This window comes from Parasteatoda tepidariorum, chromosome 4, assembly GCF_982258835.1.
Source record: "Parasteatoda tepidariorum strain Cologne lab strain chromosome 4, Ptep-v5.0, whole genome shotgun sequence".
Lineage (NCBI taxonomy): Eukaryota > Metazoa > Arthropoda > Arachnida > Araneae > Theridiidae > Parasteatoda > Parasteatoda tepidariorum.
The window spans coordinates 99,207,835-99,340,287 of NC_141758.1; the positions used below are offsets into that span (position 1 = coordinate 99,207,835).

General features: G+C 29.2%; 8 protein-coding genes across 13 annotated transcripts; 3 read left to right on the forward strand and 5 right to left on the reverse strand.

Moving 5' to 3' along the window:
* Positions 1-8,004: 8,004 nt before the first annotated feature.
* On the reverse strand, positions 8,005-17,854 carry mEFTs (elongation factor Ts, mitochondrial). 3 transcript variants are annotated; one of them, XM_087161812.1, is made up of 6 exons: positions 17,694-17,854; positions 16,688-16,913; positions 16,208-16,336; positions 11,647-11,772; positions 11,001-11,202; positions 8,005-8,349 (listed from the first exon to the last, which is right to left on the reverse strand). In XM_087161812.1, the coding sequence occupies exons 2-6, from the start codon at positions 16,850-16,852 to the stop codon at positions 8,024-8,026; spliced, it is 948 nt and encodes a 315-aa protein (XP_087017938.1). In that variant the 5' UTR covers positions 16,853-16,913; positions 17,694-17,854; the 3' UTR covers positions 8,005-8,023. The 3 variants fall into 3 exon arrangements, with proteins under 3 accessions (XP_087017938.1, XP_015921191.2, XP_087017939.1); XM_016065705.4 differs by having other exon boundaries at positions 16,688-16,841; positions 17,694-17,825; XM_087161813.1 differs by lacking the exon at positions 17,694-17,854 and adding an exon at positions 17,098-17,613.
* Lst8 (MTOR associated protein, LST8) lies at positions 17,807-33,111 on the forward strand. 2 transcript variants are annotated; one of them, XM_087161810.1, is made up of 9 exons: positions 17,807-17,937; positions 19,352-19,495; positions 20,941-20,992; positions 22,071-22,233; positions 23,902-24,070; positions 26,206-26,283; positions 27,954-28,078; positions 30,975-31,186; positions 32,897-33,111. In XM_087161810.1, exons 2-9 carry the CDS (start codon positions 19,361-19,363, stop codon positions 33,022-33,024), a joined length of 1,062 nt encoding a protein of 353 aa, XP_087017936.1. In that variant the 5' UTR covers positions 17,807-17,937; positions 19,352-19,360; the 3' UTR covers positions 33,025-33,111. The 2 variants fall into 2 exon arrangements, with proteins under 2 accessions (XP_087017936.1, XP_087017937.1); XM_087161811.1 differs by having other exon boundaries at positions 17,931-18,105.
* A 3,572-nt stretch (positions 33,112-36,683) lies between these two features.
* On the reverse strand, positions 36,684-41,751 carry zuc (Mitochondrial cardiolipin hydrolase zuc). Its single transcript, XM_016065708.4, has 2 exons — positions 41,031-41,751; positions 36,684-36,953 (listed from the first exon to the last, which is right to left on the reverse strand). The coding sequence occupies exons 1-2, from the start codon at positions 41,518-41,520 to the stop codon at positions 36,712-36,714; spliced, it is 732 nt and encodes a 243-aa protein (XP_015921194.1). The 5' UTR covers positions 41,521-41,751; the 3' UTR covers positions 36,684-36,711.
* A 3,005-nt stretch (positions 41,752-44,756) lies between these two features.
* LOC147812072 (uncharacterized) lies at positions 44,757-45,837 on the reverse strand. The gene has a single exon (XM_087161815.1). The coding sequence runs from the start codon at positions 45,617-45,619 to the stop codon at positions 45,074-45,076; it is 546 nt and encodes a 181-aa protein (XP_087017941.1). The 5' UTR covers positions 45,620-45,837; the 3' UTR covers positions 44,757-45,073.
* A 3,005-nt stretch (positions 45,838-48,842) lies between these two features.
* LOC147812073 (uncharacterized) lies at positions 48,843-49,843 on the reverse strand. Its single transcript, XM_087161816.1, has one exon. The coding sequence runs from the start codon at positions 49,702-49,704 to the stop codon at positions 49,159-49,161; it is 546 nt and encodes a 181-aa protein (XP_087017942.1). The 5' UTR covers positions 49,705-49,843; the 3' UTR covers positions 48,843-49,158.
* A 135-nt stretch (positions 49,844-49,978) lies between these two features.
* Positions 49,979-81,882, forward strand: Daao1 (D-amino acid oxidase 1). 2 transcript variants are annotated; one of them, XM_016065707.5, is made up of 11 exons: positions 49,979-50,114; positions 64,696-64,881; positions 66,311-66,431; positions 69,288-69,373; positions 72,109-72,174; positions 73,027-73,081; positions 73,897-73,998; positions 76,262-76,320; positions 78,993-79,110; positions 79,689-79,787; positions 81,518-81,882. In XM_016065707.5, the coding sequence occupies exons 2-11, from the start codon at positions 64,697-64,699 to the stop codon at positions 81,638-81,640; spliced, it is 1,014 nt and encodes a 337-aa protein (XP_015921193.2). In that variant the 5' UTR covers positions 49,979-50,114; position 64,696; the 3' UTR covers positions 81,641-81,882. The 2 variants fall into 2 exon arrangements, with proteins under 2 accessions (XP_015921193.2, XP_071038896.2); XM_071182795.2 differs by lacking the exon at positions 49,979-50,114 and adding an exon at positions 63,431-63,518.
* Positions 81,883-105,764: 23,882 nt separating this feature from the next.
* LOC147812074 (uncharacterized) lies at positions 105,765-128,493 on the forward strand. Of its 2 annotated transcripts, none has more exons than XM_087161798.1 (2): positions 105,765-105,883; positions 128,132-128,493. In XM_087161798.1, the coding sequence occupies exons 1-2, from the start codon at positions 105,857-105,859 to the stop codon at positions 128,414-128,416; spliced, it is 312 nt and encodes a 103-aa protein (XP_087017924.1). In that variant the 5' UTR covers positions 105,765-105,856; the 3' UTR covers positions 128,417-128,493. The 2 variants fall into 2 exon arrangements, with proteins under 2 accessions (XP_087017924.1, XP_087017925.1); XM_087161799.1 differs by lacking the exon at positions 105,765-105,883 and adding an exon at positions 124,666-124,798.
* LOC107450000 (uncharacterized) lies at positions 111,031-124,639 on the reverse strand. The gene is made up of 2 exons (XM_016065702.4): positions 124,499-124,639; positions 111,031-112,422 (listed from the first exon to the last, which is right to left on the reverse strand). Exons 1-2 carry the CDS (start codon positions 124,500-124,502, stop codon positions 111,293-111,295), a joined length of 1,134 nt encoding a protein of 377 aa, XP_015921188.2. The 5' UTR covers positions 124,503-124,639; the 3' UTR covers positions 111,031-111,292.
* Positions 128,494-132,453: the final 3,960 nt, after the last annotated feature.

The window sequence follows — 132,453 nt, forward strand, 5'->3', positions numbered from 1 at the left end:
GGATGAGAGCCCAAGCAATTGTACACTCAATGGTACAAGACCTTGAGTCTTGTACGACAGACAGCACCACAAGATGAGTCGATAGGTATTATGGCTCATGAACTGGCGAACACTAAAGCATTGAGACCAAAGCCTCAAGACCTTTTTTTTCCTGTAGAAGGAAAGAATTCTACAGTTTAAGATTATATTGAAATAAAAGTTGTAACAAAATTTATTTTTCAATTCATTTTGTGAAATCTGAAGAAAAATATTCTTAAGGGTTATTTTGTGTTTATCGGCATTTTTATGTAAAATTTTCCTCCTTCTAGTCAGTTTCGCTAATCTTGCATTTTCCCTAACATGTGCCACTTTTCTTCTGAAAACTTTCTATCAGTAGAACCTTAAATAATCATAAAATAATCACGTCGATAATAATATAATCACTTAGAGTAAACAGGTTGAAATATTTTATATATTCTATCATTTTTAGTTTTTTTTTTTTTTAATATTTAGAACTCTCTATTTTTAAATTAATTAAAGAATGTGTTGTAACTATCTAAAATAAATTCAATTTTTATTACTATTCAATACAAGAAAATAAAAAAATTAACATAATAAAAACATTTCATATTCAAGTCCATTTTATGTCAATCCTAAATGAAAGTATTGCATTAAATGTGAAGTTATTTAATGTAGTTTTTGTATTTTATTGACTATAAATATCCCTAAAATTCCTTGTGTCTATTTCTGTATTATGCTATAGCTAGCATGGAATTTATTTTATTTTGTAAAATCAATTGGATTTGTTACTTTTACTGTTGGCAGTTATGTTTTTGTACATTTCCCAAAAATGTTTAAAGAATTTCCCAAAATATCATCGGAAAAAAAAAGCATTTATTTGTGTTACTGAAGATTTAAATGTTTTAAATAATGAGGGAAGAATTCAGAATGCAAATAAAATAAACATTTCTTGCCTGTAAGAAACAAAAAATAATGTAGTTAGTTTGAGTTTGTAATATAGTTTTTTTTTAAAATTTTTATTCTATCCCTTTCTTTATTGATTTATGAGTCCCTAAAATTCTCAATACATGTAATCTATAAAATACATAGTAATTTTATTTTATTTATTAAAATTCACTGCCCTTTTTTTTTTAGTTTTGTGTTGGTAGCTACATTATTAACTTTTAAATGCTATAGAATTAATAATAAATTTGGCCAAAAAAATGGAATTTAAAAAAATATTTTTCTTTTAAATGTGTTGATTTCTATTTGTTCAAACTAATCATTACACTATTATTTTTTTTCTCCTAAAGTTTGTAGTTCTGCAATTTTTTCTATTAATCATTTCTATGAAAGTCTTAATTCAAAATTACATACGGAACGTACAAAATGATCAACTTGTTAAAAAAAAAACTTTTTAGACAGTTTTCTTCTTTTCAAAAATGTTTAATGTATACATGTTCCAAAAATTTGTTTCCTATTACATCAAATAAGTCTGTCACATTTTTTTAAAATTTGGTTAATAATGTATTAACAACCTCTTGTTATTTTTGAGTCATCATGTTTATGTACCAAATCAGGAGTATAAAATAAATTTAAAATACATATAAATATGTAATATAAAACTGAAAGAACAACAGAATGTGGTGGCAAAATACAGCAGGTTTTATTTTAATAATTTCCTGATTTTTCTTATTCTGATAAGTAATTTTACTGACTAGCGAAATGTCATATTTATAAAATAAAAGTTGGGTAATTTTACTATATAAAATTTATTTATTTTTTTAAAATTATGAATCTTAAATTTCTGTTTGATATTTTAAGTCTGTGCTATTATTCTCCTTTGTGCTATTTAGGTTTCTTATTCCTTCCAATATAGCCAAATATTTCTTCTGCTATATATCAATATATTAATTTTATATGAACATAAATTTACTCATTGATGTTTTTATTCTGGCTTAATGTGTCAAAATGTATATCGCAAATTTGTTGCACATTTAACATTATTTTCAGATATGAAAACACTCATTTACTTTTTATATATCTACATAGCTGCCAACTATACTGGATTTTCCAGTAGACTACGTGATTCTGACAGTTTCTCCTGGTCTACTGGTTTATTTAAAATTCTCCTGGTTAAAAAATTCCCTAAAATTGAGTAAGTTACCTAAAAAAATCTCTACTGAAATAGAATTTTTGCACAGACTATTAATTGCTTGAATATATAAATAAGTTATACTAATATACATAATGAAGTGAACCTCATTTATCAAAATCAGTTCAAAACTTTTTTTGTTCTAAAATGTTCAATTTATTTTTATTCACAGCTCTCTTTTTAAATTAATTAAAAAATTCTTTTAGCTATGTTTGATGAATTAAATGCCTATTAATAGTCAAAATTATGAGTAAACATAACGCATAACATTTCAAGTCAATTATAGATTCAAGATTTTAATGTCAATTATAACTGGAAAATTCTGCTGTTTTTTATTTTATTTTGCTGACTATAAAAATACCTAATTGTAAAAATTTAGTCCATTCTGCAACAATTATGATATTTATATTTCATAAAATCTACTGGATTTTTTCCCATCCATGTTGGCAGCTATGTATCTATATTTTGCACTTATTGACCTTAATAAGGGCAGATTGAAATGAAAGTGGAAAATACTCAAAACAATTTATTGTATTATCCAATTTATTCTTAGAATTATTAAGCCTCAGTAAGCAGTGCAGCCTTGTATTATATTTCCATGTAATGTTAATAAAAATTGATTATTGTTGTCGTATTTAAGTAAGAAAGTAAGCTACTTTTGTATGGCAACACAGATACTATTTGCTGCATACTCTGCTTGATTTTTTTTTTTAGGCTGTTTAATTGTAAATTTGAAAATTCAAGATATTCAGGGAAAAAAGCCAGAAATTTTTTTAAAAAACAGTACGCGCCATGTCTTTATCTATTGATCAATACACACAAAATTCTTCTCCTTTGGTAAGAAAAATACTAGATTTCAAATAAAAATAATTTAGGACAATTGAGACAGCTCAAACGCTTGCACCAAATAAAGCAATGGTGTTATTTGATCTACATACATCTGCTGGCGTACTATTATTTTTTCTCCCCTGTTAGAGAATTCAGTGCCTAAGGCCCCCTAAATAATTTCTTTTTCATTTTTTTCCTTAAGAATTGTCTATTAGAATTATGAGTTAACAACGATTTAGTGAAACGTAGACTCAAATTTACCGATATATTGTATAAGTTATTAATAAGTTTATAACACTTTATGATTAAACAGTAAGTAAATTTTGTTTCAAGTAATGACCAGGAGGCCCTCATTTCTAGATCTAGCCTAGAGAAGATTACATGCTCCAAAGGACACGTCATAATTAATTAATATATTTTCAGTTTGCGTGTTCCCTATGATTTATAACGCTTCAGCAGAATCACTGGACAAGAGAATTTCGTTAACTTCTTGACACACTTAACCAAACACTTTAATCGAAATTTAGGTGAAAAACAAAAATTGCCTTGCTCTTTTGAAGCAACATAACTGATTTTTGCGCATAAATTTATCTCCAAATCATAACTTATTAATATTAAAGGGAGCCTTGGGTAATCAGTTTAATCTCCCATATTAAGCAAATTACAAAATCTTAACTATCAATAAATTACTTGTCTATTGTAATTCATAACAATGAGTTAACATAATAAAAAAAAAACCCCATTTAATATCAATCATAGGGAAAATATTGCAGACCATTTATAGTTATCAGTGTAATAAAGTTTTAATACTATGATGACAATGAAAATTCCTGAAATTCTTTTTTTTTTGTTAAATATTTAGTATATTATGCAACAGTTATGGAATTTATATTTTATTTCGTAAAATCTCCACGACTTTTTCCTATCCATGTTGGCAGCTATGCATAAGAGCAACTCACTCCAATTTTGATGTAACCCAGGTTAAGTCATATTTTTTTTACACATTTTATTTTTAAATTGGCAACTTTAAAATTGAAGCTATATTGTTGAATAAAAAACTGAAATGTATTAAATGTTAAAGAACTGAACTTTTCTAAACAAGAAAAGCAATTTAGTTCATTTTTTAAAACCTTATTTACACTGGGAAACTGTTTAGTATCTCAACGGCTTATTTTTAAATTATACAAATTTATTTTCTATTTCACTAGTTTTAGCGCATTTAGTACTGTGTTTTTCATCGACATCTTTAATTCATAGAAACTTTCTATTTTTGTGCAAAAATATTTTAGTGTTGCTTGTTCAATAAATTTCATATAAAAGAATTGTGTTTTTAATAGAGTATTGGAAGCTTTATCATGTGATCCTGAATAAAAATATAAAATAAGCTGTGTACTTTTTTTATTTTTAAGTTTCTTTGACATAATATTTTTTTTTCGTGTTTGTTGGATACCTTTTTCATACCTGCCAAGTCTCCTGTTTTTTAACAAATAGTCCTGTATATTCTCAAATTGTTGAAGAAATTTAAAAAAAAATTTGGGGATAAAATATCCACTGATGACAAAAAATACTTCTTTTATTCCATAACAGATGGTGCTATTGCCTATCTCAGCGATGGCAAGTCGATGCGAATTACACATCTGGCTTGAACTAACCACAGTGCTGATGTAGAATATCCTCTGTGGTAGACGGATCATGGGGTTAGAATCCTCTTGCCGTCAGACTACCTGTGGGAGGTTCTCGTGGTTTTCCTCTCCACTCAACTGTAACTCAAATGTGGGTTAGTTCCATCAAAAAGTCCAAGAAGGCAAATTTCTCCCAATATTTGATCCAGGAGTTCCCTTGTTCTTCTGGATTGGGTTCAAAATTACAAGGCCACGGAGTTGAACATTAGTAGTCGTAAACCCAAAATTCGACTGTTCAATGCCAGTTATATATATATAAAATAAAAAAAAATCAGTTTAAGTAATTATAAATAATGGTTTAAAAAATCTTTAGATTAAAATTTATACACATATTTTTTACTTTGCTAAATTTATGTGCTTATATTATTTCCAATTTTGAATTCCTCTGTTTGACTTGCATGATTATGCAGGATATATCAAAACTTCACTTGTAGACTAAAAAGTGTCGCTAGTAAAATCTCTTATTTTATTTCTCTAATGTTGGATAAGATATGCTTTTTATAAAATGCTTATTTAAGTCTGTGATAGTGGAGGAGTGTGACTTATAATTCATATAAAAATAATCCGGATTTTTAACACAAAAGCCCAAGGTCTAAGGGTATTTGAATAAAACATTGTTTTAAATCAATTAAGCATTGAAGTAAACATTGTTTTAAATCAATTACAGCTCTAAAAATGTACAAATTTTTTTACATGTAAATTAAAATATTGAACAAAGAAAATACATGTAAATTTATAATACAATTTTTGCATTTAATTAGTATCTTTAACTGACTAGGTCTGACTAGGTTTTTCCGGGAGGTACCTATTTTGTGAAAATTTAGACATAAGTTGTGAAAATTATATTAAACCAACACGAAAATATGGCTTTATCATTTCCTATGGGTTGCAAAAATAAAATTTTAAGAAATTTTTTTTGTGAAATTTCCTCAAGTTGAATTTGTGAAGGTACCGCTAAACGGTAGTTAATTTGGCCTGGACAGACCCCTGTTTATGTTTGAAAATTCATTTCAAAACATTTTGATTTTAAATTAATACCTTTCTAGTTGCAATATAACATATAACACAGGGTTCCCACGGTACTTGAATTTTGTTGAAAAAAATTAGGGCCCTGAAAAGTCCTTGGATTCTGCCATAGGGTACTTGATTTTTAAGGAATTAAAATAATACTGATCTTTCTTACAAAAAAGCAGTAAAAAAATAATAAATAAATTAAGAAAGAAAATTATAGAATTTCTGGTAGATGCAATTTTTAATGCTTGAAGTGACCAGTTTTCACACCAGATAATTAAATTTATCTCTCTGATGTTTTGAAAGCCGAAATTTTTAGCAAAGTGTAGGTTTTGTAGTCATAGTTTTCGGATGATATGTAAGTGTTAATTGATTTAGAATTATGTTCAATGTGTTAACTTCGTTATTACGATAGGTTAATATTGTTATCCTATTTTTTCTTTTAATTTACGTATGAAAGATAATAAAATTTTTATTGCTAATAAATAAAATTTAGTTTTACATATTTCATTGATTATGAATAAACATAGTGATTCACATTAAACTGATTCTTGATTTACGGATCGGAATTCATACAAAATGTTCTACAAATTGGCATTTAAATGAAAGTGATTAATGAATCACATATCAAATGTTACTTTAAAATGACTTGCAAATTACTCATCAGGATTCACGCATCATGATTTTTTTTATATTTTTAATAACGGCAGGCACTGAACTTTCGTTCTTCGCCATACAAGATGCCGGAAGTGTTGCTCATTTATCGTTACCCAGTGGGCACCTGTGAACCAAAGTCACGGAAGGCGAGCAACGTTACCCAACATCATGATTTCAATTAAAGTTATTTCTGAATCTTATAACGCAAAACGTATTTAAGTAATTTCCGAATCATGCCTAACAATTTTCATTTTAGTGGTTTGCAAGTCACGCATTGCAATTCACAAAAGAGAGATTTAAGAATTACCACTTGCAATTCTCATCAAAATTATTTAAGAATCATACATAGCTGTTCTATATAAAGCACTTTCCGAATCACAAATTGCATCATAATGATCACAATTCATATGAAAACTATTAGCTAATCACGCAACAAAATTCATGTTGAAGTGATTTATGTATCACACATTGTGATTTACGTCTTGTTAGCTAGTGTGTTTTGTATCATATGCTACTCATATTGTTCCGATTTAAGAAACGTAAACCGCAATTCAATTTACAAATTACACATTGTGATACGTGATTTACGTAATCCTTGAGACTTACACTTCACCTTTCTTATAATTTTGATGTACATATCTAGATTCGTATAAATACGAGTTAATTTCTTGTTAAAATTGAAACATATATGTTAAATGGATATATTTTGATATTTTATCTATTTATACACATTTCTGTAACCTAAAATTTGATCCAACATATTAAAAAAAATTTTTTTTTATTTTAATAACTGTGCAATTACACAAACTTTATCAATTATTTACTATGCTTGTCTTATGTAATATGTATTATTCATTCCCTCAATTTCACTAATTCTAATTAACTTCATTAAATGTTTCAAGAAAAGTTTCACTGCTAGCTTTTAAATGTAGGCTAGTATCCTATGTCAATTTGGAGTTTTTTTTTTTTTTTTTAGCCAATTGGAATTTTTTAAAGTGATTTGAAACAGTAATGTAACTATAAACCTTTTGTATTATAGATGACAAATTTAATAAAAAAATTTTTGTTGTTGTCAAACAAGCATTGTGCTTTAAAAATATAATTTCTGCTTCTACGTAATTGTAAAATCTAGTTGACATGTAATTTTAATACTGAATAGGTCTTTGAAAAATTTGATTTTAGGTCCTTGAATTTTAAAAAAAAAATTTAGTGGGAACCCTGTAACAGATCTTCCTACTCTGGAAAGAAAAAAAAAGATTGTGGGAGTACTCAAACTCATTCATACATAAAAAAGGCAGCGTTATTTTTTTAATAGCATTTTTTAAAAAGGTTCAAGTTACAAAACTATTTTTATATTGCTGTAACATATAAAAACAAACTTTTTATTTGTTCATTCATTTTTTTTTTTTGTGCTGTAAAAATTATTCTTATCTGTTTTAGAGTTAGTGAAATTGCTGTTCTAGGGCCCATTCTAATATTAACGCAAGCATATTTTTCACTCCCTTGTTGGCAAAAGCAACCAAATCACAAATTTTCTTCCATCATCCAGTTTTTACTTTGACTTTTACAGCAGTAATAAAATGACTGAAAAACAAAATTTGCATTATAATTCATTTTATATAATTCTGAGAAGAATATTCTTAGGGAATATTTTGTATTCGAAACTCTGTATTGTCTCTAAAACTCGTCAAAGAAATTCTATTACACTTTATTATTGTCCACCACATTCAAATCTTACAAAATCCAAAATATCAGCTTGTTCCTTAGTATAATTATACACGTTTAAGTTTGGATCTAATAGATATGGCTGAAAGAGAAGTCTAGTTTCATCAGAGTCTTTCAGCTCAATCTCCTCTTCCTCCTCAGCATCTTTTACCTCAACATCATCTACATTTTTCACCCTTTCTAATTCGGCTAAATCTTCAACTCCAATAGATATAGGATTCATTCCAATAATATGTTGGCACATATTTGTGCCTAACGTGGTATCTTCTTGTTGATCTTTTGATCGATGGATGACTAAAGCACCAAACTTTCCTGAAACAAAAAGAAAGTTATGATTATTTGATAGTTTCAACAAATATCAGAGTGGCTATTCAAGTCTGAAAATAAAATTCCCTGTACATGTTATACACAATATATTAATAGGATAAACACAATCAATGTGCTCTTGTATGAGCTATACTAGTTTTAATTTCAGGAAAAACTTAAACAAATGAAGGACAGCTTAACCTACTTATAACAAATAATGCCATAGTAAATGAAATAGTTTAGTATAACAGAAAGATCATCCTTAAATATCTTGTAGAATACGCTTAAAGTGGCCATTACTTTTTAAAAGACTAAAATAAGAAAAAAATTCTCCATACTTCTATTTTCCCAGTGAGGAAAAACTTCCCATATGTTCCAGGTTTCCCTATTCTTCCTGAGGAGTGGCAACCCTGAATATGCTACAGATATAGCTGTATATCTTACTACCAGGCTCTTAAACTTTGTTCATGAGCCTCTAAAACATATTTCTAGTAAGGAACCTATGGCCTGCATACCAAAAGTGGTCCACAAACTGCCTTAACCCCTTAACAATTGGTTAATCTTCAAGAAAACGGTCATAAAAGTGCCATTTTTTTAAATACACATATTTGATTAGTGCTGACATCTAGCTTAATATAAACTATCTACAATTACCTTAAAATTATCCCGATACTGCCATCTGGTGTGTAAAATGAGAAATAAAATGTTTTCAAGGCAAAAGAAATGAATTAGTTTTATTCTATTTGGTGTGTTACTACTGAACACTCCAGCTCGGGAATATGAGAAATAGATGGCGAAACCTCACCCCGTCGTTTTCAAGGGAGCGAGAAATAGGTGGCGAAACCTCACTCTGTTATTTTCACGCGAGCAAGAAGGAAGGGGTTAAACAATCGTACTCTGTTACAAGTTGGAGCAGAAATTATTGATTCATTAAAGTTATTGATATAATTCAGCCTTCTTTGGAGTATCAGATAATAACCATTTTGTTTTGCTTATGGCAGTTGGTTCAGTGTTCATAGCAAAATGTAGATTTCTCACAAATTTGTATAAATTGGACAAAAAATTTCCAAAATTGGAAAAATTTGTAAATATATAACTCCAATCACAACTATCACATAAAGTTGACACAGTAATAGTAGTAAATTTTTTTATTTATTTCTTTATTATTTTTTTTTTGAATATTAGTTAAGGTTTAATTTTAGGGAAAATTAAAAGTTATTAACTTTTTTTTTTAACATGTAAATTTGACACAATGATTTGTTTTACAATTTTGTGACTCACCCAAAGTAAGATCTGCAATGTAATAAACCTTTCACCAGTTTTTTTTATTCTTATTGTTTCCAATTATTTGTAAGAGTTGACCTTCCTATATATGTTATTAACCGTAAGTTCTACTATTCCAAGAAATATCATTACCCATACCAAAGGAAAGGAAATTAAGTAGAAAAGATAAATAACAAAGTAAACAAATTGCAAAGTGGTATCCATAATGGGTCCCACCTTAAAACAAGTTTTAAACTTAGAAATATTTTTTTGGAATGTAATGATATTTCACAGAACTGTAATAATAAATACAATTATTAATATGCACATTAAGAAGATCAACTATAAATAAAATATTTTAAGGAAATATGAGTAGAAAATTGAAGTGGGATTCTTAATAGACCCTACTTTGCTGTGCAAAGGTTGAATGATTTTTTTCCCAATTTTATTTTGCTCTTAGACAAAACAATACAATACGTGACCCAAAACAATAAGACATGTATAATTTGTCTATGGTAAGAACTCCCCCCACCACAAAGTCTGAGGCTGTCTGTTGCTATGGAAACAAGAAAGCTCATTCATGAAAGGTAGCTTCTCTTCACTCCAGGTCTAATACAATAGACCGAAGAAAAAGATTCCCCTTTTTCACGCTGACCCGAGTGTACACCTGTCTTAAATAATGACCCCACACCCCTATTTGAAATAGTTAAACCTCGTTGCCATAGTCACTGCCACGGGTCCAGGTGAATGGCTAGAGGTCTTCTTACTTTAGACAAACTATAAATCAGATTCAAACTGATTAACAGGTCTTATACCCCAATCATTGGGGCATTTTTTCTGAAGAATCTAAATCTGCAATAAGAAAAGAAGTTCCCAATAATAAAGAATTTAAACTTGTCCTCAGATTTTGGGGGTTAAGTTAAATATGCATCTTTTTTTATTATTTAATAAATGGAGTTCACACAACCAATCCAGAAGACAAACAAACTAGTGTATTAAGCATTGGGACTGACTAGCCTATATGGAGTACTTTTTGATGGAACCAACATGTGTTTACATTACATGGAGAGGAATACTACTCATGGTTTTCTTAGCTGAAATAAGATTACCCTACCATCTACCACTGAGGATATTTTATGTCAGCATTCCAGCCTGCATAACCTCAGTACAATTTGAGCGCTCTGCTCTATTCCCTGAGCCATTGCGGATCAGTATGAATACATTTAACTTATTTTTATATTTTTTGTAATATTTCAGTAGCTCCATGCTTTATAATACCCCTTATAACATTTCTGAAACCGAATAAAAAAGGATATATTTAAAATATATATATATATTTAAGGATATATTTAAGAAAAAAGGATATATTTAAAGAAAATAATTCAGTTACTTACCAATTTGACATTGTTGAAAATTAGGACAATGTTGACTTGGGTGGCTAAGTCCAGTAACAGACAATTTTCCATTTGTTTTTAAAATAACAGCTCTTTTAAAAACAGTCTTTTCATTAAATTTACTAATGGCAGCACTTAAAAGTTCTTGCATGTTCAAAGACTTACAGTTAAGATTCATCAAATCAACTTCGCCCAATAAATTCTGAAACAATAAAAAAAGCAGTTTTTAAAAACAGAGAGAAAAAAAATACTCCTAAACATATTGTTTATTTAACATTATTTCTTAAAAATAAATATTGAGTGTAACTTTACATCAAGTGGAACAGAAAGAACTAGAAAGCTTAAGTAATAAATGAAATAAAAATTTTAAATAATTTTCAGGCTAAAATTGCCGAAATTTAATTTTTCGCTCCATCTTATTGAGCAGCCCACTAAGTGGTGATCTACCTTATTTTCTCCCACTTTTTTAACATCTTAAACAACAGTAACCTTCTCAGCAAACATCTCGTGAGGTTTACTTAACGTACTTTCATCTGATATGATATTTAAAATTTTTTATGAAATTAAATGCATTCAAAATCTTAACTTAATTATTAATGTTTATTTTTGTGACAATCTGCTTAAACTATACACAATCTTCACTTACTTTTTGAAATTCTTTGTTTTCAGGCATTTCATATTCTTTACTTTTATCCAGGCAACCAAGCAAAACATTCCCAACTAAGTTCTGAAATTCTATATTTCTTGCAACAAAATCAGTTTCACAGTTTACCTGAAATTAGACAAAAATGTAAAATAGTTTCTAAATAAAATGTTATAGCTTGTGTTATTTATTAGAATGAAAAGTCTCAATAATTAAAATAATACATGCAACAAATAGTGATTCAGCCTAATATTCGACTGAAAATATCGGCCGAATTCCAAATATTTAGCAGCCAAATAGCAAATAAATCATTAATAAATATTATTGATTACATACATATAATATTTAAATAAGTATAAATAGTTTTATATATATATATATATACCCCTATCCACGGACTGTGTGTTGTCAATTAGTTTCATAAATAAATAAGTTGAATCCTCATTGAAAAATAATTAAAACTTAGCTATGATATTGGCACAAGGTCAAAAAACTATAATAGAAATATTTCAGATAATAAAGATAATTAGGTATTAGGATAGTTAAAAATATTTGAGGTAAATAAAAAATTGAGAAATAGCTATAAAGAAAACTAAAATAGTAAAGTAGGGAAAAAAGGAATATCCTCTAAAATCTTAAAATAAAACTTCAATGCTAAAAATAATTTTTTCTGGAAACAAATTATCCATAAAAAGTTAAGAAAGATATGGTATATCAGAAACGCTTTTAAAAATGCAGTGTTGTCATAAAAACGTCCATAAAAAATTAGATACAAAAGCAAAATAGAAAAAATTATAAATCGATCTCAATTTTTGAAAGCAACTTTTAAAGTTAAACATCTCAGTTTTCCATTTAATGTATTTTCTATTAAAAGAAGGGGTTAAAATAAAATTGAAAAGAAACCTTCTTAATTGCCACATCATAATAAAAACGTTTAAAAAAAAACAAATGTATTTTTTTTAATAAAAAATAAGCTAGATAGAAACCAAAACAAAAATGGCTCTTATTTTTAAACAAAAAACTTAAACGTTACAAATCTTAATTTAACTTTTTCACAATGTCACATTTTTAGAAAAAAATTATCATAAAAGAACAACGATCATTAAAACAAACTTTTAAAAAATGCTGTGTCATAATAAATATATTAAAAAACTATTTTTAATAATGTAAAGTAAAAAATATGTTTTTAGATTATTCTTTTTTTAAATTTATTCAAATTCCCCCTAAAACAAACTTTGTCTAAAAATACTTTTCCAAAAAGTTCGTTTCCGAATATTTTGCCAAATATTTCACCAACCGAATATTCGGCAAAAAGGCCGAATGTCGAATAGTGGCCAAATATTCGGTACATCTCTAATAGTGAGAGAGAAACAAATATAAAAGTAATTTAGACATAAGTAAATATAGCTCTGAAATAATTTTTAGAAAAAGCTCAATAACAAAACTTCAATAATTTGTTATTTTTTACCATTTTAATAACGATTTAGAATGATTAATACCATTTTAATAACGATTAGAAGTTTTAAAAACTTAGCTTTTTAAATATGACTAAACAATGTGAATAAAGCACAAATAATGTCATAAAACAGACATGCTATAAGGCAATTCCTCAATCTAGGAATGTCCTATTTGCAGACATCCAAAGCCAATAACTCAGTTAAAAAAGAAATCAATCAGTTCTGATAATTCTTATTAAAATAAGTCTTGGTATCATTCACACTTACTTCAACTTTTAGAAGTTTAAAAAAAAAATTAAAAACTGGGTTTCACGGACGTAACACAATATATTGTATTCATAACAAGTTTTTTTAAAAAAAAAAAAAAATAAACATTTAAATCTCCAAAAGTTTCTAAAAATTAGAGTAAGTATAAATGAGACTCAGACTTATACGAAAATTAGTAAAACTAAGCAAATTATTTAAACTGTGTTACGTGTTTTTAAATGGTGAGATAACCCTATAGTTTCAGTTCTACAATCAAGAACCCTTTTCAGATTTGAAACATAAAATGACAGTAGGAGACTAATAACAAACAAGTTATAAGAAGAAAAGAGTAATTTGACCAATAGAGAATAAGGAACAAGTTAAGGTAAACAAACAGATTAAACAAGTTAAAGAATAGGTGTGATGGGGTTGGATGAGAACACCAAGCAGTCATTATTAAAATAAAACAGATTTTCTAGTACATATTAGGAAAGACTGGGATACTAGAAAGAATATTATTGAAATATTAGAAGTTTTCTGAACAATTTCATAAATTATAAAAAAAAACGCTTATGATATTTAATATCTAAATTTAAAACATTTATTCATTCATAAATTTAAATAAACAAAAACAAAATTTAAAATAAGCTTATATGGTATAATTAAAGCATTTTTTGCCAAGAAAGGTCATGTTTTTACGAAAAGTTTACTCATGTAATTCTCTACTCATAATTTTGTGAAAAATCACAAAACCGTGGTCTGTTTAGACTTTTGGGAAAACTCCTGTTTTTCTTTCCTAATTCTTTTTGAATGTGTGGAAAATATACTCTCAATTTCCTGAATATAAAACCTAAATAGAATCAAGCTTTTTTTTTTGCCAAGGTCCTATTTCATGAAAAACACAAAAACCATCCCTTTAGAGAACTATAAATAGTAACTATAAATAGTTATAAAAGGATAAATTGAAGACTCTCATCATTTTTTTTAAAAGTAGAATTTTAAGAAGAATCTATTTTTAAAATGAAAAATATTGTGAAATTTCTGCTTTTAAGACAAAATACAGTAAAACCTGTCTATAATGATACTGTAGGGACCTAAATAAAATATTTTTATAGGCAGGTTATCGTTATAGACAGGTTTGAAATTTAAAAGTATTCGTTTAAAACTAATGATAAATTAAACTTCTTTTATAGGCTCCAAATAAAAATTTTACTTAGAATTATGAAACAGCACACAAGAAAAATTTACTTACAATTTTATGAATCAAAACAGAAATTATTTAGAAAAATAATCGGTTAGTTTTGTTTGCTTATTTTTGGAAGCAATTGCCATTTCCATACACATAGATTTCAGTCCATCTAATGAATTCAAATGAACATCAGTTACATTTGGTAATGTTGCAACAAAATCTTGCAAAGTGTTAATTAGCAATATGGCATTCTTGGGTGAAATTAGAGTCCTGTTTTGAGAACAGTCAGCTGCTTCTTCCTCATCACTTTGATCACCCAGGATAACTTCTGCTAAAATCTCTTCATCACTTGCACCACTGAAAACCAACACCTCATTATCTAAATTTAAAAATTCATCTGCGTTAAATATAAATGATGTATTAGATGATCTTTAGAAATCACTGACAATCAAATTTAAGCCTGCCACACATTTTTCTTCTTCATCAGTGATTTCAGTAAGCTCAGTTTCTGCGTTTCCGTTGCTTTTATCCTTATAGAAAGAAGCTTTCTTCCAACAATTTTGGATGGTGGATTGTGTCAATGAATTCCACCCTCCGGAAATCCAATGACATGAATTTTTTACATTAACTGCATAAGGATTTGGGAGTTTATTATCCAGATTATAAACAACGTTCTGAACTAATCTTTTTCGATAGTATCCTTTGAAACATTTTATTATTCCCAAATCAAATGGCTGTAGAATCAATGTGCAATTTGGGGGAAAATAAAACAATTTTATATTTGGAGGATTGTTGTGAGGAGTGCAGTTGTCAACTAAGGGAGCTATTTTTTTTCTTCTTTCTTTTCATCTCCTTATCCACATCAAGCAGCCAGTTGTTAAATATTTCTTCTGTCATCCAGGCTCTTTTGTTTGCCTTGTAGTCAACTGGTAAACTTTTCAAATTCTTAAAACATCTAGGTTTAGCGTATTTGCCTATAACGAACGGTTTCAGTTTATCGGTTCCAGTACTGTTTGCACAAAGTAGAACAGTTAACCTCTGTTTTGATTTTTTACCGCCTTTACAATTTTCTCCCTTAAATGCCATTGTTTTATCTGGCATGAGCTGATAAAATAAGCCAGTTTCATTAGCATTTCTGACGAAGCTCTCTCCCTCCTACAATACCCCTTCACCCATTTCTACTGCTCTAATTTCCCCTATAAGTGGCATTTTTTCTCAGAAACAACGAAAGAATATTAAATACAAAGGAGATGAAAAAAAAAAAAACATTTTGTTATCTCACATTTAAGCTCGATGCGATGTCATTTTCCAACGGTAGAAAAATCAGAATAGAACTATCAATTATCAAAAGAGGAAAAATTATTGTTGCAGACATGTTTAACTGAAAAGTGGTTATCGCTACAAACAGGTTAAAAAATACATTGAGTAAATAGGAATTTCACCGGGACCTCAAGGAAATATCGCTATAGACAGGTTTATCGTTATAGACAGTATCGTTATACACAGGTTTCACTGTATATAGAGATGGGTATGTATTTAACATTAAATGATTTAATCTAAAGTGAATTGATTAGTGAAAGATTCGTAAAAGAACCCAAATTTCTTTTAAAATTGAACCTTATCATAGTACCATAGATTAGTGACAGAGTAGAAGGGATTGTTAGATGCTTACTTCGACCATGGCACCAATATTGTGTTCAGCATATACACCAATGAGTCCCTGGACAGCCACTCGATTTTGAATCTTGTTCCACTTTGACCAACCCATCTTCTTTGCTTCCTTCTGTAGCCATTCTTCTGCCTGAAAATTAAATTTTTTTAAATTTAGAGAAAGTTTTTTTTATTGTTCATTTTATGTAAATAATTGCAGAGCTACATTCTACAGCTCAAATAAAAACATATTTTAAATCATTGAGAATGTTCAACTTATACTCATCTTACCTTTCAATAAATTTTTTTTTAGATATTTTTCTAGCGGTATGTATTTAATTAAATTAAACATTCAGTTAATTAAACGTTATTTGGCCTATAAAAAACATTATTGTATTTTATATTGATATTAATTATTACCTTTTTTTTGTTTTAAAATTAAACATTTCCATTAAAAAGTCAACACTTATCTAAAACACAAAAATGAAACAAGAAAACTTACTTTATTCAAGTCTTCAGGAAATTGTTCCAATGCCTTCTTACAATTTGATATTGAAAATCCAGTAGATTTTCTCAACTTTCCTAGCAAAGAACTTTTGGCAGCAGTAGCAGATAAGATGGTCTTAGTGGTATGGTAAGAACGACAACTGAAGAAACTGTAATACATATTTATTAATTTTTAAGCATCTGAACTGTGAATTGCTTAGAAGTAAAATCTGCCAACAAGCCTATTGAAATAAAAAAAAAAATTTAAAATATCACTGCGTCAAACTTCAATATGAATCTTCTTATTTTAATTTTCATAAACATAATACTTTAAGTTGTCAAAGAAATTCCTACAGACTTTGCATCTGAATTATGCATACATATTTTTATTTAAATCAATCTTAGTAGTTTAAAGTAGTTTTGTACCTTTTTGGGTTTCTTTTTTAATTACTCACTGCCCAGAAGTTGCAGAGACTTGGCGATTACACTGCCACAGATCACGATTCGGAAATATCCCCTTCTTTGTTGAAAAATTTCAATCTTTTATAAATTTTTTAAGGCTAAAATTTATTTCAGGGTTTAAAATTTATTTCAGGTCTGGTCCTTTACTAAGATGTAATATATAAATTCATAATTTTATTAAACATTTAAAACTAAAATAATGTAAAATTTTTTTAACTACTCTGTTTAACAACTTTGGACTCTACTAAAGTCTGTTTACCAACATATATTATAATCAGACCGGTGTAATTCTCCAGAAAAATATCGCATTAATTATATAAAAAAGTTTAAACCATACATTATTTTTTATGATTTAGTTATAGAGTTTTAGATAAACAGATAAAATAACCATTGCATTTAAAAACTATAAATATAAAACAATGTTTTATTTTCTTGCATCATCCAACACCAAGGTTTCAGAGGAATCAAATCAACCGAAATAGAATCACAGTTAAACCCTATGCACTTTAAATTAATAACTTTTAAATATGAAAAATTGAATAGCAAAATGTCAAACGCACCCAATCATGTTGATTTAATTACAAAGAAATTGTAAATTACTCTAAATTAATTACTCTTCCACATTTGTTTACATTTGTAGGATTTAACCTGCCTATTTCTAAGCACAAGATCGTTGCTTAGCAGCCGAGAATAAATTTTGTAAGGATAATCTATGAAAGCTAACAGCAAGTATTTTAGCAACGATGTTTTTTCTCTGAAGATCTGTTTATTTATTTTCAGCTTCAGTTCCACAGAGATCGGAGGGTAAATGAGTTAAATTGATTTTTCGAAATTCATTATTAAAAAAATAAGGAATATCTAAATTTTTTAACTCAACTGTTTCCTTAGGATACTCTCTTAAAATTCAATTAAAAAATTATCGATTACTAAATTTGTAACCTATTAATTAAACTGAGTAATATATAGTATTCTGTAAACTTTATTTTGTATTGATTCCTTCTATTTAATAACTCTTAGGCAATTTTGAATTATTAAAGAATCGCATTTTCTAACGAGATACTTTTTTTTAATTTTTTATTTCTACTTTTTTTTTTCTCAATGTTATACAGTTTTCACTATGCAGCAAATTTCGACTGGCCATTCGGTATTTGGCCTTTTTTCTTTTTTAGAAAACACAAATGAAACAATATTACAATTTTATTAAAACTTTTAACAGCGATGAAAAAAAATGCACAAGTATCATTTCAAATATACATTTCACAATTCTTATGTCTTCCTTATCAAATCCTTGCCGTTGAAAGGCCCATTTTTCAAACATTCATCATGGCGCTTCTATTTCCCAATTCGAACGAGCCAGTTTCTCAGAAATTGAGAGCTATTTCGCCTGTTAGCTCATCATCTTGGTTAAAGAATACCTGAGAAGGCCTTTTCATTTCATTTCTAACCTTCAGTTAGAGTTCGGCCCGAACATGGATGAAATATAGGGCACCTCCAAAACCAGTTCCAGTGTCTCCCCTACATTTTTGGTGGGGGTTCGTGTTCTTCCTTGGGTGTTAAGTAACCCGAAACTAATCGACTAACCACTGTCACTAAAAAGGGGGATTGCAACCTGCGGGGTCAACTAGCTTTCAAAAGATATCAGAAGAAACTCACTCTACTTGTGGGTGGAAGTTGCCTTCCTCCCTTACTCAAAGGTAGAAAGTGACTTGAGTTTTAAAGGCAATATTACAAAAAATAATAAAGATTAAAAAAAATTTACCTACATTTTCGTGAATAGGAAAGATTGAAAATTTTATTAGTATTTTTTTTTAATTGATCAATCCGATTCTTAAACAAGAAAAATCGATTCAAAGTATGACAAGTCCGCCATAGACTTTGCATGTCTAAAGCAGAATTGAGGAGTCTGCTTGGTTCAACACTTTTCTCCCGGCAACCACGATTGGGGAAGCGACTTTCTGATCATTTGAGCTCGCCCCGTGCTCTTTGTTCGCCAAGCTCATCATCAACTATCTCATTTATAATATAACTTCTTAAGAGTTGCTCTTGATGCTTCTTTATTATATATCAGAATAATTGAGGGCACTCAATTATGATTCAGAATTTTATTCAGCATCATGGAGTTTTTTCCCCTCTCAAAAAATATAAGTTTTCTGCTCCCCTGATATTATGTTTAATGGTATAGAGTGACTAGGTATTTTATGTATTTTTTTTATTTTAGTTTCTAGTTATGTCAAACAATATGCCATCTGCAGAAGAAGTACATAACAATGTTATTCTGGCTACAGGGGGATATGACCATACTATTCATTTTTGGCAAGCTCATACTGGTGTGAGACAATCATCAGTACAGCATCCAAGTTCTGTATCCTTTCTGATTATTATTATGTCTATGTACCCGTGTATATGAATATGAAAAATCTTTATTTTCTAGTGTTTCTGTATCATAACATTGAGTGACATTGCTACAGGATTTTTCGTTATTTATTGCTCTTATTACTGTCTTTTATATTAACAGTAATTTATGACTCTTTTATTTATTAATTATTTTTACTTTCTTTGATAAATTTCATTGTTATCATATTTTTTCACAATATATAACAATTCACAATATACAGTGCAGAACCTCTTATCCGGAAATCAGAAAACCAGATAACCGGAATGAAATTCAGAACCGGAAATTAATTTTCTTCCATTAAAAAAATTTTTTTTCCCTGCAAGATTTTAAGCCCATTTTGTTATTTAGAACGTACGGCGTATCGAGTTGATGAAAGAACTGATTTAGAGGACGGATCAAAAGCCGTTTGTAGACGAATCTCACGTAAGCACAAATAGCTTATATATGTTAATAATAACATATATAAGCCTGTACATAATTTCTCTCCTTATTTAAACTTAAGTGTATTATTATTTATCATTTTTTATTATTTCTAAAACTATTTCAAAAAAATTTTTTAGTTTTGTTTTATAAACAATAAAAAAAAACGGCATTTTGTATCGATTCAAAAAACCGGAAAAATCAGTTATCCTTTTCTTTTTTTTCTTTTAAGTTTCTTCAACATTAAATGGTTATCACCAAAATATGATAACAAATTTAGTCCACAGACTTAGAAATCTTCCCAAACATCATTTAATACAAACAACGAATTTATTTGCTACTTTTTTCATTTCATTAACTTGATAACTAAATTGAAAAAGTTATTATGTTTCAAATGTGACCGTATTTGGTTCAAAATTTGACTTGATTTTTCAAGGCAAACCTATAACGTAAAAGTATCCCTTTTCTGTTATTTATGCCAAACATTTACAAAGTATGTAATGGATATCATTAAGTAAAAACTTTTATTTTGAAATATTTCTTACTATCTGAAAAAAAAGTTTACATTTTTTTAACTATTAAATTAATTATATCAAAATCCAGAATGTTAATGATTTGCCAATCCACAATGTTAATGATTTTTATGAAATAATTGAAACCAGTTCAAATCACTCTCTTTATAACTTTATCTTTTTTTAAAAAATTAGTTATTATTATTATCCTATCCTTTGTTTAAATTATCTTTAAAGTAAAAAACAAAATTGCTTGCTCTGGAAACAAGTAGTATATCAACAAAATTATGCTGTTTTAAATGTTTCATTGCAGCATTCTAAAAGTGAGTGTAGATACTGCAACATTTAGTAATAACAAAATATATTATTTATTCACTCCATGAAGCCATGCTCTCTCTATGTTGTTACTAATTATATTGCTTATTCATCAACATTTAAATTTCCATTGTATTATACATGGACCTTAACGGATTATTTTAGCAAGTAAACAGTATGGAAATTGCTCCCAAGATGAATCTTTTAGCTGTGGCAGGTATTTAATTTTTTTAATTTAAGTTACATAGTACATTATCTGTATTGTGCATTTTAAACTGTTTTCATTAGTCTGATAATACTATTTATTGTTTATTAAAATGTACACGCTGTATAAATGCACTTCTCATCAAGCCAATTTTATAACTATTGTAATAATATTTTTACAAAACTGAAGGTAAATTCTCCTTTCAAAAAGAAAAAAAAAGTGTATTTTAATTCTGTTTTAGACTGTTAAAAAATATTTTTTTCAAGCCTTTGTAAATTGGTATTACGCCTTCTTGCGTACTATTTTATGTTAATTTTTTTTAACATTATGTGTCGAATATAAACATATTCTAAGCACAAATCAGGCATTATTTTATTAGCAAAGACAGCAGTTAAAATTAAGCTTCCCCCCCTTCCATAGCATGTGGCCTGAAGTCAGTTTATCAAGGAAAAATAATTCCGAAACTTATTGGGTTCAAAACCTGTTTAAGAATAATTATGAAGCAACTATTAGGGTTTAGTGCAGAGAGCTGAACCCTTTGATTGCTTTATTTTTAATTATTATTTATAAGAAATATCAGATATTCTGAAAAAAAAATTTTTTAGAAAGCTAGGCATCAAATAATTGATATTTCACAATAGTATAGTAAGAGTATTGTGTTAATATGAATAAATGCTTATATGTTTCAGTTGTGTTTAGTTTTGCTGAATTTTTTTTTTTTTTTTTTGTTTCTCTAGAAATTTCTATCTTTTAATATTGACAGTTCGATTTGGGTATGGTCTGAATTTCTCTGTGTTATAATATCAAAATGAATTGAGTGTTTACAAATTATTTATTTTTAACAAAATTTAATTTTTTTTATCCTGAATTATGTTCAAGGTTGTAAAATAGTTAAATTACTGTGTAAACATACCTGCCATTTTCAATTCGATATTATAACTTTGACTAAAAATGGTTATTATACGCGATACCATTGTGTTTAAATTAATTGATACATCAGTGATTTACTTAATGCAATTGTGCACAACTTGGTTCTTCAATGTAGTTATAATTTGTTTTCCAAAATTTATCATGAAACATTTATATTCAGGTTTTCAGCATATTCGCATGTATGATATTTTTTCAAGTAACCCAAACCCTGTAGTAAACTATGAAGGTGCGGCTAAAAACTTCATTTCAGTCGGTTTTCCTGAAGACAGCCGTTGGATGTACACAGGATCGGAAGATTGTTCTGCAAAAATGTGGGATCTCAAGTAAATATTTTTGGCATTTTTTTTTTCCTTTGATATAAACACAAAAATTCCCTTAAAACAAAGTTTAAATTTTTTGAAAAAAAATATTCAATGTTTTATTTTACAAGTGTAAGTATGATTAATATATTATTTTTAAATGTATTTGCAGTCTCTGGCCAAACTATTAGACACACCAAAATATTCTATGTGAAATCTCAATTATCAGGTTATACTGTACAGCTTTATTGTTTTATTAGACTGAAACTGGTTTGCACTTGTTTACGCTCATGTATCAATTGGTTAAATAAGAAGATATTTAATATTAATTTGATGATTGGATAAATTAGACGATACATTATATAAATAAAGAATCTTTATTATATCAGGTATTATATTAGTATATTATAATAATTAGACCAAATTATTAGACACACTGTAGTGTTTTAATAAATGCATGTTTTGCACAAATTTATATGCAATACTTTTATATTTAAACAAACATGTTATGGTTTTTAATTCAAGAGATTTTTCATATTTGTATTTATTTTTAACGTATTGCATTACAATGCTAACCAATTGATACACTAACATGAGCAAGTGTAAGCTGGGTTCAGCCTCGTAAAAACAATAAAACTGTATAGTATCACCTGATAATTAATATTTAAATAAAAATATTATAGTACGTCGAATAATTTGCCCAGGACTGTATAATAAGATGAAAGAACTATAATTTAAGTGGAATATAAAAGTAAATTGAAATAAATAAAGGAGATCAGAATTTAATTATAGTACTCCTTTAGGGGACACCCCTGGATGCATTTATGTGGGACCTTTTCCTTGAATTAAGTGTTTAACAAAACAAAACTGTTAAACACGTCCAAAAGTTTCATAGCTGCCAACTTTGCTGGATTTTCCAGTAGATTACTAGATTTTGCCAGTTTCTCCTGGTCTACTGGTTTAATAAAAATTCTCCTAGTTTTTGTATATTTTAGAAAAGTTCCTAAAATTAAGCAAGTTCCTTTAAAAAATCCATAATGAAATAGAATTTTTAATGCAGGTTATTGCTTGCTTGAATATATAAATATCACTAATGCATAATAAAGCGAACATCATTTATAGAATTCAGTTAACTATCTTTGATGAATTAAATGCCTATTACTATTCAAAATTATGAATAAACACATTACATAACATTTCAAGATCATTTAATGTGAAATCATAACTAGAAAATATCGCAGTTTTTTTTATTTTGATGACTATAAAAATCACTGAAATTCTCTTTGTGTAAAATATTTAGTATATTTTGCAACAATTATCATGAAATTTAGATTATTTTGTAAAATCAACTGGATTTTTTTCCTATCCGTGTTGGCAGCTTTGTTTATTTGAAAGAAAAAGTAATTCATTAAATATCGAAGAAAAAAAAATCACATTCAATTAATAATTTTGAAAATCTTGATTATTACTTCTCAAGGTGCATCCATTTCAAATTTCTTTTATAGTATCTAACTAAAGTGTGATTTTTCTTTCTTTGCAAAAAGTTTCAAATAATGTAGATTGCTAAGTAATGAAGTTTTCCAAATTTTTTTATCAAAGGGGTGCCTAAGTTGACCCCCTTGATTTTCACTAAAATTAGGAGGTGCGAAAAAATGACTTACACACTGTTATAAATGGTAATGGTATTTTCAGGTCAAGAATGCTGCAGTGTCAACGTTTCTTTAATGCCTCAGCTCCTGTAAATTGTACGTGTCTTCATCCCAATCAAGTTGAACTCTTCATTGGCGATCAAAGTGGTGCCATTTATTTATGGGATCTCAGGGTGTCTGATCAAACTACAGTCAAAAAACCTTTCTTCAAAGTAAGATTCTTTTTTCTCTATGTACTTATTGTTCTGCAATCAAATCTATTCTTTACAATTGAAAATTTTTCTTTAACTCTATTTTAAAAGTTTAGGAAAGTAAAAAGAAGAGTTTGAGGCTTAAATAAAAACTCAAAAATAAAAATGTCATAAATTAAAGCTTTAATTTATGTTATATATTCTATCTCCCCCCCCAAAAAATTTCTCAGTTTTTAAAATAAATAATTGTTTTAAATATTTAAAAAATTCTCCAATCTGGAATAATCAAAATGAAAATTATTATTGTTTTGTTATTAAAGTTTAGTTTTCAATAAAATATTGATTTTAGTATTTTTCATTCAGATGAAATGTTTAAATTAGATGAAAAATTTTGTACCAATTTTATTAGGGTGCTTTCAAAGGATGCAATCAATTTTCTAAATATTTCTTTATTGAAAGTTTTTAATATTATACTTGAGTTGTGAACTAGCATTACTATCTAAGTAAAATAATTAAGTGACATTCTCGTTTTTTTTTTTTTAAAGTTTATTTTGCAAAATTCAAGAACCATAAATTAAGGAGTATAAAATATTTCATTGTGTTCTTTTTGTGATTAGTTTTTAGCATTAAAAAAATTTTAAAAAAACGCTTGCACCAAACCATTTCCTATAAGGAGCGCTTTATTTTATTTCTTAAAAATAAGTATTTCTAAGAAGTAAAGTTAATTAGTATAAAATAAATTTCTTATGCTTGCATTACTTTTTAATTCTTGTTTACATTTAAAGACATATTATCTGGAAATATCTATTTCTTATACATGTCGAGTTTCAACAGTTTTAAATATGAAAGTGACAAATCTTCGGTAAAAAATAATTAAAAAAAAATTATACATGTTTTACTATTATAATCTAACATCAATTAAGTAGCTTGGCCTACATTATATCACTACTTCATAAAAAAAATTGTTTTTTTAAATCTATTTCATTTTTGGTCTCTATTAAAAAAGGTTAAATGCTTTTTGCCAGATTTTCTTCGGTAATAGTGCAAAAAGTTAATTCCTACTACCGCTTTATAGTTTTAAACAGTAATTTTTCACTTGTTATTTTTATTGCATATGTTGACTGAAGTGTTATATAAAATTTATTGTGAAAGTAAATATAATTATCTGTTCTCAGAATTTACAGTGATCTCTTGATTCAGGATCACTAAAATTTGATTCAAACCATCATAAAAAAAAGTTTCTATTCCTTCGGGCTAGGTATAGATTTAAAATCGTATACTGTTTTGGTTTTATGGTTTGGTCAGTGTTTTTATTATTAAATAGCATATTTAATCATTCTCTAAATATAACCAGTCTTCCAGTTGCCATTTTTTTGTGTTGAAAATGCACCCCATGTGGATTTTATTTCTGTTATTTTTTAATAAGTATGGAATTATTATAGGGTTGCCACTCCACATGAAGAAAAGGGGAAAATTGAAAAATATAGGGACTTGAAAAATCACCTAAAATAATAGATAAAATACAGGAAATTTTGAGTTTTTCTTTAAAAACTGGGAAAATACAGGGTAGTATTTTCTTATTTTCCTGTTTTAAAAAAGGGTAACCACTCAAAGTGCAATTTATGGGGTATTTAAGGTTGATATTTCAGCTATATAGCTATATTAAACTATTTCCTTTACTATACAATATTTGTTTTAAGTATCTTCAGCTGTTCTTTTTTTCTCTTACATTTTTTTCAGCAATTATAACTAGTATAGTTAGCCCAATACAGCTCATAAAAGAGCACAGTAATTGTGTTTTTCCTCTTAATATATCGTGTATAATATGTACAGGGAAAACATGGGGAATTTTTTTCCAGATTTGTGTGGCAACCCTGTATTATGAATATTATATATTTTGAAAATTACTTAATTTCTTATTTGCTTCCAGAAATTTCTCTTTATGCTCTAATGTTTATCATATTTTGAGAAATGTTTCAAAATTAATGCTTTACAACAGTTTTTAAATTGCTGAAAAATTTCAATTCCGTAAAAAGTTGCCATTGTTAAAAAATTGCTGTCTAGACCTAACTTTGCCTGATAACACTAGTTAAGGGGAAGATTTGTAAGATAAACGATCAGTAAAGCCTCTGATATAATTTTTGTTTTATCTTTAGGTCAGTGAACCTCATGTTTCTATACAAAGTATAGATATTGATGCTGAAGGAACTTATATGGCTGCTGTTGATAATAAAGTAAGTTACACATTATTTACTATGACTGTGTACAATTATTTAAAGAGAATTTTTGAAAAAAGTTTTTTGACACATCTACTTATTAAATTTTTTACTCCATTTACTTGTCATTAAAAGTGAATGACCAAACTTACTTTTACTACAAGAAGTTACACATCAAATGTTGATTGTTTCAAGATTAGGTTGTTGTAATAAATAATATTGTATAAAAATATCGGATTTAAAAATTATGGAGAAATCAATAGCAATAACTGTTAAAAATTAAATAGAGTTATTGCCTTGAAAAGTAAATACTCAAATGCACATTTTGAATTTTCCATATTGTTTGAAATATATATTGATATTTAAAATCCACGTGAAAATCAATATCAATAACTGCCGAACATACAACCTAAGCATTACATTGATTTACGATACTTTCTGCATAAATTAAGCGTGTCAAAAAGTGATTATCTAAATGCATGATTCAAATATTACCTGCGAATTTTTGTAGAAAATAATGTTTTTTTATTTTACTTTTCAAAAGAAAAATCTTTCTGCAAGAACTCTGTAATGTTCTGCGATAATGTCGCTGCGATTCTGCCACAGGATATATTTTATAAGAGTCAGAGTTTTCCTAAAATTCCTATTGACTCTCTCTAACTCATTGAAAGCCCGATTTTTGACAAATATAAACTGGAGGGCCGGGATAGCCTGGTCGGTAGGGCGCTGGGCCCATATCCAAGTGGTCGTGGGTTCGATCCTCGCCGGCCGAAGACTCCCCGTGTAGTAAATGGTGACTGATGCACGTTAAATCTGTCGAGTCTCAAAGTCCTCCATGTTCCCACAACAAATCAATACCTCTGGGGGTACTGACCCAGGAGTTTCCTTGTCTTCTGGATTGGTTCAAAATTACAAGGCTACGGAGTTGAACGTAAGTAGTCGTAAACCCATGAAATTGGGTCGGCTGTTCAACGACGGTTACAAAATAAAATAAAATATAAACTGGAGGTTAGTCTCGGCTTTCTCAAAACTTTAAAAACACAATCTTTCTTGCATTAAAAAAGAAAAAAAGTTTTTTCTTCGCTGTGTAACAGGAAACTAGTGCACAGTCTAAAAGTTTTACTGCAATTTTACTCAGTGGCTCAACACTGGAGGGTTAAAAATGTTTTTAAATGTTAATAGTAGTTTTGTCTATGCATGTACAGTTATGTTTGAGCAAATAAAAAGTCTATTCTTTAAATTCTTAAGAAATTCTCCATTCGTTTAACTGTATGGGTCTCAATAAAGAATTTTTAGACCATATTACTTTTACTACCAATGAGGTACAAAATCACCTGGTTTAGTTTTTTGTAGTTTAGTAGCTAGGAATCATGCTACTGTCAAAAAAAAAATGACAAAAGTTAATTGACCAGAATTGGCAATATAAAGTTCAAAAAAAATATTTATTCACTGCATGAAAATTGTCTTTTATTTTAAACAAAATTACTTTCCAATTAACCCAAAATTTGTAATTATAATTTGTTATTTGATAAGAAAACACATAATAATAGAAGGTCAGATACATGATGCTAATTTTTTATATTCTCTTTATTTTTTGTACTGCCTGTATTTTTACCCATTATTGTTCTGACTTACAATATTACTGTTATTTTTAAATCAAATGATATTTGAAGAAAATTGTTTTGCAGGGAAATTGTTACATATTTCTTCTTAGTTATCAGACGGAAAGTTCTCATTCTCAACCAGTGAGATTTTTAAAATTTTCCGCTCACAACACGTATGGACTTAAATGTAAATTTAGCCCTGACTCAACGTAAGTATGAAACAAAAATACATTTATTAATTTTAAACAAACCTTTTTTAGCGTGCTAAAGATGTAGGCACTTTTTTTAGGCATTTTATCAATCTTTGGATGACATACTTTTTTCAAGATTTTTAAAAATGGTTTAGAATTTTGAACTAAAATAGAAAATTCTATTTTCAAAAATATAATTATACCTAATCTTTTTATTAAATATTTTTTTAATAAGTTGAGTAACCTTTATTTTTTCTTTCTTTTTTGCGATGATCCATACTTAAACTCTATATTTTTTTTACCAAAGTTATATTTTATTGTACATAAAAATATTGGTGGGATAGTTTATCATCATATTTAAAAAAATTATTTAAAAGGGCGAGATATTAGAAATCGTTCCAAAGAATAAAATTAGAAAATTCTTTCATAAATTTTAAATTTTTTATTTTTCTAAAACTAGTTGGAATTATATAGTTAGTTGGCGTTTCTATGTCTTGCAATCATCTGTTATCTATTCTTAATCATGTTATCACTTAAAATCAAACACCCATTGTATCCTAATTTGCATATATATGTATGTGTGCAGGGGTCTGTCCAGGCCGAATTTACTACCGTTTAGCGGTACCTTCACAAATTCAATTTTAGGAAGAACGGTAGTTTCACAAATTCAACTTTAGGAAAAACGGTAGTTTCACAAAATACTTTTTCTTAAAATTTTATTTTTGCATCCCTTAAGAAACGATAAATCCATATTTTGACCATATTTTTGTGTTGATTTTTTAATATAATTTTTAATTTTTCACAAATTATGTCGAAATTTTCACGAAATAGGTACCTCTCAGAAATACCTAGACAGACCCCTGGTGTGTAAAAAGGTGCAGTTGGACCGAGCAGGAAAACACACAGGATTTTAATGAAAGCACAAGAATTTATTTAGATTATTTTCAAATGGATGACGTGCAAAAAGTGCAGTTTATTCCATCGACGATCAGTCTTTCTGGTAGGGAGAATCTTGCGAAAAATCCAAAAATGTCTCTATTTAGGGAAATCTTAGAAATTACTATTGTTTTATGAAAAAGGTCGTACGATTCTCACAAAGGGAAAAATGTCTTTACAATTAATTGTGCATACTTGAGCCAAAAATAGATTTAAGAACAGGATGTGGCTTTTTTTAAAAATGAGAAAGTGTTTCGATTTAAATAATAAATTAGGAGTTGTTTTATGACAAGGAAACTAACATAAAAAGATTAATAGAAGCTTTTTATGTTACATATATATATATATATATATATATATATATATATATATATATATATATATATATATATATATATATATATATATATATATATATATATATATATATAGGGTGGGGAGGCATATTTGTTTATCCTTCCTGTATACTTTAAAATATTCCTCTGTTAACTTATCTTCAATAACAGGGTTGCTACTCGACAAGGAGCATAGGGAAAACCTGGAAACTACGGGGTATTTTGTTTCTTGTTTTTGTCTTTTAAAACATAGTAACCACTTGAAGTGCAGTCTATGGGATATTCAAGGATGATATTTCAGCTATATTAAATTAGTTCATTTGCTATAGCATTATTATTTTTTAAGTATATTCAGCTGTTTCTTTTTTCCTAAGTTTTTTTTTTTCCAATTATAACTAGTACAGTTATTCAATACAGCTCATTAAAGAGCTCAGTGATTGTGTTTTTCCTCTTTGTGTATAATATGTATCAAGAAAACACAGGGAATTTTTTTTCCAGTTTTGAGTGGCAACTCTCAATAAGCACTCCACTTTGACTTCAGATTCAGAGCTATGTAAGGTGAAACCTTTAGGGGGCGACCACTCTCTGTTCTACAACAAAATGGTCAGTAAGGGAGGTTGGCTGTCTTGAGGATTACCTTCATCGTCTTCAAATGGTTATCGAAGTGAGATGTTTTTTTGCAAGCAATTTTAATTTTACTCAGTGTCATTTTCTTGGAGCGGAAATGCCGCTTGTGTTGACATCATGAAAACTGATTATGAATGATAGAACTATTTTAAATAAATAAACAATTATGTTTTTTATTTTAAGTTTACATTTAACTTTTATATCATAAAAAATTTTTAGCTTTAAAAATGAGAAGAGATTTGCTTAGTTTTTTTTTTTAAAAAAAGCTATTTTTTTTCTAATTTAACTTCCAATTCTGAAAATAAATCATTCATAGCATCCTTTTTAGTGCACTGTGACTGCTACATAAGATTGTTGATATCTTTCAGAGATCACCCTAAAAAAACTCTCTAACTAAGAGCCTTACACAAATATTTTGAATCTACTTATTGGTTTTATTAATATTTCTTGTTTGACCTTTTTCGCATTTGTTGCAGAGGTTTGCACAATTGCTGAGGGGAGTTTTTTTTATGGTCTCTCCTAAAGGTTTTCTTCAACACAAAGTCTGTAAAAAAAATTCTGTACCTCCCTAAAGTGATCACAAATAGAGGAGGTCGTTACACAGAGGTGGTCTTCCCTGGAGGTTTTACTGTATTTATGTTATATTATGGCTTGCAGAACTATCTTGTCTCTGAATTATTTTTATTTTTTCAAAATGGGAATCATCTTTGTAAAAAGATGATTCTTTTTGTAAATGGACTAATGACTTCTGGACTTTCATTACTTTTTAATAACTCACAGTAAAATGTAGTTTCTGTTCGAACTCCTAATTTGAAATTTATTAAGCAATTCAATTATTTTACTGTTTTCTTTTGCGGATTTACTGCAATTTATTTTTATCTGTTCAATATTTTTTAAAGAATAAACTTTTAAACTAATTAAAACTGAAGCCAGACCAACAACTGTCTTACTTACTTAAGAAATTACATAATAGTGGCTTTTACAAATAAATATTATGTTTTTTTTTTCTGGATAAGGTTGCTAGCTACAACATCGGCAGATTGCTCAGCAAAACTGTGGAGAACGGCAGATTTAAACATCCTTCCTAGTAGCGTGCCGAAAGACTCTCAAGATACAAGTAACAATTTTGAATGGAAGAAAACAGCACCCATGACTGAATTGAGACATGCCAATCAGCGATGGGTGTGGGACATAGCTTTCAGTTTAGATTCTCAGTATCTTTTTACTGGTAAGAGTTTGAAATATCACCTTGTAAATGAATTTTGAAATATCGAGCTTTTTGAAAACGTCTAGGAAAACAAATACATGTATTTAATCACTGTCGTCAAAAGGATTTTAATGTAATTATTAAAGTTGCTCCACCTCTATTATGTGATATAATTATGCAAAAAATATAAATTTTGAAAATATGGAGTTACATTATTTTCATAGGGTGCATACCATTTTTAAAAAGCGCTTATTTTTGTAGAGTTTTTGAAAATGTTTTTGATTTTTATGTTTATAAATTAAGAACTTTAAAGGATATAAAAAAATAATTTTTACTCCTGCACAGATCCTAATTCTGATTTTTTTTTGTGGAAAGTTATTAGAAATATATATTGTGAGTGCTTAAAAAGTACTTATTTTTTGTTGAAAAATCTGGGTACGCACCCTGTTTCAGAATGAACAATGCATATTTGAATTCTTGTTTTTTACAGAAGTTAAAGCAATATTTTAAATTGATTTTAAACAAAAATTTTGAATTGGCTGGCAACAAAGTTTGAAAATTTTGTTGCCAGCCAGTATAATCGTTTAAATAGTGGGCACTTTTTTACAAATTGGAAATCCTAAACTATTAAAAAATATTATTAATTATTTCTTTTGAAACTTTCCTCAAATAATGCTAAATACTACAAGGATCATTTCCAAAATGTAGACTTTCAAAGTAGGTTTATATAAATTTTTTAAATTTTATATTTAACATTTTAAACTAATAAAAATTGGAGTTTTTTAATCCAATAATGCAACATAAAATTTATCTTTACTGACAAACATAAAATTTTTTTGTCACAAAATAAATGTAATAAAGTTGTTGTCATAATGATGAATTTATACTATTTTTTATAAATTTAAAAACATATATATACATAATTAACTTTAATTTGAAGTTATTTTTTAATATATGTTCCCTTCAACCATTCTTACAGACTTTGAGATTTTTTTAACAAAAATTGAGAAAAAAAAATACTAGTGTTATTTTTTTGTACAAAATACTTTTTTTTTATTTTAGTGCATATTTTTGGATATTTCATAAGAAATCTTTTACTTTTCAGTTAAAAACAAATTAAAGGACAATAGTTTGACTTTATCTGTTAATTTTATATTTTTGTGTGCATTAAGATATTTTCATTGTAGCTAAATGTTCCACATTTTTTTAATTAATTTTAAAAAAAATTTAATTTATTATTTTTTATTTCATTTAAACTGCTATTCAAGGTTGATAGTTTAAAAAAATATATTTAGTTTTTTTACTATGAGGCTATTCAGACATTTAAGAATGGTATATTTACAGACTTTAAAAGCATATAACTCGGTGGGAAAAAAATCCGAGCAGTTCTAATAATTTTTATGAAAGTATGTTTTTTACACTTATTCCAAATTTAAAAACTTTTAGAAAATTAAAGTTTTTTTAAAAATTAAAAACTGGCTGTGGTGGTTTTAACGTTATGTCTGTGAAACTGTTTTTATTTTTAAAAAAAATTCAAACTTATGAAAGTTTCTGAAAATTGAAATAAGTGTAACTGACTCATGACTTATTTTCACAAAAATTATTATTTGAATTTTTTAATATAAGTTATATGAATTTAAAGCTTGCAGACAGGACGTTCCTAAATAGTAGAATTATTTTAAAGTTTAGTTTGAATTCCCATACTAAAAATGCATCTTATCATGTACACAGCCTCATCAGATAATTTTGCAAGATTGTGGTGCATATCAAAAGGAGAAGTGAAAAGAGACTACACTGGACATTCAAAGGCCCTCACTGCCCTGGCGTTTAGAGATGGAGGAGCAACAGCGTCTTCATAATTTATCTTTATCTAATTTTGTTGATTTATTATTTTTGTATTGAATTTTAATTGATTAATTATTATTAAATAAACAATAAAAGAAATATGTGCTTGTTTTTGCTTGTAGAAAATGTACTTTAAAGTTTAACTAAATTTGATAATATGAAAACTTCATTTGTTTTTAAGAAAAAAGTGAATGTTTAAAAAGTCAACATGTTTTGAGCACTTAAAAATAGGAGCTCATTCTCGAGACATGAAAACAAAAAATATATAAAAAAGAAAACATTAAGTTCTCAATGAAAAAAAAACTCCTTTGTTCATTTCATTCATGTCTGGCGAGTCTTGAGAATGAATGCACATTTTTGAGCACTTAAAACATGTTGACTTTTCCCACCTTCAATTTTTTTTTATTATCAAATATACATTTCTTGTGATTATTCTTTCATTTTTCAACAACTATTGTCAACTGGGATTAATTTTACCAGTTTTAAACTACTAGTAAAAATTTGGTTTTCTATCAGTTAGAGTGGAAATCATTTCTAGTCTTGATTCTGGGCATAAAAAATTTATATATGATGCTTTAATATATTTTAACTTCTTTATCTTGTAGTAAAAATTTAAAAATCTGGTGTTCAAAATTGTGCATACAATCAGATTCTTTAACCCATCAAATGTTGTCAATATTTTCTAACCTGATTTTTTTTAAATGTTACCTTAGCTAAGAGAGGGAAGAAGGTATCGGGCAAAATTTTACTTAAAATTTAGTGAAAAAATGTATTTATTATTTTTATAAATTATGTCTACATCAAATTGTTATTTTGGTTATATTTTATCAACATCAATAATAAAGAATGAAAACATGTATTCGTACATGATTTACACTGCAGAATAACGATTTAATATAGACATAATTTATAATAATTATATTTATTTTTATAAATTTGGTCCACATTAATTTGTTATTATGGTAATAGAAATAATATAGAAAATCATGTTTTGGTACATATAATAATTTACACTGCTTGAAAAAAAAAACCTGAAAAAATTTCATCAAAGAGAAATTTGTTATAACTATGTTTCATTTATTTACTTATTTTTGATTTTACAGAAATGCAAAACTCAGAAATTGATAAAGAAAACAAGTGTAGCAAGCAAGATATATATAAATATGAAATTCACTTATTCTTTAAATTAAATTTATATTTTTATAACAAAATTAATTTTACATTTATTTTTTTTAAACAAAATAGTAGCTTTTAAAAAGTAAATTAACCTATAAAAAATAGGTTAAAATTAGATTGAATGACTAACTTAATATTTTTTAAAAATGTCGTATAAAAGTTTTTTTGAAGCTCTTTCAGGTTTGCTTTCCCAGTTGAAAAATTCCCATTAATTTGTTTTGAGTACGAAGAACAGTCTGCATTTAACAAGATTCTAGTTTTAATGAGCAAAATATGTTTAGTTTTTGGTACAATGCTATAAATTTATTTTAATGCACTCTTTTAACGAGCAATATTTTCCTGGTGTTTAATGAAGGAAACATTTTTCGAATCATGGGTTAGTCAGAAATTATGAAATTGTCAGAGATTATGAAAACTATATAAAGAAAAGGCACATTAATTGTTTAACAGGACATCATTATTGCGAATTAAATCATTTTGTAAAGTTATTGACAACAGATGAAGAGAAATACCAACCAAACTGAGCACCAGGTCAACCCATTTTATTATTTTTATATTTATTTTGTAGAAGGTTTAAATATAGTGAGAGAAGTCCATGAGTAGTTGTTGAAGCATATCCGATTTCAGAATCCCAGGGTTGGGGTTTTGAACGTCCTAAACTGGTTTTGGAAAGGGCACATGGACTTAAACTGTCTTAAGAAGACAAGTGTCCAAAACCTGGAACATTGGTAAAAGGTAAGAATTCTATATGTGCAACCATTGTACATATAATAATCACAAATACTTTTTATTGCTTTAACTTAAAGGATAATAAAATAATATAATAAGAAAAGATTTGTTAATTTTAAAGCTCCATAATTCATTGATCAACAAAAGTGAATACCTTATCCCTTAAATATGAATAAATATGCTTTTAATATTGATAAATTATGTTTATGTTAATGCATAAGGATAAATAAATGCAATATTAAAAATATTATAATTTTTTTAATGAAACAAAAACTTGTCTGTTTCTTGTTCAAAAATTAACCGTTTATTTTTCACAATATTATTTTTTTCTTAATTGTGACAAAATTTGAATAAGAGGGTTTTGGACAGGAAGGTTTAAACCGTGGAATATTCTAATCTGTCCTAAACCTTGCCAACTCTGAGAATCACATATGAAAAGCTCCTGCTTGGAAGTTGTTTTCTTGATAGCATGCTTTTTATTCATCTGTTCAAAACATAAATAAGAAAAGTTTTGTCCATTCTTCAAGAAATTTTACAACTACATTTTCTTATAAGATGCAACGTATTTATAATAAATTGAGTTAAAATTATTTATTCTAAAAAGATCATAAGAATAATTAACACAAGAACTTTCCATATATTTTATACCCTAATGGTGCAAAGTTTTTTTTTTTTCTCCCATTGACTGATTTAAAACAAGGAAACCACAAATTCAATCTATTTATTTAAAAGGTTTAATCTTGGAAAACTCTGATATTAATAGAGTGGTTTTATACTTAAGCTGTTTTTATATTATGCAGTCGTCTTATCCATTGTTTGCCCATCATAATGATGATTGGCGCCCAGAGCCAATTTTAAGGATGGGATCAGCAGACCCCGAGTTGTTATAGAGCTCCTAAGAAACACTATTTCGATAATTTATTTTATTTTTACACCTTGACCAATCTGTGAAATAAAGCGTGTATTAGAGAAGATGAAAAATAAAATATTAAAAAAAAATTGGTTCAACAATATGTATGCTCCAGAGGCATCATCGATCATGGTAATAAATTGAAAGTCACAGCTTTTTACTGACTGAGTTTGAAAAAGGAAAGTTTTGTACCCATCTTCATATAGTTAGCCACATATTGCTTTAAAATTAACTCATAAACTGTAAAAATTTTCAACTGCAAACTGCCTCCCATATGAAACTGAATAATATTTTTAAGTTCAAAGAAGAAGAAAAATTTAAAAAACAAATTTCTGTTCTCTCTTCCTCTTTTTTTTTTCTTTAGAAATGCAACATATGAGTTAAGGTTCCCTCTGCACACATACACTATCTAACCAAAAGTATCCGGACACTCAGTGTAATATGGATTTAGAGTGTCCTGAAGCACAAAATAACATGACAGCCTGCACACATCTGGGAAGACTTTTCATCTGTTTTTAATAGGTGGCCATAGGACTTACATCACAGTTGAAGTGAGTGCTTGCAGTGAGGAGGGTCGCTTTGGCTGGTAATGCAACAAGTGCTCTAATTCGTGGCAAAGGTGCTCTATGGGATCTAGATCGGGGCTCCGAGAAGGCCACGTCTGTGCCGGCCTCGATGTGTGAATGGAGCAGTTATCCTGCTGGAAGAAAAATTGACCAAAATATTGCCATAGAGTTCCACCACAATAACAACCGGGTGACCGACACACCATTATGCATCCACCACAATAACAACCGGGTGTCCGTATACTTATGGCTAGATAGTGTGGTTCACTGAGAGTTGAAAAAAAGAATTAAATAGAAACAGATCTTAAATTTTTATTGATTTAATGAACAGACACATTATTTGCCTCAACAGTGGAGGAAGAAAGCTTTTCCCACAATCTCTCAAATTCTGTAACAAATGGTTGAACAAGATCTCTTTCACTGGTTACGATGAGGTTCTCAAAGTTTCCCAAGACAGCTTGATTTGTCCAGTTGAAAGAACCGTTCACTAAAACTTCATCATCAGCCACTAAAAACTTATGATGCATCCAATAAGACGAAGAGCTGCATTGAACTGCAATTCCTATAATAAAATAACATAAACAAATTCATTCCATGTAAAAAATTATTTTTATTTTATAAGGGTATAAAAAATAAGTTGAGTATCCTAATTTTTACATCATTTTGAAGATAAAAGCAAAATTAGTGGAGAAGTTTTTGAAATTGAATAACTCAGAAACTATTTGACTGATTTTGTATTCTTAAATTTTTAAATATATTCTCTTTAAAATGATGTTAAAATTTCATAGCTGCCCACATGGATAGGAAAAAAAACTAGTAGATTTTAGGAAATAATATAAATTTCACAATAATTATTGCATAACGTACTAAATATTTTACACATAGGGAATTTTAGTAATTTTTATAGTCATCAAAATAGAAAAACTGTTATAGATATTTTATGAGTGTTAAATCTTAAACTGTTTTTAAGCTGCAAAAAATTAGAAGCAAAGTTGAAAAACAGTTCGAAACCCCATGTTCAAATTTCTCTTGTTGTAATAATATTTCATTAAAAATATCTAAAATTAAAAATAAAAACAAAAAAAAATTGTAAATGAGTAGCAATAACTGAAGGGGGGGAAAAAAGTAAGTTTAAAGTGATGATTAAAATGCGAGATTCGAAACTCGCAAATATTAATAATATGGTAATAAAAATACCGGGACCGTATAAAAATTAAAAAATATTGGAATTTTGGAAACATAGCAAAAAACTGCAAAAGAAAAAAAAAAGTAAAAAGTGATTATTAAAATTTGTGATTCGAAAATCGCAAATCTTAACAATACTGGATTAAAAATCTCGCCATTTTAAATACGCCATTGAAAAGTGGAGCAACGACTACTGAAAGAACGATAAAAAATATATTGCTTGGCTTAACGGGTGAGATACACATAAACAAGGCATTTCCATAATAACTCCTATTAGAATGCAAGATACGAAACTCTCTAGTCGTTACAATATCGTATTAAAAATATCTGGATTTTAAAAAACACATGGAAATCCACTAATAGCTGCTGAAAAATTCCATTGGATTAACGATAAAATGGGTGCTAATAAATGCTTCAAAAGTGATTACTGAAACTTAGAATTATGTCATATTCAAAGAATTGAAATTTTAAAAACTTGGGAAATTCGTTGAGGTTACCACCCAAAAACTAAATTAATTTGGATTGAGCACGTTGAAAATTCACACACGCAATTCAAAATTTCCGTTTTTTTTTTAATTTGTCAAAAGCACATATATATGTACATAAAGTTTTTTTAATTTACCATGTTCAGGTAATGACGCAGGCCAGACATCTAAAGCGTGTAGGTCGCAGTTATTGCATGCCTATAGTAGATAAATAATTAAAAAATATTTTTTTGTATAGAATTATCTTTGGGTTAATAATTGTGTGCATAAAACTTTTAATTCCTTTAAAAAGTTCTCGAGATATGGCGAAATACCCAAAAAGTAAAATAACTTATAATAGAGTCCTAACTTTAAACGAGTCTCTGGAACTAACTTTAAGGGACATATTTTTTAAACTACGGCTATCCTACCTATTTCTAGAGTTAAGAATCCAAATAAATTGAAAAACAAGTATGTTTATTCAGACGGTTATGTGTTTGATTTTATAACTTAAAATATCATATGCACTAATTAATTAACATACTTTAGATTAGGTTCTCAAACCACTGAGTCCTAGTATATTAAAATCTGATGATGGAAAGTTATTGAGGTAGTAGTTTTGCTGCCGCCACATTTTTAACTTCTTAAGGACCTTACAGAACTCTTTATAAAATGAGGGTATAGTATCAGATATCGGTAGTGATGGTGAGAATCGTAAAATAAGTTTGTAAATAAGGGAATAAAACAAAGAAAATTTAGCATCTACATTTGGTGATAAATAAGTAAATGATCCCAATTGAAGAGCTTAGTAAAAGAACAGGGAGAGCAGGTTTGAACCAAAGAACATGTTTGAAAAAGTCAGTTTTAAAATGTATAGAAACATAGGGATGCTTTTTGTAAATCATGCTTATTCAAGAAAAACATGTAACCTTAATATTTGTCAGAGTGAAATGACCTTAAATAATAAAAATACAATATATATATATATATATATATATATATATATATATATATATATATATATATATATATATATATATATATATATATATATATATATATATATATATATATATATATATATACTACATATATATAAATATATCAAAATGCTTTTAAAATGCCACTTAACACATACAAAGTTTTTCAATTTTATTGAAAAGAAATACCATGAATTTTATAAAACCTTGTGATTGTTCGTCAGAATCGCTATCTTTTTCAGGCCCTCCAAATTTTTTGCAAAATGATTACCTAAGAAACTCGAACTGTGGTGTAAAAGCATTAGCCCTACAAACAACTCTTCATAAATTTATAATAGCTTATGAAAATTTGGTTTGAGAACAGAATTTTCATGCAAATGACGTTAAAACAGCTTTTAAAAAACTTTCATTTCAATTTTACTTTCAAAAGAAATTAAAAAGAAAAAATCTGTTTTAGTTGCACAGAAAACAGCCCCAAAAATTATCCTCTTGGTTGCTTAGTAACAGAGAAACAAGATGTTTTACTGTATTGTATTTCATTCAGTTTCTTTATGGTTGTTTTCAATTGTTTCACCTTCTATGACAAGATAATTTGGCATTTTTTTAAACTTTCGCCATATATATAAATCTTTATTACGACCAAATTTTTGCGAAATTTTGTCTATATCAAGGGTCAGGATACCAAACATGTAAAAAAAAAAAAAAAAAAATTTATTCATTGAAAGTACGTTTTTAAGTCTGATTTCGTAGCTTAATTAATAGTTAACACTAACTAATTAGCATATCTGAAGTCAACCCAAAGAACTATTAACATTGACACTTAGTTCGTGAAAATCCGATCATAAGAACTAAAGTTATTCCGGGTGATATTTTTTTTTTGCTGACTGTACCTTTTAATTATTAGGCACTAGCAAACAAAAGTTGTATTTTCAAGAATAAACACTGTTATTTTGGTACATGTTAGACAAAAGCTAAGATTTTGTATACATTATTAAAAGACAGGGAATCAGAACCAGTTTCTTGATAACTGATATGTTTCAATTGTAAAGGTCCAGAGTAGTCTGGAAAATTGAGCCAATGAAAAGGAAGAAGCGTCAAGGTCATGATCTCTGGTGCAGAATTTTTTGGGGGCTTTCTATGACATACCTCTCTAATACTAGCATCGTTCTGAATGATGCTTTAAAAAATAACAAATATACATGTTACTAATTTAAAATAACAGACGTGTTAACATTAAAGGAAAAAAAAAAACTATTTGGATCAAATATAAAAATTTTCTTCAATTAAATATGTAATACTTTTTTATTCTAAAGGAAAGCTGCAAGGGCGATATTCTCATCATCTTGCAGGGGGAAACAGAGTAATTATTTCCTTTTTCGCATTTCATAAATTATCATCAGATTAAAAAAAATAATGAAAAAACCCTGAAATCTGCATAATTTACTATGGAAAAGAAAAAAAAAGATTGATGGCGAGAAGATTAAAATTGGACTACTCTCTAATGTGTGTTTTCATCTTGACATTCAGTTGTTGTAACAGACAATATTTTATTAAAAATATCAGATTCAAAAGCTATGCGGAAATCAATAGTAATAACCGCATAAAAAATCGAACAAATTTCTGCAGAAAAGAAAACCAAATTTTTCACTTTATTTTTCATTATTCTCAAAAGAGAACGGAAAAATCATATGCATTTTTTTTCCATCAGATGCGCGAGAAAGACATCTTTTAAATATATTTTTGAAGAAATGATAAAATCATTCTAAAATTTTTACAGAACAGAAAGCCCAAAATTTTTTATTTCCAAAAGGAAAAATCTTTCTGCAAGAAGTCAGCAACAAGGTCCCCACAATTCTGCCCCAGGTCATGATAAGAGACAAACTGGTTCCCTCCGCCAGAAACGCTATCTTCCTTGCCTGTCAATAACCAGTTATAATAATCCCTTTTTTCAAGACTACCTGAAATGGAAAAACATCCTAATTTTACAGTAAATAAGTTTAGAACAATTACCGGCTGATCTCAGTTTTCCAATTTGTGCACCTATCATTTCGCCACCCTCTTCACCGCTGTTCTTTTCTTCTGTGATGACTCTCACGGCTACCCCTCTCTCCTCTGAGCACTGCACCAGAGAATCAGCAAGAATACTACAAGTCATCATATAAACACACACATCCACTTTGACTTTGCACAACTGAAGAACTTTCAGCAAACAGCACAGAGATGTGTCGTCGTGCGCCGCAAAACAATTCTTATTGCGACACTCGCGTCCTGAAAGAGTCCGGCGGCACACATAACCGGGATCGGGGAAAAATAAAACTTTATTTAATTGTTCAGTTTCATTCGCTAATTTGTAGCATTGAATGAGAGCATTAGTTAGGCTACCTTTTGTGTGCCTCCTTTTGAATCTTTTGTAGACTTGATAGGCGACTTCAGACAATACAGCAACGCATGTCAAGCTCACTAAAGTATTTGTGATATTCATCAGTTTTGACAACAACATATGATCAATTACAGAAATATTATGAATGTTTATTAAACTGCTCTGAAAATTACGATCTAAAAGGTCATAATGCAATTCGCAATGTAAAGAAGGATACTCTTCATTTAATGTTCGATCAAAAATTGCGGCAAATACACACAATACGACAGGATAATGGACACAAAATCAAATAGTTATTGTGTATATACGAGTACTGCTTTCAGCTTTCAAACATCACTACCATTATCCTCAGAGAGCAAAGCGCCGAAAGCTCTAAGATTCATTAATGGAAAAGTAGAGCTACAAGCTGAAGCAGAAAGCTCGTCCCACTTTTCTACAATCTGCACCCTCTTCAATTTGTAAATAAAGATCTCGAAACATATATAGCTATTAATTATATTCATAGTTATTTTTTTTTCACTCTGGAAAAGGTAAGTTTCTTCCAACCCAGAAGGAAAAACTTTTGAAAATGCAATATTAAATATTTGAAAATGGTAGAATATAATATAGTTTGGATAGAAAAAATTTAAGACATTAAATTTCATTCAATGCCTTTTAACATGTATTATACTATAAATCCCATATTATGTTCGCAATTACTAATAGCATACGAATCTTCATGACAGAACATTAAGCTTGAACACTCACATCCTAGAAACGGTCCTTATATTTAAGAGACAACAGATAATTCTAGATTTTAATTTTAAAACCCTCAATGTTTTTAACTTTCGTCATGCTCTAAAAAAATTTAACAAATGAAAGCTGTTTAAGATTATTCAAATTTTTATTCTTTGAATTTTTCAAAATCGCTTCTGTAGATCACACATTTACCTGATTAAGAAAGTGCAGCAAACATTCTTCTTAGATTGTTATCAGTGGTGTAGCAAGAGGAGACAACTGTCTCCTGACGCAGCCTTAGAGATCACCAAATTTATGTTACATAATACCCAAATCGACATCAGTATTAACAAATGAATTCACGATCAAATTGGATTTTTCATGCAGGAAAGCTCGCTGAAAGCTTTCTAATTAATTTTCTGTAGCCATTTCCAAAACATTTAAAATTTCCTGTTGGTATTTGGTTGGCTGAAATTTAACAAGTTTAATAAAAACAGAAAATTCTATTTTTTTTCTTTTTTTAATTTATGCATTGGATTGTTCTTACTAATTTCAATCATGACGTTTTTGTTGGCATAGACACTTATTTGTATTGTAATGTAATTATTTTAGAAAAACTTAAAAATTTCAATAAGTTTTTTTTTTTTAAATCTTTGTAAAGCAATCAGAACTTGAATACAATTTTATAAAAAATTGAAATATTTCGGAAAGTATTTAAATTTTGTTTAGATAAGGCTCCAAGTTGACTCCAGTCCCACTATAACTCCAAGTCCCACTATATCTTAATCCAACCCTGTCTTTTTCTTATTCTAAATTCATTTGGTGATAAATAAGTAAATGATCCCAATTGAAGAGCTTAGTAAAAGAACAGGGAGAGCAGGTTTGAACCAAAGAACATGTTTGAAAAAGTCAGTTTTAAAATGTATAGAAACATAGGGATGCTTTTTGTAAATCATGCTTATTCAAGAAAAACATGTAACCTTAATATTTGTCAGAGTGAAATGACCTTAAATAATAAAAATACAATATATATATATATATATATATATATATATATATATATATATATATATATATATATATATATATATATATATATATATATACTACATATATATAAATATATCAAAATGCTTTTAAAATGCCACTTAACACATACAAAGTTTTTCAATTTTATTGAAAAGAAATACCATGAATTTTATAAAACCTTGTGATTGTTCGTCAGAATCGCTATCTTTTTCAGGCCCTCCAAATTTTTTGCAAAATGATTACCTAAGAAACTCGAACTGTGGTGTAAAAGCATTAGCCCTACAAACAACTCTTCATAAATTTATAATAGCTTATGAAAATTTGGTTTGAGAACAGAATTTTCATGCAAATGACGTTAAAACAGCTTTTAAAAAACTTTCATTTCAATTTTACTTTCAAAAGAAATTAAAAAGAAAAAATCTGTTTTAGTTGCACAGAAAACAGCCCCAAAAATTATCCTCTTGGTTGCTTAGTAACAGAGAAACAAGATGTTTTACTGTATTGTATTTCATTCAGTTTCTTTATGGTTGTTTTCAATTGTTTCACCTTCTATGACAAGATAATTTGGCATTTTTTTAAACTTTCGCCATATATATAAATCTTTATTACGACCAAATTTTTGCGAAATTTTGTCTATATCAAGGGTCAGGATACCAAACATGTAAAAAAAAAAAAAAAAAAATTTATTCATTGAAAGTACGTTTTTAAGTCTGATTTCGTAGCTTAATTAATAGTTAACACTAACTAATTAGCATATCTGAAGTCAACCCAAAGAACTATTAACATTGACACTTAGTTCGTGAAAATCCGATCATAAGAACTAAAGTTATTCCGGGTGATATTTTTTTTTTTGCTGACTGTACCTTTTAATTATTAGGCACTAGCAAACAAAAGTTGTATTTTTAAGAATAAACACTGTTATTTTGGTACATGTTAGACAAAAGCTAAGATTTTGTATACATTATTAAAAGACAGGGAATCAGAACCAGTTTCTTGATAACTGATATGTTTCAATTGTAAAGGTCCAGAGTAGTCTGGAAAATTGAGCCAATGAAAAGGAAGAAGCGTCAAGGTCATTATCTCTGGTGCAGAATTTTTTGGGGGCTTTCTATGACATACCTCTCTAATACTAGCATCGTTCTGAATGATGCTTTAAAAAATAACAAATATACATGTTACTAATTTAAAATAACAGACGTGTTAACATTAAAGGAAAAAAAAAAACTATTTGGATCAAATATAAAAATTTTCTTCAATTAAATATGTAATACTTTTTTATTCTAAAGGAAAGCTGCAAGGGCGATATTCTCATCATCTTGCAGGGGGAAACAGAGTAATTATTTCCTTTTTCGCATTTCATAAATTATCATCAGATTAAAAAAAATAATGAAAAAACCCTGAAATCTGCATAATTTACTATGGAAAAGAAAAAAAAAGATTGATGGCGAGAAGATTAAAATTGGACTACTCTCTAATGTGTGTTTTCATCTTGACATTCAGTTGTTGTAACAGACAATATTTTATTAAAAATATCAGATTCAAAAGCTATGCGGAAATCAATAGTAATAACCGCATAAAAAATCGAACAAATTTCTGCAGAAAAGAAAACCAAATTTTTCACTTTATTTTTCATTATTCTCAAAAGAGAACGGAAAAATCATATGCATTTTTTTTCCATCAGATGCGCGAGAAAGACATCTTTTAAATATATTTTTGAAGAAATGATAAAATCATTCTAAAATTTTTACAGAACAGAAAGCCCAAAATTTTTTATTTCCAAAAGGAAAAATCTTTCTGCAAGAAGTCAGCAACAAGGTCCCCACAATTCTGCCCCAGGTCATGATAAGAGACAAACTGGTTCCCTCCGCCAGAAACGCTATCTTCCTTGCCTGTCAATAACCAGTTATAATAATCCCTTTTTTCAAGACTACCTGAAATGGAAAAACATCCTAATTTTACAGTAAATAAGTTTAGAACAATTACCGGCTGATCTCAGTTTTCCAATTTGTGCACCTATCATTTCGCCACCCTCTTCACCGCTGTTCTTTTCTTCTGTGATGACTCTCACGGCTACCCCTCTCTCCTCTGAGCACTGCACCAGAGAATCAGCAAGAATACTACAAGTCATCATATAAACACACACATCCACTTTGACTTTGCACAACTGAAGAACTTTCAGCAAACAGCACAGAGATGTGTCGTCGTGCGCCGCAAAACAATTCTTATTGCGACACTCGCGTCCTGAAAGAGTCCGGCGGCACACATAACCGGGATCGGGGAAAAATAAAACTTTATTTAATTGTTCAGTTTCATTCGCTAATTTGTAGCATTGAATGAGAGCATTAGTTAGGCTACCTTTTGTGTGCCTCCTTTTGAATCTTTTGTAGACTTGATAGGCGACTTCAGACAATACAGCAACGCATGTCAAGCTCACTAAAGTATTTGTGATATTCATCAGTTTTGACAACAACATATGATCAATTACAGAAATATTATGAATGTTTATTAAACTGCTCTGAAAATTACGATCTAAAAGGTCATAATGCAATTCGCAATGTAAAGAAGGATACTCTTCATTTAATGTTCGATCAAAAATTGCGGCAAATACACACAATACGACAGGATAATGGACACAAAATCAAATAGTTATTGTGTATATACGAGTACTGCTTTCAGCTTTCAAACATCACTACCATTATCCTCAGAGAGCAAAGCGCCGAAAGCTCTAAGATTCATTAATGGAAAAGTAGAGCTACAAGCTGAAGCAGAAAGCTCGTCCCACTTTTCTACAATCTGCACCCTCTTCAATTTGTAAATAAAGATCTCGAAACATATATAGCTATTAATTATATTCATAGTTATTTTTTTTTCACTCTGGAAAAGGTAAGTTTCTTCCAACCCAGAAGGAAAAACTTTTGAAAATGCAATATTAAATATTTGAAAATGGTAGAATATAATATAGTTTGGATAGAAAAAATTTAAGACATTAAATTTCATTCAATGCCTTTTAACATGTATTATACTATAAATCCCATATTATGTTCGCAATTACTAATAGCATACGAATCTTCATGACAGAACATTAAGCTTGAACACTCACATCCTAGAAACGGTCCTTATATTTAAGAGACAACAGATAATTCTAGATTTTAATTTTAAAACCCTCAATGTTTTTAACTTTCGTCATGCTCTAAAAAAATTTAACAAATGAAAGCTGTTTAAGATTATTCAAATTTTTATTCTTTGAATTTTTCAAAATCGCTTCTGTAGATCACACATTTACCTGATTAAGAAAGTGCAGCAAACATTCTTCTTAGATTGTTATCAGTGGTGTAGCAAGAGGAGACAACTGTCTCCTGACGCAGCCTTAGAGATCACCAAATTTATGTTACATAATACCCAAATCGACATCAGTATTAACAAATGAATTCACGATCAAATTGGATTTTTCATGCAGGAAAGCTCGCTGAAAGCTTTCTAATTAATTTTCTGTAGCCATTTCCAAAACATTTAAAATTTCCTGTTGGTATTTGGTTGGCTGAAATTTAACAAGTTTAATAAAAACAGAAAATTCTATTTTTTTTCTTTTTTTAATTTATGCATTGGATTGTTCTTACTAATTTCAATCATGACGTTTTTGTTGGCATAGACACTTATTTGTATTGTAATGTAATTATTTTAGAAAAACTTAAAAATTTCAATAAGTTTTTTTTTTTTAAATCTTTGTAAAGCAATCAGAACTTGAATACAATTTTATAAAAAATTGAAATATTTCGGAAAGTATTTAAATTTTGTTTAGATAAGGCTCCAAGTTGACTCCAGTCCCACTATAACTCCAAGTCCCACTATATCTTAATCCAACCCTGTCTTTTTCTTATTCTAAATTCATTTGGTGATAAATAAGTAAATGATCCCAATTGAAGAGCTTAGTAAAAGAACAGGGAGAGCAGGTTTGAACCAAAGAACATGTTTGAAAAAGTCAGTTTTAAAATGTATAGAAACATAGGGATGCTTTTTGTAAATCATGCTTATTCAAGAAAAACATGTAACCTTAATATTTGTCAGAGTGAAATGACCTTAAATAATAAAAATACAATATATATATATATATATATATATATATATATATATATATATATATATATATATATATATATATATACTACATATATATAAATATATCAAAATGCTTTTAAAATGCCACTTAACACATACAAAGTTTTTCAATTTTATTGAAAAGAAATACCATGAATTTTATAAAACCTTGTGATTGTTCGTCAGAATCGCTATCTTTTTCAGGCCCTCCAAATTTTTTGCAAAATGATTACCTAAGAAACTCGAACTGTGGTGTAAAAGCATTAGCCCTACAAACAACTCTTCATAAATTTATAATAGCTTATGAAAATTTGGTTTGAGAACAGAATTTTCATGCAAATGACGTTAAAACAGCTTTTAAAAAACTTTCATTTCAATTTTACTTTCAAAAGAAATTAAAAAGAAAAAATCTGTTTTAGTTGCACAGAAAACAGCCCCAAAAATTATCCTCTTGGTTGCTTAGTAACAGAGAAACAAGATGTTTTACTGTATTGTATTTCATTCAGTTTCTTTATGGTTGTTTTCAATTGTTTCACCTTCTATGACAAGATAATTTGGCATTTTTTTAAACTTTCGCCATATATATAAATCTTTATTACGACCAAATTTTTGCGAAATTTTGTCTATATCAAGGGTCAGGATACCAAACATGTAAAAAAAAAAAAAAAAAAATTTATTCATTGAAAGTACGTTTTTAAGTCTGATTTCGTAGCTTAATTAATAGTTAACACTAACTAATTAGCATATCTGAAGTCAACCCAAAGAACTATTAACATTGACACTTAGTTCGTGAAAATCCGATCATAAGAACTAAAGTTATTCCGGGTGATATTTTTTTTTTTGCTGACTGTACCTTTTAATTATTAGGCACTAGCAAACAAAAGTTGTATTTTTAAGAATAAACACTGTTATTTTGGTACATGTTAGACAAAAGCTAAGATTTTGTATACATTATTAAAAGACAGGGAATCAGAACCAGTTTCTTGATAACTGATATGTTTCAATTGTAAAGGTCCAGAGTAGTCTGGAAAATTGAGCCAATGAAAAGGAAGAAGCGTCAAGGTCATTATCTCTGGTGCAGAATTTTTTGGGGGCTTTCTATGACATACCTCTCTAATACTAGCATCGTTCTGAATGATGCTTTAAAAAATAACAAATATACATGTTACTAATTTAAAATAACAGACGTGTTAACATTAAAGGAAAAAAAAAAACTATTTGGATCAAATATAAAAATTTTCTTCAATTAAATATGTAATACTTTTTTATTCTAAAGGAAAGCTGCAAGGGCGATATTCTCATCATCTTGCAGGGGGAAACAGAGTAATTATTTCCTTTTTCGCATTTCATAAATTATCATCAGATTAAAAAAAATAATGAAAAAACCCTGAAATCTGCATAATTTACTATGGAAAAGAAAAAAAAAGATTGATGGCGAGAAGATTAAAATTGGACTACTCTCTAATGTGTGTTTTCATCTTGACATTCAGTTGTTGTAACAGACAATATTTTATTAAAAATATCAGATTCAAAAGCTATGCGGAAATCAATAGTAATAACCGCATAAAAAATCGAACAAATTTCTGCAGAAAAGAAAACCAAATTTTTCACTTTATTTTTCATTATTCTCAAAAGAGAACGGAAAAATCATATGCATTTTTTTTCCATCAGATGCGCGAGAAAGACATCTTTTAAATATATTTTTGAAGAAATGATAAAATCATTCTAAAATTTTTACAGAACAGAAAGCCCAAAATTTTTTATTTCCAAAAGGAAAAATCTTTCTGCAAGAAGTCAGCAACAAGGTCCCCACAATTCTGCCCCAGGTCATGATAAGAGACAAACTGGTTCCCTCCGCCAGAAACGCTATCTTCCTTGCCTGTCAATAACCAGTTATAATAATCCCTTTTTTCAAGACTACCTGAAATGGAAAAACATCCTAATTTTACAGTAAATAAGTTTAGAACAATTACCGGCTGATCTCAGTTTTCCAATTTGTGCACCTATCATTTCGCCACCCTCTTCACCGCTGTTCTTTTCTTCTGTGATGACTCTCACGGCTACCCCTCTCTCCTCTGAGCACTGCACCAGAGAATCAGCAAGAATACTACAAGTCATCATATAAACACACACATCCACTTTGACTTTGCACAACTGAAGAACTTTCAGCAAACAGCACAGAGATGTGTCGTCGTGCGCCGCAAAACAATTCTTATTGCGACACTCGCGTCCTGAAAGAGTCCGGCGGCACACATAACCGGGATCGGGGAAAAATAAAACTTTATTTAATTGTTCAGTTTCATTCGCTAATTTGTAGCATTGAATGAGAGCATTAGTTAGGCTACCTTTTGTGTGCCTCCTTTTGAATCTTTTGTAGACTTGATAGGCGACTTCAGACAATACAGCAACGCATGTCAAGCTCACTAAAGTATTTGTGATATTCATCAGTTTTGACAACAACATATGATCAATTACAGAAATATTATGAATGTTTATTAAACTGCTCTGAAAATTACGATCTAAAAGGTCATAATGCAATTCGCAATGTAAAGAAGGATACTCTTCATTTAATGTTCGATCAAAAATTGCGGCAAATACACACAATACGACAGGATAATGGACACAAAATCAAATAGTTATTGTGTATATACGAGTACTGCTTTCAGCTTTCAAACATCACTACCATTATCCTCAGAGAGCAAAGCGCCGAAAGCTCTAAGATTCATTAATGGAAAAGTAGAGCTACAAGCTGAAGCAGAAAGCTCGTCCCACTTTTCTACAATCTGCACCCTCTTCAATTTGTAAATAAAGATCTCGAAACATATATAGCTATTAATTATATTCATAGTTATTTTTTTTTCACTCTGGAAAAGGTAAGTTTCTTCCAACCCAGAAGGAAAAACTTTTGAAGGGGATATTATCATAACTACGGCAAGTTGGCGAAGAGTCGCCGAGGAAGGAAGATAACGTTTCTGGCGGAGGGAACCAGTTTTCCTCGAATCATGACGTTTACGCCTCTTCCTTCTCATTGGCTCAAATTCCCTGACTACTCCTTAGAACTTATCGGTTAAGATATATCAGTTATTAAGTAACCGGTTCCGATTTCTTGTTCTTAAAGAACGTATACAAAATATTAGTTCTTGAATAACGTACGGTGTCAGTTCCTAAAGATTAAACACACGTTTTGCAAACGTCTTATCTAAAGTTATTAATCCTTTTATTCTTTTTTTTAAAAAAAATCTGTTTGACTCAAAATTAATGAGATAACATTTGAATAATAATTTTAAAAAGTCTTATAATGCACCACAGTTTCTTTTCTTTGTTTCTGAAATATAATTCATATTTGATTTAAAAATTTTATTCATTTTTCAATAGGATGAAGATTTAAATGAACTATGCATTTTTCAATACAAAATGCGTTTAAGATGGATCTGAGGAAAACGTTTCTAAGAAAGCTTAGACATTTAAATGTTTTACTTTAACCTTATTTTTATTATTTTTTAATTAGGATGAAGATCTTATGGCAATTACCTTAAAAGTTTGCAATTTCAAATGTAACGAAATTTTATAATGTATTTTTATTGCAATACATTACTTATTGCTTTTATCGCTAAATTCAGCATTTCAGATGCGTAATTAGGACGAAAAGAATAGATTAAATTTTCTTATTCCAAATGCATAATAAAAATTCTTCACAATGAAATACATATTATTACGCTAATAATGAACTATGATAGATTTGAGAAATGAGTTAAGGAAACACTTTATACATTCAAAATAAACAGTACAGTCAAATTAAACATTTAATCAGAAAAAGGTGATAATTTTCAATTGGAAATATATATAAGAAATTATTCACAAAGGAATCGATACTTTTACGCAAATAATAAATTAAAATAGATCTCAAGGAATAGACCTGAGAAAGCAATTAATACATTTAAAGTGCTTTACTTTAACCTTATTATTTTATTCATTTGTTTACAGTTTCAAAAGTTATAAAAGTTTAAAAAAAATATTTATATATATTTCATTATCATACGCAGCACTTTACTTTAACATTGTTTTCTTTAAATGCAATTTCAAAAGTGATAAAGTACAAGAACCAAGTCTTATTTCATAATTATACGACTAAAAAAGAGAGCAATTTCTTATAACATTACTAAATAAGATATTATGTAATAGTATAAGAAAAAAAAGGAATGGTAGATTCAAAATAAATAATAAGAAAATCTTCACAGAAAAATCAATATTTTTACATAAAAAATAATTAATTGGAGAATATCTTAGTAAATGGATCTACAAAAGCAAATTATACATTTAAAATAATTTATCCTTAGAAGGCAACAGTGAACTATTTTGTTAATAAGAAATATATTTCAGATATTTTAGTATATAGTTTTAAAAACTTAAATAAACATGTATTATAAAATTAGTTACAGTGTCTTGACATAAGTCAATACAGTGTTTCTTTGTTTCTTCAGTTTGATTATACCAACCTGCACTTTAGTATATATAAAAGTAAAATGTAATTTACATTTTAGGGCTCTAAGAGAACTTTTGCTGCTTTTATTTGTTCTTTAGCATTTATGTTATTTTTAACCTAATTGATTTGTTTTATCCATCATGAATGCTTGCATCTTAAGAAATATCTGTAGTTGATTTATAGAGAAAATTACATTGTCAACAATCTCAACTTTCATCATAATAAACAACACTTAAACTTGAAAAAAAGTTGTTCGCAAAAGTATAATACTAGTACTAGTAATACTAGTTTCCATTGCACGTATTTCAATTATAAATTTGGAGTTTAATTTTAAAAAAAACTATAACTTTAAACGCGATAAAAAGATTTTGTTAAAATTTAAATCAAATCAGTAAAAAAAATATTTCATTTATCTATTTAATTATTTTTTTTTAATTTTTTTTTACTAAGAAATTGAAAATAAAAAACATTTCTGAGAGAACCCCAAACAAGTCAATACAATCAATGCATCAGAATACGACATCAGGTCAATGCTCTTCCCAGTCATAAAATTTTAAAATTAAATTCCAGCTTAGAGTTTAAGATTAGAACTAAAATCGAAAGATTTAATTAAAATTATTACTAAATATTGCAAAGAGAATTTTGTGTTTTAATATTTGTGTTACATGATCTTATAAAAGCACAAAACACATGATCTTATGAAAGTTCTAACACATGATCTTATAAAAATTTGCAAAAAAATCCCCGAATCATTTAATGAATATTTTCAATTCTGAAACTGTCGTAATATTTAAAATGAATAAATAAATAAAAATAAAAAAACGCATTGAGTTCCATGTTTCGTTTTAAATGTAACCAAGTCGCTAATATGGTAATTATCATTGTTCCTGACATATATAACAGAAATTATTACTATCTCTAATTTTTTTTTTCATTTTCATATATCATGTGTTAGAGGCGACAAGTATCATGCGTTACACCACGTCCCGTAAAAACGAATGAGCTTTCTTTTCAATAATGTTAAAAGTCATATTTTAAACATCTCGTAACATTAAAGATTTTTTAACAAAATAAAATAAATTAGCATCCCACTTTTGTGAGACATATTCCAATAATCAAAAACTTCAAACAATAATATTTAATGACATATTAATCTTTTCTTTAAGAGACGAGTTTCATAAGAAACATTTCATTCACTTGTGTAACTTTTTTTAAATTCCTCTTGACCTTACATTTCTTTAAAGGAAATTTTAAGATGTTTTTTTCGTTAAAATAAATAAATAAATAAAATCTTCAAAGTCAGCCGCTATTTTATAATAGAGAGGGGGAGAAACAGTTTTTTCTCATTTTTAGACAATGACAAAGGAGAGAGAAAGGTAAGTTTATTTATTTTTATAAAACATTTTTTATTTACCCATTTCTTAGACAGATATTTGTTTATTATGATATTAAATATGTATTTAAGATTTCTATTCCCTGATGTATTTTTAACGTAACTTTTCCTTTTCTGCATTTTTAGAAATCTTATATTGGGTAAAATAATGTGTTAAAATGATTTTTCCAAATTCGAAGCTATGAAGTTCAATGAGTTCAAATTTATTATTATTTTATTACATAGAAGCGAACTGAAAATTGCTTGAACAGTATCTGATGTATCAAAGGCTCTAGGATGAAAATTACGTCTGACGATTCGTATGCATTGCGTATCCACTGTAGTTATAATTTATTATATTACACGTAATAAGCTTTCCAAAAAGAGTGGACAAAAAAATCTGAGAAAATTGTGCAGTACTTTCCCAAAAACCAGGCAAATTTTAATTCAAAAAGAGAAGTCCGAATATATTCATTAACAAAGATATCAATACAAGAATGAGTCTTTTTATTTAGTATTTATGGCTCAACATCTTTATCAATAACACTGTTAGAAATGTTTTGTTATTCGTCTCAAGCTATAAAGTCAAAAATCTGAAGGAATGTTTAGTAAGAAAAAAGAGTATGATTTTGCGTTTTAAATCGTGTATTAAATTATTTGCACCTGCAGTGATTAAATTGCATATCTTACATGTGCCTCTCAAAACACGGAAACTGCATCTTAGTACGTGTAATATTTTGTCCTACTAGTTTTTATTAATGAAATATATCTTTGCTGTTATAAACTGTCAATTAAAATGAACAATGATGTGTTAATAAACATTAAAAATATATGGATAAGCTATCTTATTAAATCTACAATACAGTAAGTAAAAATCCAATTTAATATATATAAAAAACTTATTTAATATCTATGTATCGGGAAATTAAGCTTGTTTTTCTCTTGTTTTAATCTAGCCATACAGCGTTATTGTAAGTTCCAAAAATCACAATCATATGTGATGCCTTCAACTAGCAAGCAACATTATTTATAACAGAAGATTTTCGATTGCAACAGCTAAGAATACAAAAGAGGATCAATTTCTTGATTTCAGAGTTGTAAGAAAATGTAGCTGCACCACAACTAATAGCTAATATTCTACAGAATTTCTTAACTTCTTATTTGAAATATTCTCGAGCAGCATGACAAATAAAATTTTTTGTTTTATTCCACTTACGAGTAGTGTCTTATTTTCCACCCCTATTCTTATTATCAGGGGTAATTGTGAGCCCAATTAAAAAATCCTGAAAATTTCCTGAGTAAAATCATTAATGACGCATTTCAAAAAATTAATATCTTTATAAATTTAAATCATTGATATTTTCACAACGTGAAAGTCAACATAAATTATATGCAGCATAATTTAAATTAATAATTATGTATTTAGTTTACTTTTATCTCTAATCACATTTATTATTCTACCAGAAAAAATATTTACAAATGAAAGAGATGCCAAGAATAAATTCTAGTTCTAATATTTTTAAATAAAATATACAAGAATTTTTATACATAAATGTGATCGATGATTTCTGTAAACTTCTGGACTGTGGATTTCCTGATCGCAAATAGCGAAACATCTGGAAACCCGGATTTTTTCCGGAGCACATTCATCTCTGTATTATTTTCAATTTAAAAATAGAAAGAGAGAGAGGGAGGGGGGTTTACTTTAAATAGTTTGTAAAGAGAGGCTTGAACTAAGCAAAGTATAATAAACAATAAGAGAAATTATGCTATGTTTACAAATATTTCGAATAGTCGAAAATAGTATTTTTTATTATTAAATAAAATGCAACTTGCAATTTATTTAAATCAGTAATTTTGACATGAAACTCAGGTTATATATCTTAATGATTATAATTTAGCTCATCTCATTTGTAATCTTATATAACAATTATAAGTTCAATTTTTAACAATCTACATTGAACTTTTAGTTATCTATTATCAACCAACAACCATAAATTCCAAGGTCAGGGCTTTATTGCTAACATCCGCTGTAGCACTTTCGTCATGGTGCAGGGATTAGGTTCGCAAGTACCATATGATTAATGGATGGGAGGTATTCTTTGTGTGTTCATTGATAAGATTTGGTTTTGAAATAGTCAAATACTATATAAATATAATACACCATTTCTCACAATATATTTAATAATTCCTTTAAAATGTCCATTATAAATGGCAAAATTTCCTATAATTTAGATAGCTTTAGCAAATTTCTTTTTCTCCATAAATGCTTATAAAAAGTAATGCTTGCATTAAGCTTTCATTTTTATTTAAAAATTCTATCATAAATTTTTTATTTGAAACTTTCTTCATAACCACTTATCATCCCACTAAAAATTAAGCATGCCTAATAATATTGCGATCCAGTTGCAGACAATAGATTCAGACTAAAGGCATTTGATTTATATGTAAGCATAAGTAACTTGAAATGTTAATATTAGACAGTTATATGGGTGATTCTTTGGAAACATGACAATTAGAAGAAGAAAAATTTCAAATTTAAAATCTTCAAAATAATCATTTTTTTTTTGTTCATTTATTTAGTTCCATTTATTAATATCTTACAGACCGCAGTGTAGTTTATTGAAATTTGTTTAAGGAAAAATATTTAATTGGTGTAAACAATTAAATCTTCAAATAGAGCAAAATTAGTTGCAAAAATGTAAAAAAAAAGCTTTTCTTAAAGTTTATAAATACAAAAATCAAATAAGAGCTAGGTCGTAGAGAGAATTTGTAATCTGACTTTCCTAACTTTTCAATAAATTCTGCATTCAAAATAATCATGTCTATAAATCGGAATTGTAAAAAAATTAGCTCAACTCCGATTATGAAAATGATTTAGAGGAATGTTTATAATCATGAGGATAGAAATATTACTTTTATTAATCTTACTACAATCGTTTAAATTATTACTTATTACAAAATTAATTTATAATCTTTAAACGTTTTTGAGCCTATTTTTTTTTTACTAAAATATTAAAAAAGCACACATAAAGCTATTGAGACTGAGGGACAATCTAGCTATTGATTTCCTGGAAACAGCAAAACGTTATGATTAAATGAAAATAAATAATATTAATTGCGAAAATATAAATCACCTTTGAGATAAAAAAAAAAGGGGGGTGAGGGAACTTAAATGTTTCTGTTACTTTTATTATTCTTTGTAATTCATTCTATTTTCACTTTCAAGGCGATCTTTCAAAACTATTTCGTATTTTTACAAACTTTAATTCCTGATTTTGATTATTTTAAAATTAATATTGTCTATGGAGCTGTAATTATTTCTAAAAGCATAAATACATTACAAATAACAAAGTTAAACGAATATCTTTTAGATTGATAGGTTCATATCATTGACGCATAATTAAAAATATTTTTTTTTTTGTAAAATTACTTACTTTTTAAATAATTACATCCTAATACACTTTTATAATTAAAAATGTATTTATAATTATGATTTCATGTCAATCCATGTTAACATTTCACCAATTTTTATAGCAAATAATACATATTTATAAAGTATTTAATTAAATATTTAACAAATAAGGTATCCTTCAGCTCATAAAATTCCTAAGTCAAATTTATTAAGCTAAGTTCTAAAGGTAAAAATTAAATTTAATGTATCATGGTTAGTTTCCTTCAATATTTATTACAGAATCAGCTTGGGTTAAGACATTTATTTGTTATGCGTGACTGTGCATTAATATTTTTTACAAATGCATGTCTTGAATCTAAGATTAAATGAAAATTTCAATATATTATAGGTCGGTGATTGGCTTTCTGAAAAATTTGGAGTCGAAAATTTCAACTACCAACTCTACAACTATGGTTCGAAAAATATGAAAAACTGTTTTAAAGATAAACTAAATATATAAAACGATTAATTGTAAAAAAATGTATTAAAAATTCCTACATGGGTTTTTTAAATTTATTTTTGGAGAAAGCATAAATTATTAATAGAATAAACTTTATATTGAGAAGAAAGAAGAGTTAAAATATCTAAAAAATATAATTGATAAAAAAATTGACTTTTTTATACTAAGAAATTTATTTGTAGTATACTCTATTAAGACGGTTAACTGTAATTAGCATTTTTTCCCAATTTTTTTTATTATTAAAATCTTTCGCACACTTATCTCTCACTTCCTTTATGTTAGTCAATAACTATTTTAAAGTTGCTTAAAGTTAAAAAATTAAAAAGTTGAAAAAAACGCATGAAATTTTATCTTACTTGCTGCAGGGTTCCCACGATCTGGAAAATGTTTCAAAGTGGTCGCAAATGTGAGATAAAACTAGATATTTTAAGCAGTTAAAAATATTTAATTTAAAGGAAATATATATTGGTGGAAAAAATAACTCAAGAATCGAATTTACGAGTGAAAGATAAATTTAAGCATTTTTCAGTAGTCTTGAAAAATTTTAGCTATCACTCATTCATTATTTCCAGTTTTTTTTATTTTTTTTTAAGAGTTTCATTTAATATAAAATTTAATTATAATCATTTAATAGAAAATTCTTAATTGTATGGTGGAAATAATAATAATAAAAATAAGGTTGAAAAAATATAAATAATAGAAGAAATAATAATAAAAGAAATAAGGCTTTTCATACCTTCAAAATTTGACGTAAATCAGGCACTTATGCACCAGTAATAAAGTCGGACATTCGTTGATCATGAAATATCGATGCATTTCACTCAATGAGATAGATATGAATAACTCTGTATCAATTTGCCCTTTACAACACTATTCTTAATATGCTTGCAATAAATTTTACTTATAAAGTTTTTTTTTTCTTCAATAACCGTACTTTAAATTACTTTCAGATAGAAAAATTTAAATAAGAGAAGTTATTTAAAAAAATATAACACAATGAAAAACTTTTAAAAAAATACCATAAAGCTTCAAATTTAAACTACTGAGTTCCACACAAAATTTTCTCCACCCTCATCCAAAGAATTCGAAATTCCACATTTTTTATTAGATTTTACAGTAATTACAATTCATTTTATGTAACATAAATGCGAGTGAGTACAATGTGGAATATTTTTAACTAAAGAAAATTTTGCAGATACTAGACTTAATAGTTTTTTTTTCTAGACTTAATAGTCTTTATAGACTTAAAAAAAAATTTTTTTCATATTTTTTCGTTTTAAAAATTTTCTTATTTGGTTTTTTCAGCAGTCAACTTATACACCTGACATACCAAAAATTACAAGTGCGCAATCAAAAATATAGCGGGTCGACTTACATAACTGGTATATACAATATACAGAATATTATATTTTTACAATTGGGTAAATTATGTTATAAATCTTCATTGTAGTCATTAAACTTATGGTTATAAAAATAACACTTGCTAAGATTAATTTAAATCATAAATGTATAGTTTAATATCATAAGCACAGAAGTTTCGAAATAGGCTATCTTACAGAGCGTGTAGATACGTTGATCAAAAAATGACGTTAATAAAGTGTGACAAAATAAAGATTACAAGTGAAGCAGGATGTAATGAATGCTATTCGGGGGTAATTGTGAGCCCAAGTCAAAATTCAAAAAAATGTCGTGAGTTTAAAAAAGAAAACAAAAAAAGAAAAAGCGTAAATTAAAACAAATGTAAACAAGGTTTTTTTTCCTTTTTCTCAACATTTCTGAGTTTACTTTTATATTTAAAATTTTTATTTATATTTAAGAGTTATATTTAAAATTTTACACATACCTATACCATTTACACATACCTATGATGACCATGAGAAGTAATTAAAATTTACAAATATGTTTTTCTGGAGTTTATGATTGTAACAACTAATTACTGATAAAAAATGAATATTTATCATGAATATAAGCTTATAAAGTATCTCTCTGGCTCTCCCTTACAAACAAATGAAAAAAACTGTGTTTTTAAGTTCCACCTTTGAAAATTTGATTTCCGGAAACTTCTGTGATCAATGATTTTTTGAAACGTCTAGACCAGTGATTCTCAACCTTTCTTTTGTGGCGGCACAATTTTAACGATTTCGAAATTTGCCGGCACACAATAAAAAAAAATTAGTTTAAAAGTTGTTTACTTACCTATAATACACTGTGTTAAATAGTTAGTGATAATAATTTTGAATGTGAAATAAAATAATATGTACAACAAAAGCACGTTTATTAAGAGATAATTATTTCTTTCGACTAATTTTGTATTAGTTGGTAACAGTTATTTATTTTTTTGCTAGTTATTAATTGTTAACTTGTTTTCTACAGTTATTAACTGTTAGTTTTTCTACATTGCTATTTTTGTGTGATTTCTTGTTAACTAGTTTTTTTGCTAATTAATTGTTAGCATGTTTTTTTGTTAGTTATCCTTTGCTAATTCACTTTTATAACTATTAATTGCATAGCTTGCTTTAATGATTAGCTTTTATTTCCGTTTGAAAATCATATTTAGTTTTCTTTCTTTTGTTAATTAATAATTTTAATGGTCATTAAATTTTCTACTTATTTCAACATTTTTTGAAATTGCCATAGACAATTTAAATTTAAATGCTTCCTTCTTATTTTAACTTATTTTGAGATTGTCAGAGACAAGACAATCGATGACAAAGATTTTCACGCTGTTAAAGTCCGGAAAAATTGTAAAAGTATATATATATAATATTATGTATATATATATATATATATATATATATATATATATATATATATATATATATATATATATATATATATATATATGATATTATACATAATGTTCACTTTTCTTTAATTTAAACTTTACTCGTAATAAAAAAAAGCCTTTTAATTTTTATTGTATCATTTCTAATATTTGGCGACACATTTTAAAAATTTGGCGGCACACAAAAGTGCCGCGGCACAGTGGTTGAGAATCACTGGTCTAGACCTTCGATCTCCGGAAACTTCCGGAGATCAAAGATCACTCTGTTAGCGAAAAATCCGGATTTTTTTCCGCAGCACAATCAGCCCTGACTATTAAAATATTTTTATCTAAGAAAATCAACTTCTGGAGTCGACTTGCTAAAAAAAGAATTATTTACTGATTTGATAATAATAAAAAACACGGTATTTTAATCTGTTCCGAAAATAACCAAACAATTTGTCGATTCGGGAAAATCTATTCAGCTTCAGTATTTTTCATTTTGGAAAAGCTATGAGTTTTGGAATTATTGGCTACACCTGAAGTTTAAGCACATCATAAATAAATGCTAATAATTAGGCTAATAATATGATAATAATTAAATGCTAATAATACGTAGCGGGTCCTAAAACTTGGCTGGGTCCAGTTATTCAAAACTAAACAGAAAAAAAAAAAAATCTAGGTGTATATATGTATAAACTACAGACGTAACTTATGATGGACGATGGGAGCTACCTAAAGCATTTGCAGCTGTTAATGTTAAACCTTGTCATTTTCAACTACACCTAGAAGATAAGAGGATTCCTAAGTCAAGCCCAGCAACCTTATCAAGTCGACCAAATTCGATTTCGTGAAGAATTTTGTAGTTAAAACTAACGCGTATTCGTGGGAGAAGAGAAAAACCGTCCATTGTTAGCCTGACGGTAAGGGAACTCAACCGGAGAGAAATTGAACACATTGCATCGCTACCAATAGATAATTTTATTCCGTTATGCTTCAGTGTTATGTAAGCACGAATAATAAAATTTCCCGAAAAAAGTTTATTATGTCAGAAATTAATTTTTTTTAATAATATTTTTAATAATATCTGTGTGTCCTTCTTCTCAATCTTAATGTAACTTTCTGTATTATTGATTTTATTATTTGAATTCTTCAAAATAGAAAATTCGAAAGACTTCAATCTTCAAAGAAAGACAACCAGAAAATAAATAACTTATCAAATGCGAAAAACAAGAAGATTTTCACCGACATCAGAATTTTTCAATTGAAATTGTGGGATTGATGAGAAAAATTTAGAGGAATCGTATTTCACCACTCTTAATGACTTTTTATCATATTTCTTTTATATTACATGTATATAAGTAACAATTTAAAATTTCTTAAACTAAGGAACCTTATTCGAAAGTGAATAATAAAAAAGAAATTTTTTTAATTTTATTTTTCAGTTTCAGTTAATATGTAATTAAGATGTGTTAACGTTCACTGCAGATTGGTAAGCAAATATATAAATCTTCAACGACGATTAAGTGCACTATTTCCATCCTTTTTGTTAAAAACCTTTAAGGTCGTAATCAGCTATATGGAATTAATAAATGAGAAGTCATAGAAGGGGAGAGGCGAATTCGTGAAAGCAGGACTTTAAAACTAGTTTATTATATGAACCTTATTGACCCTACCCAATATTTATTTCTGAGATCAATTTTTGAACTCAGAAATAAATATTAGGTTGGGTCAATTTTATTGAAGGCAAATGCATATAATTGATTTATTACATGGCAGTTCCTTCCTGGCACCCCCCCCCCGAGGCTGGCTGAAGTATTAATAAAATATCAGAATCTAGATTTCTGAAAAACCATGAAAAAAAGATTAAATGATTGAACCCATTAACCCTTTTCTGTTGACACTAGATAAAACTTCTTTTGAAGACTATAAGTGTTATTTATAGAATTCGAAACAGAAGTTAATACCGAGAAATTATTTGAGCAAAAAATATGTTGAAATGTTAATAATTAGGAGTTCAATAATTTTTAAACTATTTAGTGCCTCTGAAAATTAGTTCGTGGATATCAATGCATTAAATGTTTACATAAGGCGTTTTAAATTGTTACATGCGTAAAATTATTACATTTACAAAATCGGAGTTCCGTCGAAAAAAGTTGGATCATACAGGGTTTCATAATCGAAAAAAATTTGGGAATCGCTGTCGTAATACATACTTTTTTACTTGATTGAATGCTCTTATTCTAAAAAAATGTAATTTATTTTGAATTTTATTCACCCTAATTATTAATGGAAGTTACTATTACGAAATAATTTAAGTCATAAAAAATTTAGTTGATAAGGAATATTTTTTCAGTCATAAAAGCATAACTTCAGTATTGCAATGGTAATAAATTTCCTTTCCTCAAAGTCCCATTGAAGGCGGCGTGATAATTTCACGGTCCTTTCTGGAAGATGAACTTTGACCTTGATGAATTTTTTCCCCAGAGCAGCTGTGGGTGGAATGCCTTCTAAGAAAAAGATCATGTGATGCTTTGGCAAGTTTCCCGCCTAACACGCCAAAACTAACGTTTTGATTGGTTCGATAGAAAAGCGCGCACTTCTGTCTTTCAATATGGCTGAGTGGAAAGTTTTGCAAACTGTTTTTTTTGTAAGAGTTTTTATTTGAATTAATAATTTATTAAAATTGTCTAATTTGTAATAAATATAATTTTATTTCTTAATTTCAAACTCCTTTTTTTTTGTTAATTTAAGATTTGTTAATTAAGATTTGTTAATTTAAGATTATTAAAAAGTTACTGTTTATTTTCCCCCTTCTCTTTCGACTCGATGTTTATTCGTAAATGAAGTAAGTTTTTTTCCCTGTATTTTAAAAATTTTATAGTGTATAATTTAGACGTAATGCATCTTTATTTTTGACTAATTATTGTTTTTTTTTTAAAAAGTAAATATAAATTTAAAGTTAGTATGATTTTGCTTAAAATTTATGTTTAAAAAAAAACACCATTTACTTTGCTTAATTTGTTTAAATAAGATCTAAATTGTATAGAGTATTATAATGTTTAAATACTGGAAGAAAAAGTATTATGTATTCAGTTTTAATATAATAATTATTTTGTTTAGAAATCGATAACCATAAATTGAAGTTTAATTAGAAATTTCTCCGATAAAGTTTAATTCAATTAGTTATTTAAAGAAAAAAATAGTTTTGTTTCATTGAAAACGTTACCTTAAAAGCATAGTATTTAATATGCAATAAATATAAAAATTATTACGTTTGCCAAACTTTCCATTTCGAATTAACAGTTAAAACTTAACAATTTTAAAATGGATTAGCCTACTTGAATAGAGTTTCCATAAGTAAGTGTTTATTTATGTTTATCTTTGATTTTCTACTTCGTTATCCTTGTTTCTTTAAAACCCAGATTTTTCACTCTTGAACTATGTTTACATTTTGCATGCGATTTTTTTTCTATCTTCTGTACCTGTTATTTCAATTTCCTCCCCGTTCCTGATATCACGACGGTAACACCGTTCTTTTTTGGTCCTCTCCTCTTAGAGAGCGCCTTTTCTTTCCCCCATCTTCCCCCTTTCCGTCGTGATGTCATGATCGGGTTTCTCTTTTTCCTCCTACCCCTTGGCGACCTATCCAAATAGGTCGCCAAAAAATTGGCGGCACTTGGCCTTGCCGTAGTTATGATAATCATCCCCTTTTGAAAATGCAATATTAAATATTTGAAAATGGTAGAATATAATATAGTTTGGATAGAAAAAATTTAAGACATTAAATTTCATTCAATGCCTTTTAACATGTATTATACTATAAATCCCATATTATGTTCGCAATTACTAATAGCATACGAATCTTCATGACAGAACATTAAGCTTGAACACTCACATCCTAGAAACGGTCCTTATATTTAAGAGACAACAGATAATTCTAGATTTTAATTTTAAAACCCTCAATGTTTTTAACTTTCGTCATGCTCTAAAAAAATTTAACAAATGAAAGCTGTTTAAGATTATTCAAATTTTTATTCTTTGAATTTTTCAAAATCGCTTCTGTAGATCACACATTTACCTGATTAAGAAAGTGCAGCAAACATTCTTCTTAGATTGTTATCAGTGGTGTAGCAAGAGGAGACAACTGTCTCCTGACGCAGCCTTAGAGATCACCAAATTTATGTTACATAATACCCAAATCGACATCAGTATTAACAAATGAATTCACGATCAAATTGGATTTTTCATGCAGGAAAGCTTGCAGAAAGCTTTCTAATTAATTTTCTGTAGCCATTTCCAAAACATTTAAAATTTCCTGTTGGTATTTGGTTGGCTGAAATTTAACAAGTTTAATAAAAACAGAAAATTCTATTTTTTTTCTTTTTTTAATTTATGCATTGGATTGTTCTTACTAATTTCAATCATGACGTTTTTGTTGGCATAGACACTTATTTGTATTGTAATGTAATTATTTTAGAAAAACTTAAAAATTTCAATAAGTTTTTTTTTTTTAAATCTTTGTAAAGCAATCAGAACTTGAATACAATTTTATAAAAAATTTAAATATTTCGGAAAGTATTTAAATTTTGTTTAGATAAGGCTCCAAGTTGACTCCAGTCCCACTATAACTCCAAGTCCCACTATATCTTAATCCAACCCTGTCTTTTTCTTATTCTAAATTCAACGAATGTTTATTTTATTCTATTATCTTAGAATCAATACCTTCAAGATTTGTTAACTTAGTATCATGTGTTGGATGAGGAAGCAATGAGTAAAACCCGATGGTATTACTCATATAGTTCAAGATAGAAACCCTATGTTTAATTTTATTTTATATTCGAAACAAAACATTTGTATTTCCCCTCTTATATACTTTTGAAATTTGGTATAATAACATTTTTCTTTTGTAATTCAATAGAATGAATGTTGCTGTCATTGGTGCAGGTGTGGTAGGACTCTCAACAGCCTTAAGTATTCAAGAAGTTTTTCCGTCATTTAAAATCTCTATATTTGCTGACAAATTTAATGAAGAGACTCTCAGCTCAGGAGCGGGGGGAATATTTCGACCAGAGATCAACGTTCACCCTGACTCAGACCGTGTTAGGTAATACTTTTTCAAATTTTATTACCATTATTTTTCTAGGGGATAATTCCATATCGTGATCTGTCAAGCCAACTACAATCGCCAAGGTGCCAAATAGATTTTAAACTTGCAAGTTTTTTATAAAAAAAACATGTAGATGTTAGCCCAGGGGTGGCTACGAGTTATACCTTTCGAGTTGGTCGCTTTCTGTGATGTTTTTTTTTTTCTCCAGTTTCTCATGGGCGACTGCCGGGAGGTTTCCTAGACTTGACGATTGTTCTGCCACAGATTACGATAAGGAAATCTCCCCATTTTCAAAAATTTTTATATTTTTTTTTAATTAATTATAAAATAAAAGTTATTATTTAACTAAAATGTTTAATGTGCACCCCTGTATTATATTTTTTCAAAGAAATTCTATTTTTATTTTACATACATGCTATTAATTTCTTAGCATGTTAGGATTTCAGTAAAGAATTTATATTTTCAGAGTGCAACATTCTTGTGGAATTTAGTAATCCATCATAATTTCAATTAAAAAAATTATCTATTGTTGAAGTTTTAAAATTGTTAAGTTTCAACCTATTATTTTATTACTTTTTAAATCGTACATTATGTATCAATTTCAAAATGTATCGATATCAAAAGAAAAAACATACAGGGAATTTTGTTTCTCATTTTTGTTTTTTAAAAAATGGTGACCACTCAAAGCGTAAGCTATGGGATATTTAACCATGATATTTCAGCTATACTAAACTATTTCATTTACTGTAGCATTATTTAAGTATGTTCAGCTGTTTCTCCAGCAATTTAAACTCATAAATATAGTTAGCCCAATATAGCTCTCACAAGAGCACAGTAATTGTTGTTTCCTCTTAATATATTGTGTATAATATGTACAGGGAAAACACAGGGAATTTTTTTCCAGATTTAAATTGCAACCCTGAACACAAATAAACATAATTGTCATTTACACCTTGATACCCTAACAGAGTTGCCACTCCACAGGGAAAACCTGGAAAAAACTAGGAATTTCAAATCACCTAAAATAACAGACAAAATGCAGGGGATTTTGAGTTTTCCATTACAAACTGGGAAAATACAGTGAATTTTGTTTCTTATTTTCAGATTTTAAAAAATGGTGACCACTCAAAATGCAATCGATGGGATGTTTAAGAATGATATTTCAGCTGCACTAAACTATTAAATTTACTACAGCATTATTTAAGTATGTTTAGCTGTACCTTTATTTTTCTAAGTTTTTCTAGCAATTAAAATTAGTATAGTTAGACCAATAAAGCTCCTACAAGAATACAGTGATTCCTTTTTAATATATTGTGTATAATAAGTACAGGGAATTTTTTTTTTACCAGATTAGAGTGACAACCCTGACTAATATATATATTTTTTTTAATTTCTGAAAGCTCTGTTTTAATTCTAAATTTTATAGGAAATGGTGTTTAGACTCTTTGTCTCATTTCACAAGTATTCTGAATTCTCGTGAAGCATCTGATGCTGGAATGGAACTTGTTTCTGGTTATCAACTCAGCTCTACTTCTTCACACCCGCAGGTATTGTTGGAATCATACAACATGTATGTGTGCATTGGTAATCCAATGCATACATGCATTGCATGACTTTAAAAATGAACACCTTAATAACTTCTGTTTTAATAATCAGATTTTCAGACACTCATGGGTCGTTCAAATATTAAAAAAGCATATTTTTTGCAATTTTGCACGTCGATCTTGTCAACAAAAATAAATCTTGTCAACAAACCTTCTAACATGTTAGCATAAGAAAGTTGCAACATCCCCTTTGGTTTTTTCATTAACTTAGACTTTTACTGTCGTAATTTTTGTTTTAATAATCAGGTACTCAGAGGCCATTCAAATATTAAAAAGCATATTTTTTTGGCAATTTTGCACTTCACTCTTATCAACAAAAATAAGCATATCACAAACCCTCTAACATGTTTATATAAGAAAGTTGCAACACCCCCTTTGGTTTTTGCATTAACTTAGACTTTTACTGTAATCTAATTTTAGAATTAAATTAAATAAAATTTAATTTTGCATACAAAACAAAATTTTAATTCCTTTTATAAAATTTGAAATGGAAAATTTTTTTGAGGAATCTTTTGTGTTTAAAACTCTTCAAAGAAATTTTTTTCCTATTTAATCTTTCTCCAAAATTAAACTGTTATTCCGTATGCAATTTTTTTTGTTGCTACATCTTTTTTTTTTTATTGAGCTTCTTAATTTAAAAAGCTTGGCAGGCTTCGAGCCAATGCCGCGGATCATACCCTAGTCTTGATAGCTTTTGGAGACTTCCTTCAAACAACGCGTATACAAATCATCTGTATAAAATTCACACAAATCTATTAAGGTTTTTCAATATGTTTATAATTTTAATTTAAAATGTGTATAAATGATCTAGAGAAAACAACCTTAAGTGACTAACTATTTTCAATATCTTAGCAGGTTTTACCTCTTTAATTGGGAAAACTCCTCTTCAAAATTTGTTTACATTTTGTCTCTTTTTAAGCCAGATTAATAGAGGAACTACTCGAACTGTTGCCCCCAAATAGTTTTTTGGTCCCATAAGGGCAGGGCCGGATTATCTATTAGGCCAGACTAGGCCATGGCTGGAGCCCCCAATGATTAGGGGACCCCTTAAAAAACCTTTTTTGAAAATAAATTTTGCAAAAATTTAGAAAAACAATTATTTTTTTAAAAAAAAGTCTATTTCAAATATATATTAATAAAATACGATAATTTTTTTAGTTCTTATTTAACAAAATAAAGTAAAATTTAATTTATTATTATTTATTTTTATTTTAAATTTGCTTTCTTATATGAAAAGATGTATAAATACTTTTACATTTGAATAAGTAAAAAATATACGAGAAGAAAAATTTAATCTAAGGGCCCCAGAAATTTGAATGACCTAGGGCCCCGCATGCTTTTAATCCGGCCCTGCATAAGGGACATCTAAATTAAAATTGATTTGTCTGATTTTCTATAATTTATTAGTTATTTTCAAGTGTAACACTTTATAATCGTCATTTAGAATTATTAAAAATAGATTATCTGTTTCAAATGTAAAATTTTGAATTGGAGATAAAAGTGATACTTGATCATGTTATTTCCTTCATTACCCTTCTCCTAAGTCTGTAATTTGATTTCTCAGCTCCTTTTTCAAGCTAAAAGTTTTGGTTTTTCTAATTAATTTTCTGTTACCATTTCCGAAACATTTAAAATTTCCTGTTGGTATTTGGTTAGCTAAAATTTAACAAGTTTAATAAAAGTAGAAAATAAAATTATTTTTTTTTAAATTTATACATTGGATCAGGGCTTGAGAAAACTCAAAAATTTTACCCATTCCCGAGGGCCGCTTGTCCAACAATGTTCCGGTCCTCCTTTGAAACTATCCCTTAGCTTCTAAATAAATAAAAATATATTATTTTCTCTGAAAGTAGCTTCTAAATAAATAAAAATATTACAAACATTTATATAAATTACACAGTGAATTAGTAGTTGTTAGGATTACATTATGCAGTAATAAAAGAAATACTAGGTCACTAATAGTAACCTAGCATTTCTTTTATGAAATAATTTATTTCTTTTATGAAATAATTTAAAGGACAAAGGTCAAGTTATCTGGAATGTCAATTTATCCGAGGGTATTGCGTTTTTTGAAAGAATCAAATATGGCGTTTACCAGTTCCGCAATCAAGCCAATGATTTACAGAGGTTTCTACACAGAAATCTGAAAGGGATTTTCCATTTAGGTAGATGTTCATAATTGCGTTTAACGCTTCTTGTTTAAGACCAGTACGTAATGTGTTTTTTTGTAAGTTCATTGCTGAAAAGCCCCTTTCAACCGCTGCAGTACTCCCACACAGAGAAAACATCAATTCCACCATGCGCAGTATGTTTCTGTATTTCTAGATTAGAGGGTCATTTTAGTAGTGAGGCTCTAGACTCTTGTAAGATAACAAAAATGTATCACGGACATTAACGTGAATATGGCCGTCCACGCTGACGTCGGATTCGAGAAATTCGTTGTCTGCAGGGAATTTTTCACCACTGACGGCGGGTGGTTTTTCAAGCCATGCATTGGATTGTTCTTACTAATTTCAATCATGACGTTTTTGCTGAAATAGACATTTAGTTGTATTTTAATCTAATTAATTTAAAAAAAATTAAACATTTCAATAAGTTTTTTTTTTTTTTTGAATCTTTGTAAAACAATCTGAACTTGAATACAATTTCATAAAAAATTTCAATGTTTCTGAAAGTAGGTCAATATGGTTTAAATAACGCTCCAAGTTACTCAACTCCAAATCCCACTATATCTTAATCCAACCCTGTCTTTTTCTTATTCTAAATTCTAAGAACGTTTATTTTATTCTATTTTCTTAGAATCAATTTCTTCAAGATTTGTTAACTCAGTATCAAGTGTTGGATGAGGAAGAAATAGCTTCAAAATCATTTCCTGAAAAATTCAGGTATCACCAATGTTTAAAATTGTTCAATTGTGATTTACATTATTTATGTAGCTAAGTTTGATCATGATTTATTAGAATTATTTAAAATTTAAATATTAAGTGTAAAAAGAAACTGAGTTAATCCTCTTTTTGGCATTTTTCCATTTGGTCCATTTTTTGTATTTTTTGGAAGCTAAAGCATGATGGTAATTTTTGGTAATGCGTCTACTCAAAAAACTCTAGATTAATTATGAATTCTATTAAATTATGTACAGTGTCCTTGAAAAAAGACCTCACTGAGCAACTCTTGTTCTACTGACTAGATTTTCACATACCAGGGGGTCGAAATTAAAGAATTTCATTCATAGGTCCTAGGGACCAGTACCGCGAATTTACATTTACCGGCACTTATGTTTACTAGTTTGTTCACATATCTCTTGGATTTTTTTCAGGTAATGATTGAGAAATCATGAAACAAAATAAATTTTTTAGGACAATTTTTATATTATTACTTTTAAGAATTGTAATTGATTGATATATTTTCAGATTGAGATATTTTCATTATTATTTTTTACTTATTTTTTTAATGGAGAGTTTTTTTATTAAATTTTAATTTATATATTTATCTGGAGCTTGTAAAAATCTTAAATTGAATTTCTGGTAAAAATATAATCTTTTTAAAAATAAAAATTGATAACAAAAACCATCTATGACCAAACTCCTATAGAGAATCAGCAAGGAACAGCAGGAACAACAATTTACAATGCAGTCATTGGAAATCAAGCACGTCAAAATGGTATAACTCACATGCAAAATACTTGATACAAGTGCTTTACATGCTTGATGAAATGCTTGTAGGTCCACATGTGCTTAAACTCAGCTGGATTTGATGTAAAGAATTTTTGCTCTGTTATATGCAACTCTGCTGTGTTTTGCAAGATATTCTTTATTTCAGGTTTCAATTTCTGCCTTTTGAAATCAAACTGAAAATTCTCTCAGACTTTTGTCAATCATAGGAACCAACTATGCATTGCCAAATTTTCTTACCTAATAACAAAAGAAAGTTTTATTTCTCTTGTTAATGAAATCAAATTTTCATCCCCATTTTGTGTGTTACATTTAATAAAGAAAGGAATTAATTGAGATTTTTTAATTGTAATATTTTTCCCTGAGGGACTGTCCATTAATTGCATAAAAAAATTAAAACATTTAACTGTACTTTAATATTTTAGCAATCAGTGCTAAGTTATTTTGTGAAGTGCTAAGTTATTTTGTGAAAAAACTCAATGATATTTTGAGGAAAGGTTTTAAAAAAGTATGATGTGTGCGGCTTTTCACTATTTTAACATTTAGCAAATGCAGTAAAAAATCAGATTTAATTCAGATTTGTTAAAAGAGTCAATAATCTGAAAGTTGTTAAATATTAGGAATGTAGGCACCATATAATAATTTAATTCTGACAAAAATGTTTAGTTTCTATTCTCATCGTATTTATTTACATTTTAAAATTATAGAATTTTTTTTTAATTGTTTCATTAGAGAAATACTGAACCAGTTAGTAAATTTTTATAAACATTTAATGAAGGCCATTCTCTAATTTACATTAGTAATAGGTATTAAGTTTTCTTTGCTTTAATTCTTTACTTTACATATCTTTATAAATTCAATATGATCAATAATATTAATCTTGTTAATGTTTTCTTGAATATGCTTAAATAAATAGCTTTTATTTAAACCTAAAAAAATATATCTGATAACTTTTTTCAATTATAGTTAAAAGTAATTATAATTTTGAGTTAAAACTATTTCATTTTACATAATCTAATAAAGTAGTTATTAATTTAAAAAAAATAGAATGACTCAATATCGAATATATTTAAAATTCAGAAAAAATTGTTAATAATTGTTTTTGTTACATAATCAGGAAAAGAGTTCTTTATCAAAAACTCATTCTTTTTTATCATGATCATTAGACCAGTATAATGTACGTGGACATCCTTCACGGAAAATTTGTCATCATCGCGGACATCATTTTATTACTTTTAAAATTTATGCATCAGTTAATGAAAATGTTGAAACTTGTAGTGTGAGGTGGGTTTAAAGAAAAAAAAAGGTTGCAGGAACTACAGTATTGCAAAGTGATACCAATGACCACGGTGAAATGAAACCATAACTGGCACTAACGTGTAAGGAAGACCTCAAAAGCTTTGAAACAACAAAAAATTTTCTGTATTGACACAAGCTCACAAATGCTGTACTGCAATCTGTTGTAAATGTCATAAATTAATTGTTGCGTAGGATAAAGTTTGTTCAAACCGAAAATTCCATGTATATAAATAAATGTGTTTTTTCGTCTGTCTTTTACATTTTAAATATTCTTTCAGAAAGTAAAAATTTTTATAAATTATTTAAAGCTTTTTATCCTTATTTAAAATTTATAAATTTACATGTGAATTATTTCTTTATTACTTTTTATACATTTTCTTTCAAATAACTTTTTCGACATTTTGATATTTTATTGCTGATCTGCATCCATATTTCTGTATCTATCATTCACAATGAATGGTCAATTGAGGTTCTACTACATAATGTTTTCATATACTTATTAAAAAAAAAAATATTATTCTTATTATTTTTTTATTTTTTTTTTAACTATTATTATTATTTTTTTAATAAAAGCAATGCAAAAAAGTGTTCAAGTGATTTGAGCAATTTAGAAATCATTCTTATTTAATTTAGCTGAAATTTCTTTTCAGAAAAGGTGTCTTCTTTACTACTATTGTTACTGATTGTCGCTACTATTTACCTTGGATGAAATCTAAGTAAATATTTATTTAATTATTTAAAAACAAAAACTTTGTAGATCAATTAAAAATGATGCAAACAAATTGGTGTGTAATTAACACAGAAAACATTTTAAAAATATTATATAAAGCATTCAGAACCCGGAAAGTGCATTCAAGCATTGTAATATTTTAAAATTTTATTTTATTATTATTAATTTTGTTTTATTTCATATTTATTAATTTATAGCATCATCTATTAAACTGTGTTAGTTTTTATTGTATATACAGAGTAGTATTGAATTAGTTTAAGTTTATATGTTTTTCTTTAACAACATTCTTTAGCAATATAATTAAAATAGAGATAAAGGATTAGGGAAATATAAAAGATAGGCACATAGAGATTTTCTTAAAGCATTTTATTTATTAATTGTTTTTTCTCTTTAAAAATTTATTTTATTTATCTATATGTATATATATATATGTATAAAAATCTAAGGTGTTAAGAATTATTCTTGTGTGTCTTGAATAGGCTGTCTGTTTCAAATGCAATCAACAGATGAAAAAAAATATGGTATAAATTTAAAGTGGCTAAAATTAAATAAATATTTAATTTTTAAAAAAATTGGCAGTTGATTATATAAGTTAACTTAATTCCACTTTAATAAATAATTTGACAGTTACAGTTATAAACACAGCTTTTTAGTTCCTTGGGGAAAAAAACTGACAAATATTAAAACATAAATATTTATCATATATTTTTATGCTACAAAATACTTTTTATATATATTTATAAATTTCCAGGACCCCACTTCAATTTTAGCCCTAGATTTTGAAGGAGTTTTAGATACTCAACTGCAACTGAGCTCAAAATCTTATTAATTTTTCTAGGTTTGAGAAAGCTGGTGGGGAAATTAAACGGAAAACTCTTACGTCTTTAGATGATGTAAGTTAATTTTTATTGTTTTTTCTAAGTATTCATATTTTAAGTTGTATAGTTAAAAATTATGGAAATACACAGTTTGTTAATTTTTCAATACTTTTGCACTGAGAAATTAAGCGCAATTCTCTGTATTCTCGATTTTCTTTTTCTAAAATGGTAATTATTCTGAAATATATTGTAAACATATTCAAACTGAAAAAAGTAATAGTTCTTTGAAAAACTTTTTAGTAACTTTTTCAGGCATACCTGTAATTGTAATCTATAGTGCGCTTGTCATTTCATCAGAATGAAAAAAAAAAAAATCTAACATGGTTCGTAGCATTTTTAAAAAGTGCTTAAAGGTGCTTATCTTTGATTTAAGTTTTTTAAAAGCCCTTAAAGGTACTTTTTTTATTCAGAATTTGTAAAAAGTGCTTAATTTTCTATCTTTTGAAAAAAGATTTTTCTTTGGAGCATCGATTGTCATTCTAAATTACAAAAAATGCATGTTTTTTACAATTTTCTCTGCAATATCTATCAGAAACTAGTTATTTTATCATGATTATCTAATGTTTTTGGAAATGTTTTTGAATTTTGTTGATTTTATGTTTATAAATTAAGAACCTTAAACGATAGAAAAAATTAATTTTATTCCTGCAAAGATCCTAATTATGATTATTTTTTGGAAAGTGAGTAAAAATATTTTTGAGTGCTTTAAAAGTATTTGAAGGGTGATTTTTTTTGAAAAATTTGGCTACGCACCCTGTTTAAGTTTTAAATTTATTATTGCTAGCAATAAATCTAATTAAATTCTAAAAGGAATTGGTTTTCACTTTCAGATTCCCAGACATTTTGACATTGTGGTCAATTGTAGTGGATTAGGTGCACAACATCTAATAAGTGATGATCAACTTGTAGCGGTTAGAGGTCAAACTATCAGGGTACCTTTCATGCTTACTTTAAATTTTTAAGATAATTGTTTTTAAAATTAGTTATTACTTAAATGAGTGAATGATTGAGCTTGTTCGATGCATTTTCTAGAGTATTAACTTCATGAGTGATATAAATGAGTAAGTTAATTATTTTGGTTACAGTTATTTTTAAAAAAATAAGTAGATGGACAGTTAATGATACATTTAAATATTGTTATTACAAATAGTTATGTAAACTGTATATCTTTTTATTGAATAGTAATTATGCAGTCTGATAAGAATAATCTATTTAAAAGAATTTCCTTTCAAGTATTTTTTTTATATGAATTAAAAATTATTAGATTAAATATAAATTTAAGAGTTAAAAGATATTAAAAGTCTCCCATTGCTTTTTAGAGGCATGACCATAGATATAGTGCTCATAACATTGATACCAAATTAAATAGATCTAAAAATTGATTCAGAAAATCTCAATACAGCTGTACAATGTACATAAACATTTAAATAAATGAAAGGTAGCACAGGAGCTTTCTTTTGTCTTCACCAATTCTTCGAAAGGTCCAGTGGCTGACTGGTAGCCCTTTGCGCTCATGTCCTGGGTTTGATCCTCGGTCCGGGCAAGGTTGACTCAGCCTTTCATGCCTCAGTCTCAGATGGGTCAGCAGATGTGTTCTGCTGACCATCTAACCGGAACATCTGCACCCCAGAGCCCAAGGTCAAGAAAACTGAGATGGGCCCAGTAGGCCTTGGCCCTCCATGGGGAGGCATTTAGTAAATATTCAGATTGCCTTTTAAAAGTATGAGTTTTTTGTTAAATTAAAGTAATTAATATTAGTTGATGAGTACTTAGCAAGATAGAGATTAGATAAGAAGTGAATTGAACTTGAAATTTAATGAAAAATATACATTAAATAATTAATTAATCCAGTGACAAAAATAATATTGAATTGGAAGATTACTCCTTAAGATTTATGACATAAATATTAAAAAAAAAAGAAATTTGAGAATATTTCTAATCTGTGTTCTTGTAAAAACTTATAGGGAACCCCAGCATCTACGTAACAATATTTTTTATAATATTTTTACCGATAATCATAACTGCAAGAAAAAGATTACTATTATTTTAATTGATTATTATGAAACAAAAATATTATCTAATATCATAGAATTTCAATTAAAAGCATTTTTTGTCAATTGAGAATCTCAGTGAATGAGTTCTGAGAGACAACTTAATTTTAAGTAAATGAGTTCTAAATTAATATGTTGGCTGTAGGAAATGAATATAATGTCGATATTTTGCTTACAAGTTTTCGATTCGCGAAATGTATAAATTTCGAACACTCTTTTAAACTGTTTGTATTTCAATTTTAACTTACTTAGCGTTTTAATTTCTTTAAAAAAAAAAAAAACAGATTTTTAAGATTGTTTGTTATCAAATAAATTTAGAACTCCACTCCAAAAAGTTCTCAAAAATTGTCATTTCATCTTTTTTGAGATTTGTTCAATTTAAATAATTTGAATAATAAATTACACTTTTAAAAATAAAATTGGATCTTAAAAAATTGTCCATTTTTCAGAAATTTTGACCTTTGCAATTATTGCATGCCAGGAAATAAAAAAAATAATTTAAAGTAAGCACAAAACAAGCACGAGGATCCAGCTAATAGTGTTGGTTAAAATCAAGGAATTTTATGAAACTCTTTTCAATGGAGACACCACAGAATATCCCCTTGTTAGTTATTTTAAATGTTTGTAAAATGTGTTTTTGAGTCATCCTCTATGTTTCTACATTGCAGGTCCCTGAATTAACACTTTTTTTTATTTTTCAGAAATTTCGCCCTTTTCAATTATTACATGTCATGTAATAAAAAATTAATTAAAAGTAAGCACGAGGAACTACAGAGTAGTTTTCGTTAAAATCAAAGAATTTTATGAAATTCTTTTCAATGCTGAGAATGTTCCCTTGTTAGTTATTTTAAGTGTTTGTAAAATATGTTTTTGAGTTATCCTCTATGTTTCTACATTGCAGGTCAAAGCTCCCTGAATTAGCACTTTTTTTTTTCTTTTTTCAGAAATTTCGTCCTTTTCGATTATTACATGCCATGTAATACAAAATTAATTAAAAGTAAGCACTAGGAACCACACAGTAGTGGTCGTTAAAATCGAAGAATTTTATGAAATTCTTTTCAATGCAGAGAATGTTCCCCTGTTAGTTATTTTAAGTGTTTGTAAAATGTGTTTTTGAGTTATCCTCTATGTTTCTGCATTGCAGGTCAAAGCTCCCTGGATTAAGCACTTTTATTACGGAGATGCAGTTTACATCCTCCCAGGGTAAATATTCTGACCTTTATCACAATGTGCAATTCACAATGTTCTGACCTTTATCACAATGTTCTGACCTTTATCCAGAGTTATGAAATACAGCCCCTTCAGCACAATAGCAGGAACTGCAAATAATCAAAACATCTGCTAATTAATTTAGCCCTTAAGAAGATTTTATTTTATTATTATAATCTGAAAGTTCATTCTTTTTATAAATATATTTTTTTCTTCTGATTTCTCAATTGTGCTTTAAAAAATTTTTTTTTACTTTATGTTTGCCTTTAGAGATTTATTCAGTTTTTTTTTAAAGTTAAGTACCATCATTTTATAAAATTCAAAATTAAATTTGAACAACAAAGTTTATCTGTTAAATTAAGCTGAGTTTTTGTAATAATAATCTCTGTTTGTCTTCTTAGGGCTTCAAACCAATTTGGATTTAATGCTGCTGATTCAAATGTTAAATTCTGTTACCCCCCCCCCCCCAGGGTCAGACCTAGATGTCAAGACCAGAAGTTTTATTTTTAAATTGGGGTGTATTTGCAATATTGGAGTGAGTTACTACACAAAAATTCCTTTAAAAGATCTAACGATTTAAAAATTTCCAAATGTACTTGTTATGTATTCCTTATATCTCAGGAAATCCTGCTTTCTGAAAATATTTTATAATCGTAATTTTTAGAAACTTATTAGTTTTTTCCACAAACAATGTAGCATTTAGAAAACAATGTTTGTTTTGTCTGTATTTTCATTCAATAATTTAAAAAATTTTCTTCATAACAAAGTTCTGTAATTAATATTTATGAAATGAATGTATCCAAAGTCTGGTAACTGAAATACACTAGACTCTGGAATTTTTTATTTTGCAGTTTTCAGGGACAAACTAGTCTTTAATATTTTGTAAATTGGAAGATGTATACTATCTGTACTATATGCATACTATCATTGATGAATATGATGCTATTTAATATTGGTAATATGTATTATTGAAGGAAAAAATAATTTTTTTCAAATGATTTTTTTTCCCTTCAGTGATTCCCATGCATTTCACGAAAAATGGGGAGTTTGCTACGTAATCATTCATGCGGACTTCGTGTCCTACCCACGTTATGACTTGCGCATGCGCACACACTTTAAACCGAAACCCGAGTGCTCCAATTCGGATAGAGAATATCAGATCCTTATGAAATGTTTTTCTTTTTAATTTATTTGAATTTTGTTCTTGTTTATTTTATTTTACTTCTAACACTTTTTTTGACATAGGGGGTAAGGGTACTTTTGTTCTGAGTTCAGGGTCAAGTTGAATTCACTCGGTGATGTGGGAAAGTACTGATTGTTTCGATTTACGCCCGTTTCTTTTTGGGTTTTTTTTAACGCTAAAACTGTTTATAAAAAGTTTTTGTTTTTCAATAATATCATTGATTGAATATAAATTTTTTGAGTGCTTGAAAATTTTTGTAAAGTGCTTGAAAAGTTTTTAAAAAGTGCTTATTTTTGATTCAAAGATTTGGCTACGCACCCTGGAAAATGTTAATGGGAAATTGGTTTAGGAAAACAATTGAAAATTGCCATTCCCAGCTGATGCTTAATTAATATGTACTACTGAAGCAAGCAGAACCACCAGGGCATAGAAATGTTTTGGACCCTTATAACATATCATACTGTTTAAAATCAAACTAAAAAAACTACACATACGTAAAAGAAATCATTTTTAAGATATGCAATAATTTTAACAAACTTAAACACATTTTTATTAGCCCAAAAACTCAATGCACATAAAATAAAGCATTTTTAAACTATGCATAATTTAAAAAAAAAAGGGAAAATGAGATCTAACCAGTTGTAGGCCTCAAATAATAAAATAATTTTTAAAACCAAGAAGCTAATTAAAATAATTAAATTAAAAACATAAGGGTATAACGAATAAAAAAAATTTAAAAAGTATGAATAATATCGTCAAACTATTAAAATTTGTTATTAAAACATCTTTCAATGCGCATCAGACATAATGAGTTTAAAAGTTACTGTCAAATAGTGCCCTGTAATTCTAAATTCTTTCAATTATACTTTATTTAAATAATTATAAATATGAAACAGAGTTGGTGATGGTCAAGCATATTTAGAGAAATTAGTTGAGTACTTAAGAACTTAATTTTAATGTACTAAAATAGATTTTGGTTGACTTTTTAAATTTTTCTGGTGATGAACTATTCAAATTATCAGTGTTCACATGATAATCCATCACTATTTATAGAAAAAAATGCAGATTTTTTATACAAGAATACATTTATTTAAAAATATATAAAATGCAATGTATTTGCTCTTAGTTTTTTTAATACAATTTATAATAGGTAAGATTCTCAAGAACCCCCTGAGTTCTTGGAGCCCCCAAGCACTGTCCGGGTCTGCCCATGTGTAAAGACGATACTGGTTCAGCCCCAGACCGTCATGTAAAAACCGGTTTCACTATGTTATTCAATGGAAAAACAGTGCGTGCCAGGGAAATATTTTTTTAAATATAATTTCACCCAGTACTCTCAACTTAGACGATTCAATTAATTATCATACAATTGCTGCTCTTATTTTACATTGTTTTTCTTATTTTTCATCTCTTAAAAAAATTAATTTATACATTATATTTTGTCATTTTCCAAAACAATTTGTTTATATATTTTTTTTTGCAGGGTTGACTATGTTACTCTTGGTGGTATAAAGGATTATGGAAGTTATGACCTTGAGGTTAATAATTATCAGAGACAATGGATTTTGGATAAATGTGTGGAATTAGTTCCGAGTTTAAAGGTAACTCTTATGCAATGCTTTTTTACTTGAATTTCTTAAATTCAAATATATAAAAAAGAAAATCTTCTTTCAAAGAACACACTAATTCATTTGACATAGTACCTAATAAAATAGTAAATTTTTCTCACTGAACTTGAAATGTCATTATTGCAAATGAGCCCCAACTGTATTATGATTATGTACTTCTTTTAAATACTGTAAAATCAAATAGAAAATAATTAAAATAATTAAATCATTCCATTAATTTTTTTTTAAATGTTAAGACTGAATTTTCAAAAAGCTAACAAACTATTTATATGGTTTGTTTGATATAAATATCTCCTTTGTATAATGAGCTATATGAAAGTTTCTTTTGTATAACTCAATAAGGCCTCTCAAATAAAACCTTCATATTTTGTTCTATTATTTAAGCAATTAAAAATTAGGAATTAGAAAAGTTTATTGGGCTGCCCACATATATTATCACTTTTGTGGGTAATTACAAACGTATTAAAATACTTTTCAAAGAGCCATTTTCCACCTAAATTATTATAACGATTCTATTTTGTTTTAAATTAATAATTTTACTTTTATTTTAGAATGCAGAAATAGTGAGAGACTGGGTAGGCCTTCGCCCTCACAGGCCCTCAGTTCGGGTGGATGCATGCTTTGTACCGTCTGATAAAAATTATCGCATGGTAAGTCTAACTTTGATTTATAATAATAATTTTCCTTATGTATGATTGCTGTACTTTCAGATAGAACATTGAATCGGTTTCATTTTATTCAAATTTTTAAAGCAACAATGCACAAACACTTGTTCCCATTGTTACTTCTGAACTATTCTTTATAATTTCATGGCATGACAGGAATCTTAAAATTGTTATGAATTCATGGAAAATAATAATCATATTTTTTTTATGTGTCATTGCTGTACTTTCAGATAGAGCATTGAATCAGTTTCATTTTATTCGAATTTTTAAACCAATGATGCACAAAAACTTGTTCCCATTGTTACTTCTGAATTATTCTTTATAATTTCATGGCATGACAGGAATCTTTAAATTGTTGTGAATTCATAGAAAAAAATAATAATAATTTTTTTATGTATCATTGCTGTACTTTCCGATAAAACATTGAATCAGTTTCATTTTATTCAAATTTTTAAAGCAACAATGTGCAAAGCATTTTTAGAGACATGAGCTAACCAAAGACTTTTTGACATTAATTTGTTCTACAGAGATATTTTTCAGAAAAGCAATATGTAAACATTTAAAAATGACATATTTATGTTTATTTAAAGTAAGGCAGATTCACTTTAGCAATTAAACTTAAAAGTAATACGAAAACTTTGTGCAAAAATTTCATTTTGTCGAATTGAAAGTATTTATGTAAATAAAAACATTTTATTAATTAAAAGGTTTTTCTTTTTAAAAAACGTTTGGTTTATATATACGGCTTAAACCACATTGGTTTAAATCAGCCAACTCTGCATTAAACTAATGTTATCATGAGGCATGAAATATTTTCTTTTGCTATAATTTTCTTTTGCTTTTTGTTACTGTACTTACATAATATAATTATTGTATTATGTAAATGATTACACATTCATTAGAATAAATTTATCTAATCGAATGTATTTTATTCATTTGATTTATTCAATAGAATATATTTCGTTTAAAATTTATAAAACAATGCATTTCTTTTAAAAATACTATTTTTCGAAAGTAAGATTCTGAAGGGTCCCCTAAGCATTTGGGGCCCCTCGGGTACTGCCCGGTTATCCCCATGCATAAAGGGGGTACTGCCTTGGATTCTTTACCGGATCAAGGTTTCAATTAGGAAGCTAACTAATGCTGTAAGATTTGTTACTGTCACCAGCAAATACTATTTTTCGCCAAAGCGCAAATGTCCATCATGATAACTGTGACAAGCATGACATTGAGCCTTAATAGTCCCGTAAGTTTTAAAAATTTCTTTTTCATTTTTTTATATGTTATCTCTAGCTGCAAGCTGCAAAAAATAAATATAGTTTAAATAATTGAATTAAATTTTGAAAAATGAAAGAAGTTCATTTTTTTTTCTTTAATGCATTTTTACCAATTCTATGATTTGTTGTTTCATATGAAAAAGAGTGGAAAGATTTATTACAAAGTTTTGAATATACGACTTGTAGTTTTTTTCTTTAAAGACGTCTTAGCAGGATCAATCATTAAAAAAATAATAAAATAATTGTGTTTTATCTTTTTATGAAATTCAAGTGTGTTTTTTTTTTAACTTATGATCAAAAAGAAAATTTTTTATTTGCTAAAATTTTAAAGGTGGTCTTTGAGTTTGTACATGGAATAGACTGTATTGTAAAAGTAATTTTTCGATTCATTTCAATAAATTATTTTCACTTTCTGTTTCAATATTTTTTCTTTCTTAGGTTGTGAATAATTATGGCCATGGTGGTCATGGTGTAGCTCTTTCTTGGGGTACTGCACAAGATGGAACACGAATCATCAAAAAGTTGCTATCTACAAAAGATTTTGTTGCATCAAAGTTGTGAATGTCTTTACTCCACCAATGGGAATAGCTGCAATATAAGGATATATTTATCTCATGTCTTCCATATAACAGTGCTATATATTCTATCTGTGTTGTTCATTAATTTGTTGTTGTTGATTCTGTTGTTGATGTTGTTGTTAATTTACTGTTAATTTTAAATATAGTATGATTCTATTTTTTTAATTGTGAAATTTGCTGATTTCCATGAACATCTAAAAAATAAAGGTTACTATTATTTTTTCATCTTTCCAAATTATTAAAAATATATATATTTATTTCAAGACATAATTTTTAGAGATTTTGTATTGCAATAAACCTGAATTTTTCCAAATTATTGGTCACAACCTGAACTTGGGTTACGGGATCGTCACAGGTTCGTTGAGAAAACAAACAAACAAAAAATTTTTTTAAAACGTGAATATTTTTTATGTTTAACACTTCGTAAAAAAGGTAAATATCACTTATTAATTGTTTTAAATTTTATTCAATAATACGACATTTTTTTTCTTATAATCAGGAGTGTAACAAAATTCTGAAGCCTAAATGAACATATTGCTAATTGCCTCCTTTTTTTTATTAAGTAAAAACTTTTAGTTTAATCTGCTCGTAATGCTAACAAATTGCAGGTTAGTTTTGCTAATATGTTAAGTTAATAAGGAATAGAGATAATAAAATAGCTATTGAGAAAGAAATTTAGACAATAGCATAAATAGCTATCTATATAACCACACTTATTTCTTTTTAAACTGTGATTATATATTTTTTTTAAATGTCATTATTTTAAAATATCATATTTCTAAAAGATCATTTATTGACTTTCTAGATAGTTGATACTTGGATAGTAAATTCGTAATTGATAAAGAAGAAAGCCTAGCTTAGAAAGTTTTTTATATTGTTTATTGAACGAAGAAAGTGTAAAATTAAATGTTAATATTTTTTTCCCCGGGAAATACAAATAAAAACTATAGAAGCTACAATAAAAATAAGTAAACTTAAGTAAAAGGAAAAAAAACTTACTAAATTTTAGATAATTGTTGATCAAAAAATATCCCTGATAATTTTACATTCCAACCATTTAGTGTGAGCTGGTAAAAAAGAAAAAAGAATAGCTCTAAAACACTAATTTAAGGTCCTGTATTTCATAAAACAAGTACCAAACTAAATGAGAATAGGATATAACTAGAACAAAAAGTGTGAATAAAAAAGGCACGTGAATGTATTCAATCATTTGTACAAGTCTTGAATATATTCAATTATTAAAGTCTTATTGTACTGATTTCTAGAAAACATACACATTTGTTACTCAATATCGAAACTATTTCAAATTATAACTTGATTTAATCAAAATCATGAACTTGTTAAGATGTGTTTTTTCCCTCCTTTTACATGATTTTTCCAACAATGCCATTTTCAGCATGACGTTATTACGATGCACGAATTTTGAATTTGAGTTATTCCTTGTGATAACTCTGAGGCACTAAGCACTCGAATCACGATGATTCCTTTGATAAATCTGTTTATTGGTAGTTATTTATCGCTTTCTGAGCCATTTCTATGTGGTTTTTTAAATCATACAGAGATCATTTTTATTCATCGAGGAGATTTGCATACATTCTCCGATTTCTGAAGAAATATTGTATAGAGAAGCACACTCAAGCGCATAAATGATAAAACTTTTTTCACAAGAAGATTCATGCTGAAGAATCAAGTCGCTGTTCATTAAGTTTTTATTTTATAACCGCGTTGAAGAGCTGACCAAATTTTTGGTTTTATGACCACTGAAATTCAACTCTGTAGCCTTGTAATTTTGAGCCCAGCCCAGAAGACAAGGGAATTCCTGGATCAAGTATTGTGAGAAACTTGCCTTTGTGAAGGACTTCTTGATGAAACTTACCCGTATTTGCGTTACATGTCGAGGAAAACCTCCCACAGTCAGTTTGACTGCAAGGAGACTCCAACCTATAATCTGCCTACCACTGATGATATTTTACGTCATCTTGGTGCTGGGTGCAAGCGGGATGTGGAATTCGTATCAACCAGCCATCTCTGGGATTTGAATTCATTGGAAGGCGAATACTCTATCCCCTGAGCCATCATGGCTCATTAAGTTATTTTTTATATTAATCGATTTTCAAAGGCCGGGATAGCCTGTTTTGTAAGGCTTTGGGCCCAGGTCCAAAACTGGAGGGACAAACTTGTAACCATTTTTTTAAACCCCTCAAATAAAATCCGTTTTTCTGCGCTGATGACTCCCACCCATTACAATTCCAGAATCATTGTTATATTTGCAGATCAGAAGAGCCTCATCACTTTGTGAATTTCATCTCCCTTTTTAATTAAATAAAGGTGGTGGTGTTGTTTTCGTTAGCCATTAGGGCAGTGGGGACGGAAGCGTTCTTGATTTCCAGTGGCGCCATCTATGGCCAAGAATTTGACTTCTGCCACACCCGTTTTTTAGGACAGACCCATTCATACCCATTCACAGACCGTAATTTTGTTCTGAACCAGAGAGCGATCAGTCTCTAATTCAGTACCCACAGAGGTATGATTTGATATAGGAACATGGAGGAATTCATGACTCGATAAATTTAACAAGCACCAGTCACCATTTACTACACGGGGAGAGGTCGGCGGGCTGTATTCGAACTCCCGTTTTCACGAACATGAGTCCAGCGCCCTGCTTCCTTGTCTATAACTTCTAGAGACATTGTCTATAACTTCTTTCCCCACATTGGTTACCCGGACGTGATTTGGATGTGGGGAAAGAAGTTATAGACAATATCAACCTTCATCTATGAAAAGGTACCCCATCATAGAATCGAATTAACATGTTTTACATGATAAAGAATTGGAATTGTATTTTTGTAGTGGCAGACACACTACAGTACTCCCCCACCAAAACTATAACTGTGATAGAATTCGATAAACTGATACCACTAATTGATTCTTTGCTGTTTTGTGAGAAGTAGAGAGAGAGCTGTATTAAGACCACCTTACTTTTGAGTGCTGATCGTGAGAGCTGTATTAAATTCACGGTCATTGTTGCTTCTGTGTAGCCATTAGCAGTAGAGTGTATACAGGCTGACGTTGTGTGTGATCGAGACTGAGTAGCAACAGCGCGAGTAGGTAGATAATATCACTACTAGTAAGTCAACTGTTCAATGTGAACAATCCATCGAAGTAGGAGTGTTCAAATCGAAGCGAGAGTTTTTGTCGAGGTAGGCATGTTCATATCATGTCCGGGTCTCCAATTTCGGGAAAGAAGTTATAGACAATGTCAACCTTTACCTATGAAAAGGTACCCCATCATCGGATCGAGTTAACACGTGTTATATACTAGTGAATTGGAATTATATTTTTGTAGTGGTAGACACACTACAATTATGTACTTATGATTTCTGTTTTCGATGAAAAGGACGTAATCACGCCTTTGCTATATACTTTCAAAATCCCTGCTAAAGAATTTATACATTATAGGGGTACCGGATTAATGTTTTAGATTCAAATCAGTAGTGATGAAAGCAGAATGAAAACCACCAAGGCGAAGTTTGATTGCCTAATTAAAACTTTAGTGTTTTTTAATAATCGCCAGTTTTCAAGCAATAAAACTGATGATTCATTTTCATAGCCTTTTTGCTTTCTCCTCACTTATTTGCGATGTGTTTTCTTTTTTTGACTTGAACTCGGTATTTCTTTTCAAGGGTCCAAAAGCTTGTTTATTTTAAATACTAGTTAAACGATATTTTTCAGCTAATAAATGCATTTTAAAACCATTAATTGATTTGTAAAAGATCGTTGGCGGACCCTTCGGAATAATGAGTTGAAGTAACTGGACGCGTTTGAGGGGGAAATGGAAAAAACCTTCAATACAATTCGTTTTTCTTTACTTGGTGATTATGATCTTCGATTTCATCAAAGAAAAAAGTGCCCTACCCTTTCTTTGGTTATTCAAATTAAAGATGAAATATTTGTTTATGGTTATATATTTTTGCAACAATTATTTTTTAGTGAAATTTTGCATATTTATACAAAATTATTTGATTTAAACTATTATTTATTTTCATCAAATTAAATTTTTGAGCACTAATGGCGTAACATAGTAATAACCTGAAGATAATAAAGCAAATCGTAGTTATTTAATTAAAGGTAGTTTCTTATGTTGCTTCAAAAAGCTTTGTAATTTTAGACATTTGCAAATTATTATTATTTTTAGTGGGCCTGGTTTAAACTACAAATTTCTCGTTGTTAATTTGCCGACGCAAAGAGGGACAGAGGCTCAGGGAGTCAAATCAAAATCACGAGTACATCAGGGAGTCAAATTTTCACGGGTTCCGCTCTAAAAAAGAGAAATTACGTATTTCTCATGAGTCGACAGTAACAAAGGCTAACAGGCAACCTGCAGTTCACAATAAAGAATATCCTTCTTATTGCACTATTCCTTACTCCTAAAGGAAATAAGGAACATGATCATAAACACATATGGAACGTTTGAGCCCGCGATTGCTCAGGGGATAGAGCGTTCGCTTTCCAGTGAAGTGAACCGGGTTCAAATCCGATATTGGTGCTATAGAGAATTATGCGATTCACTCGACAATTTACAACCAATATAGACCCTATAAAGAATTGTGAAATTCACCCGAAATTTTATATTTATTTTCTGCCTATATAAGCCCCATAAAGGCAGATATTGGCCTTATATAGGATCAATATTAAAAAATATAGGCATCCCAATCTTGGTGCCTCGTTGCATGTTCATGCAGGGCCCAGATTAAGCCAAACTTGAGTAAAGATGAAATTGTTGTTTGGGGAATTTTGCATCCGACTTGCACTGATCACAGAGCTGACGTAAAATTTCTTCAGTGGTAGACGGATCATGGGTTAGAATCCTCTTGCCGTTAAGCTAATCCTTGGATGTTTTCCTCACCAATTTTTTTTCTGGAATGGGTTCAAAATTACAATGCTGCAGAGTTAAACATTAGCAGTCGAATACAAAAAAAGTTGGATCGGCTGTTTATCAACGGTTTATAGTAAAATTTAAAATAAATAACAAAAAAAAAAGTTTTTTGATAAAGTGTCCGTCCCTGGGATTCGAAAACAGGACCCCTCCCTCCAGCAGAGATCTTGCTTGTCTGGAGGCCTACCATCCAGTCCACGGTGTTACATGAAGCCTACCACAGTTTCTCTTCAAAAGCTCTCTCCTCTCATCTTCGCTATATACCTTTAGGAGCCCACTTTGACCCCCCTAATTGACTTATAAAAATTCTCTTCGGCAGCCATGTTTGGATCATAGACCCATACTTAGTTTCCGAGTTTGAAAATTATACCTTGATATTAAAGGGAGAAAGGGGGTCTTGAAATTTGATCCTTTCTCGAGCCATTTTATTTTTTTATTCTTTATTTTTTATTATTTCATTACGCTTTCTTTGCTGGATTTCACACACAGAAAACACCCCATGCATGCTAGAATATCCAAAATGTTACAAAAGAAGTCGAAAAAGAGCAAATAAACTGATTTTCTTGGATTTGTCCAGTTTTTTCCAATTTTCTAGATAAAAAAAAATTATTTCCTACATTCAGGACCCTCCAGAATATCGAAAAACACATTAAAAAAATAATATAAAATAAAATAAAAATAAAATTTTTTTTTGAAAACTTATCTGTCCCTGGGATTTGACCCCAGGACCCCTCCCTACAGCAGCTAGCTTGCTTGTCTGGTGGCCTACCTTCCAGTCCACAATGATACGTGAAGCCTACCACAGTTTCGCTTCAAAAGCTCTCTCTTCTCATCGTCGCAATATACTTTTAGGGGCCCACTGTGACCCCCCCTAATTGGCTTATAAAAATTCTCTTCGGCAGCCATGTTTGAACCATAGACCCCTACTTAGGGTCTGAGTTTGAAAATTATACATTGATATTTAAGGAAGCTAGAGGGTCTCGAAATTTAAACCTTTTTCGAGCCATTTTATTTTTTTATTCTTTTTTTTTTTATTATTTCATTACTCTTTCTTTGCTGGATTTCACACATGGAAAACACCCCATGCATGCTAGAATATCCAAAATGTTACAAAAGAAGTCGAAAAAGAGTAACTAAACTGATTTTCCTTGATTTTTCCAGTTTTTTCCAATAAAAAAAATATTTCCTACATGCAGGAACCTCCAGAATATCGAAAAACACTTTAGAAAAATAATATAATTAAAAAAAAAAAAGAGAAAATTTTTTGAAAATTTGTCTGTCACAGGGATTCGAGCCCAGGACCCCTCCCTCCAGCAGCGAACTTGCTTGTCAGGTGGCCTACCTTCCAGCCCACGGTTTATACGTGAAGCCTACCACAGTTTCGCTTCAAAAGCTCTCTCCTCTCATCTTCGCTATATACCTTTAGGAGCCCACTGTGACCCCCCTAATTGACTTATAAAAATTCTCTTTGGCAGCCATGTTTGGACCATAGACCCCTACTTAGTTTCCGAGTTTGAAAATTATACCTTGATATTGAAGGGAGCTAGGGGATCTTGAAATTTGATCCTTTCTCGAGCTTCCTTCTTATTTTTTTATTCTTTTTTTTCTTAGTATTCCATTACGTTTTCTTTGCTGGATTTCACACAAAGAAAACACCACATGCATGCCAGAATATCCAAAATGTTACAAAAGATGTCGAAATAGAGCAAATAAACTGAATTTCCTTGATTTTTCCAGTTTTTTACAATAAAAAAAATATTTCCTGCATGCAGGAGCCTCCAGAATATCGAAAAACACTTTAGAAAAATAATATAATTTAAAATAAATAAAAAAAAAAAGAATTTTTTGAAAATATATCCGACACAGGGATTCGAACCCTGGACCCCTCCCTCCAGCAGCGAACTTGCTTGTCTGGTGGCCTACCATCCAGTCCACAATGATACGAGAAGCCTACCACAGTTTCGCTTCAAAAGCTCTCTCCTCTCATCTTCGCAATATACCTTTAGGGGCCCACTGTGACCCCCCTAATTGGCTTATAAAAATTCTCTTTAGCAGCCATGTTTGGACCATAGACCCCTACTTAGTTTCCGAGTTTGAAAATTATACCTTGATATTAAAGGGAGCTAGGGGGTCTCGAAATTTGAACCTTACTTTAGCCATTTTATTTTTTTATTCTTTTTTTTATTATTCCATTACGTTTTCTTTGCTGGATTTCACACAAAGAAAACACCACATGCATGCCAGAATATCCAAAATGCTACAAAAGATGTCGAAATAGAGCAAATAAACTGAATTTCCTTGATTTTTCCAGTTTTTTCCAATAAAAAAAATATTTCCTACATGCAGGAACCTCCAGAATATCGAAAAACACTTTAGAAAAATAATATAATTAAAAAAAAAAAAAGAGAAAATTTTTTGAAAATTTGTCTGTCACAGGGATTCGAGCCCAGGACCCCTCCCTCCAGCAGCGAACTTGCTTGTCAGGTGGCCTACCTTCCAGTCCACGGTTTATACGTGAAGCCTACCACAGTTTCGCTTCAAAAGCTCTCTCCTCTCATCTTCGCTATATACCTTTAGGAGCCCACTGTGACCCCCCTAATTGACTTATAAAAATTCTCTTTGGCAGCCATGTTTGGACCATAGACCCCTACTTAGTTTCCGAGTTTGAAAATTATACCTTGATATTGAAGGGAGCTAGGGGGTCTTGAAATTTGATCCTTTCTCGAGCCATTTTATTTTTTTATTCTTTTTTTTTTTTAGTATTCCATTACGTTTTCTTTGCTGGATGTCACACAAAGAAAACACCACATGCATGCCAGAATATCCAAAATGTTACAAAAGATGTCGAAACAGAGCAAATAAACTGAATTTCCTTGATTTTTCCAGTTTTTTCCAATAAAAAAAATATTTCCTACATGCAGGAGCCTCCAGAATATCGAAAAACACTTTAGAAAAATAATATAATTTAAAATAAATAAAAAAAAAAAAGAATTTTTTGAAAATATATCCGACACAGGGATTCGAACCCTGGACCCCTCCCTCCAGCAGCGAACTGGCTTGTCTGGTGGCCTACCATCCAGTCCACAATGATACGAGAAGCCTACCACAGTTTCGCTTCAAAAGCTCTCTCCTCTCATCTTCGCAATATACCTTTAGGGGCCCACTGTGACCCCCCTAATTGGCTTATAAAAATTCTCTTTAGCAGCCATGTTTGGACCATAGACCCCTACTTAGTTTCCGAGTTTGAAAATTATACCTTGATATTAAAGGGAGCTAGGGGGTCTCGAAATTTGAACCTTACTTTAGCCATTTTATTTTTTTATTCTTTTTTTTTTATTATTCCATTACGTTTTCTTTGCTGGATTTCACACAAAGAAAACACCACATGCATGCCAGAATATCCAAAATGTTACAAAAGATGTCGAAATAGAGCAAATAAACTGAATTTCCTTGATTTTTCCAGTTTTTTCCAATAAAAAAATATTTCCTACATGCAGGAACCTCCAGAATATCGAAAAACACTTTAGAAAAATAATATAATTAAAAAAAAAAAAAAGAGAAAATTTTTTGAAAATTTGTCTGTCACAGGGATTCGAACCCAGGACCCCTCCCTCCAGCAGCGAACTTGCTTGTCAGGTGGCCTACCTTCCAGTCCACGGTTTATACGTGAAGCCTACCACAGTTTCGCTTCAAAAGCTCTCTCCTCTCATCTTCGCTATATACCTTTAGGAGCCCACTGTGACCCCCCTAATTGACTTATAAAAATTCTCTTTGGCAGTCATGTTTGGACCATAGACCCCTACTTAGTTTCCGAGTTTGAAAATTATACCTTGATATTAAAGGGAGCTAGGGGTCTCGAAATTTGAACCTTACTTTTGCCATTTTATTTTTTTATTCTTTTTTTTATTATTCCATTACGCTTTCTTTGCTGGATTTCACACACAGAAAACACCCCATGTATGCTAGAATATCCAAAATGTTACAAAAGAAGTCGAAAAAGAGCAAATAAACTGATTTTCCTGGATTTGTCCAGTTTTTTCCAATTTTCCCAATAAAAAAAATTATTTCCTACATTCAGGACCCTACGGAATATCGAAAAACACATTAAAAAATAATATAATTTAAAATGAAAGTAAAAATAAATTTTTTTTTTTTGAAAACTTGTCCGTCCCTGGGATTTGAACCCAGGACCCCTCCCTCCAGCTGCAAACTTGCTTGTCTGGTGACCTACCATCCAGTCCACGGTGATACGTGAAGCCTATCACAATTTCGCTTCAAAAGCTCTCTCCTCTCATCTTCGCAATATACTTTTAGGGGCCCACTGTGAGCCCCCCTAATTGGCTTATAAAAATTCTCTTCGGCAGCCATGTTTGAACCATAGACCCCTACTTAGGGTCTGAGTTTGAAAATTATACATTGATATTTAAGGAAGCTAGAGGGTCTCGAAATTTAAACCTTTTTCGAGCCATTTTATTTTTTTATTCTTTTTTTTTTATTATTTCATTACTCTTTCTTTGCTGGATTTCACACATAGAAAACACCCCATGCATGCTAGAATATCCAAAATGTTACAAAAGAAGTCGAAAAAGAGTAACTAAACTGATTTTCCTTGATTTTTCCAGTTTTTTCCCATTTTTCCAATTAAAAAGAATTATTTCTTACATACAGAACCCTCCAGAATATCGAAAATCACATTTAAAAAATAATTACAATAAAAATATTAAACCTCTGAAGATTTTCACCTCTTTCAAATGGTTTCGTTGTGTTTTAAAAGAGCAACCGCGTTTTAACATTAATTACTAACATTTTCAAATTTTTAGTAATAATTAAATTTAATAAACCTTTTGTGTTTCAATTTTTTTCTGACTTCCACAGCTGTTATTTGTCTAAATACTCTGACAAATTGAAATTGTTGTTTCTGCGAATAATGGTTATTAAGTAGGAGAACAATTACTCAGTATAGGCATTTTATAAAAATTGTTTAAAGCAGTTCGGTGTACACATTTTATCGATAAATAACTGCTGCTATCGATAAATAACTGTAAATTTGCTGTACATTGTAAATTGATTTTTAAGTCGGAGAGAAATCTTTAATCGGTGAAACCGTTCTGCTCTTTAATCGGAGAAACCGTTGAAAAATTTTCTCTCATGGACTGTTTCTATCTTCTGCAAAACTTTTATCACCTTTTAGAATTACAGTTAATAAGTTGAAGCGTTTCACTTTTACCAGAAAATTAAACTTTTCACACAAAAAAATTAACTACTTTAAAAAAGTGTGTAAATTTTGAAATTAAACCATTTGAAAATCAATGAACATTCATTATACATAATTTTAATAGTGAGAAACTAATCGTGAAATCAAAAAGTAACACATAAATAAAAACATTCGCATTATTCTTATTGTCAGAATATGTTTTATTCATTTTTATAAATACTTTTTTTTGTACTTAAAAATAGGGAATAAAAAGTAACCGTAATTGAACAGGGAACCCAATTTCGGGTTTACGACTGTTGATGTTCAACTCCGTAGCCCTGAAATTTTGAACCCGCTCCAGAAGACAAGGTAACTCCTGGACCAAGTATTGGGAAAAATTTTGCCTTCGTGGTGGACTTTTTTATGGAACTAACATACATTTACGTTACATGGAGAGGAGAACCTTCCACTGTTAGCCTCACGGCAAGGGGACTCTAACCCATGATCCGTCTACCACTGAGGATTTTTTCATATCAGCACTGAGGTCGGTGCGAGACGGGTGCGGCATTCGAATCGACTAGTTATCTCTGGGATTGAACCCGGGTCACCTCATTGGGAGGCGAACCCTCTGAGCCACCACTGTTCCATGCAAATCTTTAAAAAAATTTACAATTGGTAGCTGAGTCAACCAATCTGGTAAATTTGCTTCCATAGCAGCAGACAAGGAGAAGAGAGTTCTTACTGTAGACAAACTATGCGCACACGTATTTATATTTTATTATCTGAAGACTGGTTCTTAAAAAAAGTAAATAAAGAATAAGTTGGTTATAATCATCACTACGCAAAACTATAAGGCATTTTTGGCGAAAGTTTTTAAAAACAATTCAATATATATTTACATATTTCATTGTTATTTGTTTCCGTTTGTTTTGCACTATGAAGCAAAATATGTTTTAATAATTCATCCCATCAAAATTTTGCTGTTGCTCGCCACCAACTGATGATAGTCAAAATTTAACGGAATGAAGTAATTTATCCATTCCGGGAACCATAAATCTATTACTACAATACCTATTTAATTATCTATATTTGTATTTTACCACAATACCTGTGGTACTAATGACCAAAATGGCACTTATCGATTAGTAGAGCGCAAGAGAAGAGTACAGAAAAACTAGACCTCCGCCAACTTTTTTTTTTATTTGTTTTTCACCTACAAATTAAACAAAATAAAGAAAAAATAGTTGAATTTCCTTGTCCCCATCTAACCGAAAAGTACTACATAAAATTAAGCGTTACTAGCGCCATTACTAGTTTAGCGAATTTTCACGGTTTTCCGAAACAAATAATTCTCTTTTCTCAGTGAGGAGAATAGAAATCGACAATGTCAACATTCATCTATGAAAAAGTACCCCAACATAGAATCAAGTTAACATGCCTAATGAACTAGTGAATTGGTAGAGGTATGCACACTACAGTACTCCCCCACCAGAATTTTATCTGTGATAGAATTCGATGCACGGCTGCCACTAGTTGATTCATTGCTTTTTTGGGAGAGCTGTGTTAAGTTCACCGGTCTTTGAGCACTGGTGGTGAGAGCCGTATTAAGTTCACAGCGTTTTGAGCGTTTGTTGTAAGAGCTGTATTAAGTTCACGATTGTGTGTGTGGTCTCTCCTGTGTAGCTATTAGCAGTCGGGTGTTCTGAATCCCGCTGTGTGCCGTAAATTAGGATGAAAGAGACGATGACGCAGTCACAAATAATAAGTCAATTGTTCAATGTGGGCCATACATCGAAGTGGGCGTTACTTTCGATGCGTGCGAGTTCATATCGCGTCCGGGTCACCAATGTGTGGAAATTAGTTATCGACCATGTCAACCTTCATCCATTAAAAGGTACCCCATGATCGAATCGAGATAACATGTCTAATATACGTAGTGAATTGGAATTGTATATTTGTAGTGGTAGACATACTACATATCTATCAATTTTGATTTTTAGTGCATGATTTCTATTTCATTTTGTTCCAATTTTTTGCATTGCTTATTTTTTTATTTATTGTTCAATCACCTTTGATTTTAAATTATTTAATTTTGTAGAAATACCTTTCAAAAATATTAACTCTAAAGAAAATAAACCCGTGATTGTGATTTCAGTTCACTTTAGGAATGACATCCACATTCATCATTGATTTTTTTATTTTATAACCGTCGTTGAACAGCCGACCCAATTTTGGGTTTACGACTACTAATGTTCAACTCCGTAACCTAGTAATTTTGATCCCAATCCAGAAGATAAGGAAACTCCTGGATCTGTACCCCCACAGGTAGGATCTGTTATGGGAACATGGAGGACTTTGTGACTCGACAGATTCAACGTGCACCAGTCACCATTTACTACACGGAGAGTCTTCGGCCGACGGGGATCGAACCCACGACCTCTTGGACATAGACTCCGTAAGCTACAAACCAGGCTATCCCGACCCCTTTATAATTGATTTTATCTGAAATAACGAATAAAAGTAATTAAGTATTAAAGAGCGTGTAATAAATTTTTCTTTTTTTGACTAAATACTGTACTATTGTAAGCAAGCACGACTTTTAACATACTTTTAAACGTTTGAGTAAGAAGAAAAATAGTGCGTGGAGTCCCTCCGCGCGGAAGAAGTTAAACTTCGTAGCCTGCGACGTTAATAGTAGTAGAATCAGCAGTCGTAGAAGGATCACTAGTTCTATTCAACGACTCTTTTTTTCCCCTGCTCCGCTCGCTTCCGTGCTCTGTAGTCACGGTAATATTGTGCATTTTTCCCTCGTGGACCTCTTGAACCAGTGGAAGTGATTGTGGTTGCTTCATCGTCTCTCCATGGAAGATGTATTTGTATTAATAATGTATGTGAATGCGTCATAAGGTAATTTCAGAAGAGAAAACCTAACAATCAATTGACATTCACAAGAGACGTACCTTGACATAACTTAAAATCCGTCGCATTGTCCGTGGGATTGTTTTCACTCATTTTTTACAATTGTTATCCACTAAATTTGAAAATAAAAAATACTACCCTATTAAATTATATGTGTATCAAAACAACCTAAGAAAATATTTATAGAAAAACAATACTTTTATGACTTTTATTATTTTTATGCTTGCTTATTATTTTTATTTTTATACCACGTGATTTCCCGGCCAATAAAAATGTAGCGTTAAACGTTTAACGCAACCTTGTTGGAAGTCGCATAAGAAGTATAACTTCAAAAAAAAAAGAACGTCAGATTCGTCAAGAGGTAGATTAATTTAGATAGATTAATTAATTTAGCTCATTCTATAATCTATACTAGAGATGAAATTTATTTCTTTTTCAAACGTCTCTAATAAAATTATAAACTTTTTTTAATGATTTCTAGTATTGGAGGGTAAAATGTTTTTTTTTTTTATCCACTGTTCAGATTTCTTGGACAAACGGTTCTAGAGTTTTAAGAGAGACAGGCTCAGACAAACATTTTCTTTTATTATTAATACTATAAAACTAAAATTATTACCAAATCGTATTAAATTGCCATAAAAATCATCATTAAAAAAATTCATTAAAAGTATAAAAGACGAGTTATATGCTAAAGAGAGTCAGAGATGCCCAAGGAATTCACCCTTTAAAAAATGTCAAACGTCATAAATTCTATTTTAAGCTCGAAAGATTATGTGTCGTAGATAACAGCTAATTGAATTTAATTGTGCTCTAAAAAAATAACGCCGACCATTAAAAGAAATCCCAGCTGAATTACGATAATTTTTAACGATTTCGTTCTATTATTGTTTTAATGTTTTATTAAAAGTAGAAACACACCATTCCAATTTAATTTCTCCACAGCTCTTTCGGGAAGTAAAATAAAAACATTTTCGAGTGACTATCGGAGCTAAGCTTCAATTTTAAACTAGTAAAAATTCGCTTTAACGGCGATTCATTATAGTAGTTGAAGTTGTCGTTATAGCGAGCTTATTATAAGCAATATACGCATAATTATTGTTAAAATAGCAATAAAATACTGGGAGTACAAATTAGTTGGGTCAAATTTTTAGTGGTCAAAAATGCATTTATTTCAGAACAAAATGAATGAACAGATTAATCAAAGTTTTGTCCATCACTGACGACTACTTTTTTCCTCCTCTCAGGCAATTTTCAAATTCCATCTTGAAAATATATCTCGTCTTTTGAGGCTATCCAAATTAAGAGTTAATTTTTCGATTTCTGCGAAAGAAGTGAACCGGTGATCTGCAAAACAATGCTGCATCCGTAATATAACCAGTAATCTGAAGGAGCAATGTCCGGCGAATACTGCGGGTGCGGTAAAATATTCCACTTGAGCGTTGCCAAATAATGTTTTGCGACATGAGGCCGACCGTTATCATACAGAGGATGAACTTTGTTATGTCTTTACTCGTATTTCGGCAGTTTTTCTCATAAAGCATGACTCAAATGAATCAATTGTAGCCTATACCGATTGCCCGTAATGGAATCGCCAGGTTGTAGCAGCGCATAGTATGCAACACCATTCTACATTAACCATTCTTAAAACGTCGAAACCATTTCCTACGTGATTTATCAGTTGGAGCATCGTCACCATAAACTTCTACAAGCATTCGATGCTCTTCAGCTGCATTTTTCTTAAAATTAAAGCAGAAACATAAAACTTCTCGCAAATGCTGCTTAGTAACAACAAAATTTGACATATTCAACAAATTAAAAAACAGGGTTTTTGTATGAAACTCAAAGCGATATAAACTGAATATTATTTCGACAGATGTCTAACATCTCTGAAACCACCGAAACTAGCTGTCACTATAAAACATTCATAACAGCCGAAGCCATCTTTTGAAAACGGACCGAACTAATTTGTACTCTCAATAATTAAATAGACATATTCAACCCTTCTTTTTTTTTATTTTGAGCAACTATTTTGATTTAAAATACCTTTCTGCAGTAGTTCTGCCTTTACCTATAAATTGTTGGCTGAATGGACAACTAGTCATATTTTTATTTTGTGACGTAAGTTAACTGTTAACCGAGCTTAAAGAAAAAATAATTCTCCACATAAAAAAACGTAGTCTTTGTGTTTTGAATCGAAACAAAAACCGGTTCTGAAGAATGCGTTGAACAGTGGGAACAGAATTGAAAAATAGGAAAGGGAGGAAATTACGCTGAGTTTATTGAGGATTTTTTTCATTTGCCTCCTTGGCTCATATTGGCTACGTTTTACACGGAATTATAACGTGACGCCGAGAAACTGTGCCGGAAAAAAATGTTTTTGTTTTAATTAATTATTTATGGAATTAAGGGGCCGGGATAGCCTGGTTGGCCAGGGCGCACCACCCATGTTCGTGAGACCGGGGGATCGAATCCAGCCAGCCGAAGACACCCCGTGTCGTTAATGGTGACTAGTGCACATTGAATGTGTCGGGTCACAAAGTCCCTCATGTTCCCGCAACAAATCGTACCTTTGGGGGTACTGATCCAGGATTTTCCTTGTATTCTGGATTGGGTCAAAATTACAAGGCCATGGAGGTGAACATTAGTAGTCGTGAACCCAAAAATTGGTTCAACAACGATTATAAAATAAAAACTAAGAATCTCTCAGCGAATCTCATAATGAATTATACCTCTGGGGGTACTGAATTGGAAATTTTTAAAATATATTTCATTAAAATGGCAGCCTTTAACTACTTTATCATAATTTCTAGAAATGATAATTTTTTTTTTTAAACTTAAATTTAAGCAGTTTGCAACCAGCCATACCATGAAAATTTCAAAGAGGTATACTTATTATTATTATAACTGACTTGCATGCATTGTCAGTTTTTAAAATATGTTTCATAAAAATGTTTACCGTAAATCACTCATAAAATATACCTAAATCAAATTGAGAATTTTCGTCGTAGTACTCAAATTTAAGCTGTTTATGACCAAGGAAGAGGGAAGGAAAAAAAGTCATACAATGAAAATAGTCTTTCTGGAAAATAGCAAATGTTTCGTCAAGAATAAATAAATAAATAAAAATAAATTTTTTAAACAAAATTCTTCTCTTTTTAATACTTTCAGACACTTGAGCAAGCTCATGGTTGGTTGGCGTCATATTAAAATTGCGTTCTGTTTCATTTTAGTATTATGTCAACTACTAAAACACTAAAAATTTCATTTAAATAATGATAAAAGAAATATGTTAGATTTTTTTGTCTTTTTTAAATATTTTTTTTTATATCAAACGAGTTATGTTAAGTAAAAGTCATTGTTGAATTTATTTTAAAATCATGTTATATACTTCATAAAATATTTTATACCTGTCCAGTGGCATACATAGACTTAGGTTTATATTTTTGTCCTATTTTAGACTTACCACAAAGAATTTAAAATTAAAAGAAAAAAAAATTCAAAATAAAAAGTAATATTTTTAAAAACCACGTTTTAGTAGTGGAGAATAATAATTAAGAAAAAAATTGAAAATCGAAAAACGTGGGGCGCATGAAATACATAACAGTAATGTTATATTAGTGTGTGTATGTGTGCTCTTGAGAATATGTGTATGTATATCAGTAACTGTAATTGTATCTGAATGTGGATGTGGAATCTGCTTTTGTATATGCATATGTACGTGGATGTATATGTGGCTGTGCATGTGTGTATGAGTAAGAAAATGTGTATATGTATGTGTATATGTGTTGTTATGTATTTCATGCGCCCGTTTTTCGTTTTTCAATTTTTTTCTTAATTATTATTCTCCACTACTAAAACGTGGTTTTTAAAAATATTACTTTTTATTTTGAATTTTTTTATTTTAAACTATGATTTTTTTAATTTTGAATTTTTATTTTATATTTTTAAAAAATTATTATTTTTTAATTATTATTCTTCACTACAAAAAGCGTGGTTTTTAAAAATATATATTTTTATTTAGATTATTTTTCTTAGTCAAGAGTAGTCAAAACTACTACAAGACCACTACTAAAGTGATAGAACTTTTATTTTAAATTAGGGATACAAAAATCTTTATTCGCGATCGCAACGCTCGAGTACGCCGTCTAGCGGGAGCCTGTAAATATCGGACATTAATTTATCACGTTTTCATTTAGTTCCATCAAAGTCATTGACTGAATCAGACGCCATTTTTTAGCAGCAAATAAGAAACAATATTTCCCTAAGGAAAAGGCCGAAGAACTTGAAAAAAATCTCTAGAATATTAGTAAATCTTTCAGGAACAGAACACGCCAAACATTTGAAGAAAAATTCCTCAATTATTTTTAATTTCTATTATCAACAAACTTGCAACTGATGACTTCCGATTTCGGATACTGTTACAGATGTGTGTATTAAGGTAAAATGCATTTCTTCTGTCTTCAATTCATTACGAATTAAAGTGAAGTCAACATTGCTTTCGTCATTCCAGTGAATAAATATGAATTCAGAACATACAGAATTGTAATAGTTATAGCATATTCTTCTTCGTTATAGAATAGTATATATTTCTGTATCCATATAATTCGGAAAACAACAATAAAAAATTATCCAAGTTACTTGAAATAGTGCCATTTGTGCTGATTCTTAATTAATTTAAATCGTTTTCTTGGTAAGTTTTTTTTAATTTTGAAAGAATAAGTTCAACTAGAATTCAGCTATTCTGTTTTTAGCTACATATTCAAATTCATATCAATTATAAAATTTTGCTGTGTAGTATGTTATCTAAAAGTAATGAAGGTATAAACTATGTATCTATTATTTGAGAATAAAGTTTTCAAACAAGGAACTTATCATTTTGGAATTCTCCGGGAATCATAAATCAGGTAAGTGCAATGATTTTTACAATAAAAAATTTGCTTGTAAATATTTTTTTTTCATTTGATGATGGTTCTCTACAGAATGGTTTTTTACGTCTGATTAAGAACTATAAGAATAATAAAAAAAGAAGCAATATGAAAGTTTTTATTTCAATGTTAATAATTCTTAAAATCGTTTTTTTTTATCCTAAGAATTCTTTATTTTCCGTTTTTTAGTTTATAATTTTTTGATAAAAATTGTTCTCAAAATACTTTTGAAAAATTAAATGGTATAACATTATGTGTTTATGTATACTTCTTGTATATTCCAATGTTTGAAATAATATGATTCAGAAAAGTATGGAATAAAAATTCGGTACTTACGATGTATTAATGCCACCGCCGCTACAGATTTGGCGGTTTTTAAGTGCCGCCAATCTACACTTAAAATTTTTGCGACAGTTCATAAAATAAAACACTTTATTTAAAATCAAAATAGTTAATTGGATTTCGGTGGAAAATGAGCCGATATAGAGTTTAGCATAGATTCAAAACAATCATATCGCCATATGAACTCTGATGAATAAGAATCCAAATGATATAACATTTCCAAAACGTACGTTTGCCAAGATAAAGTTTTATGTTGTGGGAATTGGTACATTTTCGTTTTTTCGGTCAAATATTTCCCTCCTGAAAAAATAAAATTGCATCTTGTTTTGTTTTTGGCAAATCCCAAAGACGAATATTCGTAGCACTAAAAATGGCGACAAAAAAGAATTGTTTTTTTTTTTTTTTTTTTTTTTTTTTTTTTGTTTCGTCAGCATTCTTTATTTTACGTTTCTTAGTTTCTAAATAATGATTTTTATTGAAACTTGAAATTTTTTGATAAAAATTGTTGTCAAAAAACGTTGTTTACAAAATTAAATTTCATAAAATTATGAGGTTTATGTATACTTTTTGTTCATTTTAATTTTTGAACTAATATGATTCTTAAAACTATAGAATGTAAAGTTTAAATGGGCCTTTCATGTTATATCATTAAATTTAGTAATACTATTTCTCGGGCATTAGGTTTTAACTCTTATAAGAATATACATATCTTTTTCTGTTAATGTACAAATATTTTTCCGATGTGTTTTGGATATTCCTTCTCTAATAAAAAGAGATACCATTTTGTTTTCGGTTGTACAAGAAAGAAGATCAAGCATTTTTCTTTTTTAAATTTAATAAGCCACATTAAAGAAGGAACGTTGCAATGCTACACGCTACATTAACGACGTCTCCAGAGTAACTGAATGACGGTTCATATGGAAATCGCAGGTAAGCGTCTCATACAACAACGCCCCCTATAGTTCGTTGCGATCGCGAATAGAAAAACGATACCTTTACGACTTTCATTAGTTTTATGCTGATGACAACCAAAACAATCTGGAAATGAATGAGGAAAAACTGGATCCTACCACGTGATTTTTCAGCCAATAAAAATACTCCGACAACAAAAATATTTTCACCTGACACGTAATAATTTGAAATAATGGAATCGACAACAAAAGACAATCTCAAAAACATTTTTTTTTTAAATTTTAATTTTATTTTACTTTGCATGTCTTTTTTCTCTTCATTTTCATGCATTGTCATCCGATTCTGAACTATGTGCCAAATTTGAAGTTTGTAGCTAGTCGGGAAGTTAGATTAAAATCGATTACAAAATTCCACCCGGACAGACATACACGAAGGCAAGTTTATATAAACGTGGTAAAAATAATGGCGATTAATTACAAAAGGGAAAAAATTGTGATCGCATTATATTACAATCATTAGTTTCCAATAATTAGAATTTTTTTTTTTCTGAATAGATTTTTAAAACGCTTTAACATTTCAAAACATAGATATATTCAATTGATGTTCAATTGATTGCATTAAAAAGCATTTTCGCAGCATATACTGAACTAATAGCTTTACATTTAATTGCGTAGCTCTAAATGCAGTTTGACTTACGGCCAAATAAAGAATTCACAAATTCTTTATTTGGCAATCGATTAGTAGGAAATACTGGATTGAGTTCTCTTACTGTTCTAAAATGTTTTCGAAAACAACCTAAAAAGTTAATTGGGTATATTATGAAAAAAACACAACTACTTCGATTTAGTAGGAACAACATATGACGCAATGCTAAACGAATGGAATTTAGTTGTTGTTTATTTAGTTATTGTTATTAGTAGTTGTTGTTATTTGTTTTAGTTGTTGTTGTTTATTTAGTTTTATTTAGTTTCAAAAACTTTTCTTTATAATGCAATAAAATCTGGCGAGCAGCTATTTAAACGATCGAACACTTCGTTTGTTTATTTGTGGCTTGAAGTTAGGCTCGCAGAAAATGCCGTTCATGGGTTAAATTTAGTAGGAACAACACAACCTGTGACGTAGCTTATATTATACCCAATTAAAGTAGAGTGGAGATATTTCATTCTTTTTGTTTAAAACAGACGATTTTGTGTGGAACTTAAATTTTTTGAAAACAAACTTTTTATTTTAATACAAAACATTTTCCCAAGCTGTACTAACAGTATTTTTGTTTGTAACTTTTTCATCAAAATAAAAATTTATATGAAATATACTATTCGAAATTGAAAACCTGATTGGTGCATAAGCAGAAGTATCAAACAATATCCAAGAAAAATGTTCCATAAGTTTCTAAAAATCGTAAATTGTATTTAATTATTCTTTAAGATTTTAGTTTTTCTTGTTGTTGTTTTCTTTTTGAGAGTTATTTAAAATATGAATGAATAATTATTATTTAGTAAAGAATAATGACGCCACATGGAGACAATGAACCAGATCGTTCGAAAAATCAGTTCCAAAACCAGTGTTATTTTTTAAAAGTTGACGGAATTTGGAGACCACTCCATAAGTTCCGTTTTGCGGAACTCACGCAATAATACATACCAGCATTAAAATTTAATGCATACATATTATTAAAATACCACAGTCATGTTAAAAGCAAACGATTTAAGTGTCACCATGTGTTAAGCTCTGATTACATGTGTCACGTTAGCAACACTTCTCTAAAAAAATGTATGTAATGCAAGCTTTTTTTCTGTTATATTTTTCAAGGTAAATATACACTTACAATCACGTTAAAAAGTAGTCGGTTAGCCTAAAAGGTTAGATAAAAAAAAGCTTTTTATTCACTTGAAAAATGAGATAAAATATGTTTCAAAAGCTTAGGCAGCACTTTCCTTCAAGAGATAAGAGTAAAAAGAATCTTATCTCTCCTTGCGAGGTTTTCAATCATTAGCTTCCAACCGGGAGACTTGGATAAAATTAAATTAAATAATATTTATTTATTTATAACCGTCGTTGAACTGCCGACTTTGGGTTTACGACTACTACTGTTCAACTCAGTAGCCTTGTAATTTTGAACCCGATTCAGAAGACAAGGGAACCCCTGGCTCAAGCATTAGGAGAAATTTGCCTTCGTAGAGGACTTTTTTTGATGGAACTAACCCGCAATTGCGCTACATAGAGAGGAAAACCTCTCACAGTTAGCCTGAGAGCAACGGGACTCTAACCCATGATCCGTCTGCGCAAGAATCGACTAGCGATGTCTGGTCGATACGAATTCTGCATCCGGCTTGCACTGACGACAGTGCTGACGTAAAATATCATGCGTTAGAGTCCCCCTGCTATAAGTCTAAGTGTGGGAGGTTTTCGTAGTTTTCCTCTCCATATAACGCAATTGCGTGTTAGTTCACTCAAAAAGTTTTCCACGAAGTCATATTTCTCCCAATGTCCGATTCAGGAGTCCCCTTGTCTTCTGGATTGGGTTATCTTAATTGGGTTATCTTAAGTGATACCTTCTAATTTCTTTCACAAAGATTCTTTCTCAAAGATTTCAATTCTTTTACTACATATTTACACAAAGACTTAACACAAAGGCAGGCACGAATCCATGTGGAAAATAAACAATTCATCGAAGTTGCCAGGTGCACAAAACAAAAACATATCACAGTTACAATAAAATACGAAAACAAATAATAACACAAGCAAGATGGTTCCCGCGAAAAAGTCCCGCAGTGGACTGATCGTTAAGACACGGTTCCAGCGGATCACCAAAGTCAAGCATGACTCGCTGCGGTCAGCGTGCGGGACCACTTGGATCAGTCTGCGTAGGGACCGAGGGTGTGCGGTATTGGTCCTCGTCAAACTATTCTACTGTAAAATACTCGACTTTGCATTCAGATTGAAGCGGGAGTGCCATCCCCTCTGCAGAGGATCAAAATTGTGATGGCATGTCTTCGGATCATTCTCAGGGATGTTTCCCAGATCGTCGCCAATAGCCCATTGTGCAGCTCTAGTGCGACGTAAATGAACTACAACAACAACAACGAGGTTTCCCCGAAAAAAGATGATACACCGCTATCTAAACCTTTTTAGACCATCATATAGCAAAGTTAAATTTTTTGAAGGAAAAAAAAATCTATAAATTGTGATACCGCAGGATTTAATCAAATTTTTTACTTTGAAAACTTGAGAGACGATGCCAATACCATATCTCAGGCCAATGGCTGCTCATTTTCATAGGCTTTTTCGCGATGTCGAGCAAAAGATCTGCTTTTGTTATTTTAGAGTTGTTTAAGCAAGGAAAATGACGGCAGCGTATTTTTGCCGCGACGCATCTTTATCTAGAATACGAAATATTTAATTTTAATTTCTTTCACTTCAACATGCATTCCGTTTTCCAGAAAGAACCACCTTAAAATTAAAATTTCAAGATGGGTAGGAAAAGGGCCATAAGTGACCTCAGGATGGGTTGTTTTTTGTTGTTGATGGATTTAATAAAATTCTTACTTTTATAAATCTGAAAGAAGGGCCTTGATAGCTCAGGGGATAGAGCGTTCGCCTTCCAATGAGGAGAACCGGGTTCGAATCTTAGCGATGGCTAGTCGATATGATTTTCGCATCGGACTTGCACCGACCACAGTGCTGACGTAAAATATCCTCAGTGGCAGACAAATCATGGATTAGAGTCCCTTTGCCGTCAGGCTAACTATGAGTGGTTCCTCTCCATGAAACGCAAATACGGGTTAGCTCCATCAAAAAAGAATGGCAAATTTAGAATCCTTTAGAATGGCGAATTTCCCCCCAATACTTGATCCAGGAGTTCCTTTGTCTTCTCTATTGGGTTCAAAATTACAAGGCTGTGGAGTCCAGCGTTGCATGTTGGGGAAAATCATGAAAACCTCCCATGGTTAACCCGACGGCAAAAGGACTCTAACCCGTCTACCACTAAGGACATTTTACGTTAGCGGAATTCGTATCGACCAGCCATTGCTGTTATTCGAGCCCGGTTTACCTCATTAAAAGGCGAACGCTCTAAGCCCTGAGCCATCACGGCTCTGACAAATTAGCAAATCGAAAGAGAGAAACAAACTGTAACGATACGGTAACCATAAATGCTCACATTACAGCGATAGTTCGTCGTTGAACAGCCGACCCAATTTTATGAGTTTACGACTACTAATGTTCAACTCCGTAGCCTTGTAATTTTGAACCCAATCCAGAAGACAAGGGAACTCCTGGATCGCGTATTGGGAGAAATTTTGCCTTCGTGGAGCACTTTCAGATGGAGCTAACCCGCGTTTGCGTTACATGGAGAGGAAGACCAAGAGAACCTCCCACGGTTAGCCTGACGGCAAGGGGACTCTAACCCATGATCCGTCTACCATTAAGGATATTTCACGTCAGCACTATGGTCGGTGCAAGCCAGATGCGGAATTCGTATCGACTGGGATTCGAACCCGGTTCGCCTCATTGGAAAGTGATCGCTCTATCCCTTGAGCCATCGCGTCTCACCACGGTAAATTGTAGAAAACTCTTGATGCTGCACTTTAACCTATTATCTTAGTTTATCTGCTAGGTAATGTGCAGATTAATAGCTTTCAAGTTTTAGCTGTAACATATATATCTACAAAACAAAAGTTGCAGTATTAGGATAAATTTCAAGACTGTAAAAATTATTTTTGAAAAAAAAAAAAAAAATTGAAAGTCAGGAAGAAAAAAAAAACGTTAAAAAGCTTTTTGCGTTTAGTAATGCCTAATTTTAATCCCTGTTAATGGTGGTATATTTATTTAAATGAAGGATGGAGGGGGGGGGATTATCCGTTACTATGACAACTAATTTTGCATGCCTCTGGCGGCATCCCACGTTTAAAACGAATGAATGATTCGAAGGTAATAAGACGTTAATCATTTTTGACGGGAAAACGTAATTGGATGATACGGAACAGAGGCTTAATAGAGGTCAGTATTCGATTTTCAATATTTCAATAACAATTTATATTAATTATTGAACAAAGCAGACCCTTGCAATAGATATACTCTATAGCAGCGTTTCTCAATTTTTTTTAGTGTGGAACTTTAAATGATCGAACTCCTGGAAATTTAATCCATTTTCGGCCAAAGGTGCGTAAACGCACCATTTCAATATATATACGGTCAGGACTCAATATATATACGGTCAATATCAATATATATACGCTCGATATCAGTTGGACCTCTATTTAACGAAGTCTCTAAATCCCGATAATAAGTTTGTTATATGGAAAATTCGTTAAATAGAAAATCGCCTTTCGAAATACTTAAACAACACAAAACAAGTTTTAAATTCATAAACACTAGACATAATTAAAATAGCAATTGACATTTATCATGTAAAGTAGTATCTACTATTTATTTTATAAATTTTAACCATAAAAGAAATCTGCATGAAAAGCAAGAATAGAGCAAAACATTATCCACTGTTACACTATAATGCTATATATGTTTTCAACTAAAAAAAGCTAAATTTATGCATAAAATTGTAGTTGCATTTATCACTAAATTAATTTTAAACTTACATTACCACATGCGTTCTTAAGTTTAATTGCTACTGATGAAATCCGCTAATTTTGTCTGAGTTTTTCGTTTAAAATGCAAGCAAAAAGGCATAATAAAGCATTTTACTGCTTTCTCTAAAAGTTAAGTGGCATCAAAAATCAATTCAAAAGCTTTTCCCCCATAAAATGCGTTAACAAGTCTAAAACGCTCTGAAATATTTTGAGAAATAGGAAAAGAGGTTCTCAAAGAAAATTTCGTTAAATGGAAAATTCACTTCGCTATTTGGAAGTTATTTTCGAAGAAATTTCCAAAATGTTCTTGGTTCCTCGAAAAAATTCGCGAAATGGAGATATTCGCAAAATGGAAGTTCGTTAAATAGAAGTCCGACTGTATTTTTATTAACATTGTGACGTATATTTTTCACTAATTTTATTTTTCTGCCATTGTCAAGAGTTCTGAAGATTGTAAAATATTAGTAATTTAGATGAAGTAAACATTTTCTGTTTGGAAATTTTAAACTAGTTTCTTAACTTTTAAAAAGTTATCGACAAATTCGTCTTTTTAAAAATGTATAATTACATTATTTGAGATTAATCACAAGTTTTTATGACTGATTAAAGTTGCAAGCTCTGCAAATAAAATAAAACAAATTTCATTTAAAAATCTAGTGTTGAACTAAATGATTTGTCATTTGATTTGGCAAATTGTGCAATATAAGCACAATTTTATTTCTCAAATAAACTTTTTTTTGCGTCTTTATGAACGGAATTTATGCGTATATCAATTAAAATAATACCTCATTTTATACAGTTTCTTTGCTGGTCCTAAAATAGTTTAAAGAATAAATTTCATCGGCGATTGTGAATATATTAATTAACGAAAGACTACTAATTATTTATTTTAAAAAGATGTACTAATCTAAATTTCATTAATTATTTTGAAAATATTCAGTAAATGAGAGTGAAGAAGGAAATTCTTTTATTATACCGATTTATCATTTTCATTATACCTTAAAATTCGTTATTGTCAGAATTTACAGATCTAGAGCGGCTTCAATTCGCGTTCTTAAATTTGATTTTAATGCATGCATAAATTGAAAATGAATAAGCTGAAATATGGTTTACAATACCATAGAAACCAAAAAGGAAAAAATTAAGGGTTGAGAATCGTAATCAGAAAAACATGCTTATTTTTCTTTTGTCGAATTTGGGTATTCGGTTTGAAATATTAATGAAATTTTTCCTAAATGAATATCTTTTTCAGAATTCCTTCATTATATTGTTCTTAAAAAAACATTCTTTTAAAATTTCTTTCTTCGCAAGCATTTCAATCGAATAATTTCATGAGAATAACGGAAATATTAAATAAATAGTGGATTATTATTTGGATATAAATTGAATTACAGCTTTCGAAAATGAAAAAAAAAATCTAATGCTGTCTCATAGGGTTGAATATTGCTGGCCAATCAATCCATCCTCATTACCTTATTATCATTATCTCATTATTATCAAAACCAGGGCCCGATTAACCTCTGAAAATAGGGTAAGCATAATAGGATTTTGGGGCCCCCCTAACTTGAGCAAAAGAAATTTTTGATATTTTTCGCCCATAAACAATAAATTTTAAAGAGACAAGAACCATGTGAAAACTATTAGAACCTTAGAAAGGAATACAGAGATCTTATGCAATCTTGTTGGGCCCTTCTTTACGTGCTTTATAGTAACAAAAACATGTTAACGAAATTTAAATATTTCAATAAATAAAATTACTTGTTGTTATACGAAAGGTTCTTTGCAAGATTAGTCTCTTATTTTACGCCAATTCGTTTACTAGCGGCAGAACAACACAAAATTCTAATTCAGCATAAATTATTGTTACTGCACCAGAAAAATCATACCAAATAATTTTCAAACATGAAACAAAAATATTTTTCGTACTGATAGATATTTAAAAGTCTTGTGAGTTTAGTTCAACAATAAAAAGCAGAGTAAAATTAATTTGAGCCCACATGATAGAGAAAAAAGATTTTTAAAAAAATAAGAAAATTCATAGGTTTATTACCATTACATATGTTTTTTTCTCGCTGTTAAATTCGCAAAATCTTCAATAATAATATCTGCAAATTGTAACCTAATTGTAATATCTCTCTCTATTGCCCAAAAGGGCTAAACTACTTAATTTATTATTTGAAAGAGTTGATCTCCACCGATTTTTTATTCTTTTCAATACAGAAAATGAACGTTCACTAGTGCAGTTATAAGTCACTAGTGCATATTCAAAAATAAGAAATTGGGCCCTTAATTTCAGTCGTTTGGGGGCCCCCCTAGAATTTTACAGGGGAAGCACTTGCTTCCTGTGCCTTTTCGGTAATCAGGCCCTGATCAAAACTTCATTATCTCGTGCGTTGCACTGTAGGCCAGAAGACTATGATCTTTGGTCAAAAGTAAAACATTAATTTTTTAACTAAAATATGTCTAGGCAGTTTTAGTATATTCCAAATTAAGTATTCATAATCATTCCAAACATTATAATTTACTTTTTGGACCGACGAGAGTACAATTTCATGAAAAATATGTTTAAAAAATTGCTTTAAATGTAAGTTTTAAATTTTTATTTTCGAAATATGTATAGGAATTTCACCTTACTGTTACATTTTCATCAGAGTAACTAGTGTTAATTTATAGTGGAATTTTTCAATTTGTTGGATTAGTTAATATTCTTGACAAATTTATAGTTTATATCTTATCATTTGACATTTTACAATGTATGAATCACTTTCGAAAATCAGTTTCAAAAAGTTCCACGAGGTAATTAGCTAAACTATTTTTTGTTGTCTTCCTTGATGTCTCTTCTTTCGGAAAAACCAGCCCCATTTTGCTCGTATTGCAAAGGTGGACTAAATATACAGAAAAACAAAAATTATGTTTTCTTTTTTCTTCATGTTTTCGCGTTATTTTGTAATTAATTCTCGTTATTTTGTTATATTACTTCGGAAATATAATTTGCTTTTCATTTTTAGTATAAAATTACGAAAATTATTGTATTTTCATTGCTATATTTAATTATTTAAACGTGCTATATTATTTTTTTTTTTATTTTTGCTCGCCATATTTCAGCAGCCATTTTGTTTTTTTTTGGGGTATTTTTAGAGTATTTCAAAATTTCAACTATGAATTCAATTCACCGGTACATAAAAATCCCAAAATGCAAATTTTGAAACAAATTTTATGGAAATACTAATTTTGACCACGAAGCCTTGTATCGAAATACTAATTTTGGCCCACTGTGAGATTTAGATAACGGTGAATATCCTCCTGAAATCGTGATACAGCCCCTTTAAAATAAAAATTTTCACTCAATATTTGTGTAATTAAATTTGCGATACAAAAATAGATAATTTTTTGCTGTCGAAAGAAATTCCAAAGAAAAAAAAACTAATTATGACTTTCTAAAGAAAACGTCTCCATTTTAAGCGAGCTTTAACATTTCCTGGGTGAAAATTATTACTAAATCGTACCTTACTCATCCTCAGGAAATACAGGTCACTACTGCTGACCGATGGGCAAAATCTTGGTTTCAAATGTCCCAGTGAACATAGTAAAGAAAAAGTGAATAGTATTAAAAAAAAATACCGTTAAAAGAGAGATTTACAAGGAAACAATTTCTTTTATTCACTTTATTTTAATTTTAAAACAAATTCGAACAATGAAAGTATGAATTTTTCGATTGCCATTTCGAATTTTTTAATTGCTTTTTTGTGAGGTTCAGAAAGTTCGGACTAATACTAAATAATAATTCGGTTAATACCATATATATATATATATATATATATATATACATGTTACCGGCAAAGTATGAAATTCGGCGTTCTATAGAATGCCTAGGCATTGTATATAATGCCTAAAACTAGCCGTCAGTGTGTGAAACGATTTATATTTCTAACACTTCCTAGGCATTCTATAGAATGCCAAGTGAGAAACCGGCAAGTATAAAATCTCCCACGGCCAGGATAGTAAAAGTGATGATATTTTGTGCAATATTTGTTTCAAAACTGAAAATGCTACCGAAAGTTAAAAAAAAAAATAAAAACTTATAAAGTCAATCTCGAAATACGAGTCAAAATATAAATTCGGAAAAAATGAATTTTTTTATTATTTTCATCATTATTTCACTCTTATTATTTTTTCAGAATAACATTATTATTTTTGAGAAATGCGCAACATTTACAGAATAACCTCATCAGGACGTTTCTTTCATACTTAGCCAAAATAGCATTTATCATTCCATAAAATGCCTAGGTATTATATAAAATTCCTAGGGAAAGTATGTAATACTTCTTATATTTTATACCTTGTATATTATAAAACATCCAGCATTATGTACAATGCCTAGGCATTCAGCAGAACGCCGACGTTTCATACTTTGTCGGCAACATATATTTGAAATTGAAGGTTTGTTTTAATGCTAAGGTTGTTAGAGATTAGTGTCATAACTGCATGCAATAATTTACTACACAAATTATTATAATTTCTTGGCGAAATGACTGAATGGGTGTCTTTTAAAAGAGCATATCAGGAGGGAAAAAAAGATTTTATTTTTTTACAAGTGTAATTATTACATTCATACTTTTTCTCTCTCCAAAAATATAAATGAATAAATATAATACAGCATTTTATTCAATGGCTAAATTACTCTCAAATAGTAAACGAAATAGAGTTCGGTATTGATTCTGTGATTCCAATCATTGAATTGATCGGCGATTCGAATCATCATCCTGCAACTGATTCGAATCAGTAAGTGAACTTATTTAATGTCCTACTCTGTCGTCACTGTTTAAGATAAATCCTCTGAACAATGCATGAATCTGATGTCTTCCTCCAATTCGTTCATGACTTGCTTCTTAGATTTGAACTTGGAGAGCCTGTTTTGCTTGAAGACATCTATTTCATAACACCAGCGCTTGTCATTCACCCTCAGAACGAAACTCTTGTGCTTCTCCAGTTGCTTCTCACCAGGCATCTTGTGGTTCAACATCGGAAACCTGTCAGCATTCAGCCAGTGTGCCCACAGGAAACAACTGTTCTCGCTATCAATATTCTGAACTTCCAGCCACCTCACTTCCAAACTCGCGTTTTTGTTCTTAAATTTTTCATTCTTGAGGACAGACTGATTCCACCTTTCGCCACTTTTGATCGCCAGGGCGATGTTGTTAAACTTAATGTCTCTCTGGTCGGCGGAAATTAAAACCACTTCGCGCTTTTTCCCGTACTTCACGCCAAGCTGGTAAATACCTGGGGTCTTCGGAGCCAGGTCGTCTTGCACGACATCCACCAGAGGCTTCCAGTTACTGAATCCGAAATTGGAATCGCACACTTCGCAAGACTCTTCGAAATCGCATTCCACGACAACTTCCACTTTTTTGGTAGGTGTCGATTTGGGCTTGCGCCATGTTGCTTCCTTCCTGGGATAGCACCATTTCTGGATTTTTTCTGAAAATGTGAGGCTCCCACTTTGGCCGATGAGGTCAGTGCCCGGCCAATTGTCCATGTCTTTGGGCTTTATCCCGTTGTTATACCAGTGCGCGCACAAATTGACCAGATCTTTGTCACTTTTCGATTTGAAATTCATCCAACGGCAGAGGATAACTGATTTGGTGGCTTTGGATCGCTTATCGGCTACGTGTTCCTTAATACCATCCATGCAGCTGTAGGCCTTTTTCTGGATGTCAGTTATGTCCAGAACAATGTTGCGCACTTCGGTGGAGCTCTTGCTTCTTAATGCCACCATGAAGAGTCCGGGCTTGCTGGGGATTTTCTCCAAGGTTTCGTCGCTTGATTCCACCCAGTGACCGAATCTCTTGTCGCAGAATTCGCAGTCGTCTGTCCATCCCCTGCAGGGCTCGACAGGAACATCCTCGTCTCCTTTCTTTGACACAAACTCCTCCTTCAGCATTCCTTTCCGAGCTGAAAAAGAAAACAAAAAAGAGTGAGACGATGTATCACGATTTTAGAATTTTGAGCAACAATGTATTGAGAACTAATCGAAGTCAATTTTAAATATTTTATCTTTACCAAGCCCCGATGCTATTTCTACAGGTTTGGAAAAATATGGTCTGGGACTGTCTGGGCATTCACGCAAAGCTTATTTTAATTATTTTTTTAAACTAAATTTTTATTGTATTTCGGATTCCATCCTTAACTCGATAAATGAACATTTCGAATACTGTATTAATTATTTCTTTAAAATCAGAATTGTTATAAATATTTCATTTTTATACTTTTAACCAACGAGGGAGAAAAGCAAAATAAATATTTGAATATTTTATCTGTAAGTTTTCATTTTTTTAAACTAAATTTTTATTGTATTCTGGACTCCAACCTTAAGTCTATGAAGGACCATTTCGAATAATGTATTAATTATTTCTTTAAAATCATTTTTTAAAGGGACAAAGTATCGGAAAAAGGCTAAAAAATTTAAAAAAAAAAAAAAACACTTTGCCGACGAATTTTATAAACAGTATAATTTATTAGTTCACTATAAAATGCAAAGTTAAACAAAAAATTATGTTCACTCTGACATTTTGCACGAGGTTAAAGTAGTGCACCAAAATGCACGACTTAAAGATAGGTTTAGCTGCATATATAACTCTGGCGATGAAATTACCTGTTGAATAATCTACAATTTTAATACTGCATTTAATATTTTCTACTTATATTCATACCGAGAAAAATAGCATTTTATTACATAAATTAAAAAATAGGAAGCTATTTGCCTGTATTAAATACCATATCTTCTAAAATATATAAAGACTATGATTCAATAATATTAATCTTATTCATAATATATATTTATATAGTTAATAACATCAAACTAAATTATCTCACAGCAAATGTTATTTCGACTTAAAACAAAATTAAAAATTAATAATATTAATATTATTTTTACACCAAAAAAAAGTATTACTTATTTTAAATATTTCGCACCCTTGTAATTTTGAACCAAACCCAGAAGACAAGAAAACTCATGGATCAAGCATCGGGAGAAATTTGCCTTCGTGGAAGACTATTTGAAGGAAATAATCCGCGTTTGCGTTACATGGGGAGGAAAACCACGAAAACCATCCTCGGTTAGTCCGATGGCAAATGGATTCTAACCTATGAACTGTCTACCACTGTGGATATTTTATGTCAGCACTGTGGTCGGTGCGAGCCGGCAATAGAATGCGTACCAGCCAGCCACCTTTGGGATTCGAACCTGGGTCATCTCATTTGGGGGAGAACACTTGATCCCCTGAGCCATTGCGGCTCATTCTTGCGTACATTTCATTTTATAACCGGCGTAAAAAATATTAATTGAGGTAATAAAATAATTTGCATAATTTTAAAAAATCCCATTTTTTACATTGCATCAAAATATTCATACTTTAATTTTAATAAATAGATGCTTTACTTGTAGAATAAAAAAAAGAACGAAACATCCTTGCAACAGCCAGTTCTAGGCAAGGAATGATCAGGTTCCACCATTTAATTATCAACGAAAAATAACTAATTTATAATTTTTAATATCAATTTTAAAATTTTTTCAAACGATTACTTTTATTGACAAATACGTTATTATGGGAAGAACAAAAAGAAATATATATAACAAAACGAAAATAAAAGAATAAAAAAACTTTTTTTTCTTTCTTTTTCTTAGGCTATCAACAACGTGTTTCTTCAAACGTTTCAAGATAGTCACTATTTTTTTTAATTATTTCTTAATTTTAAATATTTCTTTTGATTTTTAAAAGTTAACTTTTATAATATATTTAAATTTATAGCCATATTAGTCTCAGGGCTAAAGAGAATACAAGGGCTAGTTCACTCCGCTCTTAGAGCTGAAGCTACGATTTCCCTCCTCATGACGTCACTGTGTCCACAGATCTCGTAGATCCCAAGCAAAGATATGATAACTTTGCATCTTTCTCTTTGTAAAAATAAGTTATACTTTTTCTGGTTATTAGCCTTCAAACTTTACGTAATTAACACATTATTTCCGTTCATAAACATAGTTTAAAAAAAACTTTCTTGGTTATTATATTAAAAAAATACCATTTTAAACTTATAAAAATGTTTTGCTAGTTGGTGAAAATGACACGATAAATACTTTATTTTAAAAAGTTCAGTTTTAACTTTAACTATTAAGAAAAATGAAGGCATATATCGACACTTTTTTTATCTACATATTCTTTTATAAAGATAAGTTAAGTTAAATTTAGAATCCCTGATTTTAAAATATGTCGTTAATAGCAATTTGTTCATACTTAATCATTAGGAAACATCGACCTTAAACGCTAATTACTGAAACAAAATAATAATTTAGGTTCATAATGACATTAGAAATTTTACAATTGTTTATAGACATTTAAATTTACGATTATATAATTTATAGATATTTAAATTGAAGAGAATATAATTTTTAAAAAAAATCATAAATATTTAGAATAACTACATTAAAAAATATGTTATGAAATTAGGAGAATTTCAACAATATACTATATATTTTATTTATACTTTTTATTTATACTTTTTACATTTTAATTTTCTTTGACTTTATCTATTTTTTAATTCTTTTCACCTGCTTTTCTTTATGAAGTAACAAGGCAGCTTCTATTTAGATAATGAATTTTTATAAAAGTTCTTTACCACAGAATAAACGTATTGCTGTTTTATATTAAGTGTGTCATTTCGGAATCCATTCTTTACATAGTTGTTCATTTACTTTAGGGAACACGCGAAAAATTATACTTTTTCCTTTTGTTTTTATATCAGAATTTTTTCAAGTTGCAATCGCGCAAACTGGCATTTCTATAATAGTTTTAAATTCTTGTAAATTCACTGCAAAAACAGAGGAAAGTCATTATAGAAAATAACAAATGTCTTAGAATATCTCGCAAAGAGAAATGATCCAATAGTAGTTAGAGCTAGTAAGGCCAAACGCTCCGTTCTTGAAGTAAAAGTGCGAGCTTTGCGCCAAAGTGACGTCACTAGAGTGACGTCGGAGGATCGGAGCGGCGAGAGATACTTCAAAGGAGTGAACCAGCCCTTCTATTCTCTTTAGCCCTGTATTAGTCTTACCAAACCAGAAATTTAGAAAAATTTACTATCGAAATTAGGAAATATAATTGGTTAAGGTCACAACATAAAATTTTTTTTTAAAAAATTACCATAATACAGCATTTTTTTTGTTTTTGTATTTTCACTGCGAAAACCCACGCTTTAAGCAACGTATTGCATTAAACAAATTTACAAGCTATGCATCACATTACAAAATTATTAAAAAAATAAAAAGAAAGGTGATCACTGTTTATTCTAATCTTGTTGTAATGAGTATTTTAAAGATCATCTTTGTGGGGAGAGTAAATATCGACATTGTCAACTTTCATCTATGAAAAGGTACCCCAACATAGAATCAAGTTAACATGTCTTATATACTGAGGAATTGGAATTGTATTTTTGTAGTGGTAGACACACTACAGTTCTCCCCCACGAGAATTACATCTGTGATAGAATTCGATGAACGGATACCACTAGTTGATTTATTCCTCTTTTGTGAGAAGCCGGGAGAGCTGTATTAAGATCACCGTACTATTGCTGATCGTGAGAGCTGTATTAAGTTCACGGCCGGGGTTGCTCCTGTGTTGCCATTGGCAGTCGAGTGTATGTAGGCCGACGTTGTGTGTGATCGAGACTGAATAGCAACAGTGCGAGGAGGTGGATAATGTCGCAGTCACAAGTAGCAAGTCAACTGTTCAATGTGAACAATCCATTGTTTTCGGCTAGTTCAAATCGAAGTGGGAGTTTCTGTCAAGGTAGGCGTGTTCTCATCACGTCCGGGTCACCAATGTGAGGAGAGTAAATATAGACAATGTCAACTTTCATCGATGAAAAGGTACCCTTGTGGCGTAACTACCACTATAAATATTAAATACCGAATCACAAGTATATAAGAGATGTTAACTTGATTCTATCATGAGGTACCTTTTGATAGATGAAGGTTGACATAGTCTAAGATTAAATCCCTCATTGGTGACCTACGGACGTGATAAGAAATTGTCAATATTGATGGATGAATCCACATTAAACAGTTGATTTGCAACAAAAAAAAAAGAGAAAGAAATCCGGTTAATAAATAATAATGAGCGAAATGCTAAAAAAAAAATAATAATAATAGCGAAAAGCTATGAAAAAATGATGGAAAAAAATAGCGAAAAAGCTATTAAAAAAAAAAAAATTACGAGCGAAATGCTTGGAAGAAAAATAAATAAATATAATGAGCAAAAAATTGAAGTTAATAAATAAAACAGCATTAATCAACTAGTGGTATCTGTTCATCGAATTCTATCACAGATAAAATCACGCCCGGGTCACCAATGAGGGGATTTAATCTTAGACTATGTCAACCTTCATCTATCAAAAGGTACCTCATGATAGAATCAAGTAGAGATGGCTAATATTTTCTGGAACAGGTATTTGTCACCTGTTATTTAATCGTACCTGTTATAAAAATAACAGGTTACTTAGAAAGGCCTGTTCCAAAATACTAGGCAAACAATTATCTTGCCAAAAATTTATTGCTTGGCCACCGTAAGCGCATATACATTGTAAAAATGAAGAATGGCAACAGTGGTTATGTTTTGGTTTCAGTTTCGATTTTGTGATGTAAACATTATTATTTTGTAGAATAATACGATATGTACGTGAATGTAGTAAGTTACGAGTGTACTTATATTATCAATAAATATTGTCTGTGTTTTCTATGAAGACTTTATTAATGTTAATTCAGCAACATTCGAAGCCAACACACGCTTTATCGAAGCAGCCTGTTATTTTATCACAGGCTAGTATTTTGGAACAGGCGATATTTTGTCACAGCTAGTATTTCGGAACAGGCAGTATTTTGTCACAGGCTAGTATTTTGGAACAGGCGATATTTTTTCACAGCCTAGTATTTTGGAACAGCCGATATTTTGTCACAGGCTAGTATTTTGGAACAGGCGATATTTTGTCACAGGCTAGTATTTTGGAGCAGGCAGTATTTTATCACAGCCTAGTATTTTGGAACAGTTGGTATTTTGTCACAGGCTAGTATTTTGGAACAGGTGAAGCTGGTTAGTATTTTTGAACAAATTTGTATTCAGGAATAGGCAAGAATTTTGTGATAGCTTTGCCTACTATTTTGCAGGTTAAGTTTATTTGTAAGAATATCGCCCCTGCCCTTTTGATGCTCCGGTATATGGGGGGGAAGGGGGCGGTTGCTTATAATTGCATTTTCCTTGTTTTAATTTTTTTTTTTCTGCGATGTAAAAAGTTGAAGCATTTGAATATTTTTCCTAATTTTTTGATATTGATACATATTTTCTACATGTAAAAATTTTCTACAAAATACGAGTCTTATTGTCTCATTTCTTCTCTCCTAAGTCTTACTCTCTCTCTCTCTCTCTCTCTCTCTCTCTCTCTCTTTCACTTTTTTTTTCTTTCTTTTTTTAAGGCAATAAATATTTTAACTTTTTATTTCCTTATAAGAAGGATGTGCTAAAATTGTTAAAACTATATTTAGTATGCGAATTCAAACTATATTTAAACACTTTATTTTCTTTGTATCAAACACTATATTTTTTCTCCCAATCTTTATTCTTTTTTACATCGACTTAAATATGCTGAACTTATGACGAAGCATGAAAGGTAGTACAATAGTACTGAGAAGATAAAGGGTAGTAGAATAATATGTAAATATTTTTTAAGCAAAATATTTTATGAATGTGATTTAATAATGAAGCTTAGTTATAAAGTTTTAAGGGGCATTAAATTTATATATTTTATACATTTAATGAAAAAGTCAGAATATTTTGTTTGAAATAGTGAATTGCTCACTATAGAGTAACTACGGCCTACATATGCATAAAAATGCTCCAATTTTTTTTATTGTCTCTTTTTTTCGCCTACTGTATTTACTGCATTAATTACAATCGTCTTTTGGGGGACATCTAATCATAAGTAGTTTACTTTGAGAATCCAGACAACTCTTTACGCCAATGTTTCCCAAACTCATGACTTTTGTGTACCCTTTCTAAATTTTTCGCAACACTGTGTACCACTAATAAAAAAATGAATGTATTTTTTACTATATAAAAAATTTGCACAAAAGTTAAAAATCACAACTGGCTGTTGACATCACTAATTATTAACTGTTAACTCTGCCCATAGCCAATAGAAAAATACGTTATCGTATATTTTCATGGCTAGCTTTGTTTTTAAATAAAATTTTTTGAAATTTTCGTTTTTTGCAAGATATTTCGCATAAGAACGCGTACCCCCGCTAAACTGTTCTCGTACCCCTGGGGGTACGCGTACCAAACTTTGGGAAACACTGCTTTACACCATTGGTCCCCTAACTTTCGGACCACCTCCCTGGCTTTCGCGCTATCGGCGGCTTCCTTTTCGAGGTCGGAATCGACCGTGACCTTCGAGGTTATGAATTGACTCTATCAATATTTTTACATGAAGGCGTGTCCTTTATTTCCCTCGTAGTCATTTGTTGTAATAATTCAATCAATGTTCTATGTGAAGAGTGATTTTTGCGTTGAATTTTGTCCACTCGCATAGAAATAGATGTCCCTCTGGTATTGCCTATTATTTTGTTGCTTAAAAAATTTATTTACTTTGAATTTTTGAAGAAAATAAATAATATATTTTTAAATGATAATATTCTGCAGTAAAGAGAAAAATCTATTACAGTTAATTTGGCGAATTTCTTTTTTTTTTTTCTTCTTGTTTTGAATTTTTCCTTGACATTAAAATTACCATTAAGGCTACATAGTATGTGATATTTTGATATTAATGTGCTAATTGTTTTGAAAGAAAAACATTATTTAAATAATCCAAGAAAAGTTAAGAATTGTTAAAAAGACTTGTTTCTTTAAAAATTATGCTAAATTCGTATACTGATGTTTATTTTGAATATTTACTTTAAAAAAATGTTTAAAAGTCTGGGATTATGCTCTATTTATATTTAATTTCCTAAATGTTTCATCTGGTGCAAATTGGTAAAGCTCAATCAATTACATTTTAGTATAAATACTTTTTCAGCCTAAAACTGTCAAATGATGTTATTCGAACTATTTAAAAAATTGCGACGAGGTTGCAATGCATGCAGTTAGATTATTTTTAGGTATTAGGTTATATTTAATTTCATTTTTATCAACTTGAAATTCTAGAAGACAACTAAGCCCTATTTCTTTTCTTTATATAACATGAAAAATGCTGGTTATTTTGTCAAATATACAGAATATAATGTGATATTCCTAAATTGTTTTTATTTAAAAATAATAATACACTATGTTGTATTTTAAATTCAGAGATTAATTTTTTTTTTAAATTTCTAATTTATCTCAATATTGATGAAGTTCCTTTTCTTTTCCTCTCGTAGAAATGAAAAGATTCTGGTTATATCGTCAAACAGAATGTAATAGGGAACTCCTATATCTTTTTTATTTAGAAACAAGTAATAAATCTGTTTCTAAATTATTTTATGCTTGTAAAATAATTTTTTTCTGCTTCACTCATTTCTCCTAAAAATGGATTAAAAAGAACTATATTTTGTAACAAAAATTATTGTATCTATTATTATTCATTATATTTGATTGCACTAACGAAAATGCTTTTCAAGTGTTTTCAACCAATTTAAACTACCTGATCTAAAGTATAATCACAAAAAGAAAAAAATATATATATATATAAAAAAGGACGAAATATAATTTTTTCACTAACAATAGAGAATAAAAAAGAAATTAATGTTGAACTGCTTTCGTTTTGTTTAAAAAATAACTGGAAAAAACTTCGCGATATTTTCTTACTCTGAGAAAGAAAAATATTTATTTCCTAATTTTGTCAAATTAACAGAAAAATATGTATCTACTACAAAAATACTTGCCATTCTAAACTATATTTCTGGCTGCGGTCAGTGTGCGGGTGGGTGACCAGTTGGATCAGTGTGCGTAGGGACCGAGGGTGTGCGGTATTGGTCCTTATTAAACTGTTCTACTGTAAAGCGCTCGACTTCGCGTGCAGGTCGTTGGGCTACCGAAGCAGGGGTGTCACCCCCTCTGCAGAGGATCAAAATTATAATGGCTTGTCTTCGGATCATTTTCAGGGATGTTTTTCAGACCGTCGCCAAAAGCCCATTGTGCAGCTCTATTGCAAAGCAAATTAACTGCAGCTGCAACAATTAAATTATCTTTCAAATGTAAAAAAAGTTGAACTTTTTTTCCTTAGACCTGTTATTTTGGAACAGGTATTTGGAACAGGTATTATTTTGTATGGTAACAGCTGGAACCTGTTATTTGAAAATACCTGTTATTGCCCATCACTAGAATCAAGTTAACATCTCTTATATACTTGTGATTCGGTATTTAATATTTATAGTGGTAGTTACGCCACACCCTAACATAAAATCAAGTTAACATGTCTTATATTCTAGGGTATTGGAATTGTATTTTTGTAGTGGTAGATGCACTACAATCTTAAAGGTCCTCATTGAAAGAATGAAAATATTAACTACAAAGATATCATAGAAATTTTTTCCACTGTTCAGTTGAAAGTTAACTCTTAAAGTTTGGCCACATACTGTTAATTTCTAAAGTAATTTGACATTTGGGTGAATAGCATATTTTCGCTCCCTAGTATTATAGATAGAATATAAAGATTGATAAGTTAATCTGTAGTTTTAATGAGATAGGCGGATGAACTATTGGGCGAATCTGTATCCAAATAATTTTTACCGCACTTATCCGTTAGCTGGGAGCAAGAGAAAAGTCGCCGAAAATTGTAAACCTCCATCTACCTTTTTTTTGTATTTTTTTTTCCGAATTGTTTTCATTTTAATTATTTTTTAAACACTGAATGAAATGGAGGTTCCCAAAAAATTAAATAAATTTTAAAAAAAAGTAATAAATAAGTACATAAATATAGTTTTGCACTCGATTAGTCGAAAAGTAAAAATTTTAGTTCTAGTTAATAATTATTACCAAAATTAATTAAGAATTAATAGCGTCAGCAATATAGCGATTTAAGTTTTAATAAACGATTTAGTACTATTTCTCTATTAATTTTGCTTCAATATATTTGTTTAATTTCTAATGAGTACTTCTTATCAAAATTAATTAAGCATCATTTGCGTTTATAATAGTTTGATTTTTTACGTATCTCTCAAACGAATTCGTACCATTTCTCCGTTAATTTCTCTTTTTAATACACAGTTTGTTTTTTATTTCAATTCGCACTTATTACCAAAATTAATTAAAATTCACGAATTTTCACGATTATCCTAAAAGAATAAGCACATTTCCTCTATTAATTTTGCTTCAATATATTTGTTTCATTTCTAATGAGTACTTCTTATCAAAATTAATTAAGCATCATTTGCGTTTATAATAGTTTGATTCTTTACGTATCTCTCAAACGAATTCGTACCATTTCTCCGTTAATTTCTCTTTTTAATACACAGTTTGTTTTTTATTTCAATTCGCACTTATTACCAAAATTAATTAAAATTCACGAATTTTCACGATTATCCTAAAAGAATAAGCACATTTCCTCTATTAATTTTGCTTCAATATATTTGTTTCATTTCTAATGAGTACTTCTTATCAAAATTAATTAAGCATCATTTGCGTTTATAATAGTTTGATTCTTTACGTATCTCTCAAACGAATTCGTACCATTTCTCCGTTAATTTCTCTTTTTAATACACAGTTTGTTTTTTATTTCAATTCGCACTTATTACCAAAATTAATTAAAATTCACGAATTTTCACGATTATCCTAAAAGAATAAGCACATTTCCTCTATTAATTTTGCTTCAATATATTTGTTTCATTTCTAATGAGTACTTCTTATCAAAATTAATTAAGCATCATTTGCGTTTATAATAGTTTGATTCTTTACGTATCTCTCAAACGAATTCGTACCATTTCTCCGTTAATTTCTCTTTTTAATACACAGTTTGTTTTTTATTTCAATTCGCACTTATTACCAAAATTAATTAAAATTCACGAATTTTCACGATTATCCTAAAAGAATAAGCACATTTCCTCTATTAATTTTGCTTCAATATATTTGTTTCATTTCTAATGAGTACTTCTTATCAAAATTAATTAAGCATCATTTGCGTTTATAATAGTTTGATTTTTTACGTATCTCTCAAACGAATTCGTACCATTTCTCCGTTAATTTCTCTTTTTAATACACAGTTTGTTTTTAATTTCAATTCGCACTTATTACCAAAATAAATTAAAATTCACGAATTTTCACGATTATCCTAAAAGAATAAGCACATTTCCTCTATTAATTTTGCTTTCTTGAACAAACTTGCTATTTTTTTTAAATTCAATTACTGCCTAATAAAAAATAATTTAATCAAGCAGCAGTGGCGTCAAAAAGAGTATGGCGATATTTTACGTTTCCTCTATACGATGTAGTACTATTTTTCCATTAATTTGGCTTTTCAATACAAAACTTATGATTTTTATTTAAATTACAATTAATTTTTAATTATTAAGTTTTATAAAATTACGTTTTAAAAGCATAAATATAAACAAAATAAACAGGTGGTTTCAGATAATTTTGAAAATATTAATTTGGTGCGCCAATGCCATTATTTTCATGCTGATCATTCAGTTTCTCTGGCATAACAAATAATTGAAAGTGCCAAAAACTTCCGTTTCTATGAGGAGCTAGCAAATATCACTGATGTATGTTCTTTAAAATATTTGAAAGAAAGAAAATTGAATACAGTATCATTTTTATCAATTTTTTTCATCTAAGCCAATAAAAAAAATTCTATTTTTTATATGGCTCTACCGAACAAACTAATTGAAAATTTCGTATGAATCATAGGATCGAGGGCTAAATTTTCCCAACTGATTTTTGTTTGAATTGGGTTTTTTAAACCCTGAATTTAACTAACATTGTTCTGAAAAAATTAACAAAATGCCATTTATCCATGTTGCACTGAGTTTTTCAATTGTGAAGATTTAGCAATCATAATGGCATAAACCTAATTATTAACAATTGGGCTAGGATGTTTATCTGACTTGAAAATTCTTAAAGTCCAAAAACTCTAAAACCATCAAAATTGACGTTAAAATGAAAAATAGTGCCATTAAAAATTTTCGAAAACATTTTCAATATGAACGCAGAAAAAAATTAAGTATAAATCGTAGCTGGTATTTATAAATTAAAGAAAAAATAAAATAATTATATTCGCAACTTATGAATAAAATAAGAAGTAAATAATTACTCGATACAGATAAATTATAAGAATTTATTAATTTTTAGTTCCTTATCTTCAAGCAGAAGATCGGAATTGCATGGAATTACCAAATGTTTTTTTTTTTGATATTCTTAAAGATTGCCTGTTATCCAATATCGAATTCTTATATCTTGAAAAACTCTGTTTTCAAGAATCACCCGTTTTGTAGAATATTTATAATAACAAATTTCAATGCAACAAAAATTATAAAATTTTAATAAAATATTAAAATTTTGTTATTATAAAAAAAAAAAAATAAAAAAAAAGATCTAATAAGAAAAAAACAGCACTAAAAATGAAAGAAAAATCGTTAATCACTAGCCCTAATAATAACTTCAAAACAGATAACATTCACAATCATAAGCTTTACTTTCACATTGATAGAAATATAAAGGTTCAAAATTCAGACATCAAATATATATACGCAGTGCGTTTAAATCAAGTTCTACTGGTTTATTCTACTAATGCATAGATAGATAATAGTAAGATAATAATAAATTCAAAGCAGTCATTTGACAACTTTGAATTAATTGTTATTTTACTACACCTACAACTTGATATCACAATATTACATACATTCTCATAAACCGTAAAAAATTATAAATTAAACAAAAGCACAATCAAGTTAAAACTGAATAAATTATTCAAAGCATTTTTTTTCTTGATAAATACAAAAGAAAGAAGTGCTTACCCATGATAGAAATAAAGATATTCTGCTCTTTCAAATATTACAGTCGGTAAACCAATGCAAATTTTGATTGACGAAGAGAACCGCTATCGCGTTATAAACAAAAAAATCAACCCTTGCACAATGTTTTGAGTCCATGGTTGCTATACGATTTTACACGCAACGTTGTGCAATCTTTTAGAGAGAACTAATAGGATCGAAGACTGTTTTATCGCTTTTTTGGCAACCCTTAAGTGAGCCAATCAGAGTTTTTTGCCAAACGGAAGCTTTGCTTTGTCTGCAAGTTAATACTTTTATGCATATGTGTGTACTAATTTTCCTCTATTTAAGTCTTATTATAACGTATTTAGCCTTTTTATATTTTCAATTAACGAAAAAGAGAAAAAAAAAGGACAACTCACTAGATCAGATCAGATAACCTTCGATTCATCTATTCTTTGTCCTTTTTAAATTTTATTTCAACTGCCTAAGTTTTATTACAAAACAGACAAAAAAAATATCTCTTATACATATTACCAATTTTTATATCTTAGATCTTTTCAAATATAAATGTTTACATTTTAATGCATAAATTATATAAATTCATTTTCTATGTTTTTTTCTGTACACCACAGATGGCAGCACGATTAAAATTATCCTAAGTTTTTATTTTTCCCTTCACTTGTCTATTTTGTTCATGTGTTTTCAAAATTATAAAAATAATATAACCATTGAAAAAAATGAAGTATTTTTTATAAAAAAAAGTTTAGAGAATTCAATTTCCCATAAAAATGGAGAAGACAACATATGTAAAAGAACATTTATGCATTTTTCTTGAAATAAATCATTAGATAAGTTTTAACTTAAAAAAAAAAAAAACTTTGAAATTTTTTTTATTTGAACTTTTGCACAGAAAAGCAACGCTTTAAAAAAAAAAAAAATTCTCTTAAGTGTGTCAATAAAAAACATAAAATTCCCGAAATGTTCGAAGAAAATTTATTTATTTATATATATGAAAGAATACATTTAAATTAGTCTTGAAATTAATCATTAGCCAATTTTTTACCAATGTTTTACCAATTTTTTAAACATTTAGAATTTTTTTATTTTAACTTTTGCACTAAAAAGATATTCTCTTGCATGTGTGAAGAAAAAATAATAAAGTTGTTGAAAAGTTCCAAAACAATTTATTTCATTTATTTTTCTATATATTTTTTATTCGTAGCTTCTAATGTTTCGGAATGTAGAGAAAAATAATTTTTTATAATTAAAGAAATAAAGATAGCAAGAAAATACTATAATTTAAAAATAATACTTATAAATTACTTTATTTTTTATAAATTACTTTTAAAAAAATTGACAAAAGTATAAATTGTGAAAAATAGGGCAGTTTAATAGCTTGCAGGGGCACATAATTGTTTTGAACCCCTATATCAATTCAAACTGTTTAAAATCGAAATAAAAAATTCCACATACATAAAATAAAATATTTTTAGGGAAAAACTAAAATGTTAATTCTAGCGTCCTTTATTCTAAATTTAGAACTAAAATACCGGATAAGAATCATTGATTGTGAAAATGCGTTTCGTTTTCAATAATAAATTAAGAGACTTTAGGTAAAGAAAATAACATTAAAATATTTGTTAAAGCTTTTTATGTTACACCCCCTTATCCAAAATGTGTAACCTATTATAAGAATATAAACTTTTATTTTCGTGGAACTTAGGATATCGAGAGTTTTTTTATAAACTTTAAACTAAACTACGTTTGGTTTTTAAATGCAGCTAAATATTTTTTCCAGCGAATGGACTTATTTTGTTAAAAGGAATAGTATATTGTTTTAATAGAGGACTTATTGAAAAAAAAAGGAAATTAAGATGTGTAATTATTTAAAATTCGAAAAATGATATTAACAATATTGATTGAAATGTTCATAATGGTATTTTAGCAAAAAGTTTTCATGATAATTGCATTTCATATATTTCAAGTAACAATGTTTAGTAAATTTAAAATCTGAACTATTATGTTAATTGTGTTTATTTATTGATTTTTTTTTTAATTGGGAAAGATCTTCTCTCATTTTGTTTATGAGCATTGTGTAGAAATATACAACAATATCGCTTGTAGAGAATCGGGCATTGGTCATTTTATGGTGAATACTACGAACTTAACTATAAAAAAAGAATTTTTTCATCATATTTATGAAGTTTTTAATATTTCTTTGTTGTAAATAGATATAATTAATTATACATCTATTAATTTTTATTAATTTCCTATTTAATTAATATTTTCAAATGGTAAAATATGAAAAATAGTTTAACGGTATTGTTTTTATTTTATGGATTTATTATAGTTATTTATTGATAATATAATATATAGTTAATTTGTTGAAGTATATTGAGATAATTAATGCGCTTATTATTGAATATGATGTTGTTCACAAATATTATTGTGAAGAGTACGTATATTGAAATAAGTATTTGTTTAAGAAATACTGTGAATTCATGAAACAGCTATTTTACCCACATTTGAATTCTCATTCACTCCTAACCTCCCCCCTCCAAGTTTGTAGCGATCGTGGCTATCTTTATTCTTAACCGCTTATTTAATTTAAAAAAATAAAAACTGGCTCAAATTGCATCTGAATTATCTGTAAATAATCTGTGGAGCCACAGACATTATATATATATATATATATTAGGTGTTATAGTTTTTGAAAGATTATTTAATTTGGTAGATATGCGTATTAATTATGAAACTTCAACAATTTTTTAATATTAGTCCTTTTTTAGTTTTTTTTTTAAATAAAATAAAATAATAATCAAATACCTTTGCATTAAATAAAATTGTAAATTTATTTCTCTGTTTTTGTATTTTTAAAGTATCTTTTCGGCTATACGACTACATTCCAACTTCAAATTGTTCCTCACTATTTGATCTAAAATTAACCCCCTTCTCATCGTTTTGACATCAGGTTCCAATAAAAAATCATCACCATCCCGGCCTCTTTTAAGACTTCGGAACATTCTTTTCTTCTTGTAGTTTGAAATTTCATGTCCTCACCAATTTGTTTCTTTCATCTAGATCTAGACCCTCATAGTTTTCCACCTTTCTTTTAACGCTCGTGCGCGATTTAATCTTAAAACACTGCAACTCGCAAACCAATAATAAAAAAATAAATAATAAAAAATTTTATGAAAATACATAATAATAAATAAATAAGTTTCTTGTCATAAAAATTCCGATTTTCGCAACCAAATTTTGCAGTTTTATTGATACGAGCATTATTTTTTTCTGTAAAAAATTTCTTAATTATCTCTGACGGATAGTTTTTTGGCTATTTATTATAGCGGAGTGACACAATGATTGGTCCTTTCTGGCTCTGTACAATTTTAGTCCTATTTTTTTTTTAATTATCTTTGCACCACTTTTCTTTTTAAAAATTATCTTTGCACCACTTTCTTTTTAAAATTATCTTTGCGCCACCTTTTTTAAAATTATCTTTGCACCACTTTTTAAAAATTATCTTTGCACTACTTTTCTTTTTAAAAATTATCTTTGCATTATTTTTATCCTATTTTTTAAATGATCTCAAAACTATGTTTGCACTATTTTTTTTAATTATCTCACACTGATAATTATTTTTATTTGTTATAGAGGAGTGACACAATGATGTCAAAAACGAGTTGGATATTGCTGGCGATGGCTCTGCATTATTTCGGTCCCGTCACAACTAGACTGCTGCAGCCAAACAAGAGGGCCCTCATAGACGAAGAGAGCCTCCTTTCCTACGACAGACCGAGCCACGTGAATAACTATTTGACATTCCTAAGCAGACTCTCCAAAAAGAACATCATCCTTCCTGAAAATGACCGCACCCCACCGGACACTCACAGTCCCAAGAGGGACAACAGGAAGTTCCAGACGCAAGGATGGCGTTGACATTCTTCTAAGTATAGGAAATAACTTTCATTTTATGTACGAAACATAACTGACGATAACATGTTTAATAAAAGGAAGTCTTTGAAATAATCAGTCGTTATTTATAGATGTTAAATATTCAACATGACAACAAAATATTCATTGTTATTACGAATTTAATATAATTTCATTAAAATTTATCACAATCAAAACCTCTTTTTCAATAACTATATTGAAACTGCCCCAGTTTCAATAGGTCTTATATCTATAATAATAAAATGAGTTAATCTCTATGTGCATCTCTTGTATAATTCCAGAACTGTTTGTTCTAACATCCTGAAATTCGGACAGTGAATGAAAGAGACAATTTTTAGCTCCTGACCTTAAAAATCGTTCATAAGTTTTAACTAGATCGATCGGCAGAGACGTATGAAAAATAGAATTTTCTAATTGGTTCAGAGCTAGCCATTGATTAAAATTAAATCGCAGACGATTCCAAATATTTTAAAGATAACATCGGTGATGTTTGCTAGCCTATAGCTTTTTTTAATTAAAAAAAAAAGGAATTTGTTGCAGTTCTTTGATATTTAATTATCTTTTATTCATTATGCCAGATAAACTGGTAGCATTTTCAGGCTAAATGACACGAGGTAACCTAGTTGAAGCAATAAATGGTTTCGGTTAATTATTTTTTATAAATATGTGTACAAAAATTCTTGAGCTGGATAGAAAAAAACCAACACATTTATCAATTTTAGTTTGGTTTAGAAAGTTTAATGTAAAATTCTTCTATATGTTATTCTTCTTTATGTAAAATTCTTCGTCATATGGAATTTCATCTATATAGATGCTTTAGATAATTAAATCTTTGAATAAGAAGAAATTCATCTTCAAGCACCCAGTGAGATGTCAGATGAAATTTGTTTTTTCTTGAAGTGAAATTTTTTTCCTGTACAATCACTTTAGGTCCTCTCATTGAATATGATGTCAAAGTTTGGAAAGAGTGGTGCCAACTCAAATCGATGTTCACATTATTTTAAAAAGTCGAAATTACGCGGCTTTTTTGCTAGTTCAGAAAAAGGGGTTTGGCCATGGTTGGATGTGTATGTGTGAGCAATGTACGTCAATGCAATGAACATCGCTCTCCGGGCCCGGGTGATACTGAAAACGGCTACCTCAACTCAATATTGAAAAAGAAATTTTTTTTAAAAAATCCTTAAATTGCTTTGCTGGTAGAAAAATATTTTATTTTAAATTACAATATTTTTATCAGAAAATTATAAAATCTATATCCTATCTAAATGTTGATTCAGGAAACATGTAAACAAGATAAATTACACTTAATTCATTAATGGTTAAAAAAAGAAAACTGTTAGTTTAATAAATGATATTATCACCTCAAGTATTCTAGAATTGATATTTATTGTAGGTAATATTTATAATGAGCATAATCTTTTGACATTGAAATATATAAGTATAAACATTAAAATCCATTTCTTTCGTGCTTTAGCAGATGCAAACATTTTCATAGGCTCTTCAAAACCATTTGTTTTTTAGGATTTATTTTCGATATACATTATTGTTGCGATTTGCATTCAATGCGTCGAAGTTTTGTTTAAAATTAGTTTAAAAACGAAAATTTTTGCCGTCGACTAATGTAAAACAATTTATAAATATTTTTATGCATTTATAAACTCATCAGACCATTCACTAAAACCTTCAATGATTCGTGCATAAACAAATTCACTAATCCATTGACTGGTATTCTTTCATGTCTCATTTTTACTTTATTTACCCGCTGTATCTAAAAACGTTCATGATGACAGTTTTCATGACGAAGCGACAAGCCTACTCGTAATAAATTGTTTATGAAAAATACCTTAAAAATAGCCGTTAAAATAAATTAAAAATTACCTCGTATAAAACACATAATTAAAAGAACGGACAGCTGTCAGAGTAATTAAATGATTATTCCAATCAAATAGCTTTTGGGAAAGATTAGATATTCACCACATTAATATTTGTATATAAAACTATATAGAAATAAATAAAACTTATGTGCAAAGCTAAATACAACAATTATAAGCATTTCAGATGAACAAAGAAGTTATCAAGCCCGCTATTAGCAAATATTTTTAGAGAAAAAGTCCTACTTAATCATCCAGAAAAATCTTTTCATAATTATTTCAAATATATATGAAAGAAAACAATAAATATGCTATTTTAAATCTATATTACCGCCTCTTTCGCAGACCCTGGCAATATATATATAAATAATACAACTTCGATGTTTACAAATATTTTTATTGACTGAGGAAAAAACATGTAGATAATTTTCAAACAGGTTGTTAGTTAAAAACAGAAATAAGCAATGCATATAAAGATTTATTAAGACAATTTTTAAGACAGATAAAGTAAAGATAATATAAATACCAAGCATACAAATTTTCAGAAAAAAGTTAAATATTTATTGTCAAACACATTGAAAGAGTTTTTTTCCCATTACATTTCAATAAAGTCATTTAACACTAGAGTAAAGTAAAGAAATGTCACATACCATGCATTTAAAGAAAAAAAATAGAGGATGCAGTTGTAATCCAAAAGCTATTGGGCGATATTTTAGAATTATAATGAATAGAAATCTGCGAAACAGATTTAAGTACAATACATGTTCCTTTTAAACAGAAGTTTTTTGTAATAAAAAGTAAGTAACAATGTTCAGTCTCAAAATTATACATTCAAAAAGCTTCAAAAATATGGCTAAATAATTGAGAAAAAAAAACAATTATAAGTCACAAAAATCCATGACTAAATTTAATTTACAATGAAAAGGAAATATCTAAAATATATCTTACCAAATAAAATTTAAGAGAAAGTGAAAGCAAAACATATTTATTTTATATACTTTTATTTATTTACCATATTAGAAGAAATAGACGATTCTCATAAAAAAAAAAGTTCATCAGCAAAAGCTAGGTGTATAAGTAATTTCTTAAACAGTAAAAAAAATAATAAATAAAAATGCTGATTGCACAGCTACAGAATAAATGCAAAGTATAAAGTACTTAAGTATATGTGTAGTATAAATGCAAATAAAAGGAGGCAAAAATCTACTATTTATTATCAAACAATTTACTATTTTTTAACAGACAACTATGTTTTCTAATTTCAGATTACCACAAAAGAGAGAAAGAAAACTGTTGATAATAAAGGAAATAGTAAAAACATAGTTATTTTATTTCAAAATACTTGAAAAGGAATACACTGAGAGTTACGATTTGGCACTTTTTGATGCTCTTAAAAAGAGGATAACTTCTTTGAGAACTGGACTCTTTTTTCACAAAATAAATAAATAAATAAATGAATAATGCAGGATATTAAAACTAATCGAATTAAAACTAAAACTAATCTAAACTTAATCGAATAGAGAAATCAGAAAAAGAAATTTTTCTAAGCGAATAGAGCAGTAAAATAGGGACCAATCAAATAATATATGACCATATATTTTTGGCAAGTTTTTGCCTCCTCTTACCCCTAGTCAGTAAAAGTAAACAAATCATACTATATGCTTACATAAGAAAGCCACAATATCTCCTTTGTTCTTCACTTTTGACACTAAATTTTGTAGTAATCTAAATTTAAGATTGAATTCAAATTAAAGATGCAACTTTGCATAAAACAAGATTTACTTTTTCAATCATTTTATAAAATATTGAGTAGAATATTCTTCAGAAAATCTTTTTTTTATATATGTTTTCTCTCTGGGGTCAAAATTGTTGACCTCAAATTCTTTGAAACTTTTTTCCTACAATTTAATATCAAATATTTCCAATTTTTATTCATTTTTGCATTAATTTTTTTTTACGAATAATAGAACTTTGATAAGCATTATTCTTCCCCCTTGTCAGCAAAAGTAAGTATAAAACACGCTTTTAAAATTTTTGGCATTCTTTTCATTTTCAGATCATATTTGATGGTTTGCAGAAGCATTTTTTAATTTTTCTAAATTTTTAAAATTTTTTTATGTCTTCAACATTATAGCCCTGATAATAATGCAA

Coding starts and splice junctions, on each gene's coding strand:
- mEFTs (XM_087161812.1), bottom strand. CDS start 16,852: ATGTATTACAGTTTCTTCAGTTGTCGTTCTTACCATACCACTAAGACC. Junction 16,337..16,687: donor TTCCTGAAGACTTGAATAAA/GTAAGTTTTCTT, acceptor TTTAATTTTCAG/GCAGAAGAATGGCTACAGAA. Junction 11,773..16,207: donor ATATTGGTGCCATGGTCGAA/GTAAGCATCTAA, acceptor GTCTAATTTCAG/GTAAACTGTGAAACTGATTT.
- Lst8 (XM_087161810.1), top strand. CDS start 19,361: ATGTCAAACAATATGCCATCTGCAGAAGAAGTACATAACAATGTTATT. Junction 19,496..20,940: donor CAGTACAGCATCCAAGTTCT/GTATCCTTTCTG, acceptor GGATTATTTTAG/CAAGTAAACAGTATGGAAAT. Junction 31,187..32,896: donor TTCTCAGTATCTTTTTACTG/GTAAGAGTTTGA, acceptor TCATGTACACAG/CCTCATCAGATAATTTTGCA.
- zuc (XM_016065708.4), bottom strand. CDS start 41,520: ATGTTGTTGTCAAAACTGATGAATATCACAAATACTTTAGTGAGCTTG. Junction 36,954..41,030: donor TGGAAAACTGAGATCAGCCG/GTAATTGTTCTA, acceptor ATTTTATTATAG/GAATTGCAGTTCAATGCAGC.
- LOC147812072 (XM_087161815.1), bottom strand. CDS start 45,619: ATGTTGTTGTCAAAACTGATGAATATCACAAATACTTTAGTGAGCTTG.
- LOC147812073 (XM_087161816.1), bottom strand. CDS start 49,704: ATGTTGTTGTCAAAACTGATGAATATCACAAATACTTTAGTGAGCTTG.
- Daao1 (XM_016065707.5), top strand. CDS start 64,697: ATGAATGTTGCTGTCATTGGTGCAGGTGTGGTAGGACTCTCAACAGCC. Junction 66,432..69,287: donor CTACTTCTTCACACCCGCAG/GTATTGTTGGAA, acceptor CTATTTTCTTAG/AATCAATTTCTTCAAGATTT. Junction 69,374..72,108: donor TCATTTCCTGAAAAATTCAG/GTATCACCAATG, acceptor ATTTCTTTTCAG/AAAAGGTGTCTTCTTTACTA.
- LOC147812074 (XM_087161798.1), top strand. CDS start 105,857: ATGATACGGAACAGAGGCTTAATAGAG. Junction 105,884..128,131: donor GGAACAGAGGCTTAATAGAG/GTCAGTATTCGA, acceptor TATTTGTTATAG/AGGAGTGACACAATGATGTC.